The following is a 144,179-nucleotide window of genomic DNA, read 5'->3' as shown; positions in this document are numbered from 1 at the left end:
ATAAGTTAAAATATGATCTTTAAAAAATTGCAAGTGAAACCCAAAATTTCAAATTCAAGACCTCTAGCTTCATCTAAACAAAACAATCCTCCATCTTACTATCAGCAGAAAGGTAATGCAGGGCATTTGTCTTCAACAACTGACAACAAAATACAAGTATATATCAAGCAAATAACATCGTTCAACCCTTCAAAATAGAAGTTTTGTAGATACACTCTTTTATCATATAAAGAGAAATATTATGTGAAACGTAAAGTAACATACATACATATATATATATATGTGTGTATAAAAAGAAAAAAAAAAAGGTACCCATCTGGAAAAAAAAAAAAAAAAACAATGTGTGTGTGTGTGTGTGTGTGTCATAAAAAGAACTAAAAAGAAAAAAAAAGAAATACAATTTAAATCATATATCCTAGTAGTTTGCTTTCCAAATTTGTTTGAATACCTTGTATAGTTACTAATCGAGGTCCTAAAACAATGTTAATATATAGAAGTAGTATAATAGGTTTCGGTGTTAAAGATATAATTTTAACATTTTATTATTTTTAAACTTAAATATATAAAATATATTTACATATAAATACATATGGTATGGTATTTTTTCGGTTTATTTTTATAAAGATAAAAACCAACCCAATTATTCGGTTCGGTTATAAATTTATGAAAAAACTGTTGATTTTTTTAAAAAAAAAACTAAAGATAGGCTCGATACGGTTCGGTTCGATCGGTTAAGTCGGTTTTTGAAAAACCGTTGACACCCCTAGCTGCCTTGATGCGTTGGATGCTGCTCTCTCTATACATGGTCTTTGTAAATTACAACCAAATTTAGTTTCTAGTTAGGTGAGTGAAAAATTAAGGAAGGTCATCACTCGTGATCGTGACTAGCTAATCAATATTATTTGATTTAGTTAAACTGTTGGAAGTTAGATAACCTATTGTCTCAAATTGAATATGAGTTTTAATAGTGTGCCACGACGGAATTATCTATGGCCTGGATACCAAATTCTGGGGCACAAAGGAATTATTATCTCAGATAGTATCATAAATTAACAATGAACGAAAATGTAAATGGTTGATGACCAAATCTTGGACTTTATTTTTTGTTTTTGGGTGAAGAATTAGATCGAATTAAACAAATAAAACACATGTACTAGAGCATAGAGATGCTAACGAACTGCAAAACTTTAGTAATACTAGCTACTGAAGTCCGAAAAGGAAATAGGAGTATAATCTTCTATACTTAATTAATAGCTGCAAAAACGACAAAAAAATTTTTTGAGAAAACAAGTTGATTGCTTGATATGAATTTAAATGAAGAAATATTATAAGGATTCGTAAAGTTGGGATTGAGGTGAAATGTAATTGTTGTTGTTGTTGAGTTTAAGTTTTGGACCCCATCACTGAATTATTTTATCAGATCATTGAAAATATATCTAGATGTATTTAAAAAAATATATATTTACATGTAAACTTCTTTAAAATGTGATATTTAAAATCTTGAAACTAGGATATGTTTCATGTTGCAACAAAAAATGTCTGATTGTGTAATATTATCTACACTATTAACATAGTAACATGCATTTGGTTTAAACTTGTTCTTAAGCTCGTTGAGTAGCAAACTAAAACATGTGAAAAATTTCCTTTTTAGTCGTGCAGCATAAGTTGATTAATATGTCATTTCCTTTGTTCTAGATAAATTTTTAAAACCACCAATAAATTATTTACCCGCTTATTTGGGGCACCCTTCTCCTGCTTTTCTTTTCTTTTTAAGATTTTTAGAAATATTCTTGTAGAGCTTGAGCAGGTGACGAAAGGTTATCCACTTATCTACTAATGACGTAGGCCAAATAAAATTGAAGAAATATATGAATTTTATTTAACATCATTGAAAATACATAGGTCGAGCGTCATTGGTTACCAAACGCACAACAAATCATTTTATTAATAGTTCGTTAATTACAACTTTCAAATACTAATAGAATCTCATACAACCATCATATAACTAACTGCTAATGCCGGAAGTGTATATTAAGAATTATTTGAATTTAATTACAATCTTTTTCTGCATTTTCCGCACATAATTTGACAAGCGTCCGAATAAAAAATGGACATAAGATTTTCATAATCAGCCTTAATTAAACTTGTTCGGGATTAAAACATAATTGATCCATATAGTTAATGAGAGAATAGAAAAAAAATGTAACAAAATAGTAGCGATCATGAGAACAATGAGAGTAAACTCATCATATCCGATTTAAATTGTGTCGTCTTGATCACTGAAGGTCTCATACGGGACTAATTATTATATTCTGATGCATCAGAAATTTGACTTTTGTTTAAATCGTTCAAGTCTTGACCAGTCAAACGTTTTTTTTTTTTTTAATTCTAAATTAACGACCTAAAACGCCATAGAATTAAGGTAATTTTCCACTATATATAGAAGTTGTGCAGCACGTATACTTCAAAAACTGCCAAGAATTTAGGCTATTCAAATTCTTAAATATAAACGGCGCCAAATTTTAGACGTGCAAAGTAACCGATACTATACACTCCCTTTTTTCCCGCCCACTTCTCCTAATTGTCAACTTCCCCACATTAACTACACTGCCATACATCTCTTTTTTATTTTCTCTTCCTAATTTGAATTGAAATTTGAAGCCAGAAATATAATAGCTACTGCAAATTGATTTGAGGTGAAATTCATTTGGTATTTTCTTTCTTTGACTATGGAGAATGACCTGAATATTCAAGTTAATGGAGAAATATCAGAACTTTGAAGTTTGACGACGTACGTACTTTATTCCCAAGAAAACTTGTTGAATACTGAAGTCCCCTTGTATATATAAGGAAGGTAATAATTCAATTTTTTAAGCTGCACTTCTCAAAGTTCTAAGATTCTTTTTCCTAAAAGACTAAATTTGTCATAATTTTGAGCTTTTTCGCAGAGGACAGGAAAATTATACTGTGCAAGTAGAGAAAAAACAACTCTTTTTTGCACATATTGTTGGATTTTCTAGTGTAGTGGCAAAGGTAATTAGTCAAACATTATTTTGAATACTGATAGAATCTCCTCTTTTCAAATTACATTTTCGGAGACATCGGAACAGTCACTACATCATTCGTACAGGCCGCGACTTATGCAACAAGCCAACAAGGAACTTCACTTTTGTCTATAAATACTGCATATTTGATTTCAAGAAAAAATGCAAGAACTTTATTTTCTTCTTTTGCGCTTTGTATTATCACAGGTGTGTTAATTAAAATTTCTGACTTCGTTGCTGCTTTTCGATATGGCATTTCACGGGTACACTGCGTTGATGGTTGTTATGTTAGCTACGAGTTATTTACTGGTTTATTCTGAAGCTGAGTCATCATCAAGTCAATCGTCAAGTGCAATTTTGATAAAAGTGGATCAATCTGGTAATGGAGATTTCACGAACATACAAGACGCAATTGATGCAGTGCCTTCAAAGAATTCTCAATATGTATTTATTTTGGTTAAGCCTGGTGTTTATAGTGAGAAAGTTGTTGTTCCTGCTGACAAGCCATTTATAACAATCAGTGGGAGAAAAGCAGCTGCGAGCAATACCATCATTACAGGGAATGATTATGGAGATATATTTAAATCTCCCACTTTCACCGTTTTTGCTTCTGATTTTGTGGCTCGGTACCTTACAATTCAGGTATATGTTGCATAAATACTCACTTTTTTTTTTTTTTTTTCAGATTCATGTTCTACATTTGGACATTTTAACATGCAATATAATGGATTAGAGTTATTTGCGCTGATAGGTAATTTTTTATACATGATCAATGTAGTTTAACCCGTTATAAGATGTTAGTTGACACATTTACAAGGTGATTATAAGATGTCAGTTAACACATTTATAAGGTGATTAGTTGTGCTTATAATAGAGATTTACTCGTAATTATCTTCCAAATGACTAGAGATGAATTCAGGATTAAACTCTATCAGCCGTTTGATTACATGGATCAACCGTTTGTCAAGCGTTTGGTTGTGGTTTTAGTTAAAATCAGGATTATACCAAAATCATGCATGAGATTAACTATCCCATATTGAAATGGGATTATTTGTCCTCGTTATAATCCCAAGATTATAATCTTGGGAAACCTTTTTCTAAACCAAACAACCCCAATCAGTTCAACTTTGAAAGTTCTTAACATTAAACCCAACGTATTTTTAACATTATGGATTCAAATATACTATTTGTTACAATTTTATTTTTTCACATAAATTTATGTTTTTCTTCAAATGTACCCGGTTCATATTAATCCTATACTGCAATGTTGCATCCGCCTTTGCAGTTGACATGACCGTGAAAATCTCTTTTAAACCATCAGCATACAAAACTTAAAGCCATATATATATATATATATATATATATATTAGTACCTTTAATTATATGCTTGTTGAATAATTAATTAAGCAACATTGTTAGACTTCCGATAGATTTATATAAAATTAAACAGTGAAAATATGTAGCATTAGCTTGTTGATTTATTAATATTTTTTTTGTTGATGTTAATTACAGAACACGTATGGACCTGGAGTACAAGCAGTAGCATTGAGAGTAGAAGGTGATAAAGCAGCCTTCTTGGGTTGTAAAATTAGGTCTTATCAGGACACATTACTTGATGATGTTGGAAGACATTACTACAAAAACTGTTATATTGAAGGGGACACTGACTTCATATGTGGAAATGCCGCTTCTCTCTTTGAGGTAACATATGTGCTATATGTGGTAATATTATATACGGAAAAGGTAAATATCCAACTATACATTATCGGAAATGGGCTGCATTTATCATTTATTTTCTGGTAATATTATATATATTTATATCAACTATAGAAATGGCTCATTTATCTTACTCATCAATAGTTTGACTCATTTATGCCATCGCAAATAAAAAATGACTCATCCATGCCATATTTCATTAAAGTGATTTTACAATATCATATATGACACGTGGCCTCCAACTAGATTATGGTTCGAGTGGGTAAGGTGTATGAGTCGGATTTTTTATTAATTTGGTATTTAAAATTGGCCGGTTTAATTGAACGATGTAGACCTCTAATTTGAGGCCACGTGTCATATCTGGTATTATAAAATCGGCATTAATAAAAAATGGCATGGATGAGTCATTTTGGTAACGAGCGATGGCATAAATGAGTCAAAATATTGATGAGTGGCATAAATGAGCCATTTCCTATAGTTCGATGGCATAAAAATGAGCCATTTCCTATAGTTCGATGGCATAAATGAGCCAAACTATTGACGAGTGGCATAAATGAACCATTTCCGATAGTTGGATGGCATATTTGAGCCTTTTCCGTATTATATATACACCCAGTATTTATATCAAAATAATACTCCAGAGTGATGCTATGTCATGTGTCTTTCATACAGTCATTTATTACTCCACCATGGTTAAGCGATGTATCCTATTCTCCCTTAATTTTTAACCGCTAAAGTTAAATTACTTGATTTAATTTCCTCTTGCCATATATAAAACTTCTCATCAAATATTTAATTGTAATTGTATGTGCTCTAGCAGACCCTAAACGTGGAATCAAAATTTTAATAAGAGATTCAAAGAAAGAAGTTAAGATCATTCGCATGACCAAGCAACAAACTAAAGTCATTTTTAGCCCTTTAATCCCTAAAATAGAAGTTAAGCGGATACAATAATTCATATATTAGATAGATACGAAAAACTGTTGTTACCTATATGTACAAGTAATTTTTTGGGAAAGATATTTCATTGAGCCCCGATAGAACATGTAGCTTTTTCTCTGGTACATCTCAACTTACTTGGCATTGAGACGTAATTTATTTATTTTCCACAGAAATGTCGTTTACATTCACTTTCACAAACAAATGGGGCTATAACAGCACAACATAGGCAATCACCTCAAGAGAATACAGGTTTCACTTTCAATGGATGCAAGATTACTGGAGTGAAGAGTGCAATTCTTGGTAGACCATGGGGTGCCTATGCTAGGGTAATATTTGCCCAAACTTACATGTCAAGTATCATACTCCCTAATGGTTGGGAGGACTGGAATGACTCCTCCAGGCAAAAGTACGTCATTTAACTTATACACTTGACAGTATAAATAAATTTTTTACACTACCAACAACGTTATTTTAACATGCTTACTTCGCAACAGGACATCATATTTTGCTGAGTACAAGTGTTATGGGCCAGGTGCAAGTTCTGATAAGAGGGTGAACTGGTTAAGGACTTTGTCTAGTGAAGATGCTGAACCTTACTTGAAAGAGAGCATCATGGGCCCAAAAAGTTGGGTTAGGTCCAAGCCCACACATTTGACACCTTTCTCTGAAGCCAGTTTCAACAAAAAGAGAAGCAGCCCATGAAACTTAAATTTATTAGTAGCATATTTTGCTCAAAGTTCTTCATGTATTTCGTGATTATATTTTTTCTTAAATTACTGTAGTTAGTCCTAAGTTGTTTGTCAATCGAACCCTCTACAACTATGATGGAGGTTTTTAGTGAAGACACAAAAGATCTTCGATTTATTAAGTAGAGAGAGTGCCCTATCTATTAAAAGATTAATGTAAGCAAACTCTTGTCTTTAAAATTATTACTCCATCTGTTTCAAAATACTGTTACTTTTCGCATCTTGAGATTCAAATTACGATGTGTTTTTTCATTGTATTGATATGAGAAGAATTACAACTTTTTGTATTTTCCATATAGTTTCTGAAAATCTAATTATAATTTTAAAATATTAAATTAATCTCTATCTGAAGATTAATCAAATTAACTCTCGAGAAGTGAAACGTGATAAGTACTTTGGGACGGATGAGTACCTGTTAACCTTTAGCCTTCTTCTGACAAAACATGTACAAGTAGAGAATTGGCATAACAAAGTAGACAAATCTACCAGTACATGCATGAAAATACTCTTAAAAAGGTTTCTCAAAATTTATTATATATAAGATAGGAATAGAAAATTAAGCCAAATCATTAACAAAGGGATATTCTTTAGTGGAGACATATCAAAATGATGTTCCCACATTAAATTTACGGAATGTCTTTTGTAAGCACACTAAAGGCCAGTGAAGTAATTACCAGCAAATGAAGACAGGCTACTTTTAACATATATAATTGGAGAAGTGGATGACAGGCGTACTTGAGATAAGAATTGACTTCTGAAAGTAACAAAGCAACCTCTGATGTTGATAATGTTGTTTTTCTCTTTAGATATTTGGCATTGCAATATTCGTTCAACTCCAAAGCCAAAGTTTTAGCTAGCATTTGGATGAAAGAGAAATTAAAAACAAGAACAATTTATTGTGCTAAAACCCAAGGGCCTTTTTACATGTTACAATTCCAAGTTTATAGAGATGTAGAATGATCGGACGATTCAGACACAAATCAAGAAAATTGACTATACTCCAATTCCACGGAAACTTGGATAAGATTGACTCTTTGACTTTGTCCATAGAGATATTCATGTAGTGCTTGATTTTGGTTTTAGTTTAATTTTGGAAACGAAGTGTACTATGTTTTAATTCATATTTGAGAAGTATTATTTTCAAGTAAGTGTTTGTTTATCAAACTAGAATATTATTTTAGTTTCAAGCTTAGAATACAAATTTAAAGTTTGAAAAATAGATTTACGAGTTTTAATCACAAAATTTTAACTGCATTTTCATGTCTAAATATAATTTTAAGTTCCAAATATTTTCTTTAACTTAATTTTAAATATTTTTTTTTCTTCAAATATCAATCAATTCATGTTTAAACGTCGTACTTGATATATTTTCGACTTGTAAGAAAGTAAATCAGATTTAATTTAATTGTTTTAGTTTTCCGGAAAAAGAATCTAGCGGGCCCATTACGATAAGAATAGATATGAATTATCTGACGTGACAACTTAGTGGACACGCCATGGATAGAAGATGTTTAAGAAGACCTTTCATTTCTTTATATTTTATTATTATCATCAATAAGATATTGGCACCTTGCATGCATATCTATGGGCGCCAACTATTCCAAGCACTCATAACATAACAGTGAAATAAAGAAACCATATGCCAAAGTCCCTGGAAACATAATTTAATTATGATTTAACAGTAAGATAATGTTTTTGCGTTTGTTAGAGATAAGATTAGCAATTTAAGGCAGGCCCCACCATTAACCAATTGACTATTTTCTTCTAGTCTAGTCTAGGATCTATAAAAGGGACTGAGTTCTTTTAGTAGGTTTCAGTTCACATACAAGTTGAGTGAAATTAAGCGTCTATTGGTTCAATTAGCAAGAAAACAGATATGGGTTCTCTTATGGCAGGTTGGGACTCCCCAGTTTCTGATCCCCAAGCTAGTAAGTTCCTTCTTTTCAATTGATCATGACAAATGAATTAGCCCTTTTTTCTTTCCTTTTTGTTTGTTTGTTAAGAGTATATTTTACTAGTAGTATAATAATTATATCTTCTTTGTTGGATTTTATTTATAGTGAAATATCGAAAAAATAAGTCATTAACAAAGGAAGAGATAGAAGCATATTGGAGATCCAAGAAACAGATAGAAGAAGAGCATCAGAGATATATCTCTATGCTATCCCCTCAAAGCCAAAAACAGGTATATATACTAATATCGTATAATTCTCCTTAATTAACGAATTAAACATAGTGTAGTATTTCTCTAGAGATTGATGTATACTAATCAAGTTTGGCTGTTTTAATTGGAGACAGGCAAATATTGTATTTGAGGAGGCAGCTAAAACAGAGCAAGATAGATTAAATGATTTGGAAAGTGAGGAGAGTTTGGATCAACTAATCAACAAAAATGGATGGTAAATAAACGTATTTTATTATTGCTTCTTGATGTTCTTTATTAGTGAACAAAAGATCTCAATTTAAAAAAATTTGTATGCAGTAGAACTTTTAATTCTTCTTTTGCCTGAGAAAAGAAGATTATTATCACGAGTTTGAATTTCATATTATATGAAAAATGAGGTATCTGATTTTAAATTTTGGAATATTATTAGGTGGATAAGTAGCAATTGGGCACATTTGAATGAGCCACCAGTACTGAGAGCACCAGAAAGTGCAGCTTACAAATACGTGTCACAATTTCACGTTGCCAACATGGCTACTGGATCCAACACTGAACCCGGTCCAACCGGAATCAACGCTTGATCGTTTGGTTTTAGAGTTTAAACCGCTACTACTTTTGGGTTAGTTTTATATATTGTAACGTAATTTCGGATGACAAGCTACTTTTAATTTTGTTGTAGCTTGTGAAAGTGTGCGACTGTGTTTATATACATATAGTTATTTGGAGTTGGTATGAAGGTGCTAGAGCTTGTAATTTTGAGACATACTACTTACATGTCTCTGTAACGTACTTTCTCGTGTTATACGTATAACAAAGTTTTATTGAAGTATGATATCTTTATGGGAGAAATCAGTTTTTTTATCTATTGCAAATTTTATTTTAGTTATATGATATTTTCACAAATGATTAGTGAAAAATGACACAGGAGATGGATTTTTATATGATTATCTTCCAACTAGATACAGAGTTCAAAATACCATACGAGAAATAAACACAAGGCAGGTGATTTCAAATTGAGAGCTAGTTATATATGTGTCAAATGGACGCGTGAGTTAAAGTTTGAATGGATTAAATGTGTGGAGATAAGAAAGATTCTTTGCTTGATTTTGATATTAAGCTATTAGTTGAGTAACGCGTTTTGAATATTTAGCTTAGAAGGTGATATGTCCCAGACAATAATTGAACCAAAAATATATATTTAGCTAAGTTATTCCCAACTGTGTAGCGAATTCATCTACAAGTGATTTTAAGAACTTGGTGAAAAAAGGGGATTTCTTTCTATTTTTTTTTTTTTAAGAGTTCTTAAAAACCCGCTTTTTTCCTTATACCAAATTGGCAATTTCATGTACGACCTTTAATTTAGCTGACCTATGATCTAAAATATTTTAATAATATAGGTGACAGGTAGTTAATTTTAAAATGGATCATGTGAAATTTAGTTCGAAGGAGAATGTTTGATATGTGCGAACAAATTCTCATATGTAGAGGCAGATTCAGAATTTAAATATGAGGGACATTACTAAGGGTGGATGACGTTAGTCGAAGTGATGTCATGCAACACTGTTTTGTCGTAAAATTTTATTAAACACATATAGAATTGATGTACTAACGGATAATATGAACTAAATGATTTTATTTGGTATAGTTACAATGACCGATGGTTGTGAGCACCACTTTGCAGTTTGAACCCCCATGAGATTGCTTGTTAGAAACTCGCCACGACCGCTTTTTATGCATTTTTTTAAGCATTAACATTGTCAGCTAAAATAAAAACGAAAAAAGAAAGCCAAGGAAGGAGAAACCGACATTTGAACTCAATTCTTAAACTCAGGAAGACATGCCAACCTACAATTTCAACCAGTGGCCCCAACTTTCTTTTACGTCTTATCTTACCTCGTACTCCCTCCACCGTCTCAATTTATGTGGTATTTTTCATTTTTTGAGTCAATTTGATCAAATTTTAAAACTAAATTTGATTAGATTAAAATTTATATATTTAAAAATTACATGAAAAGTACTATGAGTTGCAAATTTTCCCATATTAATTTAATGGAAAAATATATCTTAAAATGTTGATCAAAATTCAAACAGTCTGAATCTCGAAAAGTAAAAAGTGCCACATAAATTGGGACAGAGAGAGTACAGTTTATTGGCATTTCTCCAGGTATATATAAACAAAAAATTTCCCGAAGTTAACGGGGTTCCGGGACCCCTCCCCACCACGTGGGTCCGCATCTGCTCACATGAAAAGTGTAAAACTATTTATAAAGTATGTTGGATATTCTTAATGGTGTGAGGTATAATGAGAAAAGCAATGCGGGTTCAGCCCAACGAGGAGAATCTCACACGTGTCAAGAAATACTTTTGGATTGTTTTAGCCTAACACGCTTCTCTGCATTTTGTTTGCTTAGAAGAAGACTGAGGGCATTTCGGTAGTTACAATTCCCAAGCTCAGCGCATTATAAAATGGTGTTGCCTCAGCATGCTTTGATGCCTCAACCAAATTCATCTCTTCCAACTTCTACAGTAACACTCAAATGCATTTGATCAAATGGCTGAGAAAAGCAAAATTCTCATCATTGGAGCAACTGGTTGTATTGGTAAATACGTAGTGGAAGCAAGTGCAAAAGTCGGACACCCCACTTTTGCTTTTGTTAGAGAAAGCACACTTAATTTTAACCGTGTTGAGGCTAAACTTGTTGACCATTTCAAGAGTATTGGTGTCACTATTCTTCATGTATGTGGTGCATTCTTAATTTTTTTCTTATGCAAACAAAAATTAAGGAAAATTCAAGATTGAAATAAATTTTGCATGCAAGTATTTGATTTCTTAATGATAAAACAGGGTGATCTGTATTGTCATCAGAGCTTAGTGAATGCTATAAAGCAAGTGGATGTAGTGATATCAACATTGGGTGCGATGGAATTGGCTGATCAAGTTTTTATCATTACTGCTATAAAAGAAGTTGGCAATATTAAGGTTAATAATTGCTTCTTATTGTTCATTATAATTAGAGTATCAATTTATGAGTATTCTGTCATATCATTGATATCAACTGGTTAATTCTCATCGTTATAGAGACAGATCTAGAATTTAAACTTGATGGATTTAACCCTTGATCTCCTATTACCTCTACAAGTACAAGAAAAACAGGTAATATAGGACAAAGGTAGAGCAATGAAAGTACAAATTAGAAGGAAGCTCGTGTCTTTACTAGGATTCGAGCAAATGATACAAAATAATCGGTTATAATTTGAATAGAAGAAAATGATCATACGAAGATCTCCTGTATTTTATACTATCTATTACATATTCACGTAAAGATCTCCCGCAAAATTTGCCATATAACCAAACTTGTTTCTAGCCTAAATCATTCTCAAAGGAGTAATAAGGGAATTTTTGATAACTGTATGTACTGGTAGTTGATAAAATTCTTGAATTTATAACCTCATTTGTATCCTAGACTGTTCTCAATTTTCAGGCAGGTTTTATTTGATGTCTGTACGTAGAGTTGGTTTATTAGGATTTTTTCACCTAACATTAATTTTACATATGGCACTTTTACATAATGTTCGCGGAGTTAAATTATCTTATTACTTGAATTTTTCAGAGATTCTTCCCTTCAGAGTTTGGTATGGATGTTGACAAGGTTAATGCTGTGGAGCCAATAAAGTCTATGTTAGCTGAGAAAGCCCAAATCCGCAGAGCTATTGAAGCTGAAGGAATTCCTTATACTTACGTCTCATGCGACAGCTTTGTTAGTTTTCTTTTACCAACTTTGGTCTATCTTGAGCCAGGAGCCACTGCTCCCCCTAGAGACAAAATCCTCATTCTTGGCGATGGAAATGTTAAGGGTACGTGGTTTTCTACTAATGTTAAGTGGCGACTCCTTTAATTTGAAATCCTTTGTTAATTTGCCATGTTGTGATAACATAACAGAACAAGTTCATGGCGAAATGTCTACACTACTTAAAAAAATAGGAACTAGCGACAGATAAATTCTGTAACTAAACAATAAAATCTATCGGTAAATATGATAATGACGAATTATCAAAAAAATTAGTTAGCTGGAGCAATTTACAAGAATCGATTAGCAACGAAGTTCGTAGCTAATTCCAATTTTTTCCGTATTGCTCATTTTTCTGTACTTTTTTCTTGTTATGTTTGACTGCAGCTGTGTTCAACGAAGAACGCGATATTGCCACCTACACCATTAAGGCTGTTGATGATCCGAGAACGTTGAACAAGACCCTTTACATCAAGCCTCCTAAGAACACGTTATCGTTCAACGAGCTCGTGGCTATGTGGGAGAAAATGATTGGTAAAACTGTGGAGAAAATCTACATTCCAGAGAAGCAAATTCTCAAACACATCAAGAGTCAGTAATCTTTAGCCTTAATATATCATCAAGATTGTTCATTTCAATTTGGTATTGGTAATTAAAAATCCTGACATTGTTATCTTGTATACAATTGCAGCATCTCCTGTTCCAATAAATATCTTATTAGCACTTAACCACACAACATTTGTGAAGGGTGATCAAACCAATTTTGAGATCGATCCATTGTTCAGGGTTGAGGCTTCAGAACTTTATCCAGATGTCAAGTACACCACTGTGGAGGAGTACCTTGGTCAATTTGTCTAATATTCACACGTTTGACGTCTCCGATCGCTAAACTAAATCGTTAAACGAAGAAGGTTGTTCGAACATTTTGCCAGGAACTATATGTATCTGTCACCTGTTTTAAGTTTATTTATGTTTTTATATCCATTTCGAGTACTATATGAAACTAAATAAAATCGAAATATGTTGGTGTCTTTTTGATTTTGTGTTATTGTCGACCTTCTTCTGCCAAATTTTAAGCGTTATTGAGCTGATGTAACCTTGATGAGTCTCGTAGAGATGAGAAATGGCTCAAAAAATTAGTTCCTTATGTTTGAACATGCTTTTATTGATTTAACTCGTTTTAATCTGCTCAAATGTAGCCCAAGGCCAACCTCTCCATTTGATATCCCTAGTTATTCCCAACTGTAATTCATGTGTTACTGACAAGTTTAAACTTTAAAGCACTTGGCTAAAAAAGTGTCATCTCCACACTAATTAAGACACATTAAAGCTAATTAAGTTGTTCACAATCGTGTTGCTTGTTTGAATAACAAATATAATTGAATCTATTTTTCATATACTGATAGTATAAAGAATTCTTATATGTGTATGTATTCAAAAAGAAGGATCAATGTGCATGTCATATATTATGGAATGAGATAGTACTTTTTTTAACCCATCCCCCACAAATAAACACTTGGTCTCGGGGCATGCAGTTTCCACTCTGACAAGTGTGAGCAAAAAAAAAAAAAGCAAAAAGCAAAAAACAACTAGAAATCAAACTCAAATCAACATAAATTTTTATGTGCACTTTGATTTGATTGTTATGAATTTAGAAGAACCAACTATATATGAATGCAAAATCGTTGTTAGATTTATCAAAGAGATTAATGATTAAGTCTCGGTGTAAATTTCTCACATTAGGATATTTCATTACAGATTTGTCCATTTCTTCAATTCTCGCAATATATATATTGATATCAGAATACCAGATGATAGGCTGGACTTCCTTTCTACAAAACAAACATTAGGTACAAATGAACTATTGTCTTTAACAAAATGTTTCTGATTAAATAAGACAGCTAAAGGGCAGTAGAAATAGATATAATGGGTTCATTTTGCCTTCAAACTCGCATTACCCCGTTCCTTATTATCAAGTGAGTGTAATGTCCACAATGTTTTCAATGTAAGTGATCTATCTTCTTGTGTTGTAGGTAATTCTTTAGATTCGAGGACGAATCTTTTCCAAGAAAGGGAGGATGATATGATATCAAAGGGCATGACTCGACAACGACCCTTCTCTCGGAGTCAAGCTAGGGAACTCCAAGCGTTGCAAGGATTGTTCGTGAAAAGAGAGGCATTGGAGACCCTTGAAGTACAACAAACCAAGATATACAACCTTTGGATAATTGCTTGGATGAGTGAAGAAGATGGAAGAAACATTGAAGAAATATAGCCCGTCAAAAGTGCCCGTAAAATATATCACGGACCTATTGACGGACCGTAAAAGTAATACGGTTGACGGCCCGTAAATGTAAATATATCATGGACCTTATAATTATTTACGGTCAGAAAAATGATTATGAAGGGGCAGATTTTTTAATTACGGCTATCTTTGTAAGGTCACTTTTGGGCCTAGTTTGTAATAATTGCCCAACACTATATATAGTGCCTTGAGGGTTAGCTAGAATAGTGAGATTTTGATGAATTGAGAATTGACATTGTTCAATATAGTTTGTTTGGCTTACTAGCCTAGTTTGAGAGTTAGTTTGTAGAGTGAGATTTCGCTGTTGATTAATGAAACCTTATCCTTCAATTTCATGAAGAGTTATTCACTTGTGGATTTCAATTGAATTATCTTGCCTTGATGTTCAAATAGTATAGGTTCAAATTGTTAGAATATGTTAGGAGGATTTGAAACTTATTTCCAAGTTTGCCTAATAATTCTCTTCTAATTTGGGTCTTACTTTTGTCTTCTCCTTCTCCTCTCCAAATTTCTTTATCTTTTAATTCCGTATTTATTTTGTGTTTGTGATTCCTAGAGTTTCAATTTTAGGAACCCTATCAATGCTGATGCCTGATAGTAAGCAGTGGCGGAGTCAAAATTTTCATTAAGGGGATTCAACATATAAAGAAGTAAACGTACAAAGAAACTAAGGGGATTTGTCATCTACTATATCTACCTAAAAAATAATTTTGACCTTGTTTATATAGAGAGTCTTTCGACTAAGGGGGTTCAGATAAAACCCTGTGTTCCGACCATGATATATAGTAAGGGCATAACTTTTCTTAATCAAGCTCATCAAGTAAGCATCATGCATGTTTTGACCAAGACTCCAACCAGGACCATCCCCGGCCCATACCTGACCTCACCCTATAGGCAGGATGTTGGCATTACCCAACAATAGTGATTTTCGGAATAATTTCAAACTATCTGGAGGAAAAGATAAAAGTATGATTTTCGTCTTGATAAAGTGTGAGTTCATAAAGCGATAACCTAAAAATTAACACAAATTTTAAAAAACAAGCAAATAGCCAAAAAAAAAAAAAATGGTTACAACATTGGAAGATCGAAGATTGAGTAATTATATGAAAACTTACTCCCTCCTTTCATTTTTACTTGTCCACAATGGAAAATGATAATTGAAGTGTATATTTTACGATAATATCATATTGGTTGGTGTCTAGTCTTAAGTCTTGAAAAATAATTTGGGGAATAAGTAATTCATGTTAAGGGTAAAACATGAAGAAAAAAATCTTGACATGCTAATTAAAGTGAAAAAATAAAAATGAAAGGTTATTTTTAATATAGTGAACAAGTAAAAGTGAATGGAACAAATACTATTTAGTGATATGAGTAATAATCTCTCTTGTGATAAGCGTCATGAATTTAATTCTCACTGTCTCCCATCCTCCTCTTTCCCTGTGTAATAAAAAAAGAGAAATTAAGGGCCCGTTTGGCTTACCTTAAAGAAAAAAGCTTATAAGCCAAAAAAAATAAGTTGAGCTACCCCAACTTATTTTTTGTGCTTATTTTAAGCATAAAATGGCTTATGCTGGCCAGCCAAACACTCAAAAAAACTAAAAACAACTTATAAGCTAAGCCAAACGGGCTCTAAAAACTGAGTAAAACATCCCTGGTGAAATTCCAGGAAATGCAATTTTCGATGAGAGAGAGGTCGTGATCATGGTTTGGTGGGGTTTGTAGATAGTGCTGTAGATGTGATCATACTCCAACACTTTGGATTATAGTGTATCTATGTGTATGTAGTTGTGTTTGGATAGTGATAATATATATATATATATTGATAATAAACATACATAAGTTTGTACTGTTTTTATGGATATATATATATATATATATATATATATATACACATGCTATGTTCAAAACACGATTAATATAACATTGTAGTTTGTGCTCCGTATCTAAAACTTTATTATATTCGTGTTTGCTATGAATATAAAGTCGGCAAAAATTTATTAATACTTTTTAAAAGAGAAGACTTGTTTAAAAGGAAACTATTTTCCTCTCTTTGAGATAAAACAATAGCAATATTTAAGCATCGGTTGATACTTTCAATTTTAATTCGATTAATTTAAAAGTGTAAAATACTTATTATTTTTTATCAAATTTTGATTTGGATAATTCTAATTCAAATTATTAAATTAATTTTACATGTTTAAAACGAAACAAAGTAGAACTTGATTTTCTATTTAAGCGAAGAAATACTATTTTTTTAATTTTTGGTAAATATTCTCGGTTTAGCTCATTTTATTTGTCATGTTATCATTTGCATGGTTTTTTAAGGAAATGTGAATTAGAATTATAATTTGACTAATATACCTTATTCATTATTTGATCTCCATTTGATATTAATCTCTTTTCACATTTATTAGAGTAAGAATAAAAATGAAAAAGTAATTAAATTCTATCTTATCTTAAAATACAAATATTTTAAGTATATTTATTTTAGTAAACATAACAATTTATTTTAGTAAACATAATAAATAAATGACATGACGGAATAGCAAATACATCAATTATTTGCCTGCTTAAACTTTTGAAGAAAAGCAATAATATGGGGTCCATATTTTTTGCTGTGCAATAATTTCATTTGCTCCCACTAATGAGTTGATACGCATGTGGCAATGAATCCACTATTATTGACTTGATGGGGATACTTTGGGAATTACATGAATATTGTTTGATTTTTTTAATATATGGAGCGCACATTTTTATTTTTTTTTGACATTGCTTGTTTTTTTAATATGAGGTCCACTTTTTTTTCCTCATGAGTTTGGAGAGGGTGGGGTCCATTTTTTTTTATGAGTTTGGAGAGGGTGGGGTCCACTTTTTTTTTCATGAGTTTGGAGAGGGTGGGGTCCACTTTTTTTCCTTTTTTTTTTTATAATATTGCTTGGCGTTTTTAGTATGGGGTCCACCTTATTTTTTTTTTAAGAGTGACGGACGACGAAGCATGGGTAAACCGATGCTTCTATATATTGTAGAAAAATAGAAATATAATAAAGTATTTCTATCTACTTTTTAGAAGGGTTGGTAATATAAAGTATAAAATGTCATTTTTTTGCCGTTAAATAAAAAAGTGGGTGGGACCACAAAGGATTTTTTTGCCCTTAAATAAAAAAGTGGGACCAAAGGACGAACGACGATCTTGCTTATAAACCGGCTCTTCTATATAGTAGTAAAGTAATATATATATATATATATATATATATATATATATATATATATATATATATATATATATATATATATACAATTAATATAACATTGTAGTTTGTGCTCCGTATCCAAAACTTTATTATATTAGTGTTTGCTACGAATACAAAGTTGGCAAAAATTTATTAATACTTTTTAAAAGAGAAGACTTATTTAAAAGGAAACTATTTTCCTCTTTTGAGATAAAACAATAGTAATATTTAAGCATCAGTTGATACTTTGAATTTTAATTCGATTAATTTAAAGGTGTAAAATATTCTATTGTTAATGTATGTAGATTGGGCCTAAACAATACCTATTATTTTTTTATCAAATTTTGATTTGGATAATTCTAATTCAAATCATTATATTAATTTTACATGTTTAAAATGAACCAAAGTAGAAATTTGATTTTCTATTTAAATGAAGAACTACTATGTTTTAATTTTTGGTAAATATTTTTGGTTTAGCTCATTTTACTTGTCATGTTGTCTTTTGCACGGTTTTTTAAGGAAACGTCAATTAGAATTATAATTTCACTAATTTACCTTATTAATTATTTGATCTCCATTTACTATTATTTTTTCTTTTATGACATTAATCTCTTTTCACATTTATTAGAGTAAGGAAAAAAATGAAAAAGTAATTAAATTCTATCTTATTTTAAAATATGAGTATTTTAAGTATATTTATTTTAGTAAACATAACAAATAAATAACATGGCGGAATAGCAAATACAACAGATTCAATATCTAGATTACATCTCAGGCTAATATAAAAAAAGAAAGAAAATTGTATAGTTTGGCTACTTAACCTTTTGAAGAAAAGCAATAATATGAGGTCCATGTTTTTTGCTGTACAATAATTTCATTTGCTCCCACTAATGGGTTGATACGCATGTGGCAATGAATCCATCATTATTGATTTAATGAGATACTTTGGAAATTACATGAATATTGTTTGATTTTTTAATATGGGATGCACTTTTTTTTGACATTGTTTGTTTTTTTAATATGGGATTCACTTTTTTTTTTCTTTTTATATTGCTTGATTTTGTTAATATGGGGTCCATCTTCTTTTTTTTTTCCGTGAGTTTGGAGATAGTGGGTTCCACTTTTTTTTTTTTTTAAAATATTGGTTGATGTTTAGTATGAGGCCCACACCTTTTTTATTTTTTAATTTTAAATATTGGTTGGTGTTTAGTATGGGGCTCATACTTTTTTTTTTTTTTTTTTTTAAATGGGGATGACGAACGACGAAGCATGGGTCTAAACCCATGCTTCTATATAGTTAAAATAACTCAATGTCAATAAATGGCATGCACCAACATTTCAAGTACTTTACATTACCAAATTGGCAAGACATTGAAGGATTTTATGTAGTAGCAAAACTGTGTAGTAGTTAGGTACTGCAAGAAGACCTTTAATTACTTAACTAGTTAACTTAACCGTGCTTCGCACAGTAATAAAACACGTCACTAAAATTTAAAATATTAAATTATTCTGTAACAACAAAAATTCTCAAATGGAGTATTCTTTTTTTATCTATTCTAAAAGGTTAATATAGGTGAAATTATTTTTTAATGTTTCTTTAAAAAGCATTTTAAAGGAAGTAAAGAATCAAGAAAGCTCGATCATTTTACGTGTATATGTTAATAAACTAGTACACCTATCCGTGCTTCGCGCGGTTGTAAAAAATATAGTTAAATATTAATATCATGATTTTAATAAAGAAAATTAATAATTACGAATCTACATCGTTTTATAAACTTTTAACATCCTATATAAACTTATTTGAAATAAATGTCTGTGAAAAAAAGGTATAAATAACTCATTTAAAATTATAGGTGAACTTGAATAAGGAGAACAAAAAATAAAAGATAACGAAAAAAGACATTAATTGTAGTGTAAAAATCCGGAAGATGCACATCTAAAATATCGTTCAATTTTTTCTTCTTCTGATACGGTCTTTCTCTTAGTATGTTGTCGTCTTTCGCTAATAATAAAGTAGACTTTGTTTCCAATTTTCTCTCCAATAAATACTTGAAATAAATAGAAGAAGAAAAAAACGAAACAACAAAAGAAATGACTGAGATAAAACGCAAAAAATAGGGGGTCCAGGAAAAAACACAAAAAAAGAAAAAAGAAAAATGTGATTCTCGCTTTATTTTTCCGTTTTTTGTTTGTTTCTTTCTTTCTTTCTTTCCTCCCATCAATTTCATCTAATCGTCCTCTCAATTTTCTGTAAAATTCCTGAAATTATCTTCTCTCACTTGTCAATTCTTCTTACCTCTATATAAGTTTAAAAAGGCTTCAACCTTTGCCACTCATGTAACATTAACTGTCGCAAAAGATACGTTCTACTATGGAAGCAAAAAAACAGATGTTTAAAATTGAAATAAGACAAGAGCAAAAAAGATTAAGAATAACTGTGTAAGATATTTTTTCTTACAAATATAGAAATGTAACTTTACGGTAAAAAATGAATTTTCTTTTTGTTGATAAGAAAAACAACTATAAATTAAATTATTTTTTTCTACCAAAAAAACTAATAAAATCTATCAAGACAAAATAATAATATAAGTGCATCAAGATGCTAAACTTTACTAAAAGTTCCACGAATTTAACGAAAAACGGCTTCACTAAATATGCACAAATACAAACTTTTTGTAAGCACAACTTTGAGAGAGAAAAGCGACAGATTTAATATATAATTACCAGTGAATTTTGGTTCTTTGTAGGTGCCACACCCTCTCCATCCCTTCTCCATAGGCTTAATTTGCTCCAAAACAGTCCTGCAATATTATCTTTAAATCGGATATACAAATAAGCTTAAATCATTTTTCGCAAAAAATGAAAAAAATCAATATCGATTTTGACACAAAATTGTTACCGATAAAATTTTCTCTCTTTTTATATTTATAAAAAGACAACAACATTTCATGCTATGTTGTATATGCTCTCAAAAACATAATAACAAATCTAAAACACAAAATCTATCAATAATTAAGAAAGTAGAAAAGAAAAGATAAATCGCATATTAAGAATGCTGAAATTTTTGAAAGAAATTACGAAAGACATAGAAGGAAGAAAGGAGATTATAGGAAAAGAATTACTTGTTGCAAGATGAATATATGCTAGACTGCTCATTATCATTTACTACATGTCATTATTACCTTCACTAATTATCCATTTCGTGGGTAACTGCCGCCCATACTATGACTCTTCATTTTTTCCCCCATTTATTTACTATAATTCTTTATAATTTATTGTCTTTACATGGACTTTAAATATAGGCAATGAAGAAAATGATAGAAAAATGTCAAAAATAGGAGAAAAAAGATAAATACTAATGGAGGCCATAGAGAGGTGCCACATCACCTTGTCTATGCCTAGCTTTATATTATATATAGATATAGATTTGAAAACACTGTTTTTTACTTTCTACATTTGATGGTATATATGTGATATAAATATCAAAAAGTTTCCCTATCATTAGTGAATTAAAAGCTTCAGCTTTCATAATTTTCTCTTAATTCGAAATTTAAAATTTAAAAGTAAAGAAGAACGAAATTTTCCCTTCTTTTTTTTTTTTTTTCCTCATTCTTTCCGTGCTTCCTTCCCTATATTGCTATTCATTCACCTGAATTGAGTTTAACATTAGAATCACTAACATAGCCAAGAAAAAAGACAACAATTTTTTTTTTTTTGTTTGTTAAATGAATTAAAGAAGAGTAGCTCATTGAGAAAGGATACCAGAGGACAAATAGGTAATTAAAAGAAGCAACACACGGACTCCAAACTGACATAAGATTTTAACTCAATTTACATACGCCATTATTAGAGAAAACTATTCCCATTCCAAGACAACACCACATCAATTATACATTGAATTCAAAAAGAAACGGAGGGAGATAAAGAAGTGGAAGAGGGGGAGTAATTGACCGAATAAAGGAAACGGTCCTTGGATTTTTAAATGAAGCTGTTGGTAACGTAAAACTCTTTAGTTAAGCAATTATAATACGAAAATCCTTTAACATTGCATTAACTTTTGTAGCAATGACTAATATATATTGTGCTAGTTTTTCAAAAAATAAAATTATTAAATTATTTTAACTTTAATTTATTAGAGTTCATAGTATATATGTTAAGATATTGTTATATTATTTACGAAATATCAGTAGAATTAGTCACGTGAAAGATGAGCGATAGTTATGTTTGTCAACTATAGATTTTAAACTTTTGGTAAACATATCATTTAGGAAACTTGCTTGTATATTTTATATGGAAAAAGTAATTCTAACAAAAATTAATTTACAAAAAAATTATTTTTTTCATTCAGATGACGTTTTCAAGAAATCATTAGAACCAATTATGTGAAACTTGCCGTATAACCTATTAAATAAGAATGCCTCCCTCTTTTTACAGCATTCTTTCTCTTGAATAGATGTCATACTTCATTTTACAACAAATTTTTGTTAAAACTCTCCATTAATAAATTTGTTCAAGAAATGGATATTACATTTTCCCTCTAGCCCTGTTCCATTTAGAAGAAATTTGCAATCAAGAAAGGACTGACGGTCAATTATAGAGCTTAAACATGGGAAAAAAAAAGTATAAATAGAAGTAGGTAATACCTTGCTAGTTGCTCTGCTGGAATGATAATGGATGTTGCTATCTCCATAATGTCAGTATTTGTAACCACTTCATGCAAACATCAGATGGTAAAAATGAAACATGATAAAAATAGTATAATAATTGCTTGTTATGTAAGAGTTCGGAAAGTATAATACATGTAAGTATATGTAAATTAAAGCAGTAAATACTTTCATATTGAAACTCTATTTCTCATGAGCATGTTAATGTACCGGAGGACTTGCACAGTAAATACTTTCATAGTGAAACTCTATTTCTCATGATCATGTTAGTGTACCGGAGGACTTGCATTTGTTTAATTTTAATATCACATTTGAACAGGCATCCATTACAGGAAGCAACTGGGCACATGATGACATAACAGCTCCTTAATATGAAAATACTACTGTAAATTGGTATTCACCTACGAGCAACATGTCAATTGTTATTTATATTAGAAAACACTAAACGTGAATACAAGAATATAGGGACGTGAAATAATATGGGAAGATAGAGAGGTGGAAAAGTGTGTAACTGATATGACATTATAATGTTCATTGAAATTCAATAAATAGGTTAAAATATGTTAAAAATTTAAGAAAGACTACCAAATAACCGATATGTAATTCAATGACCTTATTGATTAAATAAGGTAGAATGCGATTAATTATTAATTAGAAGAAAATGAGGGAAAGATAGAGAAAATCTCAAAAAAAGGAGAAAAAAGATAAACACAATTCTTGGTCATAGAGAGATGTCACATCACGTTGTCTATGCCTAGTTTTATATTATATATAGATATAGATTTATTTTCACCACATATACTTAACATATTATTTGTACACCTTTTTCTTCTACGAATAATTACCAAGGTAAACACTATTAAATACACAACAAACATCAGAAAGGTGAGAAATTGGAATTTAGACGAAAAAATCGATTTTGTAAATCTATAGTCATGAGTACAAAAGTTTTGAACTTTCTATATTCATTCATATGACTTTAGCATAAGCACCGACATGATTATTGGTATTTATGCACTTACTGTTACTCTCACATTGTGTGAAGCCATTCTTCAATGATACCCATATTATTGGCAGATAATTAGTAATTTCAACAACAACAAAAAATACCTTAACAATAAAAAAGAAAAGAGATAATATGCAAATATATAAAAAAAAAAATTGTAAATGTACTGGAAAAGAATAGATAGTTTTTTATACAATAAATCAAATAAAGGCATTAATATTAGGTCCTACGCTTAGGTTCAAACATTTGTTTTCCGATCAGATGATGACATTTGATTTACTATAAATGATTTTTTATAAAACCATGCTAATAAGCATAAATTTACTTGAAAAACAGGGAAAGAAATACAGAGAAAAGAAAAATAAGAACAAATTGCGTATTTATTCGCCTCAGACATCTCTTTGAGTGCATCTACAGGAACAAAAGCAAAGAAAACGAAAATTCAAAACATTACAACCAATAAGCACATTCAAAATAAATACTAAGCAAGTAGGCACAAAGTGAAAGACTATTTCCACTAACAAAACCAAAAAACGGTAAAATAAAGCCACATTGATAGGGTTAGTGTAAAAGGTGATACTGAGACAATAAAAATGATGCTGCTAAATGGACAAAAGTAATTATCATAATCAACTAAGTTTGGTGTGAAACAAAAATATCCAAGTTCGATTTTCAATTGACATATATTGCAACAATATCTTCAGATGAATGAAAAAGTAGTTGTACAAGAAAAGAAAAGAGAGTAAAATTTTGTGGCGTTTCGTTCCGATAGATAATCAACTTCTAAATTGCACTTTATTCCTAAAAGTGTGGTGCTGAATATACATATATATATAGCACTTGCAATATGCAAAATTTATGTAATGCATTAATACTGCTACATAATGCGTGAATAGGAATTAATTGTCATTAAGGCCATGTTATAGCGCTCCTACGTGGGTTGTTTTAGGATAAACGGTAGATTGGACTTTATTGCAAAGTTTTATCAAAGACGGCCTTGGTGCTTACTGCGACAGGGTTAATTTTAATATTTATTTTATAAGGCTTTTTTTAATTCATTTACTTAGTAGATTATGTACAAAATGAACCAAAAAATTAAAAAAAAAAGGAGAAAGAAGATAAATAAGATTGGTAGCCATAGAGAGGAGCCACATCACCTTGTTAGCTTTATATTATATATAAATTGTCTATGTCTAGTTTTATATTATATATAAATTAGCTAGCCATACATGTTCTAGGAACCAATCACATTGATGATACTAAAATATTCCAAACGACTACGAATAATGCCGAATTGGACGTGTAAGATAAGTATAAATACCGAATCGAACCGATAATCCAAACGGGAAAAATTGTTATTGACTAATTTATCGGCAAAGTATGGGTTATTGATTTAATGATTCAGTAACGGTTTAGTTTTTTCTTAAAGGGGTTATTTCTGTAACGACTTATTAGGGTTTTCTTAACGGGTTATCTGATAACCCGATAATAATTATTAAATTACAATTAATAATTTTGCCTTTTTTGCCTTTTCTTCTTGAAACTTATGCTGCTTGTAGTAGCTTGATGAAAACTTACATACTTCTTTTACTTCAGAAGGTTAAATAATTTGCTAAATAAGATCACGACTAGTTACAGTGTCTCTATAAGGTTGCATGAATTCTGCAAACAAGTGAAACGTTTCTTGGTCAAGTTTCTCAAAGTATTTATGCAAAGTTATACTACTATATTTTTCAGTAATGTGAATCTTGCTACGTACTGTGAATCTTGCTACATACGCTTACTGAAGCTCTCCCATTTGTTCTGTTGAGTAGGTTTCAGTGGTTATTTTAAAAGATTTTTTACCTAGTCCGGCTTACTTCACTAACGATTAGACCGATAATTGAACTGCTAACGACCAATAACTGATAAATCGATAACTGATATCTTAACGGTTCTATAACGATTTACCATATCTACAAATCGATAACCGATAAACCGAATCAATAACATTCAAAACCTAAACGAACCACCAGATGCACCCCTAGTATAAATAGAACCCCATTTGTAATAACAGCCCTATGATGATAATCTTATTATTTTCTTTGTTTGGGTTGTTAGGAAGTTGTTACGTCTATTGGGTATTTATGATTAGGTATTCACATGGCAGATAAACACACTCTTTGTGGAAAGTATTTTCCTCCGTATCAAAACACACCCTAAATTGTTTCTCCCTTTACATAGTGTGAAGAGAACCAATTTCAGGTCCACACTACCCCTTTAATTTAATGATAGCATAGTACCCACGCGATGCGCGAAAAGTGTCAAAGAAAAATATTCTGAAAAATTATTATCTCATTTGCTTGATCGTACTTATATTGATATTTTTGGTGAATATTATAATATTCATCAAAAATTATATTATAATCAACGATCGTGGATCAAATGATTTAAAATTTTACAATTTATAAAATAAGAAAAGTTAACTATTTTTATACTGAATTTTATACGCGTACACAGACTTAAGTTTTATTCCTCATATTTCTCCGCTAATGTTTTTAATTTTTAAACTTTTGTTTCTTGTTTATTGTTATTGTATTATATTCATTACTTCGTATCGTTACACTGTCAAATAATTATTTATTAGCTTGTCACCTCACTTTTATCATCTTTCCCTTTTCATAATATATAGATAGAAATATATGATTTTTCTTACTCCTGATTTTTTTTATTTGTACACTTTTTTTTATTTCTCGGTATTCTATTTAATTTTATCAATAATAATTTTGAGTATTTTTTTACTTTGTTTTATCATTTAAAATACATCAAACTATAAATATACTCACAGTTTCTTTAATCCTGTTTATACGTTATTTTTTTAATAAAATTGATGTTTTCCCTATTTAGTATAAAGTGAAAAGATCTTTGTTATTTCATATATTTTTTAAGCTATTTTAATCGTCATATGTTAATGTTGGTTAAGTGGTTGACACAATTAGTAATGTCTGAAAACGAAATGTATACCTTCACAACATTTTTTTTTAAAAGAAGCTCCATGATGCTTCTCTCTTATTCTTTTTAGTTTTAAATTTTAATAGTAATTTTCAAAGGATTGATTCTTAAATAATCGAATAAAATTGTTTTGCTATTTTATATGACTTCAAAGAGAAGCTATGTTAGGAGGTTCTCCAATACTTAAAATCGTGACAAAAAATATATCAAGTTCATTGGATATGCTTGCTCTGAAAGAAAAGAACCCAAAAGAGTAGCGAATATTAATTTTGCAGAAGAGGCTTCATGCGTTTGAAAGGACTCTTATTATGGCATAACAAAAAAAATCAAGTGATCAAAATATCTTCTCCAACTAACAGTACTGGCAACAACATAATCTCTGTGACCTATAGCAAAAAGATTTCAAGATAAACCTGTAAGGTCAAGCAAGGAAGAACAAAATAATGCATCTTAGAACAAATAAAAAACAACTAAACAAATTTCGTAACACCATAAAAAAACTGTCACTTAAATGGAGAAGAGAAATAAACTTTACAATATGATAGACTTCTCTCAAAAATTCGTGTTAAAAGTGAGGCAAGTGAGTAGTGTAGCAAATTATAAAGTATGAAATAACAGAAAAGAGTCCTATAGAAAGCTTTCAAATAAAAGATACTTAAAGAAGTTACCTATATTTAAATCATGATAATAAAATATATTAATTCAAGCGGATACTCTAAAATAAAAAGAACCCCAAAAGATTAGCAAATATACCATAGTTCTGAATGTACTCTCATCATGGCATAACGATAATATCAAGTGATCAAGATATCGCTTCCAATGAACGATAATATAATCTTTGTAACCTACAACATAAGCATAAGGATAAGTGATCGATTAGATACTACGATGAAAAAATGAGAAATCTCTTGAACACGTGTGAAAACAGAAGCGAATGCAGAAGAAATCAAATTCACAATATAATTTTCATCATTAATTACATGCTTAAAAGACATTTATTAGTCTCCAATGATTAGTTAGACTGTTAGAACCTGTGAAATAATTTGTTATTTTTCAAAAAAGAAATATTGTTATCTCCATTTTTAGAAAGATTATTACTTTATCATGTAAATAGTTTCTTTTGGGAAACTAAAATAAGATATTTCATAGATTCAGAAACCAAGTCAATTACAGTTGCAAAATCAAAACAAACCCGATAATCCAAATGTAAAACTTAAACAACAAATCCATAAAGAGACCTGCTTTGTCTGCTCAAAGCAAAAGCAATATCCATAGCAGTAAAAAAAATCTAAAAAGAGAAGTATAATAATCGTGAAGGAGCAAATTGAGTCAATTACTATATGATTAGGTGCCATGCTTTGTAATCCCACCGATGCTTTTCACTCCGCCTCTTCTCGCCAACCTCCTAAGGCAGCCTTTTGATGCAGTGAATGTTGTCACGAAGCACCTTACGATGTCATTTTGCACCGCCCTTCCTAATCCCTTGCCTTCCTTTCCAAACATGACTGGGAAAATTGGGTTGTGAGATAAAAGAAAATATCTAGAGTTTTGATTGAGAGTGATTTGTAGTTGAATTAAACTATCCATGGACCATGAGTACGTAGAAGATAGAGGCAGTTGTTGTCCTCCGCTTTCCAATTTCAAATTAAGTACACCTGAGCAACGAAAGATCAACTCAAGAATTCAACAAAAAATAGCGATAACTAAAGATTAACGACGACATGACGACATCCCCATTTCTAAACCATCTCAAGTCTTTCACCATCCTCATCACTATAGATTTTGATATTATTCCTAAAAAATAAAATACTTATTGAAACCGTTAAAGGGATATGAAACTAACATAAGTAGCGAATGACGACAAAATTTAAATAGAAAGTAAATTGTTTCTTTTTCTTCAGCATTTTGCAATGAAATTCTGAACTGAATTCAAAAATAAGTAACTGAACGAAAAATGAAAAATGATCTGTAGAAGCAAAGAAAAAGATACATAAATGTGGATCAGTGGCTACAGTTAAATTTTGAATTTAATTTGGAAAATAACCGTGCATGTGTGTTTGTAAGTTAGTGGGGTAATGGGGATGGCGCGTGTAGGTTAGTTTTATTTTAGTTTCTTCTTCTTTTTTTTTTTTTTTCCTTTCTTTTGGTCTTTTTTATTTGTTTCAGAATTTTTGGGACGTGTAGGTTAGTTTTATTTAGTTTCTTTTTGTCTTTTTATTTTACATAGTTGTTTCAGATTTTTTTTAAAAAAAAAATATTTCCAAACTCCAAATCTTTTGGAGCTTTGTCCTGAAAAGTGCCACTTGCCTTTTTGTGGTTATGCTACTTGGCTTAATGTGGTGCTTCTTCCTCTGCTTTTAATAATACTAGTATATGTACACGCGCGATGCGCGGATCCCTTCAAAGAAAGAAAGAGCGTAGGAGATTATAAAAACAACAGTATATGAACCATGTGTGACATAGTGTAGATTTTATATTTTCATTTTTCTGGATTAGTCTTATTACAGATGATGCTTAATATTCATGAATAACATAAAGGTCGATTCTTATAAGAAATAAATACATTAAATGATCTGTCATGAAATATAATCAATCTTTGCTTTCTCTATTATTGTGTACACAAGTACTGAATATTAATTTTGTAGACTATACTTTATGTCAAAGATTAATGATCTGTGTAGTTCAAGCCTGTGGCAAGCCTTAAGAAGAAGATTCAAAATTTAATTTAATTTGTTCCCGCTTTAGAAGAAGATTCAAAATTGTATTGCAAGCCAAGAATATAGAACAATGATCCTCAGATGTATAACTGTTTTGGCCAATCAAAGCAATGAGGCAACTGATGTGGCGTGATTTTACGCCACAATCGATGCTTTTCGACCATAAGTTTTACTTGTTTTTAAGCAAGTCTATGTGATTTTACGTGTTTTTATTGTGTTTCGGGTATTACGAGGTCCCGAGAGCCTAAGTGGGGAAAACAAGCAAAAAACAGAAAAATTTGATGAATAAAAATTGGAGGAATAAATCAGTGTGAAGAAGAGATTTGGAGCAAAATTAAATAGAACTCGGAAGAAAAGAGAAAAAGAAAATAAATAAATAAATAAATAAAAGAAAGAAAGAAAAAAAGAAACAGGAAGTGGCAGACAAAGTGGAGAATGCTATGATTGCATGATGATGATATAATGTTACATTAGAGCAACAATAGAATTGGAAAAAAGAATAAAGAAAAGAAGAGGCAGAAGGGGTGTTCGTGACTGACGCGGTCACTGCATCCGTATTCCAATTATTTCCAACTCCTTCTTGGATTGGGTTATTTTGTATGGGCTTTTTTCATACACCTATAAATATTTCATAAGCCATAATTTTTACACATTTTTGGCATAAAACTCAAGTTTGGAGGCTAAGGTTCCTAAATAAATATTCTTTCTTTTTTTCAAACCTTGTTTATGGGAATTTCTTGGTGACAATTGAGATTGAAACTCTTATTGTGCTTATTTATTGATCGACATTTTTAATCAAGTAAGTTATTGTTATTTTAATCATTCTTGTTCTTCAATGTTTCTCAAGGGAGTAGCTAACCCTAGGACTCGCCCATTTACTTTGTTTGAAACTCGGAAGAGGAAGAACGGGGTTGGGATAGAATAATTAATATGAATTTGGGGCGTTAACCCCCATCTAATGGAAATTGACCTAGGAATAGGCAATACCACTTGTAGCCATAATCGGGTGTTCTTAATGCTCGTAATTGCTTTAGGAATATTCAATTAGGTAGTCTAGTTAATCTTCGGGAGAAGTTAATTTAGAGTCATTATCCGAGGTAATTAATATAATATTACCATTATCTGTAATTCGCGAAATATATTGGATCGTTAATTGAGAAGTAGTTTCCTTTATTCCATTCTTGTGGTCATTGATCAATTTACTTGCTTTCTAGATTAGATTTTATATTTTCGTTTTATCAAAATCATATTTAAAAACCACCATTGATGCGTTCGGCCTATGTTGTTGGTGATAATTCTTAATCTACTTAAATGTCTACATATTGTTCTCGTGGATTCGACCCCAACCTTGTTGGGTTACTATATCTGACAACGTCCGCGTTATGCTATTAAAAGGTGTAATTTGAGCGTATCAAATTTTGGCCAACTTCTCTAAATGCACCTGAGGAAGCTAAAATTTTACGTCCTCTAGTCTTGAGAGTTATTCGACACATTATCGGAAGCAAAAAAAAAACAGATGGAATAAAAAGGACTCAATTCATCTTCTCCTTCAATTGAAAGTATATAGCCTAGGAGTTCTGTGACCTTATCTTTACATGCATCTGGTGCTTCTGCAAGATAGCTTCTTATTAGAAGCATACCCGCCAGAAGATCATCCCCTTTCATCTGTCCATGCTCCTTAGTATGTAGTAGATAGTCCAAAACAGCACCAATTGCCCAAAAATAATTTTTGTGAAAGTGCATTAGATCATCATGGTAATAACTAACATTGAAATTGATATCTGCATCCAGTCTTCTAAATTCAATCGCAACACGATCATATGCCCTGAAATTAATAGGAAAATTTAACACCATAAATATCTGATTTCTCCATTAAATAGTGTCATTATATCCTTACTAATAAAACTCATTCTATTTACTATGTCATACTTAGCAGCAACCAATGAAAAGTGAAATGTTGGTTGCTAATCCATCTTCCTGCAACTGTACAATTTAAATGAAGCGATTGACTGCAAATACAGATAGATATTTGGCAAATTAAAGTATTACCGTATGACTGAAAAATCAGTTAAGCTACAACACGATATATCAAAGTAGATTAAATGTAGAAGAATGTTTAGCTCAATCAACTTTATGTTTGTAATTATATTTTGAGCATGTACATTGACCTTGTGGAAGATTGGAGTGCAAGCCTGACACCACAGAGTTTCCGCTTCAATAAATTTAATTAAAACTTCACATATTTGTGGAAGATTGGAGTGCAAGCCTGACACCACAGAGTTTCCGCTTCAATAAATTTAATTAAAACTTCCCATATAAAGAAAAGTGAAAAAAGACTCAAAGTTGTAAATGTGCTTACCAATAATATTAAGGGTGATTATGTTATCGAGCTCATGAAATGGGTGAAAAAGAACTTTGCAAAGTACCGGAAAACAACTGGCTTATACAGTGATCATCTGCATAGTAAATGTATCCAACACCTTCATATATTGTCATATCAGTATCAGTTTGTTGATTTTGCTTATATGTTTGTCTTCCTTATCAATTAAGCTTTGTTCATCAATTTTGCATATAAACAAATATACCTTGCTTCAATCTTAAACTGTTGTTAAGCAACATTTAGCTCACGTGCTCTTAAGGACGTGCGTTAAGGACACTACACCTAAGTTATGGAAAGGAACCTACAAAAAGTGGTTCTTTAACTCACAGAAACAACAAAAGGCTTCAAGGGTATGTTGCTCTATGTTTCGTTTATGGACTTTCCTCATAGGCCATCACTTATATTCAGGGCGTACATATAACCAAAAAATACACTTATTTAAAATGAAGAACGCAAGTATCTTTAGCTACTTAGCATACAGATTCTAGATTCAAAAACTCATAACAAATAGAGAAAGCATACGACTTGGTGATAAATTTCATTTACCTACAAATCGATAGTCGATAGAGCATCAATTTCTTCTATCTTGATAGGAAGCTAAGAACACGCCGCAGCTAACAACTTAATTTTCCAGACTAACTTCTCTGCAAATCCCAAAGCGTTTCCAAAGATATTTGGCCGGGAACTCAGTCTCGGTCAAAAACTCATAACAAATAGAGAAAGCATACGATTTACTGATAAATTTCAGTAACCTGCAAATCAATAGTCGAAAAAGCATCAATTTCGTCTACCTTGAGAGCAAGCTATAAACATGCCGCAGCTAACAACCGAATTTTCCAGACTAACTTCTCTGCAAATCCCCAAAAAAAGGCAATGTATTAGATGCAGGCAGTCATAAACTTTTAAAGTTCAAAGACGATAGGAAATAAGTGCAAATTTCTAGACAACTTTCATTTCGCGTCTATATTGGACTTGTAGGTAATTCGTAGAAAGATCAAAACTGATCCAGCCAATTATATAAGCCTATGCCCTCCCACCCGTTTAATGTGGTAATAAGGACTTTTAAGCATAATGTGTGCAATGTAATGTAAGTATCCTACCCTGTAATGGTCATTCTCGTGAACATTTCATATTGAGACATATCATAGATACCTCATTAAGTGGCAACGATTAAGTATGAAAATCAAAGGTTCAGAAAGGAAAGGAATCCAAACTTAAGGCTTCAGTATGAAGGGAAAAGTCTTATATTAAAAACATAGTAAGGCCAAAATTAGAACAAACTATCTTGCCGTTGGATACCACGTTGCGTATGTGAATTTTACACAATACCAAGTGAGTTGAAATGATCCCAAGCTTCCAGCATCAAACAAAGTTAATACTTTTGTGATCCAACAACATAAGTAAAAGTATTTAGGCTCATATAACATGGTTAATTTAGTAGTAGCATGGCCAAAGTAATGATAGCAGAATTATGAAGAATAGAACAATCACTTTTGGCTTTAAAATACTTACATGTATTACTTAACAAAATTAGAAGGTACCTGCAGAATATCAAAAACTTTTTCTGCGATTATTCCTTGCCACAGCAATACCCTTTTGTTGGATCTTATCTGGATGTATATAAAGTAACGCGCTCTTCACTTGATTTTTCTTCAATTAAATCCACTATAGGCTTCCATCCGCTCTCGGGCAATAAAAACTGTTTAAATATGATTGTGTTTTAAGAATTAGCCATCCTGCCGATCCTTTTACTTTCCACAAATATAACAACAGAAACAAATTCTATAAAACTTCCAATTATCATCACTCTTAGTTATTGTAAGGTTGAGAGGCATGAGCGAATATTTCTTTCCTTGTGACCATTGCTTAATTTTAGCATCTGAAGCCTAATTTAACAGAAAACTACAGTATAACAACAAAGCTATAGATGCTTACATGTTGTTAAGAAATAGAGCAGAATGGACTGCTAACAAATGAACATCAAACTGGTTACAACAAAGAAAGAAACAAAAATTGAAACCTCGACAGAATAAAATTGAAATTTGATTTAATCTTCTTAGCATTTGCTTTTCACTTCGTCCGTTCAAATAGACACAAACCCGTAAATAAGCACATATCTATATATGATTAGAAGGAGAGTAAGAAATTATATGTTTACTCTCGCACATTTGATACACCTCTTGCAAACAACCCCTCAAATGTTCAGTCGAAGAAGAAACATTGAATTGAGAAATTAAGTGTCGGTTACAAAAGACATGTAACATGACGTACCGTTTAAACTCCCATATATGAGATAGAATTATAAGTAACTGCTTGGAAGTCCAGTACCATTATCCGGAATCTGGATTTAGTGGAACCATTATCCCTACTTTTGTTATTGTTTATGTTTATTTCTCCTTTTGTGGTAAGCAGAATAGGTTTAAATAAAAAAAATTCTTAAAAAAATATAAATATATTTATTATTTTTAAATTTAAAAGTTACATGTGGTTTTTTCTAATAATGACACATGGCTGAATTAATTATAGTTAATTAATTACATGTGGCTTTCTCTCATTATGCCACTTGACTTATTGTGGTGCTTTTTTCCTTGGCTTTTAATAATAGATAGATGATAGTGTTACCTCAATGTTGGAAATTTGCTAAAAAGCTACAAGATTTTGCCACGTAACAAACACGCACTCTACATTGTTTAGTCCACAAGAGATGTTTCGGCTTTCATCACAAGAAGTAACTAACATATTATTATAATTTGAAAGAAAAGAGGGTAGAAAGTAAATCCTAACTTTATAAAATTATTGATTTAATTTGATATAATGTTGATTTGAAATTGAAAATTGCTTGGACATGCAAGTTGGATCTCAAAAGGATATGCAAGTTGGATCTCAAAAATTATACTCCACTTTTTTTTCTTCATAAACATAAAAATTCCACAATTTGTAAAAATTATCAAAACTTCCTCAATTCTTACAATCCTGTTAAATGAGCGGACCATTGTTCATAAACAAGGTATTAGAATATCTTAAGGCGTCACATTAACAAATCACATATCTCCATAATACTTTTATATATAAATGCTTGCGATTCCATGTTATTACGAACTTTCACATACAAATAACTTTACAAAGATCCACAATAGTAGTAATTACTAGCTATTCTTTTACTAGTTTCTCGTCGCGTGCGTTGCACGTGTATCTCATGATAATAGTACAAACATTTTAAAATTATACAAGTAATAGTGGAATATGTTTGATGAGATACACTATATTTGAAGGGAGAGATCAACAAGCTCGAATTGATTAATTGTAAGCCTATTCGACCGACTTAGTTGTTGAACGTAAAATGATTAGATATCATTTGAACACCTAAAATTTGTTATGTAAATAAGATTGTCATAGCAAATACTTAACAATGTTCTTGCTTTTTTCTTTTAACTAGTAAACATATTCGCGCTTCGCGCGATTATAAATTATATTATTATATCTATGAAATGATCAATAAATAAATAATGAATACAAATTTGTACTATTTCTCTTTTCAATGAGAAAGAAAACCTTTATAAGCAGCATACATTTTGAGTTAATTCATATACTAATTCATACATTAGGGTTATTTAAAGCATATGTGTCTATATAATATATAATTAATTATACATTTTCAAATTAAGCTTGTTTAGGTATTACATAGTTAGGAATAATTTTAAGGTGTATTAAAAACAATAAGGTAAATTTAAACTAAAATACATAAATTTCAAAAAATTACTAATTAACATGCATATAATTGTATATTAGAAAATAGAATTTTATATAAATGAATTTAAACTTTTGATTCGTAAAAGTCTTCTTAGGAAATAGAATAGGGTTGAAGAGCTTTCCAAATTTCTCAATATTCCTTGCCGCTGAGAGCATATGCATGAAATAATTTTGTTCTCCTTGTAATCAAATTATACATTTAAAATGCGATTCACAATGTAACAAAATGAGTTTTTTTCGAGTAAATTATGCAAACACAATTTTCACGCTTTTTCATTGGGACTAAATCTCAAACACCCAAGTAGACATAATTAAGGTTAATTTTGTTTCTCAGTCAATTAATTCTATCCAAATCAAATATAATTTTAATGGTTTATTTTTCAAAAACAAAAACTAAACCTCCAGTATGTAAAACAACGAAAATGAAAGGATCAACTAATTACATACGATGAGACAATTCCTTCTCGACATTCATAGTCTTTAAGAAATTATCAAATCACCGTAACCACCAGCAATATGAAAAAACAATTAAATCCTTACATAAAATAATAAATAAAGAACAAATCAAAGCCTGGAAAATAAAAAAGAGCAAATAAACTATCAAGTTAAAATAAAATTAAGCCATCTAACTTTCAAAGGTAAATTAGCAAGACACTCACTGTCAAAATGTAGCAAAAATTGCACTAAGTCATGATACATGCCAAGGAATGGGAAAGAAAATCTTCCATGTAGAGGTATTTTATACTCAGATTGCTCCAAAAAACATATTAAAGGTAGCATTTAAAAATCATGCACGTTTCCCCTTAATGAATGCAAAAATAAATGCACAGTGAACACATCTTTTAAGCATGATGTGCACTATAATGGTGAAAACAAATAAGTGGTAGTAGTTAAGAGGTCTTTTGTAACTGAGATGGAATAAGTAGGATAGAACAGATCATGATCAATTTCCACTTATTAAACAAATTGAATAAAAAAAATAAAATAAAAAATCCAAAAGAAAAGGAGAAAAAAGATAAATACAATCCTTGGCCATAGAGAGGTGCCACATCACCTAGTCTATACCTAGCTTTATAATATATACTAGTGAAATTGTCCGCACTTCGCGCAGACGCGAAAGACATTGAATTTACAAAATGTGACCATGGATTGTTATTTTTTGAGAAAAGAAGAAATAAAAGTTCTCATGTAACCTGGACCGATCTTTTATTAATTTGAATTATTCCTGTTCTTTTTCCCTTTGAGTTACACGTTTGATTTAAACAAATATTTCATCCAGGTTTAGGATTAATAAAAAAAAAAAGTAAAATATGTTAAGAAATGTTTTCGAGAAATATCATCTACGATCTTGGACTCCAATCCAATATTTTCTCATAATATTTTTTTTTCTTTTATGTCCTATTCGTTCTCGCTTCTTCTCTCTGTCACACTCTCATTCTTTCCTTTGCCTCACATTATTATAAAAAAAAATTCAGTTTAAAAGCAAAACTGGAAAAAAAAATTCTTTTCTTTTCAAGCACATGAGGAGTTAATTGATTCCTTTCCATCTGATGCTTCCGACACCTATCAGAAATTCAAAGTCACTTTTAAAGCAAACACAATTAAGGAAATAAAAGAGATTCTACAACAAAAAACAAAAAAAAAAAAAACTCAAAAAACTTTTATCTCCATTTTGCAAATTTTCACTATGTTGTGTAATTTACTCTTCGACTCAACCTACAATCAAAAGAGATTCTATCACAATCTCCATCGCAAATATCTACCTCAAAAGACTCCTTCTTGCCGTTTGCAAATTTTCACTATTTCACGTGACTTATCCTCCGACTCAAAGTGGGACCATTTTTCTTGACATTAAAAAACATGAATTTAGTATTTTCAAAAACGAAATCAATTAGTATGTGAAAAGACTCACCATTGTATCCATTGTAAAAGAGTTAAAGATATGAATATGAGAAGAAAATGTGTGACAACAACACAATGAAGTAAGGCAAAAACACAACGGGAAAAAAGTGAAAAAAAAAAAAAAAAAAAAAAGAGGGCGAGAACTTTCTGTGCAACGATTATATTGGATTGAGGGAAAAAATGATATGTTGTTTATTTTGTTAGATAAAAATGCTAAGCTTTACTTATTTGTAGTAGCTAATACTTTATAACTTATGAGTAATCAGTAAGACAAATAGAAAAAATAACGCATACAGAGTGAATGAAATAATAAAATGAGTCTTAAAGTGCATTAATTGACATAAAATATAAAATTAGTCTTAAGGACATTAATTGACATAAAATTAGTGCATTGAGGGGATGTAGCTAAGTGGGTTGATTCAGAATAATGTTTTATTGGGCTTTATTTTCGGCTACTGCTACGTGGGCTTCAATGCTCTACATTTATTGTATGGTCTTTTATTTATTCATTAGTTAGTAGGAGAAATGAATTAAAAAAATGCAATAAAAATGAGAAAAATGTCAAAGCCAATGAAGGTCATAGAGAGTGCACTTTTTTTTAAAAAAAAAAAGAGCCAAAAAGGAAAATTATAGATTGTCATTATTGCCTGCTTTCTTTATATTATATATTGATGTTTCAACGACATATAATAGAAATTTATGGTAAAAGTTCTTTTGTTTATTGTTATTCCTGTCTTTTGCCCTCCACAAATTCCTTCTTGGCTGGCCAAGAGTGTTGAGCTTTGCTTTATTATCAAATAATTAAAGCTGCTCTCCATGATGTATTAGTATATCAATCTCAATTAACTATTTATATCGAACTAAAAAAAGAAATTTTAAAAAAAGTACCCACCTTTTCTTTAATATCCACTTATTTATCACATTTCTTTGTTTTGATAAAAAAATTCGCATTTTATATCCCAAATAAAAGAAAAAATATTTTCACTCCTCAAAAGCCAAAGACATCTGTAAAGTGGAAATGATAAGACGTGAAAGAAAAAGTGTAATTGAGAGTGTGGAGACTTCACAAAACAATATGCAGTATTCACACTATGATAACATTAAAAATCTCATAACTAAAAAAATATAAGTTGTCATGGTTCGCTAAGACAGATCTTAAATTAAACTCATATGTAAATTCTCAGATTATATCAACAGATTCGATAACCTCACATTTTATTGCATTTAAAGAAAAATTTTCCACTTCTCCAACAAAATTAATAGCAATATATGATGAAAAGTAAACTTACAAGGAGGACATTGATACGCTCAAATTATACCTATTAATGGTATAACGCGGACGTTGTCAAATATAGTAACCCAACAAGGTTGGGGTCGAATCCCACAGGGAATATGGTGTGAAAAGGTTACTAAAGTCGTAGGATGCTAAATTTAGGTCTAATGTCTTAATCCGATGATTTTGGTAAAAGTTGGTTTTTCTATGACTAATTGCTATCTACCTGCTTTGGTGTATGGTAAAAGAAACTAAGGTTGTGTCCCCGTTAGCTAGAGTGTATGATCATGGGTATTGATCTTGATATACTTCTAATGGATCATTATATGAATGCACTTAATCTCTATATGAATCTCTACTATTTCCCAATAAATAAAGATTATCTCTTTCTATGATTTTCCCAAATATAAGAAAGTAACTATGAAGAACGATTAATTATGCCAAGTAGATTCGTCTTATTCCTAAGTGAACCTATTAAACAAAGTTTAAAGCTTTGAATCCTTGTTATTTATTCTTACCAACCCTAATTATTTTCCCAAATAAATCAAGGTTTATGGCTTTAATCAATGTTTGCAACCATTAATTATGAATGAAGAATGAAGAATAAATAAACCCTAATAATCCATTATGTGTATATCAATCACAAACCCAATCACACAACATCCATCATTGGGTTCACAACCCTAGTAAGGGAATTTAGCTACTCATGACAAAGAACAAGAAATAAGAAATTGAAGAATTCATAATTGCTTACTTTGGAAGAAAAGAGGAATTGATAATACTTGAATTGATGTTTGAACCTTCAAAAACTAGAGAGTATTTGATATTCTAAGTCAAGAGCCAAAAATATAATAACTGATAACTATTAAAACCTACAGTGACTATTTATAGGTTCTGAAAAAGTGAAAGTTGCAGATTTGCACTTTGGTCCCCGTCGATACGAAATACGGTCCGTAAAGTGAAATACGGACCGTAAACCAGTTTACGACCAGGTCTTCCTTCCAGTTTTGAACAACTGCAAATCTCTTGAAATACGGACCGCAAATTGATTTACGGTCCGTAAACTGCATAGTCGTCTTTCAACTTCCAAAACTTCGACTTTCTGCCAGATGCTCGAATGGTTAAATTGTCACGCCCCGAACCATGGCACAGGCGAAACACGGCACTCGGTGCCTTCTCTTGCGACCGAGCGAACCACGGCTTCTTTGAATCATCATGAGGCATAACATGAGCGGAATATAACGTGAATGCATGATGAGCCTTTATAAAACGTAATAAGTCATAATACTTAATAAAATACTTGTTTAAACATGAGTGCGGAAATAACATGAATGAGCCAAAATGGCTATACGACTCCGAATGTCTAACATAACATAACTGACTTGTCTAGTCTATGAAACCTCTATCATGAGTCTGACTGGAAAACATACTTACTGGGATAAGGCCCCCAGCATACCTTAGATACATAACTAATTATAAAATAAAGAGTTGACTAAACCCGAATGAGATGGGGCTCGCGATAAGCCGATACGACCGCCGTCCTACGAGCGATGTGTCGTCCCGTATATCGATACACGCGTCGTGAAATGCGGCCCCCGGAACAATAAAGGGGACGTCAGCACATTGAATGTACTGGTATGTAAAGCAACTGAATGAAATAACATGATAAGAACTGAAACTGAAAACCTGGACATGAACATGAGCATGAGTATAAGCATGGATACATATATAGATATAACATACGTAAAACATGATAAGTAGGGAGAGCATTTCATAAACCGACCATGTGATATCACCACGTGGGTACGTGGAGTCTGGTACCTCGCCGGACCAGCAGAGCCCCCATACCTTGCCGGGGTATGAGGTGGTATCGTGCCCGATGGATCCATTCGGTGTAAAGTTAAGGTATCGTCCTATCCGGGGGAGCGATCCTTGTCCTACGGTGGCTACGTAGTTTCGGAGCTATCTGAGCCTTCTCGGTAATTCGTGCAACTCCCAAAGACATGAACATAATATAGTTGGCTAAGAAGCCCATGATTTTCGTGAATTAACTTGTACTTGTCTTGTAATCATGATTTCACGAAATAACTTGTAAACATGGTTTCATGAAATAACTTGTAAATATGGTTTCATAAAATAACTTGTATTTAGCATGTATGTATTTTGAGTCATGGTATGAACATAGTTATAAAATACAATTGCATGAAAACTTATAGACATATAGGATATTCATGAAATAAGCATTTTTATTCAAAAACATGCATGCAAGAACCCATGGAATACAAGATATGGGTTTTCATAGATTACGGACGGATTCTCAATAATCATAAAGAAATATTAAGAGCACAATGATGGAATTATAACAATTCATACATAATATAATCATGGACATGGACCTAGGGTTATCATGAGCATGGTATTGAAACCCTAGTTTTGTATTGAAACCCTAGTTTAGTAGAGAAATCATAATTTTATGGATTTTGAGGCGTGGGGAAGAACAATGATGTTCCCACACGTAGATAGTAACTCTACATACCTTAGTCGCTCCAAAACTTGAATTAAAGACTTGAGCTTTGAAGAGGATTTCCAAAATCTTGAATTCTTGAACCTTGAGATGGGTTTTCTTGAAAACCCTAGTTTTAGGAATGATGATTTCTTGTTTAGATTACAAGGATATGTGTTAGAATGGAGTTGGGATAATTAGAATGGACTTACCTTGGTGTTCTTGGTGTTGGAGGAGAGTAGGAAGTCGTTCTAGGGTTTGAGGGAGTGAAAAATAATGAGTTGAACTGATATGGACGAATATATACTGTTCTGGAAAAATAATTTTTTTGGCCCAGTTAAATACTGGCCGTATTTCAAAATACGGGCCGTATTTCAAAATACGGGCCGTATTTTGAAATACTGGCCGTATTTTAAAATATGGACAGCACTGCCTCTGTTCAGTAAAATGGCCATAACTCTTTGCACAGATGTCCGTTTGACCTCCGTAAGATACCGTTGGAAAGGTATTTCAATGCTCTACAACTTTCATCAAGGAAGTTTTCTCAAATTCCAAACACGTTTTGAAATACGGTCCGTAAAGTGAAATACGGTCCGTATTTAACCATATGACCTCAAAATGTCAAATTCCGTAATGTTCGAAATTCTTGGTTTCAGTTTACGGGCACGTTCATGGGCGTAAATTGGAATACGACCACTTTTCATGGGCGTAAACCACCATATCACGACCGAACGGAAAATCTCAATTCCCACATTCTTTATCCGATTTTTCGAGTCTAGGATCATGGTTAAAGCTTAGGTCAAAGATACGGGTGTTACAATATCTCCCCCTTGGGATCATTCGTCCTCGAATGATGGGTCATGGTTAAGAACATGGCTGGACATGGCTTGAATACATGAACATGAAAGAAACGTGATGTAAAACGTAAGAGCTTGACATGGTCACGTGGGAACATGGTCATGAATCATGAGAGCTGAATACGTGATTACATAGAAACATGTACATGGGGAACATGAAACTGAGTAGCGACTACATGAATGAGAATCATGAAACATTTGTCCTTGATTTATGACTAGTGGTTAAGAATCGCTACTAACTCTGGAATCTACAAAATTTATGGCAGGACTTCCTTCATAATTCGGACCCTCACGACATTTCTCAAATGCTTGTCAGCTAACTAAAGTACCAACACACAACTCACGTAGTATCTTAATACGCATGATGTGACATAACGTGATTACTGCATTCGTATGTAGCTAACATAAATACCGAGAAATGGCTTGAATACACGGATATTGGCTGAATGATTACATGATTACTATACACGTGGTTTGGAAGAAAATGCGTAGGCATGAATGACATGAGTACTGGAAATAGGCACGAACATGACATGATTATCTGGTCATGAGACACATGACGTGGGACATAAATACATGAAACTGGATGACAGGAATACATGAGTGCTAAACTGTCATGAGATACGAATACGTGTAAACATGGATATCGTAACATGGGATGCGAATGTCGAAAACATGATTGTTACAACATGAGGGTTGAATACTAAGCGCGGGTAGGATTTGGATACTTAGAGACTTGATCATAGATGTTCGTATGTCACCATGGTAATATGAGATAGGAGTATGACTTAGGCTTTGAAGGTAAGTACAATCTCGATGTGAATGCGACAGACTTCAGTCGTATAACAAGAATATAACCCTAACATAGGTGTTCATAAATATCTAGCATAGGCATGACATGAATACGTCGAATCTGAGTAGAATACTCCGAGATAAGTACCATAGGGTACATGAAAAGATATCTATTTGAATATAGGAATGCACCTTACTTCGATTATCTTGCTAGTCAGTAAATCATGATTACGAATACCTTAGCTCATCTTGCTCATTCCCGTGAGCGAATTATAGAGGATCGAGAGAAAAGGAATTATTGGTACTATTCATATAAGATACTTTACTTTAGATAACGTACATGACATGGTGCATTGTACATGGAGGACGTAACGTGGAACATGCGTGCGGGAACATTATTCATACGGCATGAAACGTGAATAGCATGACATGGGGCATGGGACCATGAAAAATATAGCGTTTATATGAGTACCTACATACCATGGCGTATGGACTTGAGTTTATAAGTATGAAAGTAAGACTAAGGCGTAAGTAGAAAGTCATCTTGAACTTAAACGGGGGCATAAGTGCTTCGGAAAAAAAAAATGGCATCCTTTGTGCTAAGCTACGAGCTGCTCTAAAACAGTAACCAGAGGAACATAAGCATGAGTTACGTAGAATCGTGGGTAGGACATCCATCTTGACTTACCCTTATCGTTACCTACCAACCCCACTGTTATGCTATTTCTATATGCGGATGCTCAAAGTCGGTCGTGGGCACGAGTACGTGAGAACGTAGGTAGCATATCTTTGGAGTTGAAATAAATCACTTACCTAAGGCATTTTTCCCTTGTTCAAGGAGCGAGTGGGCATTCCATGGATTCTTAGTCTTTAAACTATTGTGTTACCTTCTCCTCAATCACTATCAAAATCAACATCATATTTGGAAAGCACTTAGAAGCTAGAACGTGGTCATGGGTATAAAAGCACGATAGATACATGAGACATGAATGCGGTCTTTAATCTTGGTCATGAGTACAACCTGATCTGAGAAACATGAAAGAACATTCCCTCGCATAGCTTGCTATTGTATGGAGTCTTATTTCTTATACCTTAAACGTGGAGTGTAAAGCTTTAACAAGGGCATAAGATAGGTATGCTATGCATGTGTAGAGTACGTTTGGGCATTGGTACTACATAGTGCATGAATTATTCTGAAATTGGAAACGTTACACTCTTAAACCTTCTATTCGCCCTAAAACTTGATCTCAGCGACATGACAAAAGACGAATTCCACACACTTGATCTTAGCAACATGAAACTGTGATCCTTCGACATAATCTCCCTAACACCTATCAACTTACAAAACACATAGTTTATATCGGCACTTTATCGCGCATCTCCCCCTTAGTTCAAAAGCTAATGTTTAAAGCCCGTGGATCCCTTGAGTTAGCGATAAGTGGTCATCTAGTGATTCGCTAAGTTCCTCTAACATCTTGACAACTCATTTCTTTGGCTTACTTCAAGCAATACGGAGAACTGGATTACTTAAATGAATGGGTTTCTAATGTACATGACTAACATACTAGCTTTGTCAGTCTTGGGGAAACTATTTTCTGATAGCACTTAAAGGCTCTTTCTTTCTGCAGCTTACTCTCTTCCTGCTTAGATGGTTTTCTTCTTTCACCCATGTCTATACCTCGAATTTAACTTAAACCCTTTGGGTTCTAACACGCCTTCGGTGTATTTAGACGGTTACCTTAGTAGTGCTAACTTGACTAAGTAGCTTCAATCGTACTTCTACTAACTCTGCCAAAAATATCTAATTCACTGTATCTATTCAAACTTACTCACTATGCTTCTGTTAACCACTTGCTAGCATCATATTCTCAAATTCTTCTCTGAGTACTAAAGTGAAACATAAGGTTATTTCTAACTTTTCCTCCTCATCTGACTCTATTCTTGGATTGTATACTATCTTTCTGAACTATAGACATAGATCACACTTAGGGAAATTTCATCTGTCTTAAACGAGAAATTGGAACAACTAACCCCAAACTCTCTATACACTTTCAAAATTATACCATACTATACACATTAGGGATAAATACTTAATAACATAACCCTAAAAGGGAACTGTCATATCTTTTTATCTCATTGTAATATTTGCTTTTTCGTAGTAACTTACTAACATCATACTCTCTAGGTCTGATCTGGATAAGCTTAAATAATTTATGACTAACCCTCCAAAAATTTCAATATCGTCTGCTCGTGATTTTCTTATCGCATCAATCCCTTCCTAGTCATGTACATAGATCATATGGAAAAAATATATATATATATCTCCTAAAAAGGTCGAGACTTTCTAATATTACGGTGGTTGGCTCTTAGGCTATTTCACGCTTTCAAAACTACTATGGACAATTTATGATTACTTTAGACTAATTTCATAACATGCTACTATGTAGGGTCTTAAATCCGAACTATCATCCTTATAATGTAGCTCCATGGTCAGATAATCCAAATAAACTTATTCTTAAGGTATATAACCTACGTGTACTACCATGCCGAAGCTTGTTTTTAAAAGGGTATTATCACCTGATAAACAGACCATGCACTATTTGGTAAGTCTTGGGTCTCAAATTTTCCTTCTCGTCGCTTACGCATTCGATACGTTTAGAATTTGATGGAAAGAGAATGTTACTTACGCTCTAAGCTTCATGGCACGAGTTAGAATAATTCCTGATGCCTCCATCGGAAAGCAACACATCGATAACGACTAGCTTTACATCTTCCTCCTCCATTGAGACTAGGCGTACTCGGTAGAATGGGAAACAACACATGAGTTCGAGTGATTTCCGAGAACACAAACTCTATTGCACGATCTAGAGTTGAAAGAAGCGAGACAATTTTAAATGTCTTGGTGGTCAATCGTTTATATGTGTGGCGCGCACACACATATATAAAGTGACCCCACCGGACACGGTTTCATAGACTCCCTAAAGACACTTGAACCTAGGCTCGATACCAAGTTTTGTCACGCCCCGAACCATGGCACAGGGCGAAACACGCACTCGGTGCCTTACCGTATGTGACCGAGCGAACCACACGGCTTGCCGAATCATCGCGAGGCATAACACGAGCGGAATATAACGTGAATGCATGATGAGCCTTTATAAAACGTAATAAGTCATAATACTTAATAAAATACTTGTTTAAACATGAGTGCGGAAATAACGTAATGAGCCAAAATGGCTATACGACTCCGAATGTCTAACATAACATAACCGACTTGTCTAGTCTATGAAACTCTATCATAGAGTCCGACCGGAAAACATACTTACCGGGACAAGGCCCCCGGATACCTTAGATGCATAACTAATCATAAAATAAAGAGTTGACTAAACCCCGAATGAGACGGGGCTCACCAATAAGTCGATACGACCGCCGTCCCTACCGAGCGTATGTGTCGTCCCGTATACGCACCCGCATCGTGAAACGCAGCCCCCGGCAATAAAGGGGACGTCGCACATCGAATGTACCGGTATGTAAAGCAACCGAATGAAATAACATGATAAGAATCGAAACCGAAAACTCCGGACACGAACATGAGTACGAGTATAAGCATGGATACATATATAGATATAACATACGTAAAACATGATAAGTAGGGAGAGCATTTCATAAACCGACCATGTGATATCACCACGTGGGTACGTGGAGTACGTGTACCTCGCCGGGACCGACGAGCCCCCATACCTTGCCGGGGTATGAGGTGGTATCGTGCCCGATGGATCCATTCGGTGTAGTTAAGGTATCGTCCTATGCGGGGGAGCGATCCTTGTCCTACGGTGGCTACGTAGTTTCGGGCTATCCGAGCCTTCTGTAATTCGTGCAACTCCCAAAGACATGAACATAATATAGTTGGCTAAGAAGCCCATGATTTTCGTGAATTAACTTGTACTTTGTCTTGTAATCATGATTTCACGAAATAACTTGTAAACATGGTTTCATGAAATAACTTGTAAATATGGTTTCATAAAATAACTTGTATTTAGCATGTATGTATTTTTTGAGTCATGGTATGAACATAGTTATAAAATACAATTGCATGAAAACTTATAGACATATAGGATATTCATGAAATAAGCATTTTTATTCAAAAACATCATGCAAGAACCCATGGAATACAAGATATGGGTTTTCATAGATTACGGACGGATTCTCAATAATCATAAAGAAATATTAAAAGCCAATGATGGAATTATAACAATTCATACATAATATAATCATGGACATGGACCTAGGGTTATCATGAGCATGGTATTGAAACCCTAGTTTTGTATTGAAACCCTAGTTTAGCAGAGAAATCATAATTTTATGGATTTTGAGGCGTGGGGAAGAACAATGATGTTCCCACGCGTAGATAGTAACTCTACATACCTTAGTCGCTCCAAAACTTGAATTAAAGACTTGAGCTTTGAAGAGGATTTAAAATCTTGAATGCTTGAACCTTGAGATGGGTTTTCTTGAAAACCTAGTTTTAGGAATGATGATTTCTTGTTTAGATTACAAGGATATGTGTTAGAATGGAGTTGGGGATAATTAGAATGGACTTACCTTGGTGTTCTTTGTGGAGGAGAGTAGGAAGTCGTTCTGGGTTTGAGGAGTGAAAAATAATGAGTTGAGGCGATATGGACGAATATATCTTTTCGGAAAAATAATTTTTTTTTTGGCCATTAAATCTTGCCGTATTTCAAAATACGGGCCGTATTTCAAAATACGGGCCGTATTTTGAAATCTTGGCCGTATTTTAAAATATGGACAACCTCAGCTCTGTTCGGTAAAATGGCCATAACTTCTTGCACAGATGTCCGTTTGACCCCGTAAATATCTAGTTGGAAAGGTATTTCAATGCTCTACAACTTTCATCAAGGAAGTTTTCTCAAATTCCAAACACGTTTTGAAATACGGGTCGTAAAGTAAATACGGTCCGTATTTAACCATATGACCTCAAAATGTCAAATTCCGTAATGTTCGAAATTCTGGTTTCGGTTACTACAATCGTTCATGGCGTAAATTGGAATACGACCACTGTTCATGGCGTAAACCACCATATCACGGCGAATCGGAAAAATCTCGGTTCCCACATTCTTTATCTCGATTTTTTGAGTCTAGGATCGTCTAAAAGTTTTGGAGTCGAAAGATACGGGGTGTTACATAAATATGCTTTGAAATACGGACCGTTTGATTAAGGGCATGCTACTTAATACTGTATTTATTGTGAAGTGTTTTTACAACTTTGTACGTTAGTCTAATAGGAATAGTGTTTGATTGAAGGGTAAAAAGGCCGTTTAACTTTTTATGGGCATTATGGTAATATAACTTTTCACTTAAGAGCTTCCCACTTTTAATAATATATATGATATATGATGATATGATACTATCATTCCATATGCTACAAACGTTCTCTTTACATCGAACATGGGTCTTTCTTTGCAAATTTAAAATTATGGCTCTTTTTTTGTAAAATATATAAACTTGTGGGACAAGTTTTATATTTTAAAAAAATTGAAAATGAAATCCTACCTTCTAGTAGGATTCGGGATTTGAAATTAAAATTTCGAATTGAAGTAGACGTTCTGTTCAAAAGTCATAAGCAAACACCGATTTCAAAATCAAAATGTCATATTTGATTTTATCCTTCATTTCCTTTCTTTCGGCTTCGGGCCACTCACATTTTCAACCCAAAGATAAAGCATATTTGAATTTCTCTTTCATTTCCTTTCTTTCGAGCCACTCACATTTTCAACCCAAAAAAAAAAGGGTCGAAAATCATGGTTTAGTGGCGTCTTTTAATAGTGCTCTAGATGTGATCACATTCACATATTTCCCATTTCTCACGCCATCTCTCTATGTCAACGTAACTTCAATAAATTTCAAGTGCTTTACAGGAAATGCCTATAACCTGCATTCATCCTCATATCAGGCTTTATTCATTTCTAAGGTACAATGCAGTGATTTACATGCATTACCAAATTGGCAATTCCATATATGACCTTTTACCTAACCTAGTGGGTAGTTTCTCCTCAAAGGAAGTTAGTTAGACGGTTAGTTGGAACACTGAGGTCATTTTGGTAATTACAGCTCCCTACCTCAGTGTATAAAAATGATGTTACCTCACCATACTTGATACTCCCAACACAACCAAATTCTTGAGGAAGGCTCTTTAAAATTCTGCACCACACTCAAATTTTTAACTTTGATCAAATGGCTGAGACAAGCAAAGTTCTGATCATTGGAGGAACTGGCTATATTGGAAAATTTGTAGTGGAAGCAAGTGCAAAATCTGGACACCCCACTTTTGCTTTGGTTAGAGAAAGCACAGTTTCTGACCCTGTTAAGGGTAAAATTGTTGAGAATTTCAAGAATTTGGGTGTCACAATTATTAATGTACGTACAAATGGTGCATTCTTTAATTTCCTTTTATGCAAACAAAAATAAGAAAAAGGATTGAGATAAATTGTGCATATAAGTATAGTATTTAATTTTCTTGTTTTGAACAGGGTGATTTGTATGATCATGAGAGCTTAGTGAAGGCTATGAAGCAAGTGGATGTAGTGATATCAACAGTGGGTTCGATGCAATTGGCAGATCAAGTTAAGATCATTGCTGCTATCAAAGAAGCTGGCAATATTAAGGTTAATTGCTTCATATTTTTCATTATTTGAGTATCCATTTAGCATGAGTAGTCTGTCATTTCTATCTGTACTTTTGGTTTCCCCTCCGCTGTTCTGTACCCACATTGGGCCTACACTCCGTATAATGCCCATTTAAGGGGAAGCCCTCCCTGGCGAGCTCGAACCCGAACCCGAGACCTCTGGTTAAGGATGGAGGGATCTTATCTATTTGTTAGTTCTTATTGATAGTACTTTGTCGTGTGAGAATCTTGATAACTACAGTAATTGTTGAGAAAATTCTTGAATTTATAGATCACATTTGAATTAGAGAACCTGGATTAATATCAAAGGGACCTCAAATCTATGTTGTTCGGACTCTTCAATAATGTCCACAAGTGTGTGTCGAATCCTCCAAAAGTAGTACATTTTGGAGGATCCAACACGAAAGAGTCGATTCTCAAATTAAGGGAGTATTAGTCTCGTTGATTTAACACATAAAACGAGTTGGATTACTAACTGTTAACGTGCCCCTACTGGAACATCTTGATCTGCATAGCCATGTGTATGACAGAAGTATGCAGCAAGTTCGCGTAAATGCCTCAAATAATGTCACTAGAGGATCTGAAAATGATTTAGATAATAATATTCACAGAGCTAAATTATCTTATACTTAAATAATTTCAGAGATTCTTACCTTCGGAGTTTGGTATGGATGTCGATAACTTGAATGCTGTGGAGCCAGCAAAATCTACATTTGCTGTGAAAGTCCAAATCCGCAGAGCTATTGAGGCTGAAGGAATTCCCTATACTTATGTCGCATGCAACTATTTTGCTGGTTATTTCTTACCAACTTTGGCCCAGCCAGGAGCCACTGCTCCTCCTCCACCCAGAGACAAAGTCATCATTCCCGGAGATGGAAATGTTAAAGGTACCTGGAAAAAAATCCCTCATCCCTTTTTGAAATTGCCATACGGGACAACAGGACAAGTTCATGACTAATATTTATTTTTATTTTTTTTATTTTTATTTTGAGAATCTAAATGTCTCGTCTTTTGACTACTTTTTTCTGCTTTGTTCTATTTGTACAGCTGTGTTCAATGAAGAACATGATATTGGCACCTATACCATTAAGGCTGTTGATGATCTGAGAACGCTGAACAAGACCCTTTACATCAAGCCTCCCAAGAACACCTTATCGTTCAACGAGCTTGTGGCTATATGGGAGAAATTGATTGGTAAAACTCTCGAGAAAGTCTACGTTCCAGAGGAGCAAATTCTCAAGGACATCCAGAGTCAGTAAACTTTATCATTCGTCTTAGTTAAGACTGTTTCTTTTGATTTAGCGTTGGTAATCCTGACATTGTATGTTGTGTACTGTTGCAGCATCTCCAATGCCAATCAATATCATACTAGCAATCAACCACGCAACATTTGTGAAGGGTGATCAAACCAATTTTGAGATCGAGCCATCGTTTGGGTTTGAGGCCTCGGAACTTTATCCAGATGTCAAGTACACCACTGTGGAGGAGTACCTTGGTCACTTTGTCTAAATTTTACATGTTTGATGTCTCCGATCAGTCGAATAAATTGTTAGATGATGAGTGTTGTCAGCTATTCTGCGTGGAACTAGGAGTGTGTGTTAACTGTGTCATCAGAGACATGTTGAATAGTATGTTTAAAGTCTGTTTTTACCACCCGTAATGAGTACTATAATGGAACTACAGAAAATGGAAGATGTTTCGTGTCTTTTTTGCTTTTGCTGTTTATATATGATGCTCACTTATTCAATTTTCTCTAGTTTTCTTATGAGTTCAGATAGCGTATGGAACATAATCAACGGACTGTTTGCCCTAAAATCTAAAGAATTCAAACTAACGCATCCAACTTTCAGTTCCCACTCGTTCATAAAATTCACCATATATTTTCCATTTTGTTTACTAACCCTTCATTCAGAATGATTCAGAGCAGGGGAGGACCGGATCTTCCTCTTGCCACCTATCCCTGTCATTTATTCCGTTAGAAAATGACCGTTAGGAATCTATGTAATAGTATCCCAATCGAATAGCTGATGAGCTGATACATAGGGATTGAAGAATATTGTCAATTTGGTGAAAATGATGAAATGGGTGAGTTATTGCCCTGCCATTATCTTTCATGCTTTGGTCATACTACAGGAAGTTCCTCTGCTTTTTCCCTACTAGTTAGGTGAACCTTCCAACTTTACCTAACTTTTCTTAGGAAGAATATGCTTCATCAATCTAGAATGGATGATGAATCCTTTCTTAAGTAGAGTAAACCTTTCTTGTTACTCAAACTTCATCAATCCACATTGCCATTATTATTACATGGGAATGAAAGTTCAAATGAAAAAGAAGTTGAACAAAAAAAGAAAAGAATTAACCAATTGCTTCTGTACTTTAATAAATGGAATTGTTGCTGTACCCTCCGTAGATATATTCACAAATCATTCATGTCCATCCAACCCCTGCCAAAATAATGCAAGGACCACCCTGTCTCAATGCCCAAGAGGGGCTGCCTTAACAATTTGGAAAGGGGCACTCAATTTCTTGAACCAAAATGGAGTCCTCACTTTTCAATGGCCTCATGTACACCTTATAAACTATTACACCTTATAAACTATGTTGCTCGAATTCTCCGTAAATGTCACCATATGTATCGATCCTCTAAAAATCCACTACTTTTCAAAGAATCTAACAAAGGCGCAACAACATTTTTGAAGTATCCGAACAACATAGCTTATGAGTAATAGCTTAACAACATTCACTACAAGAAAATAGTTAATTTCCGACGGAAATTCCCGATGGACTCTAGCCAGAATTTGCCTAGTTGGTAACGTTTCCGGTAGCTTTTCTGACAGGAAACCCTTATCGGCGAGCCAAATTCCGAGGGGATATCCGTCGGGAATTAGCGATTTTCTGGTAGTGATTTTCATCTCCCTAACCTCGTTGTCCCAGTGTCGGGGCTGGCCAAGTCCCCAACACCGGTGCTAATGGTGGTACCGCCGCGACAAGTGCCCGCCTTGGCAACAACCCCATCACTTTGCCATCCTCCAGTCTCTCCTTAGGGTCACCTGCAAAAAGAGAGATCAGTAACTTCAAACTTGATAAGACTATATGTCTAGCAAGTGATGTAACATTCTAACAATATTCTTACTTGTGTGTTTGATAACAAAAAACTCCCCATTGGCTTTTGCAGTAGCTGATAAACGGACTAGGACAGGGCTAACAATGGTGAGAACAGCCCAAAAGAATAAAATCAAGATAATTGTTCTTCCACTCATTTGAGAGAGAATATTCAGAAAGTCATTGGAGGAAGGATTTTATGTAGTAACAAAACTATGTAGTCGTTAGGTACTGCAAGAAGACCCTGTAATTACTTAGCTGGCCATGTTTTATGAACTAATCACGTTGATGATACTAAAGTATTCCAAACTACTACGAATAATGCCCAATTTGACGTGTATGATAAGTATAAATAAACCCCATTTGTAATAAAAGCCAGATAAGTACCATATAGCATATGTGATGATAACATTGTCATTTTTTCAGTTGTTAGGAAGTTGTTACATCAATTGGGTTTATGATTATGTATTCACATGAAATATCTTCGAAATTTACACCTTCAAATAAGCATTAAACTCATATTGAGAGAGCTATTCAAGTTTCCTTTTTTTTCTGCTTTAAAATATGTTTAATATATTTCAAATTAACACATATTTATGTTAGTTAAAATTTAATGAGAATTGAGCTGCAAACAACTTTGACCCGATAGCACAGGTTGTATGGACTTCTATATGAACCACCGAGAAGCAAATCTGCACAAGACCAAATAAAAAAGGCGGCCCAGTGTTGCATTTTCACATGACTCCCATTATGAACAGTAGCAGTATACATGCACCGGGTTGGTTCGGATTTTTCAATTATCAAATCAAATCAACTGCATCGGGTTTTAAAATTTATAAACCAAACCAAACCAACAAAAGTCGGGTTTTCCAAGTTCGGGTTTTCTCGGTTTTTTTTGGTTGCTCGGGTTTTTCGGGTTTATTCGGTAAAGTCTTCATACTAAACAGATAACTTGTACTTCAAATATTTCTTTAGTCATAGTAAGATACGGCTATCTAATTAAGATATGTTTTAAGAAAATAACACAAATGTGAGATGAGAGATGACATTGTCCTAAAATATTCTACAAAAAAAAAAATGAAATCGCATAAAATAAAATGATCATAATCTAAAAGTACTAAGTCATGTTATAATAAATCTTGCTAATTTATAAGGCATATAGAAAATAATCATAATCTAAAAGTACTAAGTCATATTAAAATAAGTAAGGCTAATACTTATTAATTACATGGCTAAATATTAAAGAAAAAATAAAATTAAGTTATATATTTTCACTGTCTAAACCATAAAACTAAATAATACATATCCAAAATTATTGTCATTCCTAATGTTAGAATTGAATTTCTTTTGTTAGCATTAGTATTGATTTGATTTTTTGTCTGGTTTTATTTAAGTTATTAACATCTAAATTTATAAAACTTATTGACCATTCAAAATTCAAAGTCCAAGCTTGAAATAATACGTTAAAAGACAAAGAAAATTTTAAGAAATATTTATAAATAACATTATAAATAGATTTTTTTATGTATAAAATATTTATTAAACTTTATATATGTAATGTCGGTTCGGTTTGGTTCGGTTTGACTTTTTTTTTAGTTAAAACCAAACCAAATCAATGTGTGGTTGGGTTTTTCTTTTTAAAACCAAACCAAGTCAAACCAAACCACTAGTCGGGTTTTTTTCTCGATTTGATTCGGATTGTCGGTTTGGTACGGTTTGTCGGTTTCCTTTGTACACCCCTATGAACAGGATCCATAGATTGGTCGGATCACACATAGGGCCTATTTTATGGGGTCTTACTTTACATATTTGAAAGAGGCTATTTTTATGGCTTAAATCCATAACCTTTTATTGCATGGCGACAACTCTTACACTAGTGCTAAAGCACCCTTGTGCGTAAAAAAACATTGGCGGTCAATCGAAACAACTTTAGCTTCTATGCCGTTGAATTATTTCGCCTGAAATCCATCTGCACGACTTTAGCTTCTAAATCATTTGCAACAATGGTCAAGTTGGGGTTACAATGGCTGAGGTAATCTTACGATAGAGTAAAATGGTGACAGGGGAAAATGATAAGATGAAAGTGTGACTTAGATCGTTTAATATAATGATTTTTGTTTGAAATGTTGGTGCGTTCTCTTTGTGAATGTCATCGGGATGATTGATGAAGTGACGGTAGTCTTCAAGCGATGCTTTTGAGAGTTGAGAGAATTAGTTGTTAGTACAATCTTTAGAGTGATGGTGCATGGTAACCGAGATTCACAAAGTTTAGGGGCAAATTTAGCCCTTTTGCCTTGTGAAAAATGCCTACATGTTGGAAAACTTATATTTTGATAGTAAAATAGAGCATGCTTGGACCAATATTGTAATGGTATGGTATATTTGTACCCCCCCTTTCAAACTTTGGATGGATGACAAAGTTGGACTAATCCCCGCCCAAATTTATGTGACACTTTTCGTTTTTTGAGAGACAAATTGACTAATCTTTAGAGTCAATTTGAATTAAATCAACTCAATATATTAAAATTGAAACTTAGTTATGAAAAAACTATACTGTAAGTTGCAATTTCGTCTCAGGTCATTATGGTTAAAATTATTGATCAAAGTATACATAGCTGGAATCTCAAAGTGTCACATAAATTGCAACAAATGAAATATTTTACAGAGTTAATGACATATTTGGACCTTAAACCTTAAAAATTGCTAAATATGCCCTCTATAAAAAAAAAGTCGAAAAAATAGAAGAAAATTTGATACCAAATTTGCCCTTAGGAGGCCCTAGGGATGTGGGTGGGTAATCGCCATTCTGCCCTACCCCCATGACTCAGTGGAAAGCCTTCATTTCTCACCAGTCGTCTCTCTTGTGTGTAGCAACTGATCAGAAAGAAAGAAAGAATGGGAACGGTAGGGAAAGCAATATACTCCCTTGGAGCCATCGTTCGTAAGACCGGTCAAGCCCTTGATCGCGTTGGCAATCTCCTTCAAGGCAGCTCCCACATAGAGGAACACCGTACGTAATATTCCCATTAACCCTAGATCTAATCTGCGATTTCGCTGCATCTATCTTTGTTTATCTTATTGCATTTCTACTATTCTGTGTTTGGAAAAAAATAAATATGGTAGATTTTGGTTAGAACATCTGATTTTCAGTGTGAGGTCATTAAATTGCTCCTAATTTTAATAAATTATGCGTTACTGTCTCTCGGAAACAGCCTTTCTACCTCCATGAGGCAGGGGTCCCCAGACCCCACTTTGTGGGATTTCATTGGGTATGTTGTTGTTGTTCCTAACTTTAATAAATTGGCATTGTTAGGAATTACATTACCGATTTTCTACATTAACCAAAAAAAAAAAAATTGTAAATCCCAACTTTTATATGGAAAAAAATCTAGTCGAAGAAACACTGTGTGACTCCTCGCATAGTGCGAGTAGTATTCTTCTTGAGACTGTAAAAACTGAAAAGCTGTCTTGCAGTTCTCATGTCTTCTTCGGGTCAGTTCCTAAAATTGTCTTTGGAATGGGTGTTCAGCGCTTATGAAGTCATGCTTTAGGAAAGAGAATCGGAAAAGGCATTTTGGAGTGGGTTCTAATGCGTATCCATGCCCTAATGCTTATTCGAATTCTATTTTCTCTAGTTTTAGTTTAACTGATGCTAAGCGTAAATGAAGTACAAGCGAACGAAAGATGTAATATGTAAGGAGTGTCTTTGTAAAGCATCAGAAATGCAGGTGATTGCCTTGAAGGCTGGTATCCTAAAAGATAGCACCACTTGCGCTTATAAGAGTGGTGCTATCTTTTATCAATGCAGGGAAGCTGTTAAATGTCGGTAGAATTAGCTACTTTCTTTAAAAACCTGTCTGTTTAACGACATAAACTCACCCTATTCTAGCTGCATATTAAGCAGATTTTCAAGGACTACTGGTGCTTAGACTTTAGCCAGTTTGTATGCCCACCAAGAACTTTGCTGATTCAAATATCTGTTCCTAGAAATGGAGGAAGGATCACAAAGGTGGTCTTAAGTTGTCCCACATCTGTTGTGGGATGTGGAGTTGGTTTGTTATATGGTTTTTCTTATCTCATAATCTAGCTTTTGGGATTGAGTGAAACCCAAAATCCATTTCTTATCATGGTGTCAAAGGTTCCCATCCCAATTTTTAGTTTACCCGATGTTAGGCCCCCATATTATTGTAGGATGTGGAATTGGTCTCCCTATATGATTTTGGGGAATCCACACCTCATGAACTAACTTTTAGGGTTGAGTTAGGTCCAAGGTCCATTTCTTAGCCGTTGGTGGTTGATTTTACTAGGACCTGAAGTGGAAATTTTGGTGCGGGTTCTTGCTAGCCTCCACTATAACTTGAGAACTTTATTGCCATTCTAGTTGCTGCATTCTCTCTTCTAAAACACATAATATGCGTACTAAGGAGAGGGATGTGATTTATAATATGACGAACTATCCACTTTATTGTCACTAACCAGTAGTCCACAACCTTCAATGCGCCTCTATCTCCAGGTCTCATTTATAGTTTTCCTCGTAGTTTAGAGCCCTATTCTCTTACCTGTTTATATTTGAAGGGGCCAAAAAAACATAGTGTTGCATATTCTATATTTCCCAACTCCCAAGCTGGTTTCCACAAAAATGAAAAATAAAAAAGAAATCTCCCAATCTGGTTTCGCCCCCCTTCCCCTCCAAGGAAATAAAAAGAATCTCCAAAGGTCCACAGCAAAGCAGTTCTTGGTATCTGGTTAACCATTTGATGCTAACCTATATGTAGGAGCAATTTGGCTAATTAAGCAGAAAATGTACATCCAGGTAACCTTAAAAAGATTGCATTATATTGACAAATGCATGAAGACGGAAGACAGACAATCTGAGGGTCACGTAATGTTGACTAAAAGGTCAACCCCTCGTTAATTGTATGCATACCAGAGAAGTATCTTGACACTTTTTGTTCTTCAGATGTTCTGAAAAGATCGACCTGTAGACTGTTGATATCTGTTGAGTGCTGATAATAGCAGTGTTATGTACTCTGATCTTACAATACTCGTGTCTGTTTAGTATCAGATGCTAGTGTGTATGAACTCGTGGTAAGTCATAGTTAAACATAGTTGATGCATTATTTTCATATTTATTCATTTCTCATATGAATTGCTCCAGTTATGCCTCACTGATTGTTCATGCAACAATTCTCATATGCCTTCTCAAACACCCTCACTCTCATTAAAAAAAGAAAAGAAATAATATGTATGTTATTTAGCTGTAATTAGACTCCTTTTGAGTGATTAAATTTTGGTCTTATGCTTGGTTAGTTACACCTTCTATGTTTCAGTGTCTAGGCATCGGACTCTTATGAACATATTTGATAAAGCTCCAGTGGTGGATAAGGATGTCTTTGTAGCTCCAGGTGCCTCGGTCATCGGAGATGTCACTGTCGGGCGCAATTCATCGATTTGGTATGGATGTGTGCTAAGAGGTAGGTATTTTATCGTAACATTGTCATTGTTGGATGGTGCGTTCAATTGTTAACATCCTTTTGAATTTTTGTTGTGGGGGATAAAGACCCCCATTCTAGTGCATAAAAAATTGAAGTTGGTATGGTGCATGCTACCCATTAGAAAATAAGAGTTAATTTTTTGTTGCTCACTGGCCTTCTATATTCTTTCCTTAATTCCTGCATATGACAGTTAACATAGGGTACTGAAGCTTCCCTATGTGCAATACTTAATGATTAGTGTAGCTCCTAATTTAAAACAAACTATTTGAAAATTGATCAGCGAATGAATGTTATTTTGGGGGCTTCTTGGAAGTTGGAACTTGAACAATTTCATGTCCGAGTTACTAGTTTCGGATCATAAAACCCACTTCCTGAAGATCCTTTCCTTCTCTTTGTAATCGAACATTAATTGCAACGGTTCAATGGACGGCTCATTGGTATGTTCCAAAAGAATGATTTGAAAATTCTTTAACTTTAAATTTCTTAGTTTACATGTTCTTAGAGCCATAGAAATGTCATGGGATAATTCAGACCACAAGTTTTAAGGCTACTTTTAGTATGTGCCGAAGGTGTTTCGCCCATTCAAACATCACCATATAAAATGAAATGGAAGGAGTATTACATTTTGTTTGTCTACAAAATGGAAGCTGAGAGTGTTCTGACAATTCTACCTTTCATGCTTGGAGAATTGGACAATACGCTTTAGTGAAATCTTCTTTTGTATATAATATCTGGAGCAAATATCTTCTCCTCCTTCCTTCTCCCTGATATAATATTCTTTTCAACTCCTACAAGTAGGAGGAACTTTGAATAAATGCATGAAGTACCATTTATATAATTTTGTTTCAAATTTTACGTAAGGTAAAGCCCTGTGTTACACATGTATATGTTGAGTGTGTTAGTACATATACCTTTTCTCTAATCGCATAAACAATCAACAAATATGTGAGGTGTGGAAGGGTTATTCACGTCCCCGTCCAACCTGTTTGGGGAAAATTTTCATTTCTCATACTGTCATATGTGACCCATTTCGACACGTCGGCTTCCCCTTCTCATATTTGAGGTCTCACAACTAATCACTTAGGCAGAATTCAACTTTTATTTCGAGTTTTTTTTTTTTTTTGTGTCTATTCCTCTTCTCCGTCGCTTTTTCCCTTTCAAGTATCACGAAATATGATTCTCGGTGGGGGTTTTGGGTGGGGGGGGGGGGGGGGGGGGGGGGAGGAGGTTCAATAGTTAATGATATCGCCAACAACTTCAGCATCTGTTTGTGTGTAGTGATTGTAATCGGCAAGAAATTTTCCAGATTTGCATGCAATATTTTCAATTTTATGTGCCTTCTCTTTTACAGGTGATGTTAATAACATCAGTATTGGATGTGGTACCAATATACAAGACAACTCCCTTGTTCATGTGGCCAAATCAAATATAAGTCAAAAGGTGCTTCCCACCATTATAGGGAACAATGTCACTGTTGGTAAGCATTCAAGTCAACCTTAGCATCAGTTGTCTTGGTTTTATGGATAGTGACTTAAGCTATCTGTAGGTCATAGTGCTGTTGTACATGGCTGCACCATTGAGGATGAGGCCTTTATTGGTATGGGAGCCACACTGCTTGATGGTGTCCATGTAGAGAAACATGCCATGGTTGCTGCAGGAGCCCTTGTGAGACAGAACACAAGGATCCCCTCCGGAGAGGTATGGTATCCACTAGTCCCCTCATCACCAGTGATTTCCTTACAGTAAGTTCACTGTTTAAAAGATGTGGTAGAGGCATTGCTAAAATGCCTTGGGTGGGTGAAACTCCACTGAGGTGTTCTACTCTTTCCATGAGGCATATACCTATGGACTTTCTCTTTCTTTGGTGGGATTCACAGGATGCGTGAGAGAAGCAAAGATATCGAAGATATGATTGGATCTTGTCTTTATTAGATACTGCATTGGGCAAGACTATATTATCATATAGGAACTTGCCCTTATCTATCTGTTCTTGATTGCAATTAGGACTTTAAATTTCCGGGTTCATCACTGCTGTACAGCAAAGTTATAATCTATTTTGTCCCGAAAGAAAGAAAGTGGGTGAAGAAAGCGGCGTCTTGTGGATTACACTTGAGAATTGTTTGATCGCCTGTATTATTGCAAAATCTGCTTGCTATGTCATTCTGTTTTTGTTGCTTGCTATGCTATTTTGAATAGGCCAGATACAACAGTGTTGCTTATATGTTGCAAAGTCATAAGTAATGTGAATATGAGACTGAAACTTTGACAGTATGCTGATTGCCAACTTATGGCTTACTGACTGGTCTACATTTTCCTGTAAATTTTGACTTATCCAACTGTCTTAATTATGTACTATGATTGGAGTGCAAAGGAGGTTTTAAGACTGTCCAGTCTTTGATAAGTCTACCAAGCTACATCTTTTGTTCTCATTCCATTCTAAATCCTTATGGTGATGAGCTGGATTCCACATTCAGCTCAAAGCAACGTCATGCTTGGCTTCTTCTGCAAATAGTTATGATTCAACGGACTTACGTCTGCTCGCACCATCTAATCGTGAATCTCTATATGACACAGGTATGGGCAGGCAATCCAGCTAAGTTTCTGAGGAAGCTAACTGATGAAGAGATAGCCTTCATTGCCCAGTCGGCAACCAATTACTGTAACCTTGCTCGTGTTCATGCAGCTGAGAATTCCAAGTCCTTTGATGAAATTGAATTTGAAAAGATGCTTCGTAAGAAGTATGCCAAAAAAGATGAGGAATATGATTCTATGATTGGTGTTGTCCGTGAAACACCTGCCGAGCTTGTACTTCCTGATAATATTCTCCCTGAAAAGGCTGCAAAGAGTGTCGTCCAATGAGATTTGTGCCCAGGCAACTCTCCTTTTTGCTTTCCAGAGATTTATTTTACCCCGTGAGCATCTGTATGGGATAATCATGGATATTGGTTGTTGCCCTTCCAAATAATACCAAACTTGTTGGGTAGCATCGCTATGTCAGTGCTTGTAGTTAAGACTTTTGCCTCCGGTTTCCCAGGTACTTCTTCAGCTTGGAAAAGGAACTTAATTACGCTCAGAAGCCATATGCATTTGGTGCTTGTAACTCAGAAATCGTTTTCATAGATGAAATTGCTAAATTGTACTTGGAATAACATAAGACATTGACAGCACATTCCAAAATTACTTCTTAGCAGTTGAAGCATTTCTGTTGGCAATGCCATTCTTGTGGACTTTCCTAATCAGATGGAATAGTGCTATAACTTAAACGACTTTAATTGTGTTTGATTCTGATAAAGAGTATCATTTGGATAGCAAATTTCTATCCTGCACGAAATTCTCTTCATCTTTTTGATATTCTTCAAACCCTTCTACTGTTTGAGATTCCTCCTAATGGCCATGCTATGACCTTCTAAGCTGTTAAATACTCAATATTTTATGGAGATCTAAGACTAAGTAGCACATTGCATGTGGGAAAATCAGTAACCTAGGCCTGAGGCATGGTAGCTGTGGAAATCCCAATATAATATGCATACAGTATCTTTTTCCATAATAATGTATTGTATAGAAATATTAGAGAGCTAAAGATGATTGGCTGATTTGAATCTGAAGAGCCAAAAGATGAGCCAATTCCCCGTAAATTCAGCTTGTCTTTTTGTGTTTTAAAACGACAAAAAGGGAGTCTGTAGTTCAATCATTGTCATTTCTATACGAGTGATATGGAATCTGTTGAATTGTTTGGTTTTGAATGGAATCATCTTGGTCATGAATCTCTCTCTTTACCATTCGGCGCATACTTGAGTTTCACTTTCTCTATTGAGGCCTTACACAAAAAATATATTTTCGTGATTTGAATATTGTAAGGGGTCCATAGAAGATTCCTTTTGGATTACTTTTTCTTTCACAGAAGTGGTCCACTGACTCGAGATATGTTTTCCGAGCGTAAAATTTGGTCTTCTTTTGCAAGTGCATACGTAATTTTCTACACCTTTGACAGTGGGATCTTAAACTGGAGCGGAACTATAATTCTACTTACGGGTTCAAAGAAATTAGTAGCTTTAGCTTAGACACTGTGTTTGTGTTTAAATAAATTCACTTAATATGTATAAATAATTTATCTAAAAATTTTAATAAGTTGTCTTTTCTAGAATTCAGAATTCATAAATTCAAAATCTGGCTTTAGCTCTGCTCTTAAAATGTAGCAAGGACAACTAGAGTTTAGAGAGGATTAGACACACGTCAAGGGTCGGAACTTCAGGCAATCTGCAGATAGAAGGTTGGTATCTAAGTGGAGGGAACATAGAGATGTGAGTCATTGTCCACCAAGTTTTGAACTATGAGCCACTGTTCTCGGGATTTTCAAAACAACATACCCAATGTAATTTCACAAGTGAGGTCTGGGGAGGGTAGGATGTACGCAGAAAAAAAAATTAACTATGAGGCAATGTTGATCATCTTCCTTACATGCCTTAGACCATCTATGATCTTCCAAACTTCCAAATTTGGATAGTGGAAATCAGCTGCAGTTTTTATACTGTGAACGTCATAGCATCATGTGCAGGATGAGTCGTTTTATAACTCTTCTACCATTTAACACTCGGATCCCCAGTATATCCACTCTAAAATTCATTTTTGTGATTTTTTGGGTGGGGGGACGGGATCATTAATAATGTGAGCAGAAGAAAGTATGAGATAAGAGAGATTTGTTGATATTGGAATCTTGCAATAGTTGATTGATGAGAGAATATTTTTAAAATTGAAACTCTGCACTTAAGTGATGTAAGATGAAATTGCAATTTCCTATAATATCCGCCTTAAAATACGTTAAATGCAACTCAACCAAATGTACATTTTTCTTTACTTTGTTTATGCTTCTCTCTCAGTCAATTCATTTAGACAGGAAAAAGACAGAGACAGAGAGAGAACTACGAGCTGTGTACCAAAAGTGGGTGTAAAATCAAATTTATCAATTTGGACAAAAGAATCAATCAAATGGGAGCTTTCAAATTTGAGTAAAAAGAAAGATTGTACAAATAAAGAACTATTATTGAGAGGTAGACAAAATCTGAGGGAAGAGCACGAGTTTAGATACGTTTCTGTAAAAAGCCATATGAATAATGATGATCAAAATCCACAAATGTTTCTAACAAAATTGATAAGTGAAATTTATTTTTATTTATAGTAGAAAAAGACAACCAGCAAATATCTAGTGGTCTATGTCTCTACTTTTTAGTGTTGTCATATCTTACGTGGATTAGATTGTTTTTTCTAGATATTTACAAAAAGAGATTTTTTTTTTAATTAAAAAGTAAAAAGATGAGACATCATTTGTTCCATCTTCCTGCACGAGTAGCGGAAAATTATAGAGTACTTCAGTTGGTTGTTGATTAATGTAAAGTATGGGAGAAAAAAATGAAGGATTTACGCAAATTCTTTTGTAAGACAGAAATTATAGTAATTGATGGCTCTTCTAATCCGCCAAAATGGAATACTTTGAAGTGTATCAAAATTCAAATTTTTTTTGTCAGATTAATAAACTTACGACCATTGAATAAATTTGGTTGACGAACATAGTTTATGCTCCACTAATGTTGGAACTTGTTGAGCATTTGACAGACTCACACCATCCTATTTTAAATAGGATTTTATCCAAGCGAATAGAAAATTTAAATTTGATAGGTTTAATGTTTTAAATTTAAGCGTGAAACACTGTACTTTTGAAATTGTGAGTTTAGAACTTAAAATTTCAATAAATTTTAATAATGTCTTACATATTATTTATATTCCATTTTGAAAACACTTGTTTCAGTTGAACTTAATGAAATACAGTTATATCTATCCCTGTCCACATAAATAATGATACGACTCCAGTTCCAACCCACAACATTTTTCCTGTCCATACAATTTTGAATTTCGTGGCTAACGATTTAGGAGGTACGAAATTCATAATTCTTATATTGTTAATTTCATTTGGAACAAAAATATCTATTGGCAAGATAAAAGTTCCTATTTCCTTGTTTAGTAAGAGAGGGGTTAAGTTAAAGTGGAAGAATAAGTATATCTTCACGTCTGTTTTATCAATCTATTAAAACTGGATGAAAATGAGGAGATATATCTTCTTTTTTACTTTAGTTCTCACCCAATAATTACGAGTAAATCATCATTATTTTCCTAGAAAAATGAACTCTCTAGTTATTTTACCAAGCAATGTTGACAAGAAAAGATAACAAGTCTAACTTCTTAGAAATCATAAATTTTAATACCAATCAATGCCACAAAATTCCTTAAATTCGTAATGATCATTAGTCAATAGAATGTCATATTAGCTACCGAAAAATATAAGAAATACAGTTGCACCATTTGAAATATCTTAATTTTATATTATCTTACACTATGAAGTTTGAAGTATTCATGCCCTTGCCATCAGCAAATTGACTTGTAGCTAGCGCTGATTCTAACAGAGCTCTAATATGAAATATAGTGAAGGATAATTTTGGACCATAATCAAAAGTGTAGGATAAATTTAAACCTTTGTCCTATAAGAATTTAACATATTGAATTCATTCAAACCACGTTTGAGTTCAATTAAAGTTACGAACAAATTCCAGACAATTGCGGACAATAAAAGTATGAACAATCCTAAACTATAGCGGAATGTGAAACTAAAATATTTCATAAAATAAAGGATTTAATTTGAATCTCTATATCAAAGAATTACTCATGAGCCTAACAATAACTTCATGTGACAATAGAGTTGATTAGTCAAACATAGACTGAAGTTAACTACTCCCCGTCCATTTAATCTTTTTCACATCTCTTAAAGAAACAACGACTCCTTAAGAAAATAGATATATTAACTAAACTTGCCATATTTAAATGATATCATAGAAAATTGGAGTAATTTAAAAGACTTCTTAGGTATATATAAGTAATCTAAAAAAAAAAAAAAAAAAAAATCATAACTTTTTTTGAACCAAAATATTAGGTATATATAAATAATGACAAATCTAAAAAATTAAAGTTAATTCATAATTTATTTTGAACCAAAATACAAAAAACGTGGACACTATTGTAAACCGATGGAGTACAATTATTCAAGAATCCGGTGAGAAACACTGTAGCTCAACAATTTACAAAATTATTTTGTCGCATAAAAGTAAAGAAAATAAAATTAAAAAAATCAAGTGGACAAGTAGTGAACAGTGTGCTGTAAAGGAGAGAGGGGCAGCTATAAATTGGAAGATACAGAGAGAGAGTTAAACACGGGAAAAGGGTGGGAAGAAATATCCCATTAGGGAAAATCTTACTAATTTCCTCGGGGAATTATGGGAGTTGGAATTCGAGGAGGCAGCAATCAGGAGAGTGAAGCACCGGTGGTACTTGGACTTCAACCGTTTGCGTTAGTAGACCATATTGCTAAGGTTGATTGGTCTCTTCTCTCCCAAATTCCTGGCGAACGTGGTGGCTCTTTCCCTGTCAGTACTTCATTTACCTCTTCTTTTTATTTTATTTCTCAATTTTCCTGTTTCTTGATTCCCAATTACATATACTTCATAAGAATGGTTCTTGATTGTTTGTGATCTCTAAGTTTTGGGTTTTGTCATGATTTCACCAAAAAAAAAAAAAAAGTTTGTATACAGCCAATTGCTACAAAAATTAGATCTTTAAATCCAGTGTCACTTTAACTAAAGTATATGCATAGTTTTCAGCTAACTCTTTGTTTTAGTTCCCTTTTTTGCTCTGATTCTGTTGGTCCTTGGATCCTGTGATTCTCTCTATGTGTGTATATGTTTTTGCATGTGTGTGTTTATTTAATTATCCTATTTTTAGGGGATAGGTAGTTTGGTAGCTGGGTGTGATTGTTGTTGCTACAAGTTATATAGTGCTTTATAAGTTCATTGGGATAGCATTAGGATTTAGGAAGATGTTCAAAAATCCAAACAGAACAAGCTAGTGCAATAGCAAAATCCAGTGTATCAGTAAAGAGACAGCTAAAGAGAGAATGATACAGACAAGAACGAACCTTTTTGCCGAGGAGGATTTGATGTATCACAGAATCTAAGAAGCAGCTAATAGGTGAGATGATCTCATCTTTTCTGTATATTAGGGGGTTTAGTCTTTGTGGTTCTAGACGGTTTCTGCACCCGTGTCGGATCCTTCAAAATATGCACTACTTTCGGAGGATCGGACACGCACCCATATACACTTTTGGAGAGTCCGAACAACATTGGAATTGAACATTATAAGTTGATAGTTGATTTCATAACCTTTTGACGTTTCCTACTACGATCAGTCTGAGACTGAAAACTAGTGAATTTGGCTCGCATTTGATACTGTGGACTTTAGGATTGGACTTAGAGGAGGTTTTGCTTGAGTAGATAAAATGCATTGTACATTTGGTTCATAAACTTCCCTTTTCTCTAATCTATGTTGGTTTCATTTGTTAAAAGATTATGTTGATCTTACCCTTCACTCCACCTATGTTCAAACGGTTCCGAGCCCGGATATAGGAAGAAATCAGTAATAAAATAGTCTTAAACTATGATATCTGAGTGCTGAATTCATTGGGATGTGAAAGCTGATTTGATATATAGGATTGGTATAACTGACCATTGAGACGTAGTTGGTTGGCTTATCTTGTGTAACTGGCAGCTAGGAGAGGCATAATGTTTATAAGTAAAAATGTATGTCAAAATATAATAACCGTGAAATATTATGTTTGCTACGAATGTCTCTACTTGTTATAAACAAGACTCTGATTCATTTAGTCTCCTTTGTTAACTGAAGGTTGCAGTTGGAGAGTTGAAGCATATACTCGACGAGCTTAACGCACATAGCCTTCCTTCTACTGACAATGAATCTCTATTGAAGACCATAGCTGGAGGTAGTGTTGCAAATACAATTAGAGGTTTGGCTGCTGGCTTTGGGATTAGTTGCGGGATTATTGGGGCATGTGGCAATGATGAAGAAGGTGAACTATTTATGAGCAACATGGGTTTTCACAAAGTGGATATCTCAAGATTGAGATTGAAGAATGGAACTACAGCTCAGGTGAACACATTGGTTAGACATTAGGATTCTGTATATATATCTAGATGATTCTCGGGTTTTTAAAACTGTGTTACTGTGATATACAGTGTGTTTGTCTGGTTGACGAAGTTGGCAATCGTACCATGCGTCCCTGTCTGTCTGGCTCTGTGAAAGTTCAGGTGCTTTCCACTTTCATCTATAGTCATAGTCAGTGGTGGCTAATGATTCTAATGACGAAGTGACCTTACGCTTATCTTATTATTTCCTTGCTTATCAGGCAGATGAACTGAAAAGAGAGGACTTCAAAGGTTCCAAGGTGAGGGTTCATTATTTGATATTTTAACCTCTTATCTCTTCTCCATCATTTTCTATACCATTAGATACTTTAATGTTGTATTTGTGGCCAGTAACAAGTAGAGTTGTCTGATCCATTTATGAAATCATTTTAATTTCTACCACAAACTTACCTTTCCTGTTATTTCTAGCTGGAGTACAATTCTGGAGAATTTGTAGCATTGAAAATTTCTTCACTATATGTCTTTATTTTGTTACAGTGGTTGGTACTGAGATATGCCATACTGAATGTAGAAGTTATTAAGGCGGCCATCAAAATAGCAAAGGAAGAAGGCCTTTTTGTTTCGCTAGATCTAGCTAGCTTCGAGGTAATTGTTCGCATAGGCTACATTATTAGAAGTTTGGCATCTCATTATTTGCTTTGAGCTTTTTAAGCGGAAACAGTTACCTGTCTTCTAATTGATACAAAGATCTTATTTCGTTCTCTGTATTGGAGCGATCCTAGAAAAGAATTTCATAAGATAAGAACTGTTGAAATATGTTTGATCTGTGTTATCGATGCCTTTCTGTTATTCTTAATATATGGCAGATGGTGAGGAAGTTTAAATCACCTCTGATTGAATTATTGGAGTCTGGAAACATAGACCTTTGCTTTGCAAATGAGGATGAAGCAACTGAGCTGCTAAGGTGATTATTCGTCTTAGGGTTAAAAATGAGAAATTATGTTTATTGTGTTGATGTGAAGTTCATGCAAATGACGGTCTATGTCTTTTCAACATTTGGTGCAGGGGTGAAGACAATCCAAATCCTGAGGCAGCACTTGAATTTCTGGCTAAACATTGCAAGTGGGCTGTTGTAACCTTGGCCCAAAAAGGATGCATTGCCAAACATGAGAAAGAGGTATCTCTTATCCTTCCAACCCGCAGTTCATCTTTAAAACAAAAAGATTTAAATCGAACCCCTTGTTCTTGATGTACATAATATTGAAGGTCGGTAGTTGTATGCCCCAACTTGGTGGTTCTTGTCATTCTTATAGTACGCTACTGGCACTTTAAATATTCCCCTCCATTTCACTTTAATTTTTTTTTTTTTTAACGTGTGGTTTTAAACATGCCACGACATTTTTGTGTCTATAAAATCGCCATTGAAGATAAAATTGGAGACTTAAAAGTAATTTTTTTTTTCTAACATTTTGTTACCATTATCAAAAAAAAAAAAAAAAAAGTAATTTTTTCTAAATATAGGTGTCATTCTTTTTGGAATAGACTAAAAAGGAAAGAGTGTCACATATAATGGGATAGGAGGAGTAACACTTTTCTCGCTGATGATTATACAATCTTAACTTAGTGTATGCTATTACAGTAATAAAGATGAAGTATTATTTTGGTTTTTCAGTTTGTCCGTGTTCCAGCAATTGGCGAGGCAAAAGTAACTGATGCTACAGGTGCAGGAGATCTGTTTGCATGTGGGTTTTTGTATGGATTGGTAAAGGGACTGTCACTGGAGGAATGTTGCCGGGTGGGTTCTTGCAGCGGTGGGTCTGTGATTCGATCTCTTGGGGGTGAAGTAACCCCTGAAAACTGGCAATGGATGTACAAACAAATGCAGACCAACGGTCTCTCCATTCCAGAGCCAAGCAAATCCTCTGTTGCGAGTCTTCTGACATAGAACCGTGATTTTGTTCCGTTGTCAAGAGGTTTCTTCTACCTATCAGCTGAAATCCTCCCAATTCTACTTCCCTACCCCCCTCCCCCCAAACTCAAAAGAGAAAAAAAGACGAGGGAAGAAAAAAGGGGGGAAAAAAAGAGCAGCGCTGTGTTTTTTAAGTGCCTACTCCTGCTATTTGACTTCTCGTGAAGAAATGTTGAACGTAAAAGTTGATATTATTTAATCTAGATCTCCATCTTAATTCAGGTGTCAAGATTCAGTTTTATATTCAATGCCTTGAAACTTGCCATACTGCAGATAATCAAAGCTGTTACCCCTTGTTCCCGCTTTTTGATTTGTAACTCCTAATCGAACCTTGTTTCACATCCTCAGTAGCCAGCATATGTATTATACCCTTTCCCATAACAAGCTATAAAGAATGATGTTATGGTAGAACCTGTGGTTCTCTGTGATTCTAGTGGACGGATTTCTTGTTTCTTCGTACAGTTCATTTAACAATTTATACAACATGAGATATATACGCGTTACCACATGAAATAGGAAGAGATTTATGTTGAAGTCTCTACATAAACAACAAGGGAAAGAACCTGCGAAGATTAATAGATCATGTTCATCGAAAACCTACACAGAATCACTTGCTCGCTAAACTTTTGGAAAAAGCTCAGCAACCCCACCAAGTAGGTCATGCATTGCATCTGGAGTTGATAACGAGAAATCATTAGCAGAAGTAGCCCAGGTTGATGTTACAAAGTTCATAGTTGGACAGTTCTGGGTGAAGATTGAGAACCCAAATATAGAACTAGCACCTCTTCATTTGTTATAAAATTAAACAATAATTTTTACGTGTCACATCAAGATTTACTTAAATTGGAAAAACATTAGAGCTAATTTAATTAATTTAAGGTATTGCGGAACAAGCTCCTTTGTGCTAATTTACTAGACTATAGCGAAATTTGTAATCAACTGCATTAGCTTCGAATATCATGAAAACAAATTACTATTAACAAAGATCATGTAAAACTTCAAGTGGTCTGTCAGCTTATAGGGTACCACAAAGAGGTAACGACCAAGTCTCAAAAAAACACTAGTTATCTTTTTATATATAACCTCCTCAAACTTATGAAATAAACTTAACGATATTTTTTCATTCAATCATAGTTGTAAGTTCCCCTCACCTCAAAACCTTTATAGTTTAATCGGAACCATTACTGCAAGCAACTGTCCTCCCTAGTCTTGCCCGAATTAGGCCAAGAAAGAGAGTGTACTGTTGATTTGATCAGCTGCTTGGAGCTATAGAGAAGCAGGAAGGTCATGTTGTCATTTCATCAACAGTTTCTGAGGGAAGAAAATGAACTTTGAGTAACAAAGAAATACACAACGGAGGGGAGAGAGAGAGATCCAACCCAACAAAGTCGCTTAAAATGTCTATAGTTCAAATCTCAGAAGCATGAGTTTTAAAGTGTTTGGACCATAGTAAAGCATGATTGCATAATAAAACATCCAAGCAGAAATATTACCCATTGTGCCACACAAAATCTCAACATTTTAGGAAGAAATCTCTTAATATGAAAGAAGTGAGGCCTAAAGAAAGACATAACGTCATCATATATCCATTGGGGCAGCTCCTTCAGCAGCAGGGGCAGCACCCTCTTCAGGTGCTGCTGGTTCATCACTCGCAGCTTGATCCGGGACTTCGGCAGGAGCCTCCTCACCAGCTATCTCAAATTCATTGATCAATGCTTGTATGGTTTCCTTGTCCAGTGTATGGAAAGCCTCTCCTACTCCTACCACAGCTACCGTGCAGTTGGAGCTTGTTAATTTTTCTCCTTGCAAAGTTTCCCTCAGTGCAAAGAGTGCGTCCTTAAGCAGGCTTTCACGAGAAGAATCCATGAAAGTCTCAAACCTACGTTCCAAGTAGGTTTTTGCAGCTTGTGACCGAGATCCAATGGCAAAAGCTTGATACTCGAAGTAGTTACCACTAGGACAATTGTAGTAAAGGTGAGCACCAGACTCATCCAGTCCACCAACAAGCAAGCCAACACCATAAGGCCGTTTCCACGATCGCTGAGTGCAAACCTGACATAAAAGCAACTGTTAAGATGATGAAGCGCAAAAATAGGCATCGCCTTTTTGAATCAGATGGTTAGCCTAGTATATTTTGGTTGATCAAGTAAAACTGTAAAAGTACTTTCATTCATAAACATGGCCAAACTGGTTGTATACAAGGGGTACACCAAACGGGTAGAGAATTCAAAAAGATGGTTAGCCTCATATTCCAATATAAACATTTGTTGCATTAATAGATCATCCAGAGAAATAGAGGGAAACAGTATATTTAGCTCAATATCCACCAGGACACAACAAAGGACCCAAAAGAATTATTCTTTCTTTACTTTTTCCCCATGCCAGGCTCTACATGTGTCGTTTGGAGGTGACTGGTTCACCGTCACACGCATCCTATACGTGAAGAACTAAAACAACTTTGTAGGCGTTTCTCTTTCTATTATGGAACAGAACTGTTCGAACATGAAGCATACCACCCATCATCTAAGAGCCGACCTCTACTTTTTCCTTCCATAAAAACATTTTGGGACAAATTATAATAAGTCCGATATCAGACACCAAGCAGTTGGTGAACCTATCAACAAATACCCAACAAATTGTGCAGAAGTAAAGATTCAGCCTGCTTATCAAAATAAACCATATGCTTTCTTGAGAAGAACTAACTAAGATGTTGCGGCATGCTCCTTAGATTTATGGATTCGCAGGGACCTCAGGCCCTACTTAGTTGTCTGACAATGAGAAAGGCTAATTTATACTAGTAAGACCTCAGACAGAGTAAACTTGAGGTAACTATATCCGAATCATTAAAGCAGAAAGAACATGGCAATAGTGGGTCTACCATCAAGGCATGTCCTCAATGACTTAAATGAAAGAATGCCCTTAATTTTCATTGAATTTCTACAGTGACAAAGTCAGGACACTCTAGTTTTAACAGTTACTGAAACACATCTTTTTTCTTTTTTGATAATGTAAAATTTATAGATACTGGAACACGTCTTATAACCCAAAAGCCTAAGAATATATCACCACAAAATGGGCCTATTATACCATGGACTGGCCACAAAACTTATTTACTGGGTGCATGTTTACACTTTCCTCTACATCTATGGGAGATTTCTACCATTTAAAAGGAACTAAGTACAATTTTCAGAATCCTTAGAAGTCAAAAGTATGAGAAATTGCTGTCAAATATAACCACTGCAAAGCCTACTTGGACACATTCACCAACAGTTAGCAATAAAAAAGATTTGAAGGAATGCCTGCGACGATAAAATCCTGTAGCTAACGTGATCATAAGTTAAGGCTGTACTTCAAACATTATAATGCAAATCCCTCGCCTTACTTCCCAAAAAAAGAAAAGCATAATTTTCCAGTCTGGTTAGCTCTAATGTGTGATACTTTGTGATAAGACCAGTAAATGTAAGGAAGCATATGCTAGGCACCCCATTCAATTAGTGCGAATTATATTCTGCTTTGTTATGAGAAGGTTTAGAGTGGTGACTTATCCTAAACACTTCAAAACAGTGCTAACTATTACCACTAAACTACACATAGCAGCACCTCACATCCTACCATGGTCCCTTTTTATATGGTATCGTATTTCCTAAACACCACATTGATATCTGACATGAAAATCCAAGAATATATACCCAATTTTACTCCACATAAAGGGGCATGTAACTTGAAAATTCTAAAGGTGCACTCTGGAGCATGTCCATGTAGTAATAATTTACCAAGATGCAGGAACAGATTAAAGCACCTCATTTGTTTTTTCGTTTTTGATCAAGCAGATTAAAGCAACTCATTTGTAAAGTGGAAAAAGGGAGCGGGGGTTATTTGGACAACCCTGGCTACAGTTTGATTATGATAGATGCTTCTCTGGAAAATGATAAATGCTTATGAAATCTGTTAAAGGCGCACAGTGTTCTCTGATAGTAAAATAGAAGGGTAACTTGCTCCAAATATATCCCAAGGAAAAAGCCTTAGAACCTGTCAAGCTTTAAATATGCAGCATTTTTTCTTGATAAATCTTATATATGTAACAAACTGTATGCAACTTATATATAACAAACTGTATGCAACTCTTTTTTTTTTTGGATGACATGGGAACCCGCAGCCGCTACCCTTCGGGTGCGCACAGGGTAAACCCAGCTTCTGTGCAATAGCTCGCAAACCACACAGAAGAGGTAACCCGCACTAGGCAAGCCCGGTGCGACGAGCTCGACCCAGAAGGCAAATCCCCTACTGTCGTAGGCAGGGGGTTTCGAACTTGAGACCTCCATTAGGAAAGCCCCATGCTCAACCAACTGAGCCACCCTTGCGGGTTAAACTGTATGCAACTCTTTTATCGCGCCGAGTTTCAAACTATCTTATGGAATTTGACAAGTGAAAAACAAAGCAGCCATTTTTCTAAGAAAGCACAAGAGCAGTTACAACAAGAAACTCCGACTCGAGTCCATGGAGCAATAAAGGCATTCAAGCTACTCCCCAACTGTCCCATAGTCATTTGCTGAAAAACTTGTCCACCATTTCAGCAATGATATAAGAGAACTAATTTTTTAGGGAGTTTGAAGCATTCTAGGATAATGCTTAACTCAGGTAGAAGAAATGAAGATCTTGCACATAGGCAACCAACTGATTTTGCAAACTAAGGTAGTGGAGCTCTAATTTTTTTTTTCTCTTGGGAACACCAGATTGAAGGAAACCTCACGCAGAAGGTGGTTAAGAAAAACTTACACATTTTTAATCTTCTTACAGTTTCAACTCCATCACTTAATAGTTAATATACCTAAAGAGCAGTACTGAGTACACAAGTTTACCTAAAAGATGAACAGAAATGATCAAAAAACTGTCATGCTTAACCATTTTAGTTTCATCATTTAACAGCATAGAGTCGATGGCAATTGGGGGAAATGAAGGAAACAAGGAATAATCTTTTAACAGAACCCCCTCTCCTCCTAGAGGTAAAGCCATCTCGAGCAAGGGCGCTCAAAAAATTACTTAGTAATCTTTTGCAATGTATACATACAATATGTTGAATCCCCTTAGCTTTTTCATGTGTTTAACTTTTTATATTTTAACTCCCCTTGGTAAAACTCCTCTTCCCCCCCCCCCCCCCCCACAAACCACCCACCAAAACCAAACCAACACACACACTAAAAAAAAAAAAAAAAGCTTTCCACGATGTGTTGCCAAATTACAACAACATACAGTGTGATCCCACAAGTGCGGTCTAGAGAGGGTAGGATGTACGCAGACCTTACCCCTATCTTTGTGGGGCAATGAGGTTGTTTCCAAAAGACCCTCAGCTCAAAAGGAAAAAAAAAAAATATATATATATATATATATATATATATATATATATATGACAGCAAAATCGCAAGATACAAAGCAAATGCACAATAGATAAAATAATACACATCGAAGCATAAAAAACTATGCAATTACCCTAATCCTTGACCTCCACACCTTCCTAATTGTTCATTAGAAATAAATGAGTGAGAAACTAATTGCAGGATCACTAGCATTCGTGTTACCAAATCCAATTGATCCTTCTACCAAGTGAAACGGAATGTTCTCAATCCAAAGTACTCGCTCCATCGATTTGTTTGTCTTACTTTCCTTTTTAATCTGTTTCAAAAAGAATGCCTGTTTCTCTTTTCTTGCAACTCTTTAATTCTAACTTTTCACATTGATTCAGAAGTCTACATATCTTTAGTTTAAGACACAAGATTCAAAAGTTTTCTTTACTCACGAATTGAAACGGAAGGAGTAAAACCCTAACCACCCGTCAATTTCAACAAGGATTCATTTCATCAGCAAATAGCAAATACAAATTAGGGTTTGAAGCAAAGTACCTGAGCTTTATCAGCAAGTTGAACAACAAGCCTGCCGACAGGTAAGGGAGACTCATAAGAATAAGCATAATTAATACACTCAGTCCTCATATACCGTGAAAGTACACGTCCATCAGCTGTTAATCCAGCAATAGCAACACCAATATGGTCATCAACTTTAAAGATCTTTTTCTGATGTGATGATAGTTCAGAATTAGCCTTGTTTACGCACGCCAGTATCACGTGTGTTTTAGATCGAAGACCTATTGCTGCTGAACCTTGTTTTACTGCTTCCATTGCGTATTCTACTTGAAATAGTCTTCCTGCTGGTGACCATGTTGTTACATCGGTATCGTACTGGTTTCTGAACATTGTGTGAGTGTTTGTTTAGGGATCGAAAACGATGTCGTTTGTTTTTTTTGGAGGTTTGTGTTTTTGTTTCTCTTCCCTTTAATGGAGTTGTGGGAGAGTGAAGGATTTGAGCTATAACTTTTCTTTTTCTTCAAGGCAAGAGTGAAGAGATGGGCTTTCTTCTTGCACTTTTTGTCATTCAAATGGGCTGGTCTATTGATAGGGGTCATTTGCACTTTTGGCCCTATTTTTGTGCTGGTCTTTCATTTTGAAGGGAAAAAATTAAAGACCAGCCCATTTGAAAGACAAAAATTAAAGACCAGTCCATTTGAAGGACAAACGGTGCAATTACTTCTTAATTTTTGTCCCTCAATATAAATAACTTTTTCACCGGGTATAAGTTTATATTTTCGCATCACAATATCCCACAAGTTATGTCTTGTGCCCTTAAAAGAACTTATGCGCCCTAGGCATAAGTTCAATTTTGAAGGATAAAAATGAAAGACCAACCCATTTGAAGGACAATACGTGCAATTTCTTCTAAGCTTTGTCCTTCTAGTCTTTAACTTTTGTCCTTTAGCAATCGAATTTATGCAATATAACTTATGAAATATTATGAACGAAAATATAAATTCATGTCCATGAAAATTTTTATGAACATTGTGTTTACGAAGTGTTATCTAATCTAAAACGATGTCGTTTTGTGGAGCTGGAATCAGATACTTTGCGCTAAGGTTATGTGTTTATGTTTTTCTAACCTTTAATGGAGTTGGGAGAGTGAAAGCTTTGAGCTACCTTTTCTTTTTCTACAAGGCAGAGTGAAGAGATGTGCATAAATTTTTACTCATTGTAACTTCTTTTAAGGCTTAATTATTAATATTAACTATCCTTTTATTTAATTATATTTAGTAGCTAATTAATTTTTCTAAGTTACAATTGGTAGCTATATCAAAAATACATACCCAAATACATATATTTTTCTCTATTCCCACTCACTACCCATTTCACATTTTTCATTTCTCAAAACCCTAAAAAACTTTCTCTCTCCCCTTCTCTCATCTGCGCCGCCATAACCACCACCACCACGACCTGCGCCGCCACTACCCCCATCACCGGAGACAGCCGCTCCACCAGGCGTGAAACACAGATCTGAAAGTATTCATACAGATCTATTCAAACGTTTTCTTTCTGTTTGAAAACCAACATGAAGGTATAAAAGGAACGGGTTCATTACGGCGAGTTTTGTTAGTATCTTTGGTTGGATTTTAGCGTAGAACAGGTATTATGCCTACTCACACTAGTGCTCTTTCGTTGTCTCAATTTCGTTCCCTTCTTTTTAAATCTTTTCTTTTAAGCAAGTTGCAGACTCATGTTGTACAAGTACAATTAAGAAGAAAAATTTATTAAGTATTAACACCCATTTATTTTTTAAGATTAAGAGGTAAAAATTTTGAGGGTATTTTATTTGGATATTGTTATTTAATTTTTAAATACATCAAGGTGGTATTCATACGGATCCGTTCACCGTCGTGTTCATCGCCGAGAGATAGGGATATTGTTGGTGACGGCGGCGGACGGGAGGTTGTTGGTGACGACGTATTGCGATGCTCGGATCTGTGTGCACGACAACGACGGTGATGGTTGTGTCGTTAGGAAGTACGTGTTTCGAGATATGGCAAAAAGTGTGTTTGTGAGATCTAGCTGGCTCAGATTTGTAGATTTAAGTGTATTTTTTAGTGTATTTGTTAAAAGACTAACACTGTTTTTTTGTAATGTATTTGTCATGCATTTGAATGTTTTTGTCTTGTATATGAATGTATTTGTTGAAATCCATTCAAAGAGAGTATTTTCAAATACACAAAAATTTGAATGTATTTGGCTTCATATGTAGTTGGAATGTGCACAATGTATTTGAAATTTTGTTTGAATCCATTAAAATGCAGTGAATATATGAACAATGTTTTCAAATACACGAAAATTTGAATGTTTTTGGCTTCAAATGTATTTTGAATGTACACAGTGTATTTTGAAATACATCAAAGACATACATAAAAAAAAACCACTGAAATACATCAAAGCAAAAAAAAAAAAAAAAAAAAACCACTAAAATACATAAAAAAACACAATCACTGAAATACATAAAAAAAAAAAAAAAAAAAAAAACATTGAAATAAATTAAAGCAAAAAAAAAAAAATCACTGAAATACATAAAAAAAAATGGGATAATAGTCAAAATACCCCCCAACGTTTGACCAAAATCCCAACTACACACGTGTGAACTGCGGGGTCCTATTACCCCCGAACAAATTTTTTCGATATCAAAATGACCACTTTTTGCTGATGTAAGCGTCATATGACAACTCCCAATTCGTTCTGTGCGCTTGTATACACGCTGGCGCGCCAGCGATGCCACGTCATCATCGCTCTTCATTAGGAGTTGGAAAAAAAAAATCACACCAAATCAACTCAAAAAAAAATCTCAATTTTATCATACTCTTTTTAGTAAGGATCCAAAACCCATAACCAATTCTCCTTCATCTTCATCAACATTATCATCATCATCATCATCATCTTCATTAGAAGTTGAAAAAAAAAAATCACACCAACTTCATCAAATCTAATCCAAACAAATCCAAATATGAAAGGAAGCTTCCCCAACACCTAATAGAACAAAGTTCATCCATTAATTTGATCAAACAATGAAGAATTTAAATAAACCCATTTGGTGTTCTTCATAGCTTTCTCAAATTCTAGCAATGGAGTTTAATTTTCTCCCAATATCAACTCAAAGAATTAGTGCTTAAACAACTCCACCAACAACAAGTAGCAACTCCAAACAAGCAACTTCCAATCGATTTTCTTTAACAACATTAGATTTTTCAACTTTTTTTTTTTTTTTTCCAGTTTTTCCTTTTCTTTTCTTGATTTTCGTTTTTTTCCTTGATTTTTCGTTTATGGTGGAAAGTTGTTCTTTAACAAGTTGTTGGGAATCATATGTGGATTTTCTTGAGTTGATTTTTGTTTATAATGGATATTATTTTGACAAAAAAAATGGAGATGGATACCAAAACATCCAAATCTTCACTTGGCAACTTACACTTCAAACTCATAGACGATCTTTAATTTCCCTATGCAATCGGTAAGAAACCACGGATTATTGTGGTGCGTGCGTGGTGGTATGAAAGGAAAATGGGTTTTGTGTTTAGGGCTTGTTTGGCTGTGATTGAGGAAAAAATGAGAAGTTGGGCTAAAAAATGAGAAGTTGGGTATAAAAATGGAGGGAATTTAAATATATCTATGTGGCATCATATGTGACAGCTTAGTTGGAGTCCAAAACACGTCGGATGCGGATTTTTAGAAGGCCATCACGCGTGACCGGGCGGTGTATTCACGTTCTCACATACATCGGCAAAAAGGGCATTTTAATACCGAAAAAATTTGTCCGGGGGGTAATAGGACCAACAAAAAGGTTAGGTGTGTAGTTGACATTTTGGTCAAACATTGGGGGGTATTTTGACTATTATCCCAAAAAAAATCACTAAAATACATTAAAAAAAATCATTGAAATAAGTAAATAAAAAACCACTAAAATACATTAAATACAGCTGAATGTTAGCCACGGATGGTAAATTAGAAAAGATTGCTATGGGGAGTAAGTTGGACCTTTTAAGGTAGTTATTTTTGTAAGTTTACCTTTTTTCTTCAGAATCTGACAAGTACATTTGGGCCGTCATTGTGATGGGTCGATCTGTTAAACTGATTAACTCAATTATGACATTTTGATGGGAAATTGACATTTTAATACAAGTAATACATAGTATTGGCATATTTTTAACCCAAAACATGTTAGCATGTTTTAGGCCTAAAATAATTGACATTATATGGCCAATCAACTAAAGACGTGGCTTAATAATAGGGATGTGGAGCAAAATTAGGGATCTCATTAATTATTTCTCTTAATCCACGTTGAATATCAATAAAACTAGGGATTCCATTTCTCATTTATTCACTTACTAGATATCCCTAAATTATGGATACAAATATCACCATATCTTCTATCATTTTCGTATAATTAAAATTGTATTTGTTAAGTGGGTCTATAAAGGAAAAAGCATGATCTCTTCAAACTCTCATATCTCTTAGTAAACATATTTTCCATATGTATAACTATAATAATCCCAGTGAAATACAAGAAAAATTGAAAAATAATAAATTCAAACCACATATTTAGTATGTATACCAATGCAAAATTATACAGATACTAATGCAAACAAATGTCTATCAATTTATGTATACATTTGGTGTATACAACACATTCAACAAACCAGCAAATGTATACAATATATGTATACAAAAACCAAGTTGAAAAATATAAAAATACGTGTATACATCTCAATCAATATACGCATACTTTAGGTACAATTCATTCAACAAACCAGCAAGTGTATACAAATAACAATAGATGCATACAAAAACCAAATTGAAAATAAAAAAACATGTGTATACATTAAGTTGTATACATCTTAATCAACAAACCAACAAGTGAATACAATAGATGTATCCAAAATAAAGTTGCAATTAAAACCCAAATGAGATTTTCAAATATCTACACATATATAGTTAAGGGAGAGAAATTTCCGAATAATAGTATAATTTATTATTCAAAAACCAAAATAAATATACCCAATTAAAAATTCAATTATTTTCTTAAAAACAACAGACTCAACTACAAATAACCCTCTAATGAAGAATTTAAAGAATATATATTAATCATTCTAGAGTTCTAATGGAGAGAATTTTGGGGAAGAAGTTAGAGAAATATAGGAAAGAGAACAAGCATACGTATACAAAAATTTAACCTTCTAGAAGAGAGAATGTACAAAATTCCTATTTTTACTCAGCACTTTATGGGTCATATATGCCATTTTTTTTAACCCAAAACGTGGAAATGGGTCATCTTGTGCCACATTCTTAAAACTTGGTTAATATATGCCAATTTCATGTATCAAAATGTAAACAGTGCCAAATCCCCATTTTGATTGGGCCGGAGATTAGTACGGGCCAGTATCTCGAAATTGACTGGATCCCAATCCAAGTCCTTATTCATTATTGGGATTTGAGAGTTATTGTGTGGTGATTTGAACAAATAGCCTATTTTCGTGCCATTGTTTAAGTTTTGACTTCATTTGACTAAGTTTTGTATGAATGATTTGCATATCAGAATTTTGCGGTTTTGGTGATGGGCTTTACTACGAGTTCTGCTGGATCGTCAAGACTCCAACACAAATTGTATCACAACTTGTTCACACATATGAAGAAGATTGAGAAGGAGGAGGAAGAGAATGAGAAATTTATATTGACAAAACTTTTAAAAAATTAAGGACAAATGCTAAACATCAGCCCTTAAAAGGACACCGAGTGAAAATTATTGGAGTATTGTCCTATAGATTTTGAGTCCAGCTAGAATTGATTGGTCAAGGGAAACAGAGTGAATTTTGAACTGGTCAATGAGTTGTCTTACAAGATTTGTACGAGAACCAAATGACATTTCATGTCATAGTGCTTACATAGTTAGATGTCTTGTATTTATGCAACTGGACGTAGTGGAATGAAATCCCAACCTGATTGAAGTTAAAAAAAAAATAAAAAAAATAAAAAAATAAAAAAAAACTCATTGAATTGCATAAAGCTTGTGAATAATGTAAATACTTAATGTAATAATGTTACACAAATTCATTTACAGGTACTTACTGAATACATGTATGTGTAAGGATTTGATACCAGTGTATCAAAAAAAAAAATTGTTAATTTTTAGTGTATTTTAAAGATTTGTACGATGTCTTCACATTTTTTTTGTATTGTTCAGACTTTAAGAGTCAAGACATATGAAGAACTCGAAAACACATACACATAGTAGGAACGACTAAGCACGATTTGGGCGAACTAATGACCCATTTATTTATTCACTCAGCTTATTTTGATCTGTTCAAATGCAGTTCAACTGCTCATATAACACTCCTAGCCAATAGTAAGGTATCCACATCAACGAGTTATATGTTTGTTCCAGCAACAAACAAAAAAGGGGGCTTTAAAAAGAAAGATTAGTCAGAAAGTGCGAGGTGTGCCATGGACTGATAAAGCCATAGAGCAGAGACACGATTTGCTGTAAAACGGCATGTGCATATTCTTGGTCTTCTTGAAATTAAAAAAAAAAGAACACCTAACAATTATTAATAAAATAAAAAGAAAGAAAAAATAAGTGAAAGTAAAAGTAGGCTAGTGATGAGCTTAGGATCTACTTTATCAGTAGGCTAGTGATGAGGTTATATTTGCTTCAGCTTTTCATAAAGATTCTCTTCAGTCGTATCAGACAATTACTACGTACTTAAATCATTTGTACCCAAGACTTCTATATGTATCGATATCCCATCATCCTTTTTTTTTTCTTTTTCTTTTTTGCGTGTATTTGGTCAAGATGTGGTAATTGAATTTTGAAAAGGAGAAATAATAATCTTATTTTGGTTCCCAAATCATAATTAATATAGTCTTGTTACTGTCGTATATAATAACTATGTTCAAGTCTTGGTTGACGAAATTTCTTGATATATATGTATTGGTTGGAGATAGAAAGTACTTTGTGAAATTAGTCAAGAAAATGTACACCCAAGCTAGCTCGGGAGATCACAATTATAAACCAAAAATAACAAGTATGTTAACGAGTTCTAAGTCAAGCGCTAATATTATTAGAAAAATCATATTTTCTATTTAATATTTCAAAAATAAAAAGAAATACTTCTAACGTTCCTATTGAGACTTGATTCTATTTTATTAGCCTTAATGGCAGAATTCATGTTGAATGAATTTGACATTTTCAAACGGTATATTATATTCAATTCGATAATTAATGGTCTTAATGGCCAAATATGGTCTTTATGGCTGTTTACTACTCTTAATTTTTTGGACGTTGGCATATGATTACTACATTGGACGTTGGCATATATCCTGTGCTCTTGTTGTTGGATAGAAATATCAAGAGACAACTTCTACTAAATATATATATATATATATATATATATATATATATTCCTATGTCTTCTCTTTTGTGGATTAGATAGAGAATAATATAGAGCCAAACATACTACTTCCTCTCATATATTATGTGTGTTGGGTTTTTTTTTATTAAATCTTTGTTACATTCTGGCTCCTAGTTTTGTACTAGAAGAGCTTGTTGAATCCTGGAGGATACACTCATACCGGGTGAAATATCCTTAAGGACAGTATATTAATTGACAAGCCTCAAGCTTTGAAGAATTTCCTGCAAGGTTCGTGAGTATTTTCCGTAAGATTTTCAACAATCTTAAGGATATTTCATACTTTAATCTTACGGAGAATCTAGTTGACGATGTCCAAATCACTGTTTTAATTGGTCATCCAAAGGTATAGAGGTTTTTCACTCATTTTCGATTCTTCACAAAGAGTTAAAGGTACGTTTCGATTACATTTTTTGAAAATCTTGAGAAGCCCGAGATGATGAATTTAAATTCTTTTCAATTATAAACTAGTTTGAGTGTATGGATTTGTGTATCACTGTATGTGGTTGTTGATCCTTTGAACATGAAAGAGTGAATAATTTACTACTATGATTTATTCTTGTTTAATTAGTTGGTTTTGGGTCTGTGATGAATTTGTGTTGTTGTAATATTATTTGAGGTAGCTCCTAAATAATGTACAAGTCGTTTGAGTATTTGTGGATAATTTATATTTGAGGTGGTAAGAGAGTGCAGATAAAATAATATACATCTATAGTGATGATTTTTGAAAAGTTGGCTTGGAGTTAATGCTTCTCTTAATGGATTAATGACCTGTTTGAATTTGATGTATAAGTTGTGTTCTTTGCACATTACTGAATTTTTGGTAAATTTAGTTTAGGCTTAAAAATTATCTTGTTTGATTACTTGGATGAAGAAATGTGGAATTATGATATATTTCTTTTCCTACGAAAGTTATATATTTATGTGAAGTTAGATATTTATGTGAAATTAAATCCCTAGTTGGGCTGTTTAACATCTAGAAATTTTTTCTTTGGTGTTTGAATATGGAATTGAATGTGGCACTAATGGAAATTTTTTATGAGAACGATGCTTGATTCAACTTCATGATGTGTCAAATGATATGACATTGATCAGATTCAGCTAAATTAATAAACAAGTTTGTGATGGAAATACTTATTATTTTGTGTGGGGAAATTTAAGCCATCATTTTCTAAATGTAGAGAAAGATTCCGAGAATGATAATCCCGCTAAGCAAAAATATATTTGACGAAGCGGATGATATAACTGTTGTGATCATTTCTCAAGTGAATCTTGTGACTAATGTGAGACATTGAGTGTTAGACGATTTTGGTGCTACTAAGCATGTTTGTGCTAACAAATTAATTTTGTGTTCTGCACCCAAATTGAAGAAGAATTATTTATATATGTTGGTGATTCAAGAACTAATCAAGTTCTTAAAATGAAAAAGTTCTTCTTAAAATAAATATTGAAAAATGCTAGTATTTGTACTTGCTTTTCTCATCTTATGTGTATTATATAAACGATGCAAATTGTACTCGGTTTAGGAGATCTCTTATTAAGATTTATTTATTTCTTATCCAACTCCTAATAAAGATATTACTTTCCTTAAAAAAAGAAAATTGTTGATGATGACATAGTATGAGTAACTTTATATAATTATTTGGGTGAAACTATATTATTAGCTTGTTATTTATAAGAAGAGATATCTTATGAGGAATTTATAATACTTCTTATGAGTTATAAAAAAAATTATTTCCCTATCTTAAATTTTTTGACAATGTGGGGGTTACGTTCTCTTACTAGAGTTATGTTGAGAGAGTTTTTTTTTTTTTTTTTTTTTTAAAGGTGATAATATTTATGTGGTCATGTTGTTCAGCATGATTTTGAAAATGAGAATTTGTGGAAAAGAATAAGTACAAGGTGAAAAAAATATTTTGATGAAGATTTTTATACTTATCTTGTTGACAATGATCCTAAAATATATTTTGGTGTTATTCTTCTCTTGGTGTATTATTTTGGAGAGAAGCAATTGATGATAAAGTATTATGATGAATTAATATTTGTTGTACTAGAGAGGGTACATAATGCCAAGTGAATCTCAAAATCCATATGTGATTATGTGTTTACCAATTGTGGGGGTGTAATACTATGAAAATCAGCCAAGTAGACCCTAATGAAATTTGAGTTTGTGGGTTAGAGTTGGCTGGTAATGAGGCTAAGATACTTCTCAGTATTGAGGTTGGGATAAAACCAATGTGTTTATATATTGTGGTTGCCAAGCAGCGTTAACTGTAGTGAATAAATAAAATTTTCAATGGCAATAAAACATATCAGTTTGAGACTTAAAGTGATTAGACTGCGCTGCTGTGAGAGGGAATTATTTCTATGAATTATGTGATGTCTGAGGTGAATTTGGCCGATTCACGGACTAAAAGTGTTATACCCCCTAGTTTCGTATGTTGAGATTCGAGCTATCTTTCAGGAGGTATGTGAGCTTATATGTGTTTAACTTATGGTTATAAGGATTTAAGTTCATATATTAAGCTATGAAAGGATTGAAGGCAAGTGAATTAAGGAAATTAAATTTGTTGGAACTTGGAAGAGAATATGAGGGGTAATTTTGACAACTAGGAGAAAGAATATCTTTTAGTAGATGAGGAGTTTTGAAGCAAAGTAAAAGCCTAAAATAAAGTTCGTCGTGTCTAGTTTCCAGCGCAACAAACCGCTCGTCGATAGGACATCGGAGTAGAGAATTATGAACGTTACAAGTTAGGCTGACAGAAACACTCTTGCCATAAAGAATCAAGCTTAGGGTTGCTACGGTCTTTGCACTAAAGAATCTTTGCGTTATACTTCTGATCCGACCCGAATTTGACCTTATTTAAGGACCAAATCTGATCCAAAACTTCATTTTCAGCCAAGAATGCTCCAAATATTTCCCAAACCTTCTAGAAAATTCTCCTAACTTCTATCCACTAGATTTTAACGCGAATTAAGTATAATCTCCGAATTTAAGTTGGATAGCGCGTAGTTGCGATTATACTATCGTATTGTGGTGAGTCTTAATTGGAATTCAAGGCAAATATTGGAGATATCGCGGTACTAGCGAGAATAAGGTATGAATCTCTCCTTATTGATATGGATATAGTTTATTTACGGAAGTAGAGAGTTGTAGAGAATAATCGTATAGTGGATTTGTTGGTGGAAAAATTGGACAAATGTCGTGTGGGATATTTTATGGAATATATTGGTATTGATAATATTGTGGTTGATCTTTATGGTATTGTTGTCATTGTTGTTGGTTCTTCGGATTATGATTTAGGCCGGGTATATAAACAGGGGAGATGCTGCCCGAATTGCGGCAGATTCAAAAAGCGGTTTCATTTAAATGCTTAAGACAAGTGTATGACGGTGAGCCAATAATAGTATGAACGATTTTATATGTAGATTACAAGTCAGGAGATAAGTGGGAAGGTCAAGGACCAAGATTCCAGGTATGTTAAGGCTAAACCTTTCTTTCTTGAGGCTTGATTCCTTTGTTGTGAACCTATACATCATATCTTCAATAACCTTGTTTCTAAAAGTACCAAAACTTACAATTCCCGATGTTCTTGTGATATTCTTGAGCTTGTTTCATGGCTATTGATGTTATTCCTTGATGTTGATCTCATCTTATGACTTTGTTCCTTCAAGGTGAGACGTGTTCATGATGACGGTTCCATAATAATAATCCAATGAGTTTAGGAACGGAGTTCTTAAGGAATGTTTTAGGATACGAATAGAGTCTTGTGCAAAGGATCTCTAATGAGGTATTTAATGTTCGAAGAGAGATTCATGTTGTATCTTGAATTGGTTATAGTCTAGTCAGAGTGGGAGAAGTACTAATGGCACGAGTTGTGCTTTATAAGTCTTATGTGATTATGTAAACCCAACGGGTTAAGTGATGACCACGAAGTGTCTGAGATTACTTGTAGAAGTTTAGTTATGATGTTGATTATAATTACCACGGTCTACGACTAGTCGGGTAGATGTTACCACGTATCGGAGCTACGGCGGTTGACGGATGTATGTATGTATATATGTATGTATGTATGTATTTACGGCTGATCGACCGGTTGGGCGGATGTATATATTTACCCGGATCTGGGTAAACCGATCGGGTAGTTACGGGCGATCGGTCGGGCGGTTGCGCTGCGCTCGGGCGATAATCGATCGGGCGATTATTACTGCGAGTTGCGACGGTCGAGCGATTACTGATCAGTTGGGCAGTTAGTATAGGATGATTAGTAAGATAAAGGCACAGTACTATACGTAGATATGGTTAAGCATGCGAGAGTATAGAGAGACATGTATCATATATGGATCGGGTTGCCTACGTGTAACACATATTCGGTAACGTTTGATGATAAGGTAACCGGACTATGGTAGGGTATACGGCACTAGTAAAGATCGCAAGAAGATGAAGAGGTATGTATACATATGCTAGATTTCCATCGGTAGTTCAGAAATGCCAGGTTGATTCTTATTCTTTTCATCTTTGGTATATGGCTATTTTGTTGCACCTTCCGCCTGCATACTCGGTACATTGCTCGTATCTTGACGTCCACTTTTGTTGGGCGTGAGTTTCATGCAGCAGTCTTGAAATACGAACTTGACGGATCTTTCGAAAGAAGGATACCGGCTCGGCGAGGGTAGAGTCGTGGCACTCCATTTGCTCCGGAGTTGCCCTGTGAGTCAGCATGGCTGCATATGCATTTGCATGGGTATGGCGGGGCCCTGTCCCGGCAACTTTATGACATGTATTCCTGTAGAGGCACGTAGACATATGCACGGTTAGACATCTTATAATCATCTCGACTATACTATGTTGTATCATTATTATGGATAGCACTACCGTAAATTGGCAAAGGAGATTAGTTTGAAGACGTAAGTGTGTTATCTTTTGGGCTTGTGCCCATGGCTTATAATACACTTGGTCTTATGTTGCCTTTCGAGATAGAGAAAACGTGAGTTACGGTTTAAGTTCACGCGGTTCCCGTAGGGTCTTGGTGCGATCATAACGCACTTACGAGGTTAGGGTGTGACAAAAAGAAACATCGAGGGAAATGAGACTTTTGTTAATTGAGAAGATCAACAATGATGGTACGTTGGTAACCTAACCTATGTGATTGGAGATCCCATTAATTAGGTTCATATGGGTAATTACAAGTCATTAGTTGATAAAAAATGCACTATTAAATTATGTCTCTTCCTATGGTATGTGAATATAATTGCAATCTTGCAGAGCAAAGTGATTGAATTAATACTCTTAATCCGATTCATATCCTTTATAGGTAGTGTATTGCTCTGAGAATACATGATGATTGGAACTATATGAGTGTGGAGTGGTGCAGCCCATGGGGGTAGTGACGGATTACAGAGCACTCGTGAATACCGGGGCAACGCATGCGTGGCCTCTTAGCGCAAAATCGTGATAACGACAAACATTGTGAGTATAATGTGATAGAATAAACCTACGCTTACAAAAAGAATTTTTAGTTCATAGAAGTTATAAACTTCACCAATTGTTACGTAAGTTTAATCTTGGTTTATGCAGGTTTGGTTTAAAAGCATGCAAAACACGGATTAAATGGCATTATACTAAATATGTGAAAACCAGTAAACCTTAACATTTTTATTTCTTTTATTATTTTTGAGATATATGGGGAATTGTTAGAAAAATCATATTTTCTATTTAATATCTCAAAAATAAAAAGGAACATTTCTAACGTACCTAGTGAGACTTTAATACAAAGACTTGATTCTATTTTATTAGCCTTAATGGCAGAATTCATGTTGAATGAATTTGACATTTTCAAACGGTATTATTATATTCAATTCGATAATTAATGGTCTTAATGGCCAAATATTGTCTTTATGGTTGTTTACTACTCTTAATTTTTTGGACGTTGGCATATGATTACTACATTGGACGTTGGCATATATCCTTCCTGTGCTCATGTTGTTGGATATAGAAATATCAAGAGACAACTTCTAATATATATATATATATTCCTATGTCTTCTCTTTTGTGGATTAGACGGAGATAGAGAATAATATAGAGCCAAACATACTTCCTCTCATACATTATGTGTGTTGGGTTTTCTTTTATTAAATATTTGTTAGATTCTGGCTCCTAATTTTGTAATAACAGAGCTTGTTGAATCCTAAGGGATACATTCATATCGGGTGAAATATCATTAAGGACGATTAATGGCAATTGACATCTTTGTATCTGAGCTTTGAAGAATTTCACAAAGGTTCGTAATTAAGTATTTTCCGACAAGGTTCGTGATCAAGTATTTTTCATAAGGTTTCCAACAAAGTATTACTACTCAGTTAAATAAATCTACCTTACGGCTCTTAAATTCTAAAGGGGCAAGGCGAAAGTTTATCTAGTTTCTAATTTCATGTTTAAGAGGTCTAATCTATAAAAGAAAACCGCAGTTAAGAAAGCTTGTACTTTGATGAAATATTAATTAAAAGCAACGGTCATATGTTGCTACATCAAAAGAAAAATAAGAAATGAAAAACAACAAAATAACACTAACATCTTATAAAATAACATTAATTTAATTTAGTACAATTTTGAATTAAAAAGTGTAGTCGACATAGAAGCCGTTAAAAATAGATTCAATTATATAATATGTGTTTAGGATCGATCATGTCTTGTCTAGAGCAATTATCTGTATCTAGCTCCCACCGACACAACAATGAAAAAACTTTGTCCATCAAGGCATGCATGACATATATTTCTTGTTCTTTAGCACATATATAATAAAGCTATAATTTTCACATCGCGCAAACTAACATACAAGTAAAAAAGATGAAAAGGGGAAAGTGAAAAAAGATCATTATACAACAACAACAACATACCCAATGAAATTTATAATGTGGGCTCTGGGGAGTGTAAAGTGTACGCAGACCTTATTCCTATCTCGGAAGATAGGGAAAAAAGATCATTATAGTAAGCACTAAATTTAAATTGGACGTATATTAAAATATCATGATAACAAGATGAGCAAAACGGTCAATGGGGATTTCTCCTTTATATGTATTAATATCCCAATAATGCCATAGGAAAGACACTATATATATTGTTTTAAAAAATAGGTTATGAATTGAACCTTTGATGACCACTTCCGTGTGTGGGAAACTTTAAAATAAATTTAAAAGTTTCTAAAGACTGAAATGTGCAGGGTTTAAAAGTTTAAACTTTGAAACAGAGTACGATCACCAATGCAACAAAACTATAGTTTTATTAAAAGAAAGGAAGATGATGCCATTACTCTGTGGGTCCTTATTGTTTAAAGTGAGAAGAGCTATACTCATTACTTTATAACAGTAAAGTTTTTAATCATGTGTAATGGAGAAATATTCATCAGTAAATATCTAAGATTGTATGTATCAGACCCGTACCTTTCAAGGATTTTGACCATGAAATGAGTGTGCATTCATTAAAGTTTGTTCCCCATTTATAGTCACAGATAATGCTCAAATTCATTGCTTTTATACTTCTATTGTACTCTATTTGACAACTCAGAACTTAAAGTATATTTAAAAATTAAAAATTTCATATATGTTGCAACTAATATTTGGATGTTTTTGTTTGAGTTGTACTAGGTGCAAATCTATATGGTTTTTAGAAGGAGGATTTTGCCGGTCGCAATAAAATTTATGATTAATTCGAAGAACATCTTGAAGTTCAAGCAATTAGGGCTGATATAACTAGTAAATATCCTCTTTGACTTCTTGAGAGCCTCTAGTAGCATAGCTAAGATAATGACTGGTTCTTTGCTCATGTAGGGATGGAGCCACAAAAGCTTTTTCTGTGAGTATAAGAGAAATTCACGATAAGAGGAGATGTTTATCATTATGATAGGTATGCAATAGAAATGTATAACTTTATGAATGCTCTTTATTCTTATTATTATTGAGATAACAATTCTCATAATCACAATTATTAGTTTAACAATGTTATAATCCATCTCTATCAAGTGAGAGTGAAATTTATCCTATTTAGCTTCTTTTATTCACTTTCACTCTCTTCGAATTCCATCGATTTTCGATTTTGTCTTGATGAAAAAATGGAGAAGGACAAGACCTTCATAACTTCCACATTTTTGTTCCCGTTTAAGTGGGGGACTTCATCAGGTTTAACATGCCTGATACATGTTCCTTCTATTTTTTCAAGTAAAACTCTTAGCGTTGTAATTAAGTAGACTTGACTTTTTATAAGTGAAAACACAATAAAGTGTTCATAATAAAAACGTTTATTATTTGTTCTTGATTCAGCACATGACTTGCGCTAAAATCAAAGGAAAAATAAATGAAAACTCATGGATAATAATCAAATCTCTGTATGCAAGAATTATGTGATAATACAATCGGAGTTCCCGTCATTTACATCTCATCAAAAGTTCTTTATTATATTCTTCTACGACCTTCTTCTCCACTATTTATGAGTTTATACCAACTAAAATATTGGAAAGATTAATAAGATCTCCGCGTCGTTATAAAAATTAATCTTGAATTATTATCTTAGTAGTTACGGGTATGTTTTAAATACTAATATTTTTATACACACAACATTTATGAGTAGTTAGTACATCGATCCAGTAAGTGATTTTTTCTTATAGTAGAGGCAGTCGTTAGGTAATGAACGAGATGAAAGCTACTATAATATATACGAGCAAAGATGATTTTTCCCAATTCGGCGCTGTCAATTATTGTCTCCATAATGGGAGCTTATACCAAATATGGAGTCCTCAAATTCATAATTCCATGTGAAAGAGGGGCCATACTTTGTATGATTAAGTGTTTGAATATGGAATAATTGTCATGAGAATCTCTATGAGGAAACGGCTATGCTTTTTCCTCTTATTCATTCTTTATTATTACTCATTTATAATAACTATTTCCCCCCAAATTCCAACAACTTGAAGTTAAAAATTCAGAACTTGGTCGTAATTAATTATATACAGAGCTTGGAAATCGAGGAGTGAAACATAGGTTTTGATAATTAAGTGAATATATCAAATATCTCCTTTATTATATAAAAAGAAAAAAGAAAAAAGACGAACATTTCTCACTTTAATTTTGAAAGAGGCCAAGAGGGTAATGAATTATGTAATGTTGATAATGATAATGCGGGTCCTCTTTTTTACATGTTTACACGTGCTACAAATATACAATTAATACACGGATATAACTTTATTAGTTTCTCATGATGGAAAAAAATGAAATTATCCACTGATTGTTGAAAAATAGAAAATGAAATTCTAACAAATTTTGAGTAATAAATTAAAAACTTTTGCAAAATAGCCAAATAGTAGTATGAAAGTGATTATTGCTCTTTTCCAAAAGCACAACAAAACGTTAAAACATTTACGTCGTTACGTGTTTTTTTGGTCCTCACACAATTTGAAAGCTGGCTTCTTCAAGGATGCCACAATTTAACTACAAATAAAGACGAAAAAAATAACACACCAAAAGAGCATAAAAACAAATAAATAAATATATGAAAATAAGTACTACTAAAATAATCGCCGAACGAGTTGATCAAATCCAAGTTGGAGACTTGGAAACAAGTGTACTGTACAGCGCAAACAGAGTTAAATTACTCCTATGTCCCCATTTGCCTGACACAATTAGAATTTTGAAAATGACATAGTTTGATTTTAATGTAATCTTTTAAGTTTTTTACAATAAAATTTATATATTTTAAAACTACGTAAAAGCATTATAAATCACGTAATTGACAACTTAAAATATTTTAAAACTATGAAAAAATTATTCTATTCGTTTCAATTTGTTTGCCTGATTTTGACTTGGCACGAAATTTAAGAAAGTAAATAAATTTTTTGAATTATATAGTCTTAAACTAAAGATATTCGTGTTTTTAAACATGTCATGTGCAAAGTTGAAATTAAAGTGTTGTCAAAAAAGAAAAAAGATATTTGATAAACAGAACAAAAAGGAAAGTAGGACAAACAAATTAAAACTGAGGAAACACAATAAAAAAAGACTTGTTTGAATATCGAAATCTAAATACTCCCTCCGTCCCAATTTTGTGATGTAGTTTGTATGGGAATGGAGTCTAAGAAATAAAAGAACATTTTTTTAATCTTGTGGTCTAAAAGAAACGAAAGATATTTGTGTGGTTATAAATCTAAAAGATAAAATTTAAAGTTAAATTATTATCAAATAAGAAAATGTATCATTCTTTTTTGAGCTAATTAAAAAGAAAAGTGTGTCATATAAATTGAGATCTAGGGAGTAATAAATGGAATTGCAAAAGCTGTATTATTAAAAATATCCCATAAAATTTACCTAATTAAATTTAAAAATATCCCATAAAATTTATATATTTAAAAATTACATAAAACATTATAAGTCACAAGAGTAATTAACAACTCAAAATATTTTAAAAATACAAATTAGGATAAAAAATGATTTGTTTGAATGTTGAAATCCAAAAAGTGTCACACACAAATTGAGACCAATAATAAAATTACAAATCGACCCCGCAAAAATCACATTTTATAATTATTATTCTGTCCCAAAAAAAAATAAAAAATTCTCTTCTTCCCTTTGATTTTTCTGATTCTGCAGACAGACAAACATCACCGAAGGAAAGAAAAAAAAAAAAAAATTCCTCGTAAATTAGCAACCCTAGTTCTTTCATCTTTCTTTGTACTTGAATGGAGTCTCTTCAACGGCCTTTACACAGAAGAAAACTCTCTAGCGCCAATGGCTTTTCATTTTCATCGAAACAACATCCATACGACGACGTTTTTACAGGTTCACAAATACCCAAGTTCGGAGCCCCGGTTGGAGCTCCGGATTACTCTGAGATTTTTGGAGTTACATCTCGTGGTTCATCGATTCCTGTGCTGGATCTCTCTAGGCTAAATGATGATGCTACGGTTTCAGATGATTGTAAAATTGATTATTCTAATATTTTTGGTGGTTTTGATGACGAAAATTATGATATTGCTGTGCCTTATGAAGACTTGTTTTCTAAACCTAAACGAGGCAAACGTTCTTCTAGTAAATCCAGGTCAGTTCATTTTCCATGATTTTTTTTTGAGAGAAAATGAAGATTTTTGTGAACCTCGATGTGTCGAGTAGTAGTTTGAATCGGTAATGAGTTTGCTTTTGCGTGTTTTTTTTTACGGTTCATTTTTCATGAATTTTTGCTTTTTATTTTGAGAGAAAATGAAGATTTCTGTTAGTGTTTGAGGCGAACCTAGTTTCTATAGATAATGATTTTGCTTTTGCGTATTTTCTTTTTACTTTTTTTTTTTGGAGAGAAAATGAGGATTTCTGTTAGTTTGAATCGCTAATGTGTAGAGTAGTAGTTTGAATCGGTACTGAGTTTCATTTTGCCTGTTTTTTGCAGTTCATCATTTTCATGATTTTTTTGAGAGAAAATGAAGTTTTCTGTTAGTTTTGGAGGCGAACATCCATGTGTCTAGTAGTAGTTTGAATCGGTAATGAGTTTCCTTTTTGTGTTTTTTTTTTTTTTTTTTTTTCAGTTCATTTTCATGATTGCTACTCATTTATCGATTAGTTGTTTGAAATGTGTTAACTTGCTTGTTTCTCTATATGTTCAGCTGATCATCTGTTTGTCTCTAGGTATCCTTGTAGCTTTTGTTGATATGCAGAAAAGAAAATAATTGAAAAGTAATACAAAAAAGGAAAAGGAAAAGGAAAAGCACAATGATTTGAAGTTTATATGGCGCTGTTTCATCTCTGTTCCTTACTTCTGGTTTTGCTTCAATTTGAATATTCTTAGTGTGCTTAACAAGTCCTTTTTATGTTTCTCTATTTGATTCATTGGCTAGGTGGCTTACCCTTTCACCATAGTAGTTGCAGTTTCGCTCATTTGTTTATTACCTTTGGTTTATGCATCTGATTGCTGCTTATATTTGTTGGGCCGTTGGTACTTTGATTATTTTATTTATCTATAGTAGTTAATGCTCCTTTATTCCCGGACTGTTCTACCATGACTTTCTCGCTTTTGGTATTCGTGTTATCATATTGTTTTCGATATGCTTAGCCCTATCTGACCTTTTGTCTTGTTTTCCTCTTATCTTCCTCTCTTCTCCTCTCTTGAGCCGAGGGTCTTTCGGAAACAGCCGCCCTACCTTTCAAGGTGGGGGTTAGGTGCACAGACACTCTACTCCTCCCCATCCCACATGGTGGGATTATCTTTGGGCTTGTTGTTGTTGTTGTTGTTGTATTTGGTTCATTGGGGAATGGCTTTATTTTCGCGTAATATATTTAGGTGAGAAATATGTGATGTTTGTTCTGGTGGTGAACTGGTAAATTAGGCTTTTTCTGTAACAACAGACATTATTGGTTGAAGAATTCAAATATTTCTGGTATGGAATATTCATAAGTAAATCTTTTTACTGAAAAAGGAATCTACCTGTAAATTCCATTTGTTGCTCATTCTGAAATGTGCCTTTTTGTAGCTTAGCTGGTAACCTGATATCCTTTTGCCTTTGTAATTGATTGAGTTATGTCGTTTTGCACAATGTAAATCCTGCTCTTCGCCTTCTTAACGGAAGGTTTTAAGCCAAATTTGTTGTGATTTGATGTTTAATTACATGTCTATAGCGTTTAAAAGTATAAGCAATTATACATGCTATGTGCTCTGGAATTTAATGACATTTAGAATGTGCGTTGTCGTTACTCGGTCTGTTTTCTTACAGGTGGAAAAAGACAAACTTTCATATTAATTTGCAATTCCCTTAATTGCTTTTATCTTCTACGTCATTTCCCAGATTTTCTCAGAGTGTCTGTAACGGACATTATGTGTATTGGTTGCTTTTGGCACAACATAAGTTATGATGAGCACTTAGACGTGCTATGTGCTTTGGAATTTAATGGACATTTACAATGTGCGTTGTCGTTACTTGGTCTGTTTTCTCACGGGTGGAAAAAGACAACCTTTCATATTAGTTTGCAATTCCCTTAATTGCTTTTATCTTCTACGTCATTTCCCAGATTTTCTCAGAGTGTCTGTAACGGACATTATGTGTATTGGTTGCTTTTGGTACAACATAAGTTATGATGGTTTAAGCACTTAGACATGCTATGTGCTCTGGAATTTAATGGACATTTACAATGTACATTGTCGTTACTTGGTCTGTTTTCTCACGGGTGGAAAAAGACAACCTTTCATATTAATTTTCAATTCCCTTTATTGCTTTTATTTTTTACGTCATTTGCGAGATTTTCTGTAACGGACACCATGTGTATTGTTTGCTTTTGGTACAACATAAGTTATGATGGTATAAGCACTTAGACATGCTATGTGATCTGGAATTTAATGGACATTTACAATGTGCATTGTCGTTACTTGGTCTGTTTTCTCACGGGTGGAAAAAGACAACCTTTCATATTAATTTTCAATTCCCTTTATTGCTTTTATTTTCTGCGTCATTTCCCAGATTTTCTCAGTGTGTTTTAACGGACACTACTTGTATTGGTGCTTTTGGTACAACATAAGTTATGATTGATCCCTGAATTTTCCTTTTCTTTCTTTTTTTTTTTTTTTTGGTTGCATGTAGGACTGCTTCGGAAGGATCCGATCAATTTAGTCCAAGTGGAAGGCAAAATGAGTCCTCATGTGAAGCAACTAATCAATCTTTGGATGGGCCAAAGCACTTTAACTTATCTTATCATAAGACCAGTCATAGAAGCCGAGATGGGTCAAATGGTATGACACAGATAGCTCAACTGCATGCTGTCCCTGGTTTTACGCATTTTATAGATGAAAGTTCTCATTTACCAAAGACTGATTCCTGTCAAGAAGCACCCTTTGTAAAAAGTGAAGTACTTCGCCAAAAGAGTTTTAGTGGGGAGATATTTAAAGGACGTGATAGGAAGGAGGATTTGCATGCCCCAAAGCTACAAAGTGTAGATGGAGTACATCGCAACAGGAGCTTTAGTGGTGAAATATTTAAAGAAGGGCATGCTAGGAATGTGGATTTGCGTGTCCCCAAGAAACAAAGTTCAGATGGACATCGTAATAGGCGCTTTAGTGGGGAAATATTTAGAGAAGGACGTGATAGGAATGAGGACTTGCATGTCCCCAAGAAACAAAGTTCAGATGAAGTTCATCATGACAGGAGCTTTAGTGGGGAATTATTTGATGGACATGATAGAAAGGAGAATTTGCATGTCCCCAAGAAACAAAGTTCAGTTGGCGTAGTGAAGGTTGCAAGTGGATCTAGCTGGGATGCGTTCAATGATAAGTTTTTTAGTGCACGTGATGAATTTGACAGGAGATCAAGTTCCACTGAAGGGGCATCAACTTCAACCCCCATGGCCAATGACATCAAGGGCCAACCTTATCAATCAAAAATTTCTGGTACTGATTTGAAATTTGGTGCATCTGGAAGGGGTACTCGTTCCACTGATTCTTCTCCACCTTCCTCTGATGAGGAACTTGATGCAAATTCGGCAGCTGCTATTTCTGCTGCCGCTTTGAAGAAAGCCATAGAGAAAGCTCAAGAAAGTATTAGACTAGCAAAAGAGCTAATGGAGAGAAAAAACGAAAGTGTTCCAGCTTCTCAGAAACAAAGGTCCAAAGGTAACTTAAAACCCAAGGATAATAGGGTTGAGTGTAACACAACAAATAACAGGGGAAATACTATAGAATTGCAGAGAAAAATAGGTATTGGATTGCCTCCATTTGCTGAGGTTTGCAGGGGAATTCCATCAAGCAAAGCTGATTTTGCTTCGTGCTTCAATCTTAAAGACCAGCAACGGGTTGCTGGAAATGTTAAGCTGAATACCCAGACTGAAAATGTTGAAGCATCTCACAGAGATGTAGCAGGAACTTGGTTTCCGGAGCTGGTAAGTAGTAGAAAAGAGAATACTCAAACCTTGGCATCTCAACAGGTTGAGAGCAACAATCGCTCTCAACCATCTATGGAGAATAATAGACATGTATACAAGCTAAAGGAGATGAATACAAGTAACAAGACCATAGAGCTTAGCGAAGGACCTAATAACGCCAAATCAATGGGGGACATAAAGCCAACACTAAACGTTCTCGGGAAGGCAGAAGCTCCAGAGAAATACAAAGGTACTTCTAATTCAGCTGTGATGCATGATTCTGAAGATTATGTAAATTCAGAAATCACCAATGACCATTCCTTTTCTAAGGAGAAAGGAAATTGTTTTGCTGAGTTGAAGAAGCCTGAAAACATGAAGATCAATTTAGAGTCGAAATTTGTTGAACAATGGAGTTTCAAGAACTTGCCGAATTCTCTGGCGCCACTTACTGAGGAGAAAATTGGGTTCCAAGAAATGGAGAATGATAATCTACCTAACAACGGAAAGACACCTCCAGGAAACGAGATGCTGAAGCATGAAGACTTGGAATGCAGAATAGCGCCGAAGAAGTTAGAAAATGTTGAGATGGAAGAAAACAAAAGTAGATCGAGAAGGAGCTCCGATGAAGAAGAAACTGACATTGTACGTAAGGAAGCCTTCTTATGGGGGGAAAATGATGAGAAGCCGCAACATGGCTTCGAGAAAGAAGGCATTGAGAGTAGACAGGATGATTTCCAAGGGGGACAGGACACCGGAATGTGGTCGCATGGGGTTCATGAGCATGGGCTGAGTGAAAACAAAACGACTTACTCTCATGGATGGGAAGAAAGTGAGAGAAAACATGAAGGATCTGAGAGGGAAATACTTCAGAATATATCCACAGAGCGTTGTCAGTACGAAGCAACTGAAGACATAGAGAACCGAGCTGATAAATTCACACAGAATAGAAAGACTGAAGCAAGTCAGGAGGCTGAAGGAACTGATAGTGGGCTGGAAGCATCTGATAAGAGTGAGGATGATCAGGAGACAAGTGTGGCTCCAGGAGTTGCTGATAAACAGAATTCAAAGAAAGCTGTTAATGAGCCTGATCATGATGCCAGTACTTGTTCAAGAGAGATACAAGAAGATTGTGAATGTCAACTAGAAAATGATGACCTTGGAATAAGTCAGCAGGCAGTTGATTTTGAAGGGATACAAGGAGTTCCTGAAGCCATCAATGAGCATGATGAGTGTGAGAAGGATGGAGTAATTGAAGAGTCATCCAGTTCTGGGGAGAAGGAGATAATGGAAACTGCTAATGATCTCCAAAATGCTAGTGAAGACGATACCTCTGAGGGCATGGTGCAAGATACTTATGGGGCCTCATCTGAGGATGCCAAGGAAGTGAATCATGGTTCCACTTGCATGAATGGTGCGAACAATCTTCCGAGTGAGAGAGTGGTGTTTGAGACAGAGAGCTTCTGCGATGTTATTCAAGAGAATGTCAGTGATAATGAATCACATTCTGTACCTGAGGTCGACCCTTCTGAAGAACAAGAGAATACCACATTTACTGACATAAACCTTGAACAGAGGTGCATGGAGGAGACCGGTAGGGAACCAGAAGAATCCTCAAATCTTGATGAAGGGGATGACTCTTGGGTCCGTGGACATGTAGAAAATGAGGAAACAATCAAGGGGGATAGTGTCGTTGACCAGGTCGAGAAAAACAAAGATATTGAAGCACCTCAGCAAGTAAAGAAGTCTGTTGAGAACTCAGAAGACTTAGAATGCTCTTCTTTACCTGGTCACGGCAAAGACAATAAACCAATGGACAGTGATGAAGAGGTAAAAGCAGAACTGCATGGGGAAGAGAACAGTCTCAGCGGAAAAACTGTTGTAGACGTGGAGACCAAAGAGTCACTGCAAAAAGAAGCGGAGGACAAAAATAATGGTAGAAAAACTGAGGTAGACATGAGACAGAGGGAAAGGGAAAAAGATAGAATAGCTGTGGAAAGAGCAATTCGTGAGGCTCGTGAGAGGGCTTTTGCTGAAGCCCGAGAAAGGGCAGAACGAGCTGCTGTGGAGAGAGCAACTGCTGAAGTTCGGGAAAGAGTAATGGCTGAGGCACGAGAAAAGCGTGAGAAGGCTTCTACAACTATCAAGGTATCAACAGACAAAGCTTCTATTGAGGCCAAGCTTAAAGCAGAACGAGCTGCTGTGGAGAGGGCAACAGCAGAAGCCCGTGAACGTGCTTTAGAGAAAGCTTTATCACAAAAGAGCATAGCTGAATTAAGGTCTCAAGCAGATAGAGACGGTGTTGAAAGATCTGCTAGTACAGCCAGAGAAAACGGGTTGAAGCACAGCCTTTCTTCTTCTGTGAGTATCATTCACATTTTTTCCTGCTTTTCTCCTAGTGCATATATTGTGACATACAGAGGAATAAATGGTTTGTTAAATGCAGGATTTGGATAAATTTGATGGAAGTAATAGTGAATCGGCTCAGAGGCGCAAAGCAAGGTTGGAGAGGCACCAGAGGATAATGGAACGAGCAGTATGTGTATCATAACTCTATTTGTAGATGCTTGTTCCTGGACTTTGTCCAAGCATATTCATTTTTTATTTTCTACTGATATTTTCAGGCAAAAGCCCTCGCGGAGAAGAATAACCGCGATCTTCTGGCTCAGAAAGAGCAAACAGAGAGAAATGTAAATTTCCTTGCTATGAATAGTGTGCTTATGGAGTTAATGATGTTCACATGTTAGTTATGCTTGCTTATACATGTGTTTTAATTTCAGAGACTAGCAGAAGCTCGTGATGCTGATATTAAAAGATGGGCCAGCGGGAAGGAAGGGAACCTACGTGCACTGCTTTCTACTCTGCAATATGTATGTATCCGATTAATGCGTGCCCAAGTATTTTGTCCCTTCTTTGTATTTATGAACATAAACAGGAGGGGGAGGCTGAACTGGTTTGAAATATCTCAAGATGCTACCTTGAAGTCTCTCTCGTTAGAAAAATGTTTATCGATTGATCTTCGAGAAACTAAAAGTTGGAGTGACTTTTTACGTTCAGAAGTGCAATTGCAGTAATTTAGATTTTAGAATAAGTGGATGAGTCCCTTCCGACGCATTTTGGTCTTGAAGTTCATTGCACTGATCTTGAAATTTTTGTTCTGTTCAAATATATAACTTACATTATCACTAAATGCTCATTGTTTTGGCAAATGCAGATCCTGGGTCCCGATAGTGGTTGGCAACCCATCTCGCTGACTGAAATTATTACAACTCCTGCTGTGAAGAAAGCTTACAGGAAAGCAACTCTTTATGTTCACCCTGATAAGTTGCAGCAAAGAGGAGCGAGCATTCAGCAAAAATATATTTGTGAAAAGGTTTTTGATCTTCTTAAGGTAATGTGTCTCTAGCTGTGCATGTTCTCTGATTGATTGTGCTGTTGCTCTTTTATTCTTTCCTATTTTATGGACTTGAATCTCATTATTTTCTATTTGTGAACCAAAGGCCGCATGGAATAGGTTCAACTCAGAAGAGAGATGACACAACGTTTTTGGAATTTCTGTGGCATCTCCACGCTGTCCTAGTGTTGGCAACCAACTTTTCAAGATGGAAGATGATGAACGAATTAAGGGTGCCTTAGTTTTGTCTTGTATATACATTGAACTATTGGAAAATCTAATCTCGGAATTGAACAATAGCTCCTCAATTTGGAAATTCAGGCTGAAATGATTAATTTACAAAATGTGCAAATGCAAGGTAATGGAAATTCAGGCTGAAATGATTAATTTACAAAATGTGCAAATGCAAGGTAATTAAGTGTAACTGTAAAGAGGTGATTGACCTCAGCCCCCGGGTTAGCTCAAATAGTTTTTTTTTTTTTTTTTTTTACTGCAAGATGCCGCAGGGCTTTATAAGGCATTCGCTACAGGGATTTTTTTGAGATCTTGTGATCAACAGTGCCGATTAATACCTTAGGGTTCCTATTCCTTCTCGAGATGTTTCTGCATATAAATAACATCTAAATGCCATGTCGGTGAAGACATCTGATATTAGAACAAAACAATCCCTTGACTTGAGAAGTTAAAACCTTGAGTTATATGAACAGACATAGCCATTAAGCTCTTTAATGGTCCAAGCAAAATACGATTTAAGAAGAAACTAAGCCATCACTATTAGATCAAACAATGCAATTACAATCCCATTACATGAAGCATAATTGCATTTTGTGCATGCATACGGTTCTCTGCTTGAGGGAACACAATAGAATTTGGCGCTTCAACCACGCCATCAGTGACTTCCACTCCCCTCTCTGCAGGCAAACAATGCATAAAATAGGTATTCCTTCCAGCTAATTTCATGAGTTCTTCGTCCACCTATTGACAAATGATAAGATGTCAGAGAAAGACATGCGTACAAGCTTCTGTATAGACTATAGAGGCAAGGAGTCTCTGCACAATATAGAACTTCACGAATTAATGTTATCATTCGCTATTGATTGTTCCAAGTAGTCTATCAATATTAGACGGGGTACCTTAATCAATCCACAAACACTAATAGCATCCTTCTAAACCTGGCGAAGACTTGCAGAACAACTTGTAAAGCATTCAAGTATCAGAATGCGATGCCTTTCAAATTTATCTAGTTATTACACAATTATCAGCCACTATTTCACTAGACCTGATGCAACCTTGTTCAGGATACCACAATAGTTAAGATCCAGGTCTGCCCCATCCACTAATACAAAAGATCGTAAACATATTGATGTGCAAGCAGAATCCAAGCAATGAGTATTCTCCCATTAGAGTTCCAAAAGGATTTAGAATCACTAGCACACTGCTCTGTGTCTATAGAAATCTCTAGATGTGTTGTCCATTGAACTTCTATTTTTTCACGTTTAAGAAGGTAAGTGGTGTTTCTAACACCTAGACTATATCCCGTCAGATCCAAAAAAGTAAAAGTTATTCTGAAAATGACAATTTCATGAGCCCTTGTTGGAGCCAAACAGCCACAATAGCTTAGTTCCACAGCAAGGGTCATTTCTGGACTAAGCCTCCTATATTACTGGTTTTGTCCGCATTTCCGGCAAGCAATTTCATAAAAGTTCGAATAGGTTTCTTGCACTACATGCACAAGTTGAACAGACTATAGCTTAGCTATGTAACGCTCCTACCTGGAATCCTTGAAACACCTGACGGCGCTTTGCAGCTTCTTCCTTTTGTCCCATGCTAGCCCAGACATCTGAGTACACGACATCAGCTCCTCTAACAGCTTCCTTTGGATCATTAGTTATCTCAATTTTGCCTACTCCAGCCTGTTGTGCTTTCTTAACTGTTTCCTGGTCAGGTTCAAAACCTTTTGGACAGGCACAAACAAAGTGGAAAGGAATTACTGATGCCAGCAGCAACCAAGAATGCACTATGTTATTTCCATCTCCAATATAGACAACCTGAAATTTGCAGCCGACATTAAATTAGAAAAAATCATGTCACCAACACAGAAATTGGAATATCATCCAAATGTTTTGCCTGATAGAGCTAAACCTTAGTTCCTTCCAGCTGACCAACATGTTCAATTATTGTAAGGGCATCAGCCATAATTTGGCAAGGATGGTTGTAGTCTGTCAGACCATTAATCACTGGTACAGTTGCATATTTAGCAAGATCTAGAATGTCCTGCACCAGCAACAAAAAACAATAGATAAGTATTATATTTTGCAGTTGGTATGAAATCGACCGGATTAGAAAGGTAACCCTCCCATATCAATTACTCAGTCCAAATTTCAACTTATACAAACCCTGAAGAACATTTAGGACTGAATAATCATATGCTTGTAGCCTGTAGGGGAAGGCAACATCATTGAACTATAATTTACTGGTAAGATATTAAGTACAAGATGGATCCAAAATTCAGCTCCAACGGAAAAGATCAAGAAACTCTCATTTCAACTAATTAAAAGGGGCAACCAAATATTTAGAAGGGACAATGCTGTGAAGGGCAGATTTAACAGAGGACGCAGAAGCGTGACTAGATAACTAGAACAAACAAGAGTGCTAGCAATGCTTCACATGGGCTGATAGGGTACTGAAGTGCACCAGAAAGTAGCCAAAATAGGAAACTCACCATGTACCAGAAAGAAGTAAAAACAGAAAACTCACCAGCGTACCTGATGAGCAAAAACTCGAGCCATAATGATATCATTATAGCCAGACAGAACACGAGCAACATCACGAGTTTCTTCCCGCTTACCCATCTGTATGTCATCTGGTCCCAAATATATAGCGTGGCCACCAAGCAAGTAAAACCCTGTCTCAAAGGAAACCCGTGTCCTCATGGATGGCTTAGCAAATATCATCGCCATTGTTTTACCTTTAAATGGGAGATATGTCCTCTCTCCTGATTTTATAAGTGCTTTCACCTCTTTGGCTCGATCCAAGATGTTCAAAATAGTTGATTTGTTGAAATTGCTGATGTGCAGAAAGTCCTTCTGATTGGCATTTGCTGGAACAGAAAAATAAGGAGATCAGAAGAATCTTCTTAGGTAGCAACCCCAATCTTACAGGACGACATAACTTAAGCATAAGTTGCAGGGCATCTTCTCACTTCCCCAGCGATTTTAAATAAAATATGGGTTGATCCATCATCAAACATGAGAAACTTTAAGAAAGTACTTCATGTTTCACGTTTCAAAAACTAGAGGACGATATTTTGTTCTCTAATTTGCGTTTGAAATATCACGAAAATTTCATTAATATTACACCAAGACGATGTAAAGTTATATACACCAAGGATTCTTATTCCAACTACAATCACTTATCAGCTCGTCTTCTCAACTGTCTATACAACAAGGTCTTCACAATTTACACCAAAAAACAGTTTTTAATTCTCTAACTTCGTAGTTTGTAAGCCATAAGCAGTCCTTTTGGTCTTGACCTCAAGAAATTTTCACATTTCTTAAGGAAACTAAAAACTTAGCAGGAATTAAAATGATCATGAAGCATTCATAGCACTCTGGGTGGGGGGGGAAGGGGGAAATAAATGGTTAAAGCTCAACTATTTGTACCACTTCAAACAGCACATGCATTGTCATTGGTTTTTGGACCCCTCCACATCTAACTAGTAGGTCGGAAGTTCGAGTCACACCGGAGGTAAGTGTGAAATCCAAGGTTGATCCAAAGGACCATAATGGAAACCAAAACATCAAAAGCTGCAAGGCAAAACGGACTTGATAGTTGATAGATCAAATGAGAAGGGATAAGCTAAATGAAAACAACATTTTCAAGCCTAAATAGAACTGTAATACTCCCTCCGTTCAATTTCTTTGTCTTACTTTCCTTTTCCTTTTTAGTCTGTTTAAAAAAAAATGACACTTTTTTTTTTGGCAACTTTTAAATTCCAACTTTCCACATGGCATACATTTTACACATCTTGAATTTCTTAAAACTCCGTGCCAAGTCAAAACAAGACAAACATTTTGAAGCAGAGGAAGTACAAAGATAATGGTAAATACTTACACACACTGGGTTTTTATGCCAAATCATATAAATTTACTATAACTAAGTGATTGACAACAACCACATACTAAGTGATTTAATGAGGTGAAAACACATGTTAATATTTTTTTTTATTTTTTATTTTGGATGAAGTAAGATAAAATACATGTTAATTCATCATGGTTAATTGTTAAATCAAGCAGAAGTTAACAAATTTCTAGGTTTACACACATTGTTGATTTTAAACAGTTGCAAAATCCAAATGTCAATATCGCAAAAATTGAAGGATTGAAAAGGAAAATGAGAAAAAGGAGGGAACCATTTCCATTGACTGAGCAAGTGACACGTCGACGGGTGGCCGGAAATGTGATCGGAGAAGGGACAAATACGCCGGAAAAGCGAGACGACTGAATGCCGGAGAATGACGTGGCATCTGATGATAAGTGAGAGAAAACGGCGGCCATTGTTAAAGTGGTTAAGATTGTAAAGCGAACTGGATTTGTTTTAGTTTGGGGAAAAGTTAGCTTTTTTAACTTGTTAATAAACCCTACTCAAGCATAAGTTTCGCCTACATCTGTCAGCTCTAATTGTTTTCAATTAACGTTAAAACGACCGTAATCCTACACCAAAAATGTTACGTGATACAATTGCAACAATTAGGAGCCGTTTGGCCATAGTTTGAAATCACGGTTTGAAATTTCAAATTATATCTTTTTGAATGATTTGGAATTTAAATCATTAACATAAAAATCACGATTTAAATTAAATGTCGCTTTACTAATGATTGCAAATAAAGTACTTGCTAAAACAAGCAAAAGATAATAATCATAAAGATACTCTAGTGTGTAATCTAGTGATTAATGAAATGTATATGAAAATTAGGAGATTCAAGTTCAAATGCTAGCAAAGATAAAATAATATTAGGTGATTTCTAAAAAATAATAATAATAATAATAATAGACAAAGCTATTTGGTAACTATACTGATGGAAGGTGATAGGCACTTAGTGAAATGGTCAAACGTGGACAAACAAGCCCAAACACTATCTTAATTGAAAATAAAAATAGGTTAAGATCAAATCCTAAACTTCAACGTTTGAAATTTATTAGTTTGCCCCAAAAAAATACCAAATCTCAAATGTGGATTGGTAGTTGATTATAATTATGCAAAATCAACACTTATTTAATTAATTGATATATTGATTGACATGATGCTTTTTTCCTCAGATGTTTCACAACAAATGGAAAGCACAATTATACCTTTAATTGATTTTGGACATTCATCTTGTTGACTATGGTCTATTTGGTATCAAGTTCCGCTAGAAGATTCAGTAGGCGTTTGGACATGAATTAGCTAAAATTAATGTAAAGTTTAGTTGAAAAAGAATATTCGAAAATTAAATTTGTATTAGATATGGTTATATAGTTGAAGTTTTCGAAGTGAATATTTGAAAAACTCCTAAAATCTGTTTTTCAAATTTCAAATCCGATATTTCAACTGTAAAATTGAAATATGAGCCAAATTTGATAAATATACACTTATTTAAATACTTATTTTTTTTAAATATTCGAATTTTTTTAAAAAAAAATATTCGAAATCTTATTCATGGTCAATGTGCTCTTAGGACATAACACTTAGAAACTGATCTATCAAAGTTAAGGAAAGGTTAAGTTTACAAATGGCTCCATAAGGGCGGTCTTGATTTTTTGGTTCCGCTTAGTAATTTTTTTTAAAAATAGCCTTCGCTTCAGAAAATTTGATAGGCAAAGCTTTTTTATTTCAAAGATAAAGTTGTGGACATAAATTAGTTTTGCCTATAAGGCAGAAGTTTGGGATATTTCAAGACAGTGAGCTTGCTTAATTAACCACAAGTCCTGCCTTCTAAGCAAAAGGTAGAACTTATGTCTGATGGACAACAGAGGCAAAACTTTTGTTGCCCCTGAGGCATAAGTTCTAGCTTTTGCCTATAACGCAGAAATTTAGGATATTTCAAGACTATGAACTTACACAATTGACCACAAGTTCTGCCTTTTATAAATAAAAGTTAGAACTTATGCCTGATGGGCAACATAAGTTCTTCCCAGTGAATTTTTTCAAATGAAGGTCATTTTCTAAAACAAATTATTAAGCAGAGATAAAAAAATTTAAGACCGAACACTTTGGTGTGCGGATTAAGTTATCTCGATATTATAGTCCTGGGATTATAATCCCGAGACTAATTTATCCCATCTGGAAGGTGGGATAAAATAATACCAACCTTGATGGGATAAGATGGGTTATCCTAGACTAACTTTGGGATAAACTTTATACTATCTTATTTGGTTGAAGGTATAAATTTATCCCCTTTAATCAAATAAGATATAAAACTTATCTCAAAATTAATTTCGGAATATCCCACCTTATCTCGCGTACAAAACGACCCCTTACTTCCTTCCCACCGTAATCTCAAGCAATCCCAAGAACTATTTGGCCCAACAGAGCGTCGATCCTCACAAGTGGGTCAAATCATGTGATGCTGTGTTTGTGAACTTCATCATTAATAGAGGCCCAACCCCCTCCATCGGGAAAGTTACGTAAATACAACTTTTTCAAATGTTAATTAAAATTTTTACAACTATTTTAAAAAAATTACATAAATACAACTTATTCAAAATTTTAACTTCTTAATTACAAAAATACAACTTTTTACATTCCTAAAATGTCAATGATACTTAATTTTAGGAGTTACTACCATTAATATATATCCACTTTTTACTTTCTATTTCTTTAAAAATCATTAGAATGTAATTTTCCAAATAAACATAACAAAATCAACTTCAAATACCATATTCTACCTACTGTTTTAAAAAGACTTTTTTACCATATTCTACCTATCGTTTTAAAAAGACTTTTTTTCTTTCGCTTCCTCCTTTTAATTCTTCTTTTTTTCAATTTCACTTGATGGTGATTCAATTATTTTTTTGTGACTAAAAGAAATTATTTGAATATATTAATATTAAGAAAAGTACATGAAAAGATATGATATATAGTATAAGAAATGTACATGAAAATTTACCTTAGAAAGTATATGGTATATTCAAATTGGTATATTAAACTGAAAAGATGATAACAAAATGTTTGTGAATATAATAGTAGAAATTAGTATATTTAAGTTTGTATATTATATATAGTACATAATATAATAATATTATTTGTGTATATAGTATATAATATTATGATATACCTAATATATGAATATATTTTTCTATGTGCCAACCAATTGTACTATACAATAACATATAAAGTATACAATATACAATATATAGATAGATTAATATAATTACTTATGGATTACCACTAAATTAAAATAGGATCTTAATTAATAATTGACACCCCATTCCATTAAACTTGACTTCCTTTCTGCCATCACATAGTTACTATTCAATTTTTTTCTCTCTCTTCCATGAAATAGGAAAATTAACTCAATTAAATTTATATTTGTATATATTTAATATAATGAATAATATATACAATAATGTATGTGGTCAAAGATATATATATATATATATATATATATATATATATATATATATATATATATATATATATATATATATATATATATATATATATATAAAATTACTTTTTGTTTAATATACATAAGAAATTATTTTATATATAGTTTATACTAGTTAATATACATAAAAAATAATATTATATATAGTATGTAATAGTGAAATGTATGTATATATAAGTACAAGAATATATATACTTGTTCAAGGAATTGTATAATATATATCATATAAACAGTAGTATACCATTTTATGGATTAATGCTAGCTGAGTATATTGGGATGTTTAGAAAAGTAATTAATGTGTTTTGTGTATTAATTTGATTATCACTAATATAGAAAACTCCTTATTATTAGCCTTTTATTCATAGCAACATTTTTTTATTTATGGTATAAAATTATACATATACCCTAAATACGGAGTATACATTGTAGATTATGTAATTTAGTTAATAGTTGTAGATTATGAAATATTTTACTTATTTACTTGTATTTTATGTAACTTCCCCATTTCAGAAACGGACCTTATTTCTGATGATTCGAGCCCATAGAGTTGAGAAATCTGAAGCTCGCGTATGCTTTTGTTCTATGTTAAATTGGGGAGGCTTACCAAAACCTTTAAACATAGAGATAGCATAGATCTAATGAGTATTTCCATCTGCTATAATTTTTTGTTCTCGGGGAAAATGGAACTAACTGCTGTTTTGTAACAATAAAATAGGTATGGACCTAATATTGTTGGGACCGAAATAATCATGCGTCATGCGGAAGCTTACAGTTCTGAAAACCTTGAACGATGATATATCAGACGATAAAGAAAAACATACTAAAAGAGGCATAATATTCTAATACTCTTTGATCAATTGATCTACATATGAAAACTAATATAAAATCATAAAATTTATTGAGAGGAAAATCTCTCTCTAATCGAAACTCTCTAAACACTACATTGTGTATGCTATTGTGTTGTGAATGAGAAGAACAAATATACGACTACATTGTGGATGTTATTGTGTTGTGAATGAGAAGAACAAATCTTCTATTTATAGTAAAATTCAAATAAAATAGAAAATTCAGGGCAAACCCTAACAAATATAAATATATATATTTTTAATTTATACTGGTGGCATATGAGTGGCGGACCTACGTTTGCAAGTCTGGGTGCTGAAGCACCCATTGTGTTTGGCCAAATTGTTTTATTTATGCATAAATAATCTTTTAAAAACTATATAAAGTGACTATGAGCACCCAGTGTGAATTTTATGAGCATACTAAAATCAATGGAGCACCCACGAAGTCTATATCCGTCACTGGGCCCGCATATGTGTAGAGCTTAAGTCACTATGGTCAGAGTGCGCAAACACATACATATTGATACGTCTAGACGTGGAATTGTTTTGCAAGTCTTGATACATGCAACAAAGTTAATATATTAAAATTAAGTGGCGAACAAAACTAAAAGTAAATATTAGTTATTCATTAGTAGATAATATATTATGTAGGGAACATTCATGTAGTATACTTATTTTGCATCGCACGCTTGTAATTTTTTTGACGTGACCATCAAAAGATGTGATCTATTATTAATCAGAGGTCTTAGATTTGAATCTTATAAATAAAAATAATCTTGAGAAGAAGTGCTTTTTTATTAAAATTTTTATGCGGCAACAACAACCAACATATACTCCGTGTAATTTCACAAGTGGAGTAGGGTAGGATATTCGCAAACCTTATCCTACTTTTGTGGGGTAGAAAGACTGTTTTCGATAGACAGCGACTTAAAAGAAATGTATCTACCCATGATTGTAAGAAAAATAAAACAACAAAATAGCAAGATATAAGACAACCACAAATAGTAATACACATTGAAAAATAAGAAATTACGCGATAACTAAATAATAACTAACCGCTGTTCTCAGTGTGACACACTAAGCTACCTACTAAAATTCTAACCTAATCCTCGACCTTCATCCTATCTACAATCATGTCCTTGTATACATGGCAAAATACAGCTTGACACGTGTCGGAATAATACTGGAACACGTGGCAAGGGAAGATGGAACATTGGGAATTGTGGCATTGAATGCGAGTAGGAAGCCTCCGGTCATACCCGGACCAAATTCGCGAAGGAAATTGCATCGGATAATTAATAGCGGAGTAACGTTACGAGATCAGACATGAAGCAGACGTTACGATTCAGTATTAAGGTAATATTCATTGCCCATTATTATTCATTATTAGGATTAAATTACTGGTTTAAGAGTTCATGTATTTGTACTATAAAAGGAGCTTAACAGCCTTGAAAAAAAGATCATCGAATAACACTGATTACACACTATTCTTGCAAGCTTAGCTAATTACATTTACTCTCTTAAATTGCTTTTTTGCTTCGGAACATTATATTTGTTCTTAGAAGATTAAGCATTTAGCTGTTCCACCAGAGGAAACTTATCAAATAATTTGCTCCCAAGATCAACCAAGCCCAAGCTCAATCGCTTTATTATTATTATTATTATTATTATTATTATTATTATTATTATTATTTATTTTAGTCACTCAATTTGTCTATTATTAAACTAATTTCTATAAAAGTTTTATTTCGTTTCTTATAACAAATCAAATCACGTATCATTTAAACTACTAAGCAAATTTAACTGTTTTTTTTTAGGATAAACAGGTCTCAATCGAGTTGAGAAACGATGTCGTAAAATCCGTCCTAATCACCTAACTCATTTCTTCATCGATGCGAATTCAAATTAATTGAAAAAAAAAATTAAATATGAGAGAGTTACAAGGAAAAAAAATATATTTTTGGTGTAGATATAGTGCAGGGCGCCCATGACAGACGGCACGGGTGCATATGGGATAAAGGTTTTTTGAAGGCGGAAAGTGGTTCACCCAAAAGAGGCGCTACAGAGATTTGATGCGGTAATCACGCCACAACCATAGCAGTATGCTCCTTAAAGTCATTGTAAAGTCATTGTCCTCATGAAATTGGGACTCATCCCAATGAATTTTTAACCATTTTTTCTTCACCGCCTAAAAAAGAAGATAAAAAAAAAAAGGCAGCTGCAACAAGTTCAGAATAGTAGCCAAATTCTACTATATGCTTTTGCCAAGCTCAAATACGAACAGAATTGGAAAAGAACTATATTTAGTTTTACCAACATCGGTTATGCTATATTATGCACATAATTTTTTTTTTTTTAGGCTCTGCGCATACTTGAAAGATTCATAAGGATACACCTGGACGAAGTTCACATAAAAATCCAATTTGAACACACAATTGCCGTTCTTAGTTGTTGTAATTTGTAAAAATGGTAACATTGTGTCGCTTCACTCGGGTGCCAGATGAACCTGGTTACTGGTTATAATAAGCTTGGCCATATCTTACCATTTCTCCTTTACCTTTTAGCCTGCTAAATGACAATTATGTTCTGAACATCATAAAAAATCACACAGAACTTGTGGACAAAGTTCAACCTACGTTGGGGTAAAAAACAACCTCGAGCATAATTAGAAGTTTGGAAGTACCCTACAGAATCAGCTGGCCACACCCTTCATCGGAACTCATAAGCACCCCGTGACCTACTTTTGACACTCGTGAGAATTCTTCAACTTGTCCTTATACGCTGAACCAGTGGTTTTCCTTTTTGCTATCGCTAATGGTTATGGGTGAACAGTAAATGTTTTTTAGTGGTGGAGTTAAGTTAAAGGTTCAATTCAATTCCTTTTCGTCAAAAATTATTTTACTTCGTATACAAATAGATAAAAATATACTCCCTAGTTTTTAGTCTACATGCAAGTTTTTAGATTCCCCTGACATAAGTGAAGTTTTACCTAAATGTACTGATAAAATGGGTTCACAAATTACTTTTGATCATGATAAATCTGAACCCTAGGTGTGTCATTCGTATAATTTTTTGAATCCCGTTTAGGATCCTTGGCTCCACCACTGGTTACTTCTATGATCTACCATAATAAAAGGCCCCAAAAATTATTTAAAAAACGATCATTATTCGTGACCTCGAGTTCTAGTTTTGAGAATAAATTCATCTTTCAGAGAGACCTTTTTCATAATTAGTATTGCACGACACAAACTCGAATTAGTTGGGCCAAAAATTTCGGACACCAAATAATAAATGAAGCTTTTTCCATCAACTAGCAACTCAGGGTATAAATGAAAAATAAAAATAAAAAATCATCTCTTCATGATTTTAGTTTTGATGTTTTTTGTTCATGGCTTGTCGTCATTGTAAGCCAGCACTCCTGATGAGAACGATCAATTGGTCTCCCTTCCAAGAGAGAAAGCCAAAGATTAGAAAACAAAAGGCTTCAACATTAAATTCGCTTTTGGGTATATGATATGTTCAGAAGTATCATAATTACTTCTACTTTTCGGTTGCTTAGATTTGCTTGGTATCATATTCTATTATGAAAATTAAAAATGGTAAACTATGAAGCAAAATATGAGATAACCAGAAGACACGCAAAGATAACTTATTCTTTTAACCATTCTTAGTTTAATTTATATTTTCCATTTTCCCGATCTGGAAACTGGAAGCATTTATCAAGGATTTGGTTTCGGCTTCACTAAGATCCCACTTCCGAAATTACGTTAGAGGAAACAATACAATATAGTCCGTCAATCAATGAAGGTCGAGTAGGGATAAAATTTGACCCTTGCTGAAAAATAGTCAAATCTATAATAACAAGTTAATTAATTTATCATTTCTATCACCGTATCACGTTATTCAATTATGATCATCATGTCTATAGTTATTTATCTTACTAGTATTAGAAAATGAACAATATTTCAAAAGGAAGTGTCCCTCATGGATTAAGACGATCTCTTAGTTTCATTTTGTAAGAAATTGATTAATTTTTAGTAGGCTTGTAAAGAATCAGAAAAAGAGAGCAGACTCGCGCACGTGAAAATGTGCACGAAAGCAAAAGATATGCCCATGCGAGCGAGTTTCTGATTTTGCAATATCTTTAAGGAGAGTGTCATCGACGACACTCCTCCTCAAGCTCTAGAAGGGTTCATGTGATTACAAAAAGCAATATGATTGTACTCCTTCTTTTCACTTTTACTTGTTCACTATTTTATATATAAATTTTCATTTTTATTTGTCCACTTTTGCATATCAAGAGAAAAATAATTTATCTTTCCAATTTTGCCCTTAGCATTAATTACTCATTCCAAATTATTATTCAAATCCAATGTAATTATACATAAATTAATATGAGTATCATGATAAAATATGTAATTCCTTTATTATTTCTTAAAAAGGGTGTAAAGTCCATAGTAGACAAGTAAAAGTGAACGGAAGGAGTATAACTAATTTTTATATTGTCCGCATAAAACTATATCTCAATTTCCTAACGCAACGTATCCGTGGTTGGCGTGATAATTTATGGAGCTAATTCTCTTGCCGTGATTTTTGGCCAAAGCATTGGTGCGCATGGGATGACTTACTAGTTAATTAACCTGCCTTTCTACTTTATTTCCACAATCTTGGGTATGTTAGATTAACTCATATTTTGATTATTTGGGTAATCAATCAAAGAATCGTGACTTTTAGAAATTCTCTTTTCTCTATCAAGCTTATACCTAAAAGACAAAAAAAAAAAAAAAAAAAATAGCAAGATAACAAAAAGAATTCGAGACTTTGATTCCAAAATTGAACCCCAATTTTACCATTTTCGGATAGAATCAAAGAGTTTGAAAGAGTAGAGCAATACACGAGTAGAATTTAAAACCTTCCGTTTTTTTTCTTTCTTCTTCCTTACCTTCCACTATTTTGCCCGCTTATCCCAAAAATATTCTTAGAAAAGGTATTTAAATTATATGCAGCGATGATCTAAATAATACTTATATTATTAGATTACTTAAAAAATAATTACAATTAAATTTATTTAATTAGCTTTCGTTGATAACTTAAAGAAATATAGATAACCTATTATAATAAGTTAAATTGCACACATTATACGCATATAACTAATACCTTAAAAAAACAAGAAAAAGAAAAAGAAAAAGAAAAAAAGTGAAATCTTGATCGTCACAATATGAAAGTGAACCAAGAACTGACCCAACAAGAAGATAATAAAAGCTGAAATATAGAATGAAGCGTCATGAAACGATACATCATGCCTTATGAGATATTTTGAGAGTAAAATACTACTCCCTCCGTTTCAATTCATGTGAACCTTTCGGAGTACGAGGGTCAAACTTTATAACTTTGATCTTAAATTTTGACGTAGATTTTTCAAGTTTGTAATTTTTTTTTTTTATATATTTAGAAACTACATTAAAAGTACTATAAGTCATGATAATTTGTAATTCAAATAGCTTAGAAAAAATATAAGAAAAACGTGGTCAAAGAACCACCTCGTAGACTTCTCAAATAGTAAAGGGTTCACATAAATCAAAGCAGTGAAAGACTTATTAATGAGAACGTGCTCCTTTCTTAGGCTTTATAAACACGGCTTACCATTTTTGGTACGGTGATACCAATTACAGGTATTTTGTAAGGAATACGGAAGAAAAAGGAAGTCATTACGTTTTTACCAAAAAAAAGAATCAAAAATCATTATTGCCCATAACGTTTATGATTGTAACGTGCAAGTCGATGTTGTTCTTTAACATTTCCTATGTCATTTCAGTCTCATTCGTATACCCATTGGCCATTACCCAATTTCTATGGTTTCATTTACGTAACATTATCCCATACAATAGGATATAGGTTGTGAAACAAATAAATTACAATCTAATTATTTTAAATTAACTCGGTTCGTTGAAGCTTCATTTGTGCACGATTTTCATTATGTAAAAGCTGGTTTAAATACTTTTAGGAAAAATCGGGATAACATCGTTATATTTAAGAGTTTTAAAAGATAAAAGAATACGTGAATGTATTCAAAACGGAGTCATTATTATGGAGGTCCTTAGCAAGGAGCTTAAAAAAAGTGACAAATTGTCAAATGGTCAAGGATCCGCATGAATTGGAATAGTATATATAAGCAGTTTTCCCGAATTAAAACTTTTATGGAACTTTTCTCTGTTTAAAACTCGATCTTAAGTGCTTTCCTTGTGCCAGTAGAGAGAGAGAGAGAAAAAAGAGAGGCCTTAAGTTACAGACACAATCTTTAATTCCTTAATTTAGGATTAATTATTTTAGAAGAAGGAATCAAGAAGATGAAGCTATGGTTTTATTTTATCTATTTCCTCTACTTATTTCTATATGTTAGAGCAGATGTGATTAGTGATGGATTTATCAAAACAAAAGGGGTGCATTTTATGCTAAATGGTAGCCCATTTTATGCAAATGGATTTAATGCTTATTGGCTAATGTATATTGGCTCTGGCCAATCACAGAGAGACAAAGTTTCATCTGCTCTTCAAGATGCTGCAAGGCATGGCCTCACTGTTGGAAGAACATGGGCTTTTAGTGATGGTGGATATTCACCTCTTCAGTACCATCCTGGATCCTACAATGAAAACATGTTTCAGGTTTTTTCATTTCTTTGATTTTTTTTAGTATATTTTTTTAATGATGGTGGTGTTTGGAAATATCGGAAATTAAGCTAATGATCGACTGTCATGCCCATTTTGACGGGGCATACTATTCCTTCCAGTCCCACAGCTTTAAATGTGCCTATTACTTTGATACAGTTCCTTGGAAACAGGAGGGAAAATGACTTGTTCTATATCAACTTAAGTCCGTTTATTCCAATTAAGTGATTCATTAGCGAAAAGACGGCCTTTCTTGTTCTTGCTTGAAGCTCTGTCAAAAAGAAATTCTTTTCCGAAAAGGCAATTAGGCTAAACCTCCCTCAAAGCCACGAAGTCCCTATTTGCTTATTTTTATCCGTTGAGGCTTAAGACAAATGAGAAGAAATCACATTAATTATTTAGTTATTTTCTAAAATTTTATGTGAGATTTTCGTGATCTTTTTGTTGCTTTAGGAATGTTGTAATTATGTGTTATGGTTTAATGAGGGGTAATAATACTGCTTTTGATTATTGAAAGGGTTTGGATTTTGCCATATCTGAAGCTGAGAAAAATGGGATTAAGTTAATCTTGAGCTTGGTTAACAACTATAATGACTTTGGAGGAAAGAAACAATATGTGGACTGGGCAAACACTCAGGGTCAGTCCTTAACATCAGAGGATGATTTCTTCAAAAATGCTGCTGTCAAAAGCTACTTCAAGAATCATATTAAGGTATGTTATACTACAAATTTCCTCTTTATTTATATTTTATTTTTTTATTTTTAGAGTGGAAGAGGAAGTGGTAGGGGCCTAGCTTTTAATAATGCGCATAGTTATATACTCCATATTTTCTTTTTATGATTCTTTTTTTGATATATGTACATATATAGTTTGAGTGTGAGACCGTGGGTGTGTCTGTATACAACATCAAAGTGAAAAATCTAGCTCCACTACTGCGTCTACTGCTACATCAGGCTTCGGTTAAGAGTTGTATATTTGTATTTCCCAAACCTAATCACAACATATATATTGATGAATTGATTTATGATCTATTAACCAAAAGTTAAACATCAATATACTGAAACTATACAAAAAAATGGTTTTCGTTTTTCGAGAAATAATTAATATGTGGTGCTAAATAGGCAGTTCTAACAAGACGCAACAGCATAAGTGGAGTTGAATACAAGGATGATCCCACCATAATGGCTTGGGAGCTTATGAATGAGCCCCGATGTCAATCAGATCCATCAGGAAGCACTATGCAGGTAATAACACTTTAATTTCTTTCTTCTTTTTGCCTTAGATAATTACGTACTAACAATTTTAAATACCACATTTCTTGTTTTTTCTTTCCTAAAAATTTCACATCTTCTTGGTTAGAAGTAATGCACGAATAAGTAATTTGTTTATATGGTTATGGAGAAAATTATAAAGTTTTAAATCTCCGACTTAGTTCAATTGACAATAGTTCAATTGACAAAAGCTCGAGAGACTTGTGACTGATAGGTCCCAGGTTCGAATCTTGTGCCAAGCTAACTAAGTATTTAAATGGAAAAGGGTAGAGAAGTGAACCTATTATTCGCGAGTTTCGAAGGTAATTAGTCTTAAAGGGAAAATTATGAAGTTACAAGGCAGAAAATTAAGTGGCTCATCATGTCATGATGAATGCACTTCTTTTTTTACAGAAAGATTCAACTTTTACTATTATCATGTCCCATTTTCCACATAAAGTGATTTTCCACATAAAGATAACTTCATGCCAAAATCCAAAGTTATTTTCAGCCTGTCATTGTTGCAGTTGCAAGTTGTTAAACTTTAGTGGAAAGCCCTGTTTTTCTTGTGATAGCTTAGTAGGATTAGGCAGTGAATCCTTACCTACTTTGGCCCATCTCTGAATTAGGTAGTGAGTCCATTTTTCCACATAATAGTACCATGTTTTTTTTACAATGTGCTGGTCTATTGTAAATTTTATAAGATTTAAACTCTATATTATGCACATTATGTACATCTACTACTGGCCACATATTACAACTAAGTTGGACTTGTTAGTGATTAGTGTCGGATGAAATGTTTATTATTACTATTTTTTGCGATTAAGAGGAAAATAGATTAATCACGATTCTACTTGTTTTACAGGCTTGGATAACAGAAATGGCTTCATACGTCAAATCCATAGACAATAATCACCTAGTAGAAGCTGGACTAGAAGGATTTTATGGACATTCAGATGCTCAAAAGCAGCAATTTAATCCAAACTTTCAAGTTGGAACAGACTTCATTGCAAATAATCAAATTCCAGAGATTGATTTTGCAACTGTTCACTCATACCCTGATCAATGGTAGTTATCTAAAATGCTTTTCTCATAGCTTTCCGTTTTTAGAGCGTTTGGTACGGCAAAAGTCATTTTACATTAAAAATGCTTTCTATGAAAAAATATTTGAGAAATTAACTTAAATAACTGTCCACCCAAAAAAATTTGACATATGTGTATATATGTATAATCAGGGTATAATATATGTATATTGGCTAGCGACTGTAAATATTTTTGCCCGAAAGGCCAAATCTATGACTTCCCCAAAATATATTTTCAGTGTTTGGTTGGTCAATGAAAAATATATTCCTGAAAAGATACACATTACAGATTATCATAATAATATTAGCAAATTAGAGAGTGTTTAGGTGAAACTTTTGAGTATATAAAATGATAATAATGTCAAATTGGCGGTTCGAGCAGTGATTTGAAGTCATGATTTGAGATGGTTGTGATGGAAAATGACTTCTTTTCCCCCATTCGGTGAAAAATATTTTCCTCAGATTATATTATCGGGTAGTTAAACACCATGAAATGACTTCTGTCGTACCAAACAGTCATTTTGTCACGAAATATAACATGAATCTTCATGTAGGTTAACAGGTGCAGATGACGAAGCCCAACTTAATTTCCTTAACGATTGGCTCAGAGTTCACATTGAAGATGCTCAATCAATTCTCAAAAAACCACTTATATTTGCTGAGTTTGGTAAAACATACAAAACCCCTGGTTTTACACCAGAACAGAGAGACTTAGTCTTCAACACTGTTTATTCCTACATATTTCGGTCAGCTAGAAGTGGAGGCGCGGCGGCAGGTGGATTGTTCTGGCAACTTATGGCTGAGGGAATGGATTCATATAGAGATGGATATGAGATTATTTTTAGTGAGAGTCCCAATGTTTCTGATATAATCTTCCAGCAGTCCAAAAGGCTTAACAAGATCAGAAAGATGTATGCAAGGCTGAGAAATATAGAGAAGTGGAAGAGAGCAAGGGACAAGATTGATCATGGAAATTGAAGAGAAGTAATTGATCTTATCAAAATGCTAACACTGAGGAAGATTGGAGGGACTCTGAGATTCTCCTAGAGATGGATATCCAAGAAATAGGTTTATAGAGTTAAGTTAATAGTTAAAAATAGTTGGGTCATGTTTTTGTAACAAACTGTTCGACATGTTATATGTAAGAGAAAGTATTCTAGTTCTTTATTATGGCTTAAATACATCATGGTGTCATTGTTTGTGTATATGAGTATATCACGTTAAAATACATTGGCAGTATAAAAAATATTTCGCGCTAAGCATAACATTTACTTTAAGTTCCTCTCTTGGGAATATGTGACCCACACGGTAGCATACTCTTCAAATTTTTGTATGATGGTCCCATGACCCATCTTTTGATAGTTGCATATTTCAGTTTTATATAATCCAAGATACCCTTGTACTATCAGAAAAGAGTTAAATATACCCCTTGTTATACTTTGGGTCCAAATATATCCTTCCCGTTATATTTTGGGTTCAAGTATACCCCTCTGTTATACTTTGGCTCCAAATATACCCCTTTTCCGTTAAAATTGTCCATGGTGGACATGAGATATGACGTGTAACTGACAACTCGGTGAGGTGGACACCACATGGCATGCCACCTCACCACCCCAACCCGTTTACCCCTCTCTTCCCCTTCTTCTTCCACCACTACCATCTCCTCCCCTCCACAACCTTTGCCACCATTAGCACCACCATACTACCATCTCCACCTTCATCATATTTCATCATGTTTCAGTTTGACATTATATTATGATACAGTATACTTTCTCATTCGCTTTTAAAGCACTACAACACCACTACCCCTAAAATAGCTTCTCATGATTTATCACATTGAGGGTCATTCAAACTTACCTAATCTAATCATCAAACGCAAAGTATTCAAAATGGTGAAAAGAACTTTTTAACAATGCAACGGTGTAACAATGCATGTGTATGATTTCAAACATAAATACTGCAACAAGATGAGCTGAAACCTGAAAAAAATAGGCCCAGCCCAGTATTATCAATAAGGTCTTTATAGCAAGATTTAAATCATTATCATGAAGGATCGAACCAGATGAATTTTCCCTGTTAAGCAATCAGTGTGAATAAATGAACCAAGTTTACACACGATTTCAATGCCCACAACAACGAGATATTCTGATTCATTCGTAAACACATAATTTTGCCCGCATTGTATTTCCATTATCTTTCATCAGTTTGACCAATTCTCTGCCCATTACTTATGAATCGTTCAGTTTGACATGATATTATGCTACAATATACTTTCTAATGGTGGTGTGGTGGTGCTAATGGTGGCAAAGATTGTAGAGGGGGGAGATGGTAGTGGTGGAAGAAGAAGGGGAAGAGAGGGGTAAATGGGTTGGGGTGGTGAGGTGGCATGCCATGTGGTGTCCACCTCACCGAGTTGTCAGTGCCACGTCATATCTCATGTCCACCATGAACAATTTTAACGGAGGAGGGGTATATTTGGACCCAAAGTATAACAGAGGGGTATATTTGAACCCAAAGTATAACGAGAAGGGTATATTTGGACCCAAAGTATAACAAGGGGTATATTTAAGCCTTTTCTGATAGTACAGGGGTATATTTGACCCTTTTCCGTTTAATATAAACTCCTGCCTATGGGTTAACCTTCCTCAACACTCTGCAACGCGTAAAAATAAAAATAAATTAAAAAAAAAGGAAGAAAAAGCAAGTGGATATGAGTATGCCAAATGGAGTGACGTATTTGACTTTGTTTTAACACGACGTAAGTTTTTCTATAATTGATATTCAAATTCTAAATCATGATTGTAATTATCATGAGAATCACGGTCTCTGGTGAACGATGGATACAAATAAAAGAGGATGATATTCAATTTATAGATATGTCAATTTTGTATTACACGTCTCGAAGAGGATAGACAGATGGTAAATACATATTTACATCAAACCGAACAATTTAACCTTAATTCTTAAAAGTTTAACCTTAGTATATATCTGCAATACATGTGTCTTGCATTCATCACTTCGGTTTTAAATATGCAATATAAAAGCTTTTACCATAGCGGATTGTATCAAACTATCAATGATCAAGAAGTCATAATTTAGACTTTTGAGTGCACAGAGTTTAATCTTAAAATCATAATTGTAGAATTGGGCCTTTCCTACTCCAATGGGGCGTCTACATACAGGCCTGTAAGTGATTGGGCCATTGGCACTTTCGTCCCTATCTTGTGTTGGTCTCTAATTTTTGGCCCTCAAGGCAAACGATTTTTTCGCAAGGCATAAGTTTATATTTTCGTATCATAACATTTTATAAGTTATGCCCGAATGACTTTTGCCTTTATAAACCCCGATAGACATAAGTTGGAATTGAAGGGTGAAGAAGATTGAACAATTTGCACGATTCCCCTTATTCGGGGGTGGTCTTTAATTTTTGCCCCTCAAACTGCAGGTCTTTAATTTTGCCCTTCATCTAATACCCTGAGGTTCGAATCCCGGCTCAGTCAAAAAAAAAAAAAATCGCCAGACAGAGTTTCGTAGCAAGATTAGGCCTATTCGGGCAAAAATTAGGCCTTAAGGCAAACTTTTTCCCAAAATTAGGCCTTAAGGCGAACCTCAAGGTATTTTCAGTTACTTTTTTAAGCGGAGGACAAAAATTAAAGACAAGCAATTTGAGAGGAAAAAAATTAAAGACCAACGCCTTTGAAGGGAAAATTGCTCATTCCATTTAAAACTAGTCCAATCAGCCCAATAAGTGAATATGCGGCCCATCACATGAGTCAAGCCCAGTAAACTCGGATAAGCAATCTAATCTTCAAACCCATTCCTGTTTTCTCCATCTCTCATCCATTTTTCTGGAAGGAATACCAAACAACAATGGCGCTCACTCTCTCAAACACCTTCCTCCAAAAAAATGTCTCCTCTCCTTCATTCTCCCTCAAAAAGGTACCCATAAATAAAGTTTTAATTAGCAACTGATAATTGAAGTTATTTCATATGATATACTCCATGTGATTCTTGAAAATTGAATTTACAGGTGGGAATTGGGAGTGATCAGATGCGGGTGAGCTGCAGGAAGAAAGACATACACCCGCAGTTCTACGATGATGCTAAGGTTTACTGTAACGGAGAGCACGTGATGACGACAGGTGGCACAAAGAAGGAGTATACTGTTGATGTTTGGTCAGGTAATTAAAGGAAAAACCTACTCCTATATAAATTTAGGAAAATTTTAAAAAATATACACTTCAACATAAAATAGTACGCTATGTAGCCCGACATACAATACACAACATTATACCTGGGAAAGCATTATACATAATGTATCAATAGATGTGTATAATAGTGTATAAAAGGTGTTTATACACAAATATGGGCTAAACCGGATAACAAACCCAAAATATGGGCTATGAGGCGTAAATATTTTCTCTTAGTAGCCATAGAGCGTAATTTTCCCTATAAATGTGACTATAAATCCTATTTAGACATGAATTAAAACACCAAATCCTAACCAATTTTGGTTTCCTAAATTCTGAATTATTTTTTCCAACAGGTAATCACCCATTTTACCAAGGTAGTCGTTCAGCACTACTTCTTGATGCTGACCAGGTCGAAAAATTCAGGAAGAAGTTTAGTGGGTTATCACAGATTATGACAATTCCTACTCTCAAAGGAGAGATTATTCTTCCTCCTAAGAAGAAGAAAGCTACCAAGAAGAAGTAGAGATTATTGTGATTGTATTGTACTTCCGTTAGTGTGTGTATTTGTGTTTGTATTTTTGTTGGTTTAAATTGTGAACTCATTCTATGATTTGAAATGAAGTATAAAAATTGAGTCTTTGTTCTTCAAATTGTTATTTGCGTAATTGGGATTTATTTGAGGTGATTAGACAGGACATGACGATGACGCAGTTTCAGCTTACCGAGGACATGACCTTAGGTAGGAGGTTGTGGAGGACTCAGATTAGGACAGAAGGTTAATAGGGAGTCTCGTTTATTCTTTCGCACTAGTAGTCGTAGTTTTGCTCTATCGTTTATTGCCCTTTGATTTCTGCTTATATTTGTTGGGTTTTGTCTTTCTAGGTTGTTTTATCATGACTTTCTCGCTCTTGTTATTTTTTATCTTGTTATTTTTTATTTTCGCATTACTTTGATATGCTTGTTCTTATCTGACTCTTTTGTCTTGTTTTCTCTTGAGCCGAGGGTCTTTCGGAAACAGCCTCCCTACCTTCCAAGGTGGGGTAAGGTCCGCGTACACTTTACCCTCCCCAGACCCCACATTGTGGGATTCCACTGCGTAATTGTTGTTTTATCGCTGCTTCAACTATTGCAATGGGATGAGCCTAAATAGAGCAGAATATATATAGAAAATTTATATAACCTTAACCAGCTTGGAACTTAGGTGCAGTTCATTGATCATACTTCACTATCAATTGTTTCATAATGGTCATCTCTGTAAATTCAGAGGCGGAGCTAGGATTTGAAGCTTCTGCGTTCGGAATTTTAGTTTGTTTGAGTTACTGGATTCTAAATTACTAATAATCTGTTCGTATTAAATGAATTTCTTCTATAGTTTCTTCCTTCAAAACATAGGGAGATGACTGGTTTATATTTGATTGTAGAGTCTTAAATTATTTTAGCAGTTGCATTGCATTATGAGTGCAAAAGTTTTCCGAGTTTTGCTATGATGGACAAATTGTGGCGAGACGCATCTTTGAGAGCTGCTAGCACAGCCCTTGTAGGAAGAATTTTGCGCAAGTAATGTATTTTATCATCTCTACGATTTCCGATACTACTCCCATCCCCCTGTGGTATCTAGTGGGTTCTGCTGAATCTGCTTCCTATAGTCTAGCTCCGCGCCTCTGCCTGTGTCTGTGATGGGAAAAGCTGATTGTTTCAGCCATCAATTGACAAAGTAAAGACGAACCAAATGCTGTTATAAATTCGGCATCTTGTCTTCTGTATGATTGGATACTTGGATTGCACTTCCATTCTGCAGTTTACTATGGAAAGTGCTTTGTTGAGAGTTGCATATCAAACTCTGCGTTCAACTTCTTAATTTATGTCTTTGCTCCTTTACCCTTCTATGGCCTTTTTGAGGATTTCATATCAAACTCTTCTTCCTTGTTGGTCTACTCTAAAAAAGAAGATGAAATAAGATTCTTGTAAGTTTATGTCTTTGTTCCTTTCCCCTGCTATAGATTATTAGTTGCTTTTACTTTGTTATTTGCATCTGCGTAGAACATTATATAAAGCTTTCTGTCTATCTGGTTCCTCTGGTGCTACGAATCTATTATTCAAGATTTGTGAGCATCGCCATTATCAAGTGTCTTCGCGAGTATACTTGTTGGTGCATTAGAAGATAATTTATGAAGGAGTTTGGGATTGATTACTGCCTAGAAGTTAGATTTTTGGGCTGATTGTTAGATGTTTATGCCAGTTTTCTACTTCATACCCTAAGCCAAGATAAAACCATTCGGGCATCCACGTATTCTCATTTGACAGACCTCCGGTTTTCACACTGAACTTATTAGATGATTTATCGAGACTGATTTGCATAGTAAAATGGTTGTTCATACTTCATACTACACTCATTATCTGGTTTTCCTGAAGCTTATCTGAAAGGCTTTCAAAATCATGTTGAAAAAGGATTAACGTTTAGCGGCTAAGGCTTCAGAGCAACAGCTGGATTCAACAATAGAGTCCAATTACTGAAACTGGGAATGCTGAGCTCCAAAGCAGCACTCTCCTAATTCCTATGGCAATGACCAAAGGTCATAGCTTCCACATGAATCTTTGATTCTTTTCACTATTCTTGCTTCTGTCTTGGCATGTCTGATTCTGAGAGTCTAGTTGGTCTGTTGTACTTCTGTTCTTGGGTTATTTCCTTTTTAATGTTATAGTTCCTGCAAGTCATCTAAGTAGCAAGTAGTCTATTCTTCTTCTAAGTAACAAGTCTTCTAGATCAGCCTCCACATTTGCTCGAGTGGATGAACTTTGAATTCCTTTACTGTAATGCAACTAAACTAAACCAGACATGTTTCCATTCTATTCTTAAGCATTATGTTATAGTTGGAGAGAGAAAAAAAGAAGAAGCTATAGTTAGAGATTATCCAACCTCAATTGTGCTTCCTGTTTGGGGGTGGGGGGAGGAGTTCCATATGGAAAATAGAAAAGAAAAAGAAGCTACTTATACGATGCTCGAATACTCTTGATAGAGTTAGGCCTTTTTGGGAAATCTGTGCAGAATTGGGGTGTGTTCGGTATGGAGGAAAACATTTTTCATATTTTCCAATTTTCTCATGTTCGTTTGATCAAAAATTTTGGAAAACACTTTCCTCAAAATTGGGGAAAATGAATTCCCTAATAAAAGAAGGGAAAACAAGTTCACAAGTTCATTCCACCAACCACCAAACTCCAACCACTCCCAACTCCCCACCCACCCCCACAAAAAAAAATATTTTTTGTTGAAAAAAAAAGTTTTGAATTTTTTTTTGCACCCCCACCCAACCCCGCATCCTACCTTTTTTTTGCACCCCCGCAAAAAAAATTAATATTTTTTAAAAAAAAGTTTTGACATTTTTTTTTTGTTTTTTGCACCCCCACGCCACCCCGCACCCCCCCCCCCCCGACCAAAAAATTATTTTTTTTGAAAAAAAAGTTTTGAATTTTTTTTTGAACCCCCACCCCACCCCGCAACCCACCCCCCGCCCCAAATATTTTTTTAAAAAAAAAAAAGTTTTGACATTTGTTTTGGTTTTTTGCACCTTACCCCACGCCGCACCCTACGCCCCAACGCCACCCCGCACCCCCCCCCCCCCCCCCCCCCCGGGCAAAAAAAAAAAGTTTTGACATTCTTTTTGGTTTTTTGCACCCCTATCCCACCACCCCACCCCGCACCCTACACCCCCCCTCCCAAAAATATTTTTTTTGAAAAAAAAGTTTTGACATTTGTTTTGATTTTTTGCACCCCACCCCGCACCCTACTCCCCTCCCTCACCCCACCGCGCAAAAAAAAGCTTTTTGAAAAAAAAGTTTTGACTTTTTTTTTTGGATTTTTGCACCACCCAACCCCCACCCCACCCTGCCCCCGACACCCCCCCCCCCCCAAGAAAAATATTTTTTTTGAAAAAAAAGTAGACATTTGTTTTGTTTTTTTGCACCCCACCCCCCCCCCCCCCCCAAAAAAAAAAAGTTGATAATTATAAAAATTAAATGTTTGCGTGGTTAAAAATTAAACTTTGGAGGGGGTGATGGGGTATTTGGCCCCGGGGGGGGGGGGAGGTGGGGGTGGGTGGTGCAAAGATTTTTTTTTTGGGGTGTAGAAACCCGCAAAAAACAATAAAAAACTTCAAAAAAAAAATGTTGGGGTTGGAGAGGGGGGGGGGGGGCGGTGTTGTTGTGGTATGGGTTCCACGCAAGGGGGGAGGGGGGGATGGGGGATGTGGTCGTGTAGAAAATTCAAAAAAAAATTAAAAACTTCAAAAAAAATGTTAGGGGTGGGTGGGTGGGCGGAGGGGTAGGATACGGGGGAGGGGGTGGTGTATTGGTTTCTGGAGAGGTTGGGGGTGGGGGTGCAAAAAAGCAAAAAAATAAAAAATTGAGGGGGGGGGGGGGTGAGGGCGTAGGGGCAGGTGGGTGGAGTCGAGTGTGGGGGTGGGGGTATGGGATTGGGTTGGAGTTGGTGAGGGTTGGGGGTGGGAGTGCAGAAAACAAAACAAAAAAATCAAAAGAAATTTATTTTGGAGGGGGGTGGGGGGGTGAGGGGGTGGGGGCATAATTGGGTGCGTGGGAGTGGGGTGTGAGTGGGGGTATGGGGCTGGGTTCGAGTTGGTGAGGCTTGGATGAGTATTTTCCGGAAAACGTTTTCTATCAACCAAACGCACATGAGAAAATAAGTAAGAAATTCACTTATTTTCCACTACCTAAACGAACATGAGCAAATAAGTAAGAAATTCACTTATTTTCTAGGAAAACATTTTCCTCCATACCGAACACACCCTTGGTGTCAATGTTGGGAGTATTTTTGGATTGTTTTAGGCCAATGACTGATATGTGAGTCAATGCTTTGGTGAGACGAGTGTGGAAGTGTCAGAGTGATGGTGTGGGTCTGACTTAGTGCATTTGCTCGTCTACGGGCTGGTTTGCTACCTTTACCCGTAGCTTTAAAGACACATACACAAAAGAAACCAGTGGGTTTTGATGACTATAAATACTTGATTGATGTGGGTGGCACATAATTAATCTCCAGATTAGCCCATTAATGGTGATAGATCATGTGGAACTTAGTTTAACAGGGAGATTGTTGGTATGTGTGAGAACAAAGTCCCACATGGAAAGTAAAAAGAAAAAAAAAATACTTATAAGGTGTTGGTATTCTTAATGGTGTGAGGTCTTTTGGGAAAAATCGTGCTGCTTGGTCTAAGCGGACAAAAAGTATCTTTGGTTGTTTTAGCCTACCACTTCCTGTGTGCTTCATTTAATGGGTGTATTAGCAGGTCGTTGTCTAAAATCTCAAAAACAAACTCAAATCCCTCAGCACCAGAGCTAACTGAAGAACTCTACTTCAAAGAATGTCTTCCATGTTTTTCAGAAAATTGTGCTGGCCGTGTGCCTTAAAATAAGCATATTCAAATCCATACATGTTTTCCAGGTCTGTTGTGTGCTTTTGGAGCAGCCAATGTGCAGATAACTGTAGTTGCCACGTTTTGTTTGCCCTGAAATCGATGCAGTATGTTTAGAAATCCAGAAATGTCAGTACTTTTGGTATGAATATTCTTAAGCATGGTGCACGAAGAATCTGTAGCAATACAACATAATGCGCCACAAGTTTGTGACAATATATTTTGCATTCCAGAAATGTTAATCCTTTAAATGGTGCGCTAGAAATTTGCTATAGTATGCTTAAATGGAGCGACATAATCAGTGTGATGCATGCATTTTAACCCCAATTTTTTTGGGTTTTGAGACCTAGTTATTGCATATTTAGCTAGTGCAGATTGAACATATAATCAACGGTTCAGCCTTCAGCTAAATGCAATATTTTTTACGGGGAGCATAGCTATATATGTGAAAAATTACTAAAATTTTAAAAAAATACTAAAGTTGGAACCTATAATTTAAAAAGTATAATACGTTTAGTGGCAAGAAATTGAAGGCTAAATTCATCAAATTTAAGTCTTGCATCCATCTCTATGTTTGATAATTCAGAAAATTTTACCGGTTTGTCAAAACATCTTTGTTTACAAGCTAGAAGTTGACTTCTTCTACTATACTCCAAATATGCGGGAAGTACTAATAAACAATTAGGGCAGCTATTGGTTTTAGTTAAAGTCTTGAAGTATATTACCTATTAGGCTTCTAGTATGAAAGAATCCTACCACTTGCGTGAAGTGAAATAGCAAAGAAAGTTTGTTATCCTTTATGCTCAATTGCTTTTCTTTCTCAGGTACTTTAAGCAAGTGAAATACAAGTTCCCAATTACTACAAAAAGGTCAAAACTTATGCACAAAGTACCGTATATATGATTGCTTCCACATTGATGCTAAATCGTTAGACTTATAGGGTCACAGTCAACCTTTACAATCAGATCTTAAGTAGGCATCAACTTTCTCCAAATTTTATGTCCTAAAAGAAGTCGGCCTAGATTGGAAACACTAGGCAATTTTCTTTATACCGACTATTTTTTCCCCTAATCTTATTTTATCGGTAGTTATGATTGAGACTATAATTATGATTGCTAAATGACTATTGCGTTGATGAAACTAGATATACTTCTTTTCGAGTCTAAGTATTGTGCATTTGTGGTATATGAAAAATTTATACAACCAGATCAATTAAGAGGTAATTGTAACTCTATTTTTAATAAGTATTCGATGATGATCTGCAATATATGAAAAGTGATTTGCTATAACAAGTTAAATTACACTAATTATGCAAAAATTATTACATTGTCAATGCATATAATTTAAATCCACTTTATACCATGTCTTTCATGTGACGAGACCATTTTCATTACGGGTAAAAATCATTTACACCCCCCAACTTTGCTTTAAAAATCAAACTCCCCCTCAACTTTGAACAATAGTCATTCTCCCCCCTTTATTCTAATTGACTTTTGTAAATCCCTATTTTACCCTTACATTATCAACTTTTGTCTTCTTCTTTTTACTTTCTAAAATCAAGATATTCTTCATTTTTTTTAATCTATGTAACAAATTTCCTATAAAAAAATAAATATTATCTTCTGGGTGAAAAAAAAGTCAGAAATATTAATTGAGTATATAAGTTAATAATGTTTTATAATGAAATAAATTAGCAGAATAAAGACAATAAATTTTATTAATAACAATCAAAACTCTAATATCTATTTATACAACGGGACAATAACAGATAATAGTAGCTTTATAAATATATTTTAATGCAACTAATACAAAAAAAAAAAAAAAAAACAATAGAGACAAATTCTTAAAAATTGTTTATTTATATTGTAAATGAATTTTAAATTATAATTTAAGAAATATTCCATTAATTACAACCAAAGCTTGTTTATTTTAATGGACTATAGAGAATAGAGACATCAAAGTTAATTATACATAGACATGCTTGTACATAAATATATTTAATGCATATGTAGAAATAATTTATAAATATTACTACTATACTTTGGTAATAAAATTTCCAGTTAAAAAAAATATTGACATAACAATTACAAAAAAAATAGCATTAGATTTGGTGACAAATTCATAAAAATATTATTCCACTTAATATGTTGATGAACTTAAATAAATTTATAAATACCTAAGTTTAAAAAATAAATATTACCTATACTATAAAAATGTATTATATAAATGGAGGATTGAAAATAACAAGGACTAAATAGACATTGCATAGGATAAATGAGGGGGGGGGGGGGGGATGATTATTGTTCAAAGTTGAGAGGGGAGTTTGATTTTTAAAGAAAAGTTGGGGGTGATTTGATTTTTAAAACAAAGCTGATTTTCACCCTTTTCATTACTGAATCCTTGATAGGGACGCAAAATCAACTTGTTTGTGGAATTTCTGAACTACATGTTGGCTTGCCAAAGTGAAACTATTTAATTGGTTAGTGCACTTTTATCTTTTTCAGTTTTTTCCAAATTTTCATCTGCTTTTTTAAATAAAAAATATGTTACTAACATGAGGACGATCTGATTTTAACGTAGATTCATTTAATATATTTTTTTTCGCAAAAATAAGTCTTTTTTTATAAAACTGTTAGTAATGGCAAATATGGAACACAATTCAATTGGTTCTTTTTTCAAATAAAAAGAAAAAGAGAAGAGTAAAAGTCAGACTCCCACCCATTACGTTAGATAAAAACAAGTACTACAATTACCAGTAAACATTTAAGTCTTCATTGTGATATTTAATTGGTGGCGTTTCACTCTATCTTTCTCTTTTTGCAATGTGATCATTTAATTGGTTGGAATTATTGAGTCGGCGAGGTGGGTCCTCCTTGTACAAATCAATGGCTTCTAAATAAATTCTGTTTTGCTGCTGCGCTCCTTTAACAAGAACTCCATACTCTCACTGAAATTGACAAAGCCATAGCTTGTTAAGGTCAATCAATAATATCAAATCTAACAAAACGTATTGTCAAAGAAGTACAATGATTAATAACGTGGCACTTGCTAACAAAAATCTTTACCTGCTGCATTATTCGTTTGGAATACAACCAAGAGACTTTTCACCATTACAAGTATACACAGAATATTGGAACAGCTTTTTCTCATACCAGAAAAAGTGAAAACAAGACGCAGTAGATGGAAAATGTTCAACATATATACTACTGTTCCTTAGCCAGCAAGAATTCAGAACGATACTTATACATAAGTGATGATTAGTTACGAGTCTAATTGATTTTTAAGAGATAATGGTCTAATTGAAACAATCCTTCGTTATGGTTAAGAAAAAAAAAACGCATGCAAATAGTCATATTTGTGATGCATATTATATTACATGGATTAATTATACGCACCATTTGAAATCTTTTTTTCTTTTCTCAAATTTACGTTGGATTCTCGTCCCGTAGGTCTAATAAGGAAGGAAAATGGCTTTCTATCAGAAGGTTCTTGATTCCCGATTTTCAAACTCGAGTTCTTTGGTTAACAATGAGAAAATTCAATTATGCTATCACATACTCGTTGACCGGTACAAAGGGCAAAGGCGACGGAATATATAAGTACTGGTTTAATTAAACCCAACTTTTTAGATATATAGCAGATTTAGTAGTAAAATCTAAATTTTGAGACATCCATCAAATTTAAATTTTGAATTCGATTGTGGTACGTACACCATTTGTATATCATTTCACGGTTACTAGTAAACCAATTACTCTATTAAAGCATTATTACTGTTTCGCTTTTTGTTGCTTGAGCTACTCACTTATGAGGTGTCCAGAAAGCAACGACTCGATGTCCTTATTATCCGTTAATCAATGTAATTAATACTCCTCTTTTTCTTCTACTTAATGATCTCTTTTACTTTTGATCTGTGTCGCTTTCGTTATTTTCATTTCCATATCGCTTTGAATTTTTTTTCGCTTATCGACCTCTTCTTATGCTTTCTATTGGTAGAAGGCTTTCGAAACAACCGTCCTACCCTAAGGGAAGAAGATCTACAGACACTCTACTCCTCCTGGATTTCACGTTGTGGGATTTCCCTGAGTTGTTGTTGTTGTTAATGATCTCTTTTACTAGTCCTCACTTTGCCCGCCCCTTCAATATCATTTATCAAGTGTTTGTTTTATTAAGTTGTCCATATTAATTTTGCTTAATAAATTTAGATTTAACTACTACTCCTACTACTCTAATAAGCCTTTTCAAAATAATTGTCACTTAATAATAAGGGACAATTGAAAAAAAATTAATTTGCTAAAATGTATAAGTAAACGAGAAAATTTATTTTAGTATGTTGGACTAGTAAAAAGAAACGGATCGAAGCTGAATATATCTTTCAAGCCACGGCTAAGCAGCTTTCTTCCCTAGCTAATGATAAATGCTTGTCATCAGGGGCGAATTTATGTATAAAAAATAGGTCACGTGAACCTATGGTCATCTGATTAAACTCAATATATTATGTATATAATACTTAAAATATATCTAATATTAACTGAAGGAACACATGATCAAACAAGACTGAATAGAGCACTGGTTAAGTGCTGGGTTTGATCCCTTAAGGTTGTTGGATCAAACTCGGCTAGATACACTTTTGAGTCTTTTTTTAAACAAAAAAAAAAAAAATCTAAGCAACCTTTAACGTTTTGCTCCCAAGTTGATGTCACTATAAAATTTTATATCTTATTTTATAAGCGATGGTGAACCCATCCTCTTGAAATTCTGGATTCGCCTCCGCTTGTCAGTGACCCACAACCTACCTCTTAATTCACTTTAAGTGCTTTTCCTTGTAGTGATCATCACATGGATATATCAAGATTAGGTAATTTGAAACCAATTAGAGATGAGAGTTTCTTGTCAATGTATTATCTATTCAAACTTGTGATGCCAAGTCCAAATTTTTAGCCTGAAGTGTAATCAACTCATGAAGTGGACATAGTTCAAACCGTATTGTATAATTCCATGGCCTCAAGGTCATTAAAAAGGAAAAGCTAAGAGCTTATAATTAAAATATTTATAAGACTGTTTGTGAAATCATTAGTAGATATTATAATTTAATAAGGAAGTAGATATTATAATTTAATAAGGATTATTTTCACTGAAAATATCCTTGCAGAGGACAGCTTGATGAGGTTTATGGATTTGGAAAACCAGGAGCAAGTGGCTATTTTTGAAATAATTATCCTTTCAATGTTGCAAACAGATTGGGTTAACAGGCAACCAAAATATGAAATATTTATGTTTAAATTAAGGGATGGGATTGAATCCAATGGAGTTGTCGAGGAGAAAGAAAAAGAAATTAAACGAAAAAAGTGAAGTGGGAAACGAAATGATTACAAGAAGCATGATTGATCAATAAAAACACCAAAAAGGTTGGGGGATAAAAAAGAGTTAATAGTTGCAATCTGGTAAATGTTGGGCAAAATTAATCCCTAGAGATACATAATCAACTTTTTAATCTTGTAGCCTGTGGACCCTTCTCTTTTCAACAATTAGTGAAGTCCATCTTTTCGAGGCAAATACTCCCTCCGGATAAAAAAAAAAATTCCAGTTAGCCATTTGCACACTCCTTAAGAAAAATACTAACTCCTAGACAAAAATAAATAATTTAACTAAACTACCTCTAATTAAATAGGCATTGAGATTTGATCATATAACACTTAATAGGGGCAAATCTTGAAAAACGATATTAATTCTTTCTTGATTTGATAAGTGGACACTTTTTTTGATCCAAGAAAAAAAGGCTAAGTGGACTCTTTTTTTGATCCGGAGGGAGTACTAATTAAGTACTACTCCCTCCGTCCCATAATAATAATGGTCACCTTATCCAAAAACACTCATATTAAGAAATCAATAATGCAATATAAAGTTTACCAAATTACCCTTATATAATAAAAATTAATTACTTTACCTTTTGATTAGAGCATACACAAAAAGTAAGCATTTTGACATTGGGAATCCAACAATACCAAGTTACTATGAGGCTTTTCCAATCATCATTTAGATGTTATTTTATCGTCTAAAGGTAGAATTGGAAAAAACTAGCCAATTTATGTCTTGGTTTTCTAAGGTGACACTTATTATGAGATAAAAAAATTTGGCTAAGGTGACACTTATTATGGGACGGAGGGAGTACTGATTAATTTCTTTTAACTTAATTAAATGGTGTAAACATTTTTTTTTACAACTTTACCTAATTCTCAATCAGTCTCTTATCATTGCTGCCGAAAGGCTTGACCAAAATGCTCTGTGTGCCACTCATTTCTTAGCATTTTGAGATATGGTTTGCTTAAATTCAGGGCTATGACCCCCAATCTTTTGCTTTTCAATTTTTTTTTTGTGTATTGATTTGGTATGATGAAAATTATTTCTAAAAAAAGTAAAAAAAAAGTATTCTTTTTACAGAGAATATTACTATGTTTTAGTGTTTGTTATTAAAAAAAAAATATGTTTTTGAAAAAAATTTCAATCAAAAGAGAAAAATGACTTCTACCACGTATAGATGAAAGTCATTTTTCCCACAAGCACATTAACTTTTAACTTCATATTATTTGATCCAATTAATATATACACATTATTATCATTCTTAAGTACTTGGATTTTCACCAATACACGCTAATTTTTTTAATTATTATTATTATTATTATTATTATTATTATTATTATTATTATTATTATTTATGGAGTATTAGTCCACATTGAAAAATATAATACTTCCAGTCATACTAAACACAAGTTTGCATTATTTTCCATTTTCTTATAAGCAATCCCGAGAGATCCATTGTACAAGTTCCATAGGCTACTTTCCAAGCCGCCTAGACCTATTACTTATTTGTTTCTAACTTTTCTAGAAAATGCTTCAAATCATTTAATTTGTTTCTGTTAATTCTACTCCTTCTGTCCCATAATAAGTGTCACCTTAACTAAAAATACGCATATTAAGAAACCAATAATATATTACTAAGTTTACCAAATTACCCCTATATAATAAAAATAAATTACTTTTACCTTTTAATTAGAGCATGCACAAGAAGTAACCTTTTGACATTGGGAATCCAACAATACCAAGTTACTATGTGGCTTTTTCAATCATCATTTAGATGTTACATTATTGTCTAAGGGTAGAATTGGAAAAAACTAGTCACTTTATGTCTTGGTTTCCTAAGGTAACACTTATTATGGGATAAAAAAATTTGGCTAAGGTGACACTTATTATGCGATAATAGCTTTAGAATATGCTTCGTGTATGTTACTGACACTGCATAGGGAGTGTTAAAGAAACTTCCTCCTCCATTCTCAGGATTTTAAAATTTTTGCACCCCACTATGATTTTGGATTAATATAATGTACGTAAACTTAGTATTAACTATCTCCCTTTAGACTCTGTATTAAGTTGTGAAGTCTATGATCATTCCAGAGTTAATTAAAGAGAAGAAAAGAAACCAACTAAAATATCTAGCCGGATGTATTGAGTTTGCGAAGAAAGTTCTCTATTAGCGGTCGAAAAGAAATAAAGTTTTACATTGGGTATCTAAAAAGAAAAAGAAGCTATACAGTACTCCTATAAGTTAATAACTATAATTGTTTGAGGCCTTTTGAGAAAATCTTGGGAGTTTGGCCTAAATTGAATAATATCACACTACAAATGTTTTAAAGAGTACTATCTTTGGATTGTTTAACGCATTAAGCCAATGATTAGACAAGACGGGTGTGGAAATGGTAGAGTAATAGAGTAGGGGCCGACTTAATGTCTTTGCTCATCTACGGACCAACTTACTACTTACTCATCTACGGATCAACTTACTATCTTTTATTTGTAGCTTTAGAGACGCATAATCAAAAAGAGAAGCAGTGAGGTTTGGTGCCATAAATGCTCGAATGATATGGATGAGACACGGTTCAAATGAGCTCATAAAGTGATGGGTCATGTGGAACTTAATTAGTGACCAGCGTTAATTGTTAATTAAATGTGCGAACGAAGCCCCGCGTAATTAATAGCTGAAAAGAAAAAGAGCTACATAATGTATAAAATTACACTTAGTGGTATAAGATCTTTTTGCAAAATTCGTGCGAGTTTGGCTTATAGAAGACAATATCATATTACGGTAAGGGTATTTTTGAATGATTTTAACCCAATAGTACATCTTCTTTAACATCTAAATGCAATCACATTTTCCCCTTGATCATTATTAATCTAAAGCAAAACAAAGAAACACTGGTTGGTGAGAGGAATCACATTAAGCTTGGCCGTGGTTGTTCTTTTGGTACCTAAAAGAAGAATATCCCATTTAAGGAGCTGGGTTACTTTTCAACAGTTTCACATACTAGTAACAACAAACAGTACTTGTTTATGCTAAAGCTCAACAATTCTATCCATGAAAACCTTACTCTTATCCATGAAAACCTTTTTCTTTGTCCCTTTTTTTTTCTTAAGAAAAGATTAAAGGTAGACCAAGGAGAGTTGTGTAGAAATATGGAAATGAATAATTTCACCAGAAAGACAAAAAGATCATGAGGAAAAGCAAAACTAGATGGTGACAAACGATTCTTTGAAAATGCAACAGGAATCGCGTGCAACCCCACCCCCTTTCTTCTTTTCCTAAAGTTGGATATAGTGGGATTAATTACTAGTACTACTCTTCTCTAGCTTTAATTCAACTGCTTTTCTCCTCTTTTAATACAGAAGTAGCAGCCTTGGCCCTTGTGTCACGGTAAGGTTCGATAATTCAGGTTATAAAAAAAAATTGTAATTGAAATGTGTGGAAGTTATTGATTGCAAAAGACCAAATTACAAAAAGGAAATTAGTGGTCCAAGTTAACTTTTTTCCTTTGTTGTTAAAACTATTATAGGACAAAACGTAACTTTCGTAAATGAATGGGCGGAAATGCATAAATAGCATAAGCTCAAAGTTACTGCCTTAATGCCTTTTTCACTCTCTTTGGGAAGGGGGTAAATAATTCATTTCGGTCTAGGACAAGGGTACCAGGAAAGTTACGTTTTGTCAAAAAACATTGAAGGGCTGGTCCATCCAATCCACGGCCCTTTTGGGCAAAGGAGGAACCAAGATTTAAACTATTTAGTGACTAAATGGGTTCTGAATTTAATTTTAGCACATATTTAGCAATTTTTTTAGGCCGAACCGGTACCTAACCTTCTACACCCCCGGTCTTAGGGCTAAGTTGGGTAGACCATTTTAAGGTCTATCCAAAGTTGCCCCAACCCGTCAAATTTCAAGACTCGCTTAAGTTAAGTAGAGCAAAGTTGACTCGACCTGACCCATGTTAATAGCTCTACAATGTTATGGTCTCAGCGAAACAGAAATTTGAAATAAATGTTGGGGTTAAATAATCGAAATCGTACGAGTAAGCCTAATAATTGCAAATCTTGAACGACGATAAATCAGACGACAAGGAAAAGTATACTAAAAACTCATAATAATTTAATATGATTTAGCCAATTGGCCTACATATGAAAAACTAAATATAAAAGCATAACTATTGAGAGAAAATCTCCTCCTAAACGAAACTCTTTAAACGACTACATTGTGGATACTGTTGTATTGTGAATGAGAAGAATAAATCTTCTATTTATGGAAGTCTAAATCTTCTCCTACAAGAAAAGAAATAAATATGTTAGAATTTTTTTTCACAAAGAAAGCTTTTTTTATCAAGAAATTTCTTTTGAAGCAAACCACAATTATGATAAAATTTAAAGGTATGAAATTCTGACAATAAAGACTTGGAATAATCAACTCCGTCAAACACACTAGGAAGGAGTGTATTTGTGGGTATGTCAGGTAGTTTTAGTACGGGGAAAATTGGGGCAGTCACGCGATAGCAAAATCTATAATTATTGCAGAAATTACACAGTGAAATTGTACGAAATATTGGGCGTGAAACACACGTGATTAGAGTAATGAATTTTAGGCAGAAAGATTAGAGCCACACGAGCTTGCAGTCTTGTCGTCTCTGTCCTTTTTTTGTTTCAAATAGAAGCTTTCTTCTTTCTTCTTTTCAACTAAAAATCATGAGTTACCCATGCACCACGGTTCACGTTCTTTCGGATTAAAGTTTACGTTTGGATCAACAGACATCAAATCTCACATTTACTATTTCCTACTTTTCTATCTTCACATTCCCAAGTTTCATTTTACCATGTAATTTCGAGCACTTACTATTATACTCTTTTTTTTTTCATCAAAAAAATAAAGCTTTTATTAATGTATTAATTAATAGAGTAAAAGAGTCACTAGTTAAAAAATAGATCTTTGGCCTAGACCACCTAAAAACTTTCACTTGAAGGCTATTCCACTCTCGGTTTCTCGCATTTATGTGGTAAAATATTTATTTCTAGTTCTAATTAAATAGTTGAGATTTGGGTAGAAAAATAGATAATGGAGTTTGAATTGGTGGAGAAGATGGAGGCTTTAATTAGGTATTGAATTTCACGTTTGGGATTGTTACTAATCCTGATTCCAACTCAGTGATTTTAGTTAAAGCAGGTACCCATAATCTTCTCTTAATATTTTTACTTCTATTTATATGGGTTTCAATTAAGATTTTAAGATGGAGTGTATAATTATTCTATTAACTGAACTGAAATTTGAGAAAATCATGAGATTGTGACCTAGTACCTCTACCTAGTACCTCAAATTAAGAATAGGAAGATGAAGAATTGAGAAACCACAAGGTTGGTTAGCTGTGAATTTGGCCCTTTTTTAAAAAAAATAATAGTAAGTATTGAAGCAGACACATTGAATTGATAACCACGTGAAGGACTTTGGGGGTTAAAGGGAAGCAAGGTGTTGCTTTAGACAGTAGCTAATCTGCAGTAATATTAAAAGCTCTATTCTATATCAGTAGCAACTTGAAGGAAAACAAGGTGATATTTTACTCTTGTTGAAACAGTGATTAGCATGAGAAACAAACATAAGCTCATGAGTTGACGATTGTTTTCATCGATGTGAAAATCAACAACCCCCCCTCCCACATCCAAGACTAGACATTTGAAGCGAGAAACAATATGTATAAGATGGTGATAGTGAATTAAGATCAGTCTTACTCTGAAACAATGTTAAGAAAAATGGACATTAAGCCTAATGCAGTCCTAAAAGTTATAACTCATAAGGTGAGGTTTGTCAATAAAAATTTAATGCACTAATGTCTTTGAAAAACTAGTTAGAAGGGACCGCAACTATTTCGAAATGTTAGTAGCGTATATTCTTTTGACTTGGTCCATAGAAACAATCCACTGGTCAAAATATCAAGTTCAATTACATAGTAGCACGTACGGTGACTAAACTCAATTGAGTCTCTCTTTTGTTTTCCTTTTCTTTTCTTACATGTATAAAATTAAACAAAATATTAGACTCAATTTATGGACTCTTTGCTAATTATCATCATATGAGATTAGGGATCTGAATAATCATATCTTGTGCATCAACATCTGTTCGTCTAATCTTAACTTTAAAAGGAATAATGCACCACGGAAGGAGAAACCTAGCAAAAAACAGAACCTTTTGAGGGACCATGTCAAAATTAATCCATTATTTCGTCTTAATCTCCCAACGACACTAATTACAATTCCGACCACCTTTATCTCTATTCACAAAATTTAAATAATTCCCTCATTATTGCCATAACAAATTTTCAACAATAACTTTTAAAAACAAAAGATAAAAAAGAAATTTAAAAGTCGACCCTACGGGGACTACGCCTATATAATGATGCCCCTTCCCTACATCCCAATCCATTCATTAAGTCCTCATTTTCACCATATACCAATTCAAACTTTAATTCACATATTCTAAACAAAAACCGTCAATTATTTTCTCCAAAGCGAAGTGTGTGTGTTTCCGGTGGTGTATCACTGTGTGATTTCTATGTACATGAATTCTGAATCTACTTCCTTATGCATATTTTTGCATACGATCTTCTTTTCTTTTCTTTTCAAATTCCTTTCCTCTTTCTCCATTTTCCCTCCTAATTCTAAAAGAAAAATCAAATTTTCCTTCCGTGACTTATTGCTTTCATATATTGTTGTCTCATAACAGAAACCGCTCGTCACAACCCTAAAAGATTTTTCATTTTGTTTGATTTCTACGCGGTTTAAATGGATAACGAAGTGTTTGATACCGTGAAATTTGAGAAAGCAAAAGCAATTGCTAAGTATAATCGTTTTCAAAATATGATGAAGATGCTACAAATTTTTGAAGTACTTGTAGCGGTTGTATTAATTTCCTGGTCCTGGACACGTATTCCAGTGGCCGTTAAACTTTCCGGCCAGTTTTTCGTTCAATTATCATCTCATCTCTTCAAACCTCACATCGTATTTCTCATCGGAAACGCGATTATCGTTGCAATCGTCGTTTTATGCCGTCAAAACGACGCCATAAACAACAGCAACAATTCGGATACTGATGATATCCAAATTGAAGAAATTCGTAATACGGAAATTCAACGACAGATCGTACCGGATTTAACATCGGAACCTAACGTAACAACAACAATAACGGAAGACAAACAGATCATACCTGAACCGCAATGCAATGACGTGGCAACAGCAATTGATAAAGCAACGAAGCAGATACAGAAGTTTAAAAGGACTCAATCGGAGAAATTGAAACGTCAAATTACGGCGAATCATTCAAAACGAGAACTACGGCGATCGGAAACTGATATGAGGAGGATAGTTAGGAAATCAACGGTTGAAGTTGAGGAAGTTGAAACATTGAGTAATGAAGAATTTCGGGATACAATTGAAGCGTTTATAAAGAAGAATCAAATCTTCTTTGAAAAACAGAGGTTAGCCGAAACAGAGCCTGAAAAGTATGAACGAATTGGAATTGAAGCGTTTTGAAAACTGTTACATTTTGTTTGGATTGTAAGAATATTGCAGTCTATGAAGTAATAGTGTTAATGAGATATGAATGTACAGAGAGCTACTACTCTGCCTATTCCCTGTTTTTCTGGAATTAGGAAGCCAAGTTTGCTTAACTTTGTAGTACTGTACCTGTTCTTCATTTTATATGAAATTATCCTTTCCAATAATAATAATATCTCTTGATAATTAAGCCTTCACTAAATTGGTAGAGCATTTGATAACAAAGTTCTCCTTATTTAGTACTAGTCGCGAAGTAGCTTATTCTTCAATTTTTATTTATTACTATCTGTTGCTTAATTTGTTTTGTTTATCTTGTCATTATTCTGTTATCATTTCTACTTTGATTACATTTTTTCGAGCGGGGGGTGTATTGAAAAAAGCTTCTCTACTTCACTTATTGCATTGGATGTGTTGTTGGATTTGATTACAAAGTTTATGGCTTCTCATTGTGATATTTGTTGCACGACTTTATCGGTGGATGAAGACAACTCAACAAACATTCGGGCATGGCCCAAGCTTTGGTTGTTTTTGAAGAAATGTGTTCTAAATAAATTTGGCTCTCTTTTAATCAATTTCATTAATGTTTTCTATTGGAAATAGCGTGCACATTATCGGCAAGGGTGATTGAGTTAGTTCAGCGAGTGGATTCCCCCCACGTGAGACCTAGGATTGATTTCCCTCGCCAACAACCTTCTCAGTCTGAACTCATTGTACAAGGCTCTCTTAGTGCAGTTTACATCTCCTATGTGGTTTGCGGACTTTTGCAATAGAATCGGGTTTACCCAAGGCGTATTTGGAAAAGAAGAAGAAGAGTATGCTCATTTAGGTTTGATTTAAACTTTTCCCTGAGTGGGAAGAGAATGTTTTAGAGAGGAGAAAGGAAAAATATGAACCTTTCTTTCTTTTTTTCTTTTTTCCTTCGAGTGGAGATCTTTTTGTTTTGTTCGAGTGATCACTGAAAATCGAATCTTTCACTCTAAAATACAAACAACATAACAGTGTAACTCAACTCGTGTCTTTCTTTTTAGTTTTCATTTTATTTCTACTTAATTTCCTAGAATATTGCTATGTCATTGCATATTATACTATTTTAATATTTTCTAATTAATTAATTTGTTTTACCTTGTGCTAAGTAATGGAAATTTCCCTGTATTTCATTTGCCGGTGCATTATGTGAGTCTTAATTCTTGAGACTAGATTCATGGAATATCAATTTAAGCTGTTTGGTGATGTATTGTAGCTAGAAAAAAATGAGAAAATATATATATTAGGAGGTCAAGAGTTTTTAAGGTCCTGCTGTCTTACAACATACTATACTCATAGTCTCATGCACCATGACACGAGTATTTCCTCGTAATTCCCATAAACTACAGTTTTAATGTTATATGAATTTCTTAGAAACTGTTAGAAAACCTCGTCTTGTATTTTGCCATTTGAAGTTGTAATGCGGTAGTAACAATTTTGAATATTAGTCAACTGAAAAAAAAAAATAAGAGTAATTTAAATATCTAGTACGAAAAGAATTAGTCAACTGAAAAAAAAAAATAAGAGTAATTTAAATATCTAGTACGAAAAGAGTAAGAGTACACAGTGTTCTCTTTAGATCCTTTGATGTTTAAATGTGTACTCGTGTCACATTAAGATTACATTTTCAACATTAATTATTTACTGGTATGATACAACGGTGGAGTTCATTGCTTAAACAGTCACAAAATTACGGGAAATAGGTGAATAAAATCTTATTCTTCTTAAACAGAAAAGTTATTTTATCTTCTACTAATTCACTCAAAAGGTCATTAATTAAAGCTGAAAAGTGATATATCCTACCATTTCTTAATAATATGACATCTAAGTTTTTTAGTAAAAAATTATAAAATGATTAACCCGACCTTATTTTAATCAAAATATCTTATCCGACTTAATATTTGATATGATATTTTATATGCTAAATAAGTGCAGAAAATGTAATTATTCCATTGAAAATAAATCCTTTTGTATGTCAATGAAATATGTGTTGTATCTTGTCTGTCATAAAGTTTATTATCCAATAAAAAAGGAGATAAGAAATCCTAAGTAGATGTTTCCTCGCTAATCACAATATTATAGCAATATTTTGTAATGATGGATTATACCAAGTTAGGATTTGATGCAAAAGTGACTGGAAATTAATCCCAATATCCGAAATCAGTGGCTTTCAACAACCCACCAAACCATTATTCCAACCTCCAAAGTAAGAAGTAATAATTACCTTCAAAAAGCAAGTAATCTTCTATTGGAAAAGTCACCTTTTTCTCTACTTTAGGCTTATTAGTTACTAATAATTTGAACAATTAGTGACATTGTCCCTGCTTGAAACACAGGATCATCATAATTACATAACCATAGGAGGTAACATTAGTGGAAACTTCATCCTCTTTTTGACATTTTGGCCTCATGAAATGACTTTTATGTTTTAATCAAGCACCCTAACGTGTCTTTACCCTATCAAACTAGATCTTAAGATTACTAGTAACTTTAAATGATTTTGATTTTGGTCCCTCAATTGTTAATAAATTTTTGTATTGGCTATTGTGATATATATTGACTAAGCACATTTTAATTAATTGATATGTGAACTTGTAATCTTTTGCTTGTGAATATTCACAAATAACCATAATTATTAACTATTCCAAGGCTTTATTACACATGCATTATGTTAAGCATGTGTTTTAACTTTATATTTGAGGTTTAACGTATAGTACTAGCTAGTCATATATCACAAGAACCAAAATCAAAATTTATCATTAACTAAGAGAGGAAAGTGCTATTATATCATCCAAAAAAGGCAGTATCATGGAATTTAGGGAGTCCATTTCTTCTATAACTATATACATCTTCTTCAAATAATTCCTAAATATTAACTATAAAAAATTTATTACTGGAAATACGTTTTATTGAATTTCTAAAGGATGCAAATGCTATTTTCTTAAAAGAAAAAGAAGAGGAATATTTTACATCAAAGTTCACATAAAAAATAGTTACATTCACCCTCAAACTTCAATTTACAAATTTCTTTTTGGCACGTAAAAAGAAATAAATATAAATATTGAAAATGACTTGAAGTGTGAGATCTCTCCTCTAATTATATTGCTGAAACTGAAGTTAAATTTACGTCATTTGCAGAAGATCGCCAAAAGGGCTTGGATTGACATTCTTATAATGGAAGGATTACGTAAGTTTAAAATAGTCTACAAGATTTTAAGTAAGATTTTCTGAAATATTAAGTGCTACCAAAGTTATCTATTTTATTAGTTTCTCGCATGTCTAACAACTAACAAATTTATAAGGTGGAAAATCTAGGAGGTATACAATGTGTATATGGTCACAGCCAATGGTTCACATCAGGAAGATTTTCGAAACTCCTAAGTTTCTTTTTCTTTGGGCTATTTTGTACTATATTTATTTTCTGAAAAGGGAGAAGATCATATGAACGAAATAAATTAAAAAAATGTAGA

General features: G+C 33.8%; 12 protein-coding genes and 1 long non-coding RNA gene across 16 annotated transcripts; 10 read left to right on the top strand and 3 right to left on the bottom strand.

The window, feature by feature from the left end:
- Positions 1-2,458: 2,458 nt before the first annotated feature.
- LOC132035290 (putative pectinesterase 11) lies at positions 2,459-6,634 on the top strand. 4 transcript variants are annotated; one of them, XM_059425564.1, is made up of 6 exons: positions 2,459-2,791; positions 2,949-3,033; positions 3,252-3,686; positions 4,557-4,745; positions 5,873-6,108; positions 6,197-6,634. In XM_059425564.1, exons 3-6 carry the CDS (start codon positions 3,294-3,296, stop codon positions 6,402-6,404), a joined length of 1,026 nt encoding a protein of 341 aa, XP_059281547.1. In that variant the 5' UTR covers positions 2,459-2,791; positions 2,949-3,033; positions 3,252-3,293; the 3' UTR covers positions 6,405-6,634. The 4 variants fall into 4 exon arrangements, with proteins under 4 accessions (XP_059281547.1, XP_059281546.1, XP_059281549.1 ...); XM_059425563.1 differs by having other exon boundaries at positions 2,459-2,854; XM_059425566.1 differs by lacking the exon at positions 2,949-3,033.
- Positions 6,635-8,073: 1,439 nt separating this feature from the next.
- On the top strand, positions 8,074-9,441 carry LOC132033205 (uncharacterized). Its single transcript, XM_059423105.1, has 4 exons — positions 8,074-8,376; positions 8,509-8,633; positions 8,747-8,847; positions 9,043-9,441. Exons 1-4 carry the CDS (start codon positions 8,325-8,327, stop codon positions 9,191-9,193), a joined length of 429 nt encoding a protein of 142 aa, XP_059279088.1. The 5' UTR covers positions 8,074-8,324; the 3' UTR covers positions 9,194-9,441.
- A 1,637-nt stretch (positions 9,442-11,078) lies between these two features.
- On the top strand, positions 11,079-13,545 carry LOC132035289 (phenylcoumaran benzylic ether reductase TP7-like). The gene is made up of 5 exons (XM_059425562.1): positions 11,079-11,349; positions 11,458-11,592; positions 12,224-12,467; positions 12,788-12,991; positions 13,092-13,545. The coding sequence occupies exons 1-5, from the start codon at positions 11,164-11,166 to the stop codon at positions 13,256-13,258; spliced, it is 936 nt and encodes a 311-aa protein (XP_059281545.1). The 5' UTR covers positions 11,079-11,163; the 3' UTR covers positions 13,259-13,545.
- A 17,213-nt stretch (positions 13,546-30,758) lies between these two features.
- Positions 30,759-33,987, bottom strand: LOC132035288 (uncharacterized). The gene is made up of 3 exons (XR_009409210.1): positions 33,871-33,987; positions 31,673-32,543; positions 30,759-31,579 (listed from the first exon to the last, which is right to left on the bottom strand). It is a non-coding gene; the product is annotated as an uncharacterized LOC132035288 (long non-coding RNA).
- A 14,944-nt stretch (positions 33,988-48,931) lies between these two features.
- Positions 48,932-51,175, top strand: LOC132033203 (phenylcoumaran benzylic ether reductase TP7). The gene is made up of 5 exons (XM_059423102.1): positions 48,932-49,202; positions 49,316-49,450; positions 50,114-50,357; positions 50,518-50,721; positions 50,813-51,175. Exons 1-5 carry the CDS (start codon positions 49,020-49,022, stop codon positions 50,977-50,979), a joined length of 933 nt encoding a protein of 310 aa, XP_059279085.1. The 5' UTR covers positions 48,932-49,019; the 3' UTR covers positions 50,980-51,175.
- Positions 51,176-55,377: 4,202 nt separating this feature from the next.
- Positions 55,378-61,380, top strand: LOC132033202 (gamma carbonic anhydrase 2, mitochondrial-like). The gene is made up of 5 exons (XM_059423101.1): positions 55,378-55,582; positions 57,903-58,046; positions 59,419-59,544; positions 59,614-59,765; positions 60,642-61,380. The coding sequence occupies exons 1-5, from the start codon at positions 55,468-55,470 to the stop codon at positions 60,924-60,926; spliced, it is 822 nt and encodes a 273-aa protein (XP_059279084.1). The 5' UTR covers positions 55,378-55,467; the 3' UTR covers positions 60,927-61,380.
- Positions 61,381-65,385: 4,005 nt separating this feature from the next.
- Positions 65,386-69,488, top strand: LOC132033201 (uncharacterized). Its single transcript, XM_059423100.1, has 8 exons — positions 65,386-65,536; positions 66,849-67,112; positions 67,199-67,270; positions 67,369-67,407; positions 67,646-67,753; positions 67,975-68,072; positions 68,174-68,285; positions 68,781-69,488. Exons 1-8 carry the CDS (start codon positions 65,387-65,389, stop codon positions 69,051-69,053), a joined length of 1,116 nt encoding a protein of 371 aa, XP_059279083.1. The 5' UTR covers position 65,386; the 3' UTR covers positions 69,054-69,488.
- A 962-nt stretch (positions 69,489-70,450) lies between these two features.
- On the bottom strand, positions 70,451-75,452 carry LOC132033199 (proteasome subunit alpha type-1-A-like). Its single transcript, XM_059423099.1, has 2 exons — positions 74,975-75,452; positions 70,451-71,129 (listed from the first exon to the last, which is right to left on the bottom strand). The coding sequence occupies exons 1-2, from the start codon at positions 75,323-75,325 to the stop codon at positions 70,656-70,658; spliced, it is 825 nt and encodes a 274-aa protein (XP_059279082.1). The 5' UTR covers positions 75,326-75,452; the 3' UTR covers positions 70,451-70,655.
- A 17,537-nt stretch (positions 75,453-92,989) lies between these two features.
- Positions 92,990-101,025, top strand: LOC132033197 (auxilin-like protein 1). Its single transcript, XM_059423097.1, has 7 exons — positions 92,990-93,478; positions 96,000-99,630; positions 99,716-99,805; positions 99,894-99,959; positions 100,050-100,139; positions 100,484-100,660; positions 100,770-101,025. Exons 1-7 carry the CDS (start codon positions 93,120-93,122, stop codon positions 100,803-100,805), a joined length of 4,449 nt encoding a protein of 1,482 aa, XP_059279080.1. The 5' UTR covers positions 92,990-93,119; the 3' UTR covers positions 100,806-101,025.
- A 289-nt stretch (positions 101,026-101,314) lies between these two features.
- LOC132033198 (ornithine transcarbamylase, chloroplastic-like) lies at positions 101,315-105,242 on the bottom strand. Its single transcript, XM_059423098.1, has 5 exons — positions 105,075-105,242; positions 103,429-103,763; positions 102,806-102,937; positions 102,436-102,711; positions 101,315-101,638 (listed from the first exon to the last, which is right to left on the bottom strand). The coding sequence occupies exons 1-5, from the start codon at positions 105,217-105,219 to the stop codon at positions 101,456-101,458; spliced, it is 1,071 nt and encodes a 356-aa protein (XP_059279081.1). The 5' UTR covers positions 105,220-105,242; the 3' UTR covers positions 101,315-101,455.
- A 10,025-nt stretch (positions 105,243-115,267) lies between these two features.
- Positions 115,268-119,319, top strand: LOC132033196 (mannan endo-1,4-beta-mannosidase 7-like). The gene is made up of 5 exons (XM_059423096.1): positions 115,268-115,818; positions 116,339-116,533; positions 116,944-117,066; positions 117,938-118,140; positions 118,709-119,319. The coding sequence occupies exons 1-5, from the start codon at positions 115,504-115,506 to the stop codon at positions 119,130-119,132; spliced, it is 1,260 nt and encodes a 419-aa protein (XP_059279079.1). The 5' UTR covers positions 115,268-115,503; the 3' UTR covers positions 119,133-119,319.
- A 2,705-nt stretch (positions 119,320-122,024) lies between these two features.
- On the top strand, positions 122,025-122,870 carry LOC132034776 (large ribosomal subunit protein bL31c). The gene is made up of 3 exons (XM_059425137.1): positions 122,025-122,093; positions 122,185-122,335; positions 122,701-122,870. The coding sequence occupies exons 1-3, from the start codon at positions 122,025-122,027 to the stop codon at positions 122,868-122,870; spliced, it is 390 nt and encodes a 129-aa protein (XP_059281120.1).
- Positions 122,871-139,914: 17,044 nt separating this feature from the next.
- On the top strand, positions 139,915-140,661 carry LOC132034774 (uncharacterized). The gene has a single exon (XM_059425136.1). It carries the CDS (start codon positions 139,915-139,917, stop codon positions 140,659-140,661), a length of 747 nt encoding a protein of 248 aa, XP_059281119.1.
- The last annotated feature ends 3,518 nt before the right edge of the window (positions 140,662-144,179 follow it).

Source organism: Lycium ferocissimum, chromosome 10 (assembly GCF_029784015.1).
Source record: "Lycium ferocissimum isolate CSIRO_LF1 chromosome 10, AGI_CSIRO_Lferr_CH_V1, whole genome shotgun sequence".
Taxonomy (NCBI): domain Eukaryota; kingdom Viridiplantae; phylum Streptophyta; class Magnoliopsida; order Solanales; family Solanaceae; genus Lycium; species Lycium ferocissimum.
The sequence above is the reverse complement of the archived record's forward strand: the minus strand, read 5'-3'. Positions and strand labels throughout refer to the sequence as shown.

Excerpts from the sequence above, each read along its gene's own strand:
- LOC132035290 (XM_059425566.1), top strand. The coding sequence starts at position 3,294 with ATGGCATTTCACGGGTACACTGCGTTGATGGTTGTTATGTTAGCTACG. Across the intron at positions 3,687-4,556 it reads CTCGGTACCTTACAATTCAG|AACACGTATGGACCTGGAGT; the intron begins GTATATGTTGCA and ends TGTTAATTACAG. Across the intron at positions 6,109-6,196 it reads AATGACTCCTCCAGGCAAAA|GACATCATATTTTGCTGAGT; the intron begins GTACGTCATTTA and ends ACTTCGCAACAG.
- LOC132033205 (XM_059423105.1), top strand. The coding sequence starts at position 8,325 with ATGGGTTCTCTTATGGCAGGTTGGGACTCCCCAGTTTCTGATCCCCAA. Across the intron at positions 8,377-8,508 it reads AGTTTCTGATCCCCAAGCTA|TGAAATATCGAAAAAATAAG; the intron begins GTAAGTTCCTTC and ends TTTTATTTATAG. Across the intron at positions 8,848-9,042 it reads CTAATCAACAAAAATGGATG|GTGGATAAGTAGCAATTGGG; the intron begins GTAAATAAACGT and ends GAATATTATTAG.
- LOC132035289 (XM_059425562.1), top strand. The coding sequence starts at position 11,164 with ATGGCTGAGAAAAGCAAAATTCTCATCATTGGAGCAACTGGTTGTATT. Across the intron at positions 12,468-12,787 it reads TGGCGATGGAAATGTTAAGG|CTGTGTTCAACGAAGAACGC; the intron begins GTACGTGGTTTT and ends GTTTGACTGCAG. Across the intron at positions 12,992-13,091 it reads AATTCTCAAACACATCAAGA|CATCTCCTGTTCCAATAAAT; the intron begins GTCAGTAATCTT and ends ATACAATTGCAG.
- LOC132033203 (XM_059423102.1), top strand. The coding sequence starts at position 49,020 with ATGGCTGAGACAAGCAAAGTTCTGATCATTGGAGGAACTGGCTATATT. Across the intron at positions 49,203-49,315 it reads TGGGTGTCACAATTATTAAT|GGTGATTTGTATGATCATGA; the intron begins GTACGTACAAAT and ends TGTTTTGAACAG. Across the intron at positions 50,722-50,812 it reads AATTCTCAAGGACATCCAGA|CATCTCCAATGCCAATCAAT; the intron begins GTCAGTAAACTT and ends GTACTGTTGCAG.
- LOC132033202 (XM_059423101.1), top strand. The coding sequence starts at position 55,468 with ATGGGAACGGTAGGGAAAGCAATATACTCCCTTGGAGCCATCGTTCGT. Across the intron at positions 55,583-57,902 it reads CTCCCACATAGAGGAACACC|TGTCTAGGCATCGGACTCTT; the intron begins GTACGTAATATT and ends TCTATGTTTCAG. Across the intron at positions 59,545-59,613 it reads AGGGAACAATGTCACTGTTG|GTCATAGTGCTGTTGTACAT; the intron begins GTAAGCATTCAA and ends AGCTATCTGTAG.
- LOC132033201 (XM_059423100.1), top strand. The coding sequence starts at position 65,387 with ATGGGAGTTGGAATTCGAGGAGGCAGCAATCAGGAGAGTGAAGCACCG. Across the intron at positions 67,408-67,645 it reads AGGACTTCAAAGGTTCCAAG|TGGTTGGTACTGAGATATGC; the intron begins GTGAGGGTTCAT and ends ATTTTGTTACAG. Across the intron at positions 67,754-67,974 it reads TAGATCTAGCTAGCTTCGAG|ATGGTGAGGAAGTTTAAATC; the intron begins GTAATTGTTCGC and ends AATATATGGCAG.
- LOC132033199 (XM_059423099.1), bottom strand. The coding sequence starts at position 75,325 with ATGTTCAGAAACCAGTACGATACCGATGTAACAACATGGTCACCAGCA. Across the intron at positions 71,130-74,974 it reads AACTTGCTGATAAAGCTCAG|GTTTGCACTCAGCGATCGTG; the intron begins GTACTTTGCTTC and ends CTTTTATGTCAG.
- LOC132033197 (XM_059423097.1), top strand. The coding sequence starts at position 93,120 with ATGGAGTCTCTTCAACGGCCTTTACACAGAAGAAAACTCTCTAGCGCC. Across the intron at positions 93,479-95,999 it reads CGTTCTTCTAGTAAATCCAG|GACTGCTTCGGAAGGATCCG; the intron begins GTCAGTTCATTT and ends GGTTGCATGTAG. Across the intron at positions 99,806-99,893 it reads AGAGGATAATGGAACGAGCA|GCAAAAGCCCTCGCGGAGAA; the intron begins GTATGTGTATCA and ends TGATATTTTCAG.
- LOC132033198 (XM_059423098.1), bottom strand. The coding sequence starts at position 105,219 with ATGGCCGCCGTTTTCTCTCACTTATCATCAGATGCCACGTCATTCTCC. Across the intron at positions 103,764-105,074 it reads TTGCTCAGTCAATGGAAATG|CAAATGCCAATCAGAAGGAC; the intron begins GTTCCCTCCTTT and ends TTTCTGTTCCAG. Across the intron at positions 102,712-102,805 it reads GTCAGCTGGAAGGAACTAAG|GTTGTCTATATTGGAGATGG; the intron begins GTTTAGCTCTAT and ends TGCAAATTTCAG.
- LOC132033196 (XM_059423096.1), top strand. The coding sequence starts at position 115,504 with ATGAAGCTATGGTTTTATTTTATCTATTTCCTCTACTTATTTCTATAT. Across the intron at positions 116,534-116,943 it reads ACTTCAAGAATCATATTAAG|GCAGTTCTAACAAGACGCAA; the intron begins GTATGTTATACT and ends GGTGCTAAATAG. Across the intron at positions 118,141-118,708 it reads CACTCATACCCTGATCAATG|GTTAACAGGTGCAGATGACG; the intron begins GTAGTTATCTAA and ends ATCTTCATGTAG.
- LOC132034776 (XM_059425137.1), top strand. The coding sequence starts at position 122,025 with ATGGCGCTCACTCTCTCAAACACCTTCCTCCAAAAAAATGTCTCCTCT. Across the intron at positions 122,094-122,184 it reads CTTCATTCTCCCTCAAAAAG|GTGGGAATTGGGAGTGATCA; the intron begins GTACCCATAAAT and ends TTGAATTTACAG. Across the intron at positions 122,336-122,700 it reads TACTGTTGATGTTTGGTCAG|GTAATCACCCATTTTACCAA; the intron begins GTAATTAAAGGA and ends TTTTTCCAACAG.
- LOC132034774 (XM_059425136.1), top strand. The coding sequence starts at position 139,915 with ATGGATAACGAAGTGTTTGATACCGTGAAATTTGAGAAAGCAAAAGCA.